General features: G+C 38.2%; 5 protein-coding genes, 6 long non-coding RNA genes and 1 pseudogene across 15 annotated transcripts; 6 read left to right on the top strand and 6 right to left on the bottom strand.

Annotated features, from left to right (window-relative positions):
• The first annotated feature begins 13696 nt into the window (after positions 1-13696).
• On the top strand, positions 13697-16002 carry LOC148868812 (uncharacterized). Of its 2 annotated transcripts, XR_016106954.1 has the most exons (3): positions 13697-13852; positions 14308-14403; positions 14594-16002. It is a non-coding gene; the product is annotated as an uncharacterized LOC148868812 (long non-coding RNA). The 2 variants fall into 2 exon arrangements; XR_016106953.1 differs by lacking the exon at positions 13697-13852 and having other exon boundaries at positions 13913-14403.
• Positions 16003-29423: 13421 nt separating this feature from the next.
• Positions 29424-54621, top strand: LOC148868811 (serine/threonine-protein phosphatase PP1). 4 transcript variants are annotated; one of them, XR_016107032.1, is made up of 5 exons: positions 29424-29881; positions 41308-41867; positions 42365-42587; positions 47233-47314; positions 54183-54621. XR_016107032.1 is itself a non-coding variant. In XM_088968809.1 (4 exons), exons 1-3 carry the CDS (start codon positions 29683-29685, stop codon positions 42551-42553), a joined length of 948 nt encoding a protein of 315 aa, XP_088824935.1. In that variant the 5' UTR covers positions 29424-29682; the 3' UTR covers positions 42554-42587; positions 54183-54621. The 4 variants fall into 4 exon arrangements, 2 of the variants coding, with proteins under 2 accessions (XP_088824935.1, XP_088824934.1); XR_016107031.1 differs by having other exon boundaries at positions 54145-54621; XM_088968809.1 differs by lacking the exon at positions 47233-47314.
• Positions 54622-59186: 4565 nt separating this feature from the next.
• On the bottom strand, positions 59187-60924 carry LOC148868810 (uncharacterized). Its single transcript, XR_016107902.1, has 2 exons — positions 60483-60924; positions 59187-60393 (listed from the first exon to the last, which is right to left on the bottom strand). It is a non-coding gene; the product is annotated as an uncharacterized LOC148868810 (long non-coding RNA).
• Positions 60925-64944: 4020 nt separating this feature from the next.
• Positions 64945-66644, top strand: LOC148868809 (uncharacterized). The gene has a single exon (XM_088973096.1). The coding sequence runs from the start codon at positions 65086-65088 to the stop codon at positions 66388-66390; it is 1305 nt and encodes a 434-aa protein (XP_088829222.1). The 5' UTR covers positions 64945-65085; the 3' UTR covers positions 66391-66644.
• An 11280-nt stretch (positions 66645-77924) lies between these two features.
• On the top strand, positions 77925-81397 carry LOC148868808 (uncharacterized). The gene is made up of 3 exons (XR_016107877.1): positions 77925-78448; positions 79420-79752; positions 79988-81397. It is a non-coding gene; the product is annotated as an uncharacterized LOC148868808 (long non-coding RNA).
• A 1181-nt stretch (positions 81398-82578) lies between these two features.
• Positions 82579-84945, bottom strand: LOC148868807 (uncharacterized). Its single transcript, XR_016107991.1, has 3 exons — positions 84064-84945; positions 83880-83972; positions 82579-82928 (listed from the first exon to the last, which is right to left on the bottom strand). It is a non-coding gene; the product is annotated as an uncharacterized LOC148868807 (long non-coding RNA).
• A 1873-nt stretch (positions 84946-86818) lies between these two features.
• Positions 86819-89736, bottom strand: LOC148868806 (putative receptor protein kinase ZmPK1). Its single transcript, XM_088967873.1, has one exon. It carries the CDS (start codon positions 89424-89426, stop codon positions 86970-86972), a length of 2457 nt encoding a protein of 818 aa, XP_088823999.1. The 5' UTR covers positions 89427-89736; the 3' UTR covers positions 86819-86969.
• An 8307-nt stretch (positions 89737-98043) lies between these two features.
• LOC148868805 (large ribosomal subunit protein uL5z pseudogene) lies at positions 98044-98579 on the top strand (annotated as a pseudogene).
• Positions 98580-104970: 6391 nt separating this feature from the next.
• Positions 104971-108636, top strand: LOC148868804 (uncharacterized). The gene is made up of 3 exons (XR_016107949.1): positions 104971-105526; positions 106498-106830; positions 107068-108636. It is a non-coding gene; the product is annotated as an uncharacterized LOC148868804 (long non-coding RNA).
• Positions 108637-109777: 1141 nt separating this feature from the next.
• On the bottom strand, positions 109778-111990 carry LOC148868803 (uncharacterized). The gene is made up of 2 exons (XR_016108135.1): positions 110957-111990; positions 109778-110004 (listed from the first exon to the last, which is right to left on the bottom strand). It is a non-coding gene; the product is annotated as an uncharacterized LOC148868803 (long non-coding RNA).
• Positions 111991-113819: 1829 nt separating this feature from the next.
• On the bottom strand, positions 113820-116786 carry LOC148868802 (putative receptor protein kinase ZmPK1). The gene has a single exon (XM_088968660.1). It carries the CDS (start codon positions 116414-116416, stop codon positions 113990-113992), a length of 2427 nt encoding a protein of 808 aa, XP_088824786.1. The 5' UTR covers positions 116417-116786; the 3' UTR covers positions 113820-113989.
• Positions 116787-131641: 14855 nt separating this feature from the next.
• LOC148868801 (putative receptor protein kinase ZmPK1) lies at positions 131642-134386 on the bottom strand. The gene has a single exon (XM_088972967.1). It carries the CDS (start codon positions 134222-134224, stop codon positions 131738-131740), a length of 2487 nt encoding a protein of 828 aa, XP_088829093.1. The 5' UTR covers positions 134225-134386; the 3' UTR covers positions 131642-131737.
• Positions 134387-139306: the final 4920 nt, after the last annotated feature.

The following is a 139306-nucleotide window of genomic DNA, read 5'->3' as shown; positions in this document are numbered from 1 at the left end:
TTCATAATTGGAAGCCGGTCTATGCATCACATCTGCCTTGTTTGCGGGGGAAAGAATTAAACAAAGAGTTGCATAAACCTGTATGTCGTGCAATGCCAATCTAAAGTGAGGCCACATTATGGAAATTGGTGGAGTGTAATCCGGCCAGTCTTAATTACCAACAATTTTGCCTCTGGCTGGAGTAAAAGGTGTTTGAAACGGAGAAGAAAGCGAATAATTTTCGGGGAGGAATCCAGTGAGAGTGCTTCAAAGCTCAAGTTAGTATTTCCTCAAAGGCAAGATAAAAAAACCAGATGGCGCAAAGTTATCACATACCTCCTTCTTGGGGGGAAAAGAGCCTTTTATAACCACTTCGCGCACTCACTCCCAAGCTCCGGTCAGTCGGGTATCATTACCTCTGCACTTCTGCCAGTTCGGGTGTCATCACCTCTGTTGGGGCAGACAACCACCATTGCTCTCTTTGTCGGAGCTGTCTTTATGACTGGAGGTGGTGGTGGCAGGTGACCGTTGAAGTGCGGCTGTCAAGCGTCAGATTCTAAGTCAGTCAGGTGCGCCACCTCAGGATACGGACTCCTTTGGTGTTAGGTCAGGTACGGTTGTTTAGTTCGGCGTCCTGGAGACGAAGTGCTGGAGTGGTGTGTGAGGTGAAGTCTTGAGTTCGGATAGAGATGTGGCCCGAACTGCCCTAGGGCGGGCCAATTCGAGTTGTTTCCCTTTGCACTCTTCGTAAGGCTCGGGGTCACAGGGAGAGTTCGGGCTCCTTTTGGGGAGTTCGGACCGCTGGTTCCTCCTCTCGGAGCTTGCACCTTGAGCGTACTGTCATGCCGAGTTGTTGCTTCTGCCACGTGTTGAGTGGTCAAGAGGTCGGGCCAAATCTTCTTTCATCAATTGCCCCCACTCCTCGCGCTAAGGGGCTTGCCCTGGTGCGGGGAGTTCGCGAGGTGGCGGGTGGATTTGATCGTACTTCGAACTGGTTGACTGATAGCGCGAAGTGCGCGTTCGTCAAGAGATTTTTGGGTTTCTTGAGTGCCAAAAAGTCAGGAAATGCGCCAATCTGTCTTTAAATGCTGGAAGACGTGACAACGTGAGTTATTTCAAAATATTAAAAAACGCCGCTGGGAGACGTGATAGTGGGCATTATTTCAAATTTGAAAAATGCGTTGTTGCCGCCTTTAATGCAAGGAGACGTGCGCCAGAGCTGCTTCAGTTTCAAAAGACATGCAGCTAGTCACATCACGGTCTTAGGAGGCATGCGATCAACTTGATCGTGGGCCGTTGGATTTGCCTCGAACAGAACCGTCGGTTTTCAGTCATTGTGGGTATAAATAGTGGGGGACCCCAGTCGCTTTTCATTGCCATTCTCCTACGTTTGCTTCTTGAGCTCGTGTCCAAGTTTTAGCTCGCGTCCAAGTTTTTAGCTCGCGTCAACCTTCCGTAGTTCGTTTGCTTTTTCCGGGTGAGTCAGTACTTTCTTCCTGGTATTCTTTTCCTCCCGATGTCTAGCTCGGACAGATTAGACAGTTCTTCGAGGAGGTCAGATGCAAGTTCTACAAACTGAGCTGCATTCCCCGACAGCCTTAGTGAACCGAGGTAGAGCTTGAGGAGGAGCTCAAGGAAGAGTTCAAACCCGTAGGCCGAGTCGCCTCGGGTAGTTTGGCATCCTCCTCCTGTCGAGGTTAGATGTTAGACAAGTTTGGGCCCTCAACCATGACGCATGAGGGGCTTTACTCCTTTATCATCAGTTCAACCTGCCTAGGGAGTACACTTACTTTATAACCATGGGCGACTTCCCTTGGGAGCACCATCCTGACGAGATCGTGATATTCCGGGTGCAGCTCGTCGTTGGGTTGCACCTACCTTTCCACCCCCACCCGAATTATATCCGTAATTTGGTTGGGATAATCTCCCTCTTTTGCGAACAGATTTTGCCTTTTGACTTGAAGATCTTTTCTTCCATTTTAATGCTTAAGAAGCAAGTGGGTCCCCCTTCTTAGGTGTAGGCAGGCATACTACCTGTCTCCTCGCCCGGGGTTCAAGCTTTTACACGATCTTCCCAACAAGGTCCTGGCATGGAAATGGGATTACTTCAGGGTGCAAAGTGCAATGGGGTGGCCGTTCCAAACCGGGTAGGGGATGGCTGCCCCCGATGCCGGTGTTATGCTAGATAGGGAGACGACGAAGAGCCTCCAGGAATGGGCCCGACTTGGGCTAAAATGCCACCATTATCTGACGGAGGCCAAGCTCATCCAGGACAGCCTGAGTTCGGGTAGATTCCTTGCTCAAAGGCTTGCCTTTTGTTTTGCTTTTCGTTCTTTCATTTTCTTGATGCCGAACTCTTTTTGCATGTGTTATGGATGTAGAAAAGACTCGTGGTGGGAACCTGTTTCATGCCATGAAGAGGAGGAAGCGAGTTGCCAAACGGACTCGTGCCAAACTGCCTCGAGATGCGGACCTAAGGTTGGACTTGCAGCATTAGATCGAATACCTTCAAGAGGATATTAGGGAGAGGACAGAGATCTTTTCTTAGGGCATCGAGGATGCCAAGAAGAAGGCCGTTGAAGACTATATCACATCACCGTGCTTTGACGACCTGATGGTGGGCTTGTACAGAAGGGGTTTTAAACTGAGCCGGTGGATGATCAGGAATACATACCCCGAGCTCGACATCAGCGCCATAACTACTTCGCGCATTACTCAGGAGATGACCAATGCGACTGATGGTGAACCGGATTTTGAGGATGAGGCAGGACCCTTGGGTTTCGTCGATGTGCCTCCCGAGGGTGAGGACTGAGATTTGTCGGACCGTTGGATTTTTTTTTGGTTTTGGAATGTAAACAGAGTATTTTGTAATGAAACGTTCTTTTGATTAAGTTGTTGTCACCCTCTTTTTTCCGAACTGACTATATTGTCGAACTAACCATATGCCTCTGATGATGAGATGTCGAGGTCCTTATCAGTTTGCTGTTTTCACTTTGCTTGTTAGCTTGGTGTTAGCATTTTGCTTTTGCGCGCCCATGCCAAAGGGGTGACTAGGTCATATGGTGCCAAGGTCCTTGTTAGCTCTTTATTCTAACCCTCAGGCTATGATAGTGACTCCTAGTCCACTTCGCTTGGTAATTTATAAGTAGTATTGTCTTAAGTTAACGACGTTCCACGCTTGGGGTACTTGTTTGCCCTCTAATGTTTCGAGCTTGTATGCTCCCCCGAGCGCTCTCTTTACTCGGTAGGGCCCTTCCCAATTTGGTCCAAGTTTGCCCACGCTGGGCTCAGGTGCCATGATCTTACGGAGAACTAGGTCGCCGACGCGAAAGTTCCACTTTTTTACTCTAACATTTTAGTACCGAGCTACTCTTTGTTGGTAAGCTGCAGTCTAGATGTACGTGAGGTCTCTTACCTAGTCCAGTAGGTCGAGGTTGGTACGTAGCTCATCTCCGTTTGTCTGATCGTCATATGCTTCTCTCATAGTATAGGTACTTGATCTCCGCCGAGATTACCGCTTCAGTGTCGTAGGTGAGGTTAAAGGGGGTCTCTCCCATGACGGTTTTTTCCGTAGTTCGGTGAGCTCATAGAACACTTGGTAGCTCATCTACCCACAACCCTTTAGCTCGGTCTAGTCGCGCTTTCAGTCCGTGGAGGATAGCTCTGTTCATCACTTCTGTTTGACCGTTTGCCTGCGGGTGCGAGACTGATGTGAAGTTCTGTCGAATCCCCATATCTTGGCACCATTCCTAAAACTTGATGTCCTCGAACTGTTTGCCATTGTCGGAGATTAGTACCCGAGGTAACCCGAAGCAACATACTATGTTCTTCCAAAAGAAGTTTTATACGTTTCGAGCTGTAACTGTTGCGAGAGGTTCAGCTTCTACCCACTTTGTGAAGTAATCTACCGCCACCACTAGAAACTTCCTCCCACCTGTTGCTGGTGGGAATGGCCCCAGGAGGTCGATGCCCCATTGCGCAAAGGGCCATGGACTAGTGAGATACTTGAGGTCGACGGTAGGCTGATGGTGGATATTGGCATGCTTCTGACACTTGTCGCATTTTCTGACGAGCTCGACGGCCTCTGCCTTCATCGTTGGCCAGTAGTACCCTTGTTGAAGTGCCTTCTGGGTGAGGGCCCTGCCTCCTAAGTGTCCGCCGCACAGACCTTCATGAGTGTCATGGAGTACGAGCTCGGCTTTGGTAGGTCACAAGCAACGCAGGTAGGGGAGCGTGTAGGACCGTCGGTATAGTCGTTCGTCTATTATGACATATTTGGCTGCCTGGCTCTGCACCCTTCTGGCCGCATTGCGGTCCGCAGGGAGGGTCCCATCTAGCAAGAAGCTCGCGAGTGGGTCGATCCAGCTCGGCTCTGCTTCAAGGACGGGAGCGACCTCCTCTGCCCCACCGAGAATGCTAGGCTGAGGTAAGTCTTCTATGTACACGGTTTTCATGGCGTTGTGACTGATGCTGGTTAATCGGGATAGGGCATCGGCCTCAGTGTTCTCTGACCTCGGGATTTGCTTCATGAAGTGTGATTGGAAGTTGAGCAGAACCTCCTTTACCTTTGTCAAGTAGGCGATCATAGTTAGCTCGCGTGTTTCGTATTCGCCCGTAACCTGGTTGACCACAAGCTGGGAATCGCTGCAGATAACTATGTGTTTCGCTCTTACCTTTTGCACTAGGGCCAGCCCGACTATCAATTCCTCATACTCTGCCTCGTTGTTGGATGCCGCGAACTCAAAGCGTAGTGCGTATTCCAATTTTGTGCCACCTGGGCCACGTAGGACTATTCCAGCCCTGTTGCCCTGTTGGTTCGAGGAGCCATCTACGTGAAGGATCCAGTGCTCCTCATCCCAATCCGCATTTGGCCTAACTAGTCGAGATGCCACCTTGGCTACTACTCACGGGTTTCGGACTCTATTGGCCTAGGAGTTCTGGGCTCACCCGAACTGGGGATCTCGGGCTCAACCGACCTAGGGACTTCTAGGCTGAACGTGCACTCGGCAATAAAATCTGCTAAGGCTTGGGCCTTAATAGCAGTTCATGGCTTATATTGGAGGTCGTACTCGCTGAGCTCGATGGCCCACTTTGTCAGCTGACCGGAAACCCCGGGCTTGAGTAAGACTTGCCTCAGAGGTTTGTTAGTCAAGACGATGACAGTGTGAGCCTGGAAATATGGGCGGAGTTTTCGAGCTACAATTATCAGTGTGTATGCCAGCTTTTCTATCTACGGGTATCTCGTCTCTTCTCCTTGCAGAATTTTACTAACATAAGAGATGGGTTGTTAGACCCGATCTACTTCTTTTATTAGTACCAAACTGACCACCTCGTCGATTGCCGAGAGGTACAGTTCTAAGACCTCGCCCTCCTCGGGCCTGGTTAAGACCGACACACTAGCGAGGTAGTTCTTTAGCTCGTCGAACGCGAGCTGGCAGTCTCAGGTCCATTTGAACCATTTGCCTTTAATTGCTTTAAAGAAATGCAGGCAACGGTCTGCTGAATTGGACATGAAGCGGCTTAGAGTGGCTATGCGGCCATTTAGCCTCTGAACCTCTTTTACTTTTCGGGGTGGTCTCATATCTAGGATGGCCTTTATCTTGTCCGGGTTGGCCTCAATACCACGCCGGTTGACGGTGTACCCTAGGAACTTACCCGAGGTGACTCCGAAGACACTTGTTTGAGTTCAATTTCATGCTAAATTGATGCTGAATTTGGAAGATCAAATCTAAGTCTTGTATTAATTCATGCGAAAACTGTGTCTTGACGACCATGTCGTCTACATAACATTCTATCTTCATGCCAATTAAGGGCTGAAACAGCTTATTCACAAGTCTTTGGAAGGTCGCCCAAGCATTCTTCAGTCCGAAGGGCAAGACCTTGTAGCAGTACGGGTCGAACTCGGTTATGAAGGTGGTTTTTTCCTCATCGGACTGGTCCATCCTGATTTGGTTGTAGCCTGAGTAGGCGTCCAAGAAGCTTAGCAACTCATGTTCCGAGGTCGCGTCCACTAGGTGGTCAATTCTGGGGAGGGGGAAGCAATCTTTCGGGCAAGCTCAGTTCAGGTCGGTGTAGTCGACGCACATGCACCACTTGCCATTTGCCTTTTTTACCAGCACTGGGTTGGCTACCCAGCTCGGGTAATGAACTTCCCTTATGAAGTCTATTGCGAGGAGCTTTTCGACTTCCTCGTTGACTGCCCTTCAGCACTCTAGGGCTAAGTTGAGTTTCTTTTGTCTAATGGGTCTAACTATAGGGTCAGTATTAAGTTTGTGAGTTATAAGGCAGGGGTCAATATCGGGCATATCGACCGTAGACCATGCAAAAATATCTAAATTTTGAAGTAAGAAACTCACCAGTTCGGTTCATAGAGGTTCTTGGGCAGAAGCACCGATCTGTAGTGTCCGAGTCAGGTCCATAGCTAAAGTTGGGATTGCAACCGTTTCTTTTGTGGGTGAAGCTCGTTCTTCACCTTGCTCCGTAGGCCGCTCCAGTTCGAGGTCATCGGCCACCTTGGTTTTTCCCTTCAGGGCGGCAACATAGCACTTGCGTGACTCAAGTTGGTCGCCCCGCGCTACCCCCACATTGAAGTCTGTAGGAAACTTCATTGCCAAGTATGGGGAGGGGGTCACTACCACTAGGAAATCGTGGTTGAGTCTGACCGCACAGAGACATGTGCCGACTTCCACATGTACTGTTATTTTCCCGAGGGGCCTAACTTTCTCTTCGCTGAAGCCCACCAGAGGAGTGTTTATGGGCTTCAACTCGCTTCTATGCAACTGAAGCTGGTCAAAGCCAACTTGAAGAGAATGTCCGCCGAGCTGCCTGAATCAACAAGTATGCGCCTAACTTCGAAGTCGCTGATCCTTAGTTTTATGACAAACGCATCATCGTCAGGGTAGTGGACCCCTCGCGCATCATCTTCCGTGAAGAAAATCGGTTCATCCGTCTTTGGCCTCTTCGGAGGGTTCTTTTCTTCTCGGGCAGCTTCGCGAACTGACGCCCAAGCCACTGCCGAAGTAGAACCCGCTACCACCGAACCTCTCACTATCACGTGGATGGTTCCCCGAACTGGCCTCTCTTTCGGAGGCTGTCTTTGCGACGGTTCGACCAGCCTGCTACTGGACTCGGGGGCATCCTTATCGTGCTCCCCTTGCCAACCTATCTTATTATTATTATTATTATTATTATTATTATTATTATTATTATTATTATTATTATTATTATTATTATTATTATTATTAGCATCATCATCATCATCATCATCATCATTATTATTATTATTATGTTGTTGTTGTTGTTGTTGTACAAAATTTCTCAAGTACCCGCGACGGACGCATCCCTCTATCTCGTCCTGGAGATTATTACAATGTTCGGTACTATGACCGCGGTCTCTATGGAAACTGCAGTACAAGTTTTTGTTCCTCTCGTTTGACTTCCCTTTTAGGGTGTGTAGTCTGTCCAAGCTGCTAAGGGAGCTCAGAACGGCTAGCTCAGCTTCGTCTCCCGGGCTGGATCCCTCTTCCTTTTCTTGATCCCACTTTTGATCATTTGGTTGATCTCCTCCTCTGTTCTCATGAATTTATCCGCGAGCTTGAGGAATTCAACTATGGTCGCGGGCTGGCTAACTACCATGTGCCACTTGAACTCCTCGTGTGTCACTCCTCTCTTGGCTGACACGAGCTGCACCGTGGGATCCAGTCGTGGTATCTGCAAGCAAGCATCATTGAACCGCTTGATGTAGCCCCGGATGGACTCCCAAGCTCCTGTCAGGTCGGGTATCATTACTTTTGCACTTCTTTCAGTTCGGGTGTCATCACCTTTGCTGGGGCAGGCAACCGCCACTGCTCTCTTTGTCGGAGCCATCTCTATGACTGGAGGTGGCGGTGGCAGGTGGCCATTGAAGTGTGGCTGTCAAGTGTTAAATCCTAAGTCAGTCAGGTGCACCACCTTAGGATACGGACTCCTTTGGTGTCAAGTCAAATACGGTTGTTCAGTTCGGTGTCCTAGAGACGAAGTGTTGGAGTGGTGTGCGAGGTAAAGTCTTGAGTTCGGATAGAAGTGTAGCCCGAACTGCCCTGGGCAGGCCAGTTCGGGTTGTTTTCCTTTGCACTCCTTGTAAGGCTCGAGGTCACAGGGAGAGTTCGGGCTCCTGTTGGGAAGCTCGGACCACTGGGTCCTCCTCTCGGAACTCACGCCTTGAGCATACTGCCATGCCAAACTGTTACTTCTGCCACGTGTTGAGTGATCAAGTGGTCGGCCCAAATCTTCCTTCATCAAAGATATTTGGATGCAATTGGTCTTCAATGAATGTTTAAAAAAAAAATTGTGAATGGCAAATGCATGCTGCAGTAAAATAGTTTAATTTCTGACGGTGAACAACTTGTTTGGATCGAGAAAAGGGAGTTAATCATTTCATTTCTACAAAATCAAAGAAAACTAAGTCATCCATTATTATTCCGCTCCTACAATACAATCCAACACATAAGACAAATATTTGTTGATAAATTTCATCATAGGATTCAAACTGATCAGCCTAACTTTTTCCACTATGATCACCCAGACAAAGGGTCGGGTATAGGACCCATCTGACGGTGGATCCTCAATGCCTGAAATAAGTGACGGGTGGAGGCCGGAGATCTATGTAGAGACCTCTTTCACTCTCCACGTATGATGATGGTTTAATTTTGTTTTGAAACCTCTCTCCAAAGTATGCAATATTGTGCCGTCAAGATTGGCAGTGCCAGTGCGAATCCAACAAAAAAAAAAGAGGTGAAATCATGGAAGGAGGAGTGGAAAAAAGAAGCAAGAAAAACCAATCTCCCTTGATTTGTAATTTGAATTGGGATAGCCACTACTCGTCCGCTTTCTCCTTTTATCCGGCCGGTCGTTGCAACGTCCACATGTTGAACATCAACGGATAGAATTCCGAATCTTAACCATGGTATTTATATCGGTTTCCAATCCATTTCGGATAAGTAAATGGCATAAATAAAACAATTCGTTCTTAATAAAATGTATGAAAATAACTTTGGTACTGTTTTTTATGAACAAAATGAATTAAACATTATAACATAAAACTAGAACATTTAATAGTTCAGTAAAACCAACTTAATTAAGATATACATTGGAATACTGCCATAAGTCTATGCGGGCGGTGGTTTAAGACCGCTGGAAAATAAATCCCGTTTTTTTTTTTTGTAGTGCAATGTTCTCTAAGTTTGTTTTTTACTTTATTAGTACTAGCAAGTAAACCATGTAATGCATGGGATTGAACAGAATTTTGGTTTTGGATTTTGAGGTGATTTTGGGTCCAGGTCAGGGTCATGTCTAGGGTTACTTCTGGGTTGGCTCTTAACTTGATCCAATCTATCTAATTTATATTTTAAGTGGAAAGAATGGATTTAATGGAGAGGAAAAATGCAATAAACCTTTAGGCTGTGTTTGGTTTGAAGGAAAAAGTACAGAAAGGAAGAAAAATGTAAGGAAACCTTTTAAACCATGTATTGGTTTCTCTATCTTTCCCTTCCTTACCTTTTCCTTCAAACCAAACATAAGGTAATTATTGGGGGTGAGGAGAGAGAACTTTAAGAATGATCTTATTAGAGAGAGAAAATTATGGATTTTATTAGAGACAATTAAGACATAAAAGGGTTTGTTGTTACTTCTTATATATATAATTTAAAAATAAATAACCACATGTATTAGAAATGAGATGAGGATGTCTATGTGAGCTTTGTGGTGAGGGGACCCATAAAGTTGAATCCAAGCTAGGTTCCATAATTAAGGTTGGATTGGCTAATATTTATTAAGAGAACCAAAAAGGGTCATTTAAGAGGAAAAGAGATTTAATAGAGAAGGGTAGATGTTACAAACATTAACAATTTGGAGGGAGGGAGTTTTAAGAATGACTTTATTAGATGATGGATCTTGTTAGAGAAAAACTAATACTTAAGAGTTTTTTATTGTAATTTCTTATATTTTTATAATTTAATTTGAAAATAAATAACCACATAACAAAAAATGAGAGAGGTAGAAGATGCATCATGCATGTGTGCTCTATGGTGACCGGTGAGAGGGCCCCTCACCTCCCCTCTTTTCCTCTTTCTACACATAAAAATAAATGAAATTTTGTTTTAACAAAAAAAAAATGTAGAGTGTGATACTTATCAGTAAAGCTGCTTTGAATTTTTTTTACTTATAAAGCTTCAAAAAAGTTGACATCTGGAACAAGTATGCCTATTAAAACCTCCCACTCCACTTCAATAATGAAGTTGATGCCACTAAAAACAGACATGCCGGAGCACATTTTGGGAGAGGATCATGACTTCTATTTGACTTCATGAAAGAACGAATATATAGACTTTGGATTGGCAAATTTAGGTTTTGATATCAGTTTGGGTGTAGGCTCAATTTCATATTAAGGTTGGATTAGCTCTTAACTTGACCCAAACCCATTTGACTTGTACCCTTGCTTTATTAAAAGAGTCAAAAGGGATTAATGGAGATTTAAGAGGAAAGAATAAGGGAGGGGGATGTTACAAACATTAACCATCAGAGGGAGGGGTTAAGAATGATTTTATTAGAAAGTAATGATGGATTTTATTAGAAAAAATTAAGACTAAACAGAGGTTCTTTTGTAATTTAGGTTTTTTATAGTTTAACTAAAACTATATAATATCACACATGAAAAATGAGAAGAGTAGAAGAAGAATGTGAGCTCTATGATGAGCGGACTCCTCACCTATATTCTTTCCTCTTTCTAATATAGATATAGATATATTAAAACTAAACTGGCCATGTCAAATGGCATCTCAGCTTTTCCTTATTGGTTGCCTCTCTCTCTTTAAAATACCATTCTTAGCACTCTTAACTTGCCACCTCAGCATTCCTTTATTTTCTAAAATCTCTCTCTCTCTCTCTCTCTCTCTCCTCATCACTCTCAACAACATGTACCCAAAAATAGTTTTCTCTGGACTTGGTACCACTTGGCCCAATTGACATAATCATAAAGCTTTTGTCTTTTTTTTTTTTTTTTTTTTTGAGAGCCATCATAAAACTCTTGGCGCAATTTCTTATAACAATACCCATGCATCACACAAGGCCCAATTAGTACAAATTTAAATCAAATTGAATCAGATTATATTAGAGTGGATAGGAGTGGATTCATACTTCATCTAATTATAAATTGGTCTAGTATATTTGGATCACCTTTCACAGAACCGAATTCAAATTCAAATTCTGGAGTGGATTCATACTTTATCTAATTATAATTATGAATTGATCCAATTATTGGATCACCTTTAATAGAATAGAATTCAAATTCAGACAACAAGATACCATTTGCATCCCTAACTTTTGAATTCTTCAAAAAAGGAGATTAGTTGGACCACATAACATGGACTGTTTTTTTTATTACTTTTCCCCTTTACCCCCTTTTTTTTCCCTAAAGTGCAGATTGCGGGATTGAATTCCGCGTCAATACTGGAACAACCCAGTTAACACACCAATGAGCCAGCCATCGATTGGAATGGACTGTTTGAGTACTAAGAGAGCACTTTTGGAATCACGATCATTTGGCCATCTGTAAGGTTTTCTAGATCTTCTGAGCTTATTCCTTTGTAAGTCAGAATTCTAGATTTATAGTTTATCTCTTTCAGTTGATGAGTAGAAAAATCAGAAACCTTGGCCAAATTTTCAATTGAAAGGGAAACTACGTTCTCTTCAAAAAATAAAATATATATATATCAAATGGCTAAATCGTCTTGGGTGAGGACACAGTACGGATATAAGGGATTGGCCTGCTCATCGATCTGCCTCATGTTTCAACCATAAGCAGGAATCCAGAGCCAATTGGTCCTGCATACCATTGGTAAAATACCCATATTATACATTAGTATATGCATGTTTAAAGTTTTTTAAAGCATTCATAGAAACAAAACAAAACAAAAAAAAAAAAAAAATTGCAAGAACTTATTCATAGAAGCCATGCTAAAAGGTTACTCAATATTATCCCTGAAGTGTTTAAATTGTGGCATTATACACTCTCAATTTTTTACTCAAACCCATATTTTCATGCATGCTTGCCATTGTATCAAACAATGTCTCCTTTTATAATATAAACATATTAATATATTGTAAATTTATATATTTTTAATGCGGACAATTATACTGCCATGGTGCATATATTGTACCCTAAAGCAATAACATGAGCCAATAAAAAGGTAAATATGTCACTTGTCACATGTGAGATAAATTTATATATTTTTTATGTATTTTATAAGCGATAACTTATAAACATGTCTTCTTATCGTATGGTTTGGAAAGACTATAAAAACAAATATGTACAATATAAATACATACAAAATACAAGGTTTTACACTTTATATTGTACTCCTTCAAAAGTGAACCTATATATCATACTTTTGCCGTGTATTTTACCAACTATTATCCTACTTAGATCAGCTGGGCCAAAATTTGGCATCCATAGTACTGTAGTTGTCTGAATTTAGTGCATGTAATTATCTTGGAGGAAGAGAAAGCTTCCTCTGAAAATTAAAAAAGCAGATTCATTAACAAGTAAAGTAATGTCTAAATGATATCTGAACAAGCTGATTTTTTCGCAATGCCATAGAGCCCGGATTCAATGAGTTATTGGGCCCCAAATCCATCTCCAGAATGGACTGAACTGAGTAACTGGTTGGTAATTAAGTTCTGTTTAACCAACTTTCATGGTTTTCTTTTTTGCTTTAACTTTTTTCGCGACCTTTATATGTAAACGAGGGAATTGAAGCAAAAGGAAACTAACAAAAATCTCTTTTCATTTTCCCATGATCCCGGCCTTGTGGTGTAGAAAAAACGGTTCTGACTTCTTGGTTAATCTCTCTCTTTTTCTCCATGTGTGTGTGCGTGAGGTGAGGTGATGCGATTGATGAGATCGAGAAAGGAATCCGTGGATAAAGATGGAAGGAGAAGCGGGAGCGAGAAGCAAGAACAAAACACAGCTAATAAGCATTTCGGTGACCGGCACCTGCAACATCCACGTGTTGAGTTTGAGCTTTACACAGCCCACTTTATTTTAATCCTTTAATTTTAACACTCTTTAGGCTATGTTCATCCTCCCCCCACCCCACCACATTCCTCTCTTTAATTAAACCATTATTGAGCTACCACCATGCTTTTGCCAGTTGATATTCTCTGTCAATTATTTTAAACTTTGAATTAAAGATCGAACCTAGCTAGTTGTCCTTCTTCATCTAGGCAAAAATATTAATGCCTGTCCTTCATCATTTAACGTGTGGATAGCGTTATTGGTTTCCTGCTTTGTGATGTACCAAATGCCCATAACATCTATCCATCTTACGTACCAGTAATTAATCCTGGCTTCTATTGATCATGTGAAGCATCCTTATAATCAAAAGAAGAGAAAAAAATAATAATAATAAAGGGAACAGCTAGCTTTCTACTTTTCCAGGTTTGATCAGAGAAATTCCTCCCTAACCTCCTGCAACCAAATATCTCAGTTGTCCTCTAAATGTATGGAAAGTTTAAAACCAAATAGATGTGCACCAAGCAAATGGGTGCCACTCAATTCCCCCAGGGAATAGAATATTTTGGCACGCATAAAGCTGATGGGGACCTTCAAATTTGACAGAAGATAACTACAATCGCTTGTGTGTTTCATTCACTTCACCTTCTCTATGCATTGTGAGAAATAAACTAGCTAGGAGCAGAAATGGAGAATATCTCACACTATATATCTCAGGCACAGAGAGTGCTTATATGTATATAAGTGACATGGGGCAACAATGATCACCCTCTCCAATCACATCACTAATCATCGAGATGCATGCACGACGTACTGAATATATAGGTAGATGTTGTTTCTTTTATTATCACCATCATGGTCATATAGTTGTGTGGACAGATTTAAATTGACATGACATGCATCTTGTCTACTGAAAGGGAGGTCGTCATCACAAACCCTATCATTGTTAGGAGAGAACAAAATCATCTCTGTTGATTGATGATTCTGCTCAGAGCACCTTATCTTGGCTTTATACTTTATGCAGCAGCCTCTTTAATTAGATAATACCAACATCTAGCTACTTGGAGAAATGCCCCTCCATGACTCCCAACTCTGTAACTTTAGCTACCACTATAAATTGCTTGCCAAGACACTACTACATGATGAGCGCATCAACCTCTTCCATGCAGCTAGCTAGCTCCACAGCAAACCTTCTTTTTGTTGGGTTAGGACTGGGTAATCTGCATCCTGAGGTTTAGAAACTCAATTTCATAGATCACAATCTAATCCTCTGGATGCAGGTTACCTCTTCCTCACTAACAATTAATGCCAGCCACGCTGATGATGATGATGATGATGATGCTCAAGTTTAATCTCTCCTGCCTGCCTGCCTGCATGTAAGAAAGAACGTAACCTTTATATATATATATATTGCATGTACGTAGCTAGTTATACGTGCATGACTTCATGTGCTTATGAGTTACGACAGTACTGCACACCCTTAATTTCTATATATCGTTTTTTTTTTTTTTAATTTGTTCATCAAGTGTAGTTAGGCTTCTTCGATTTTGTGTGCTCTTTTTGCAGAAATTAAAGTTATCATGTCGTCTCTGGTTAAGTGAGAAAAAGGTATATTTCTATGCAACTTTGCATGTGCATGCACCATATTAAGCTTAAGCATTCATTTGGCAAGTCCAATAGACGGTCATGTGTGAAACAAACTAATGAAGGGGAGAGGAAAATGGGTTTGGTTATGTGGCTTTATTCTTATTACCTGTGAAGGTGCTTTCATTATTAGTTAGGGTTGCTCATCCTATCAACATGCAAAATCATTCTGGAACTAACCAACCAAATATGTATACTATATGATGATATTCAGGGGAAAGTAGTTAGGAAACCATTCTTTCTTTAGGCTGATCGGTCAGTTTGATTATTCATTTGCACACAGATGCATATACATGGGAGTGCAAATTTGCTGAGTGTAAATTTCTGATTTACTTTTGCTTCATATTTGATTTTGTCTTATTTTTTATTGTTTGTGCGAATTGAAGTAAAATTATGCGGTCTACTCTACCATATATGAAAGAAATAGAGGTAGGAGGAGGGTTGTTTATTTGAGAATGAGGTAAGGTGGTGCAAATTTCTTGGTTTTTAAAAGATCCTTTTAGTTTCATGGTTTGGGTCTTTTGGGGGTCAAGTTGGTTTCAACTGGTGGAGGTGTTGAGCCCTCTTGTATATCTGGTAGGAAGTAGTGTAAATTTTCTATCAGTTTTTGGGATGCAAAATTTGCATTCTTAATGAGTAAAAGTGAGAAAAAATATATATGCAAATTGTATATCTGGTAGGAATACAAATTCATACTTAAAAAAAAAAAAAAAGAACAAAACTGAACGAGCAGTTACAAAATTTCTATCTGATTCAGATTAGCACTGCAAACAAACTGATGACCCTTAATGAGTTTTGGAGAACATGATTCTAAAAGGTGGGGGTAAGTGGTCTCAAAAAGATTATGTCCTACTAATGTGCCTTTTAGTTTTTACCTGCTTTATTGATAAGATCTTTTGTGGGACAAAAATGTGAGCAAATGGGAAAGCTGGACTATCACCAAAATGGTAATTTAATTAGCTAGGTTTTATTGCCGTTTGATCTGAATATATAACTATCTCTGTTGTATTTTGGCAAGGTATCTACTCTATTTTTTGCCAAGTCGGGTGTTCGCTTCACCTTCTATTTCTCTAGAGAGACTGAAGGAAATCTACCTTTCCAAACTCAGCTCTCCTTCACTCTTGCTCCCAGTGAGTGTATTCGAAGATTCACTTTTTCCCATGGGCCATGGGCCCTAAGGCCCCAAACAAAGTACGGATGTTATCATTTCTTTGTCGATCGCTTTTTTTGCTGGGCATCTTTTTTTTTTCTAACTATGGTCTCCATTATTTGTTTTCGAATTGCCCCAAAAAAAAAACTTATTGAAAACAAGTGATTTAATTCGATCTGTATATTCACTTTTATTAGTCCTATTGAGCAGGGTTGCTTTATATTTTCACAAGGATCTCATGAGGGAAATAGATGTGCCTAAATAAAAGCATGGCAATTTAGTAATGCTATGATATCATCTTCTCATAATTAAAGGTGGCTCTAACTTCTTTTCTCTATGTTTTAATTGCATAAAATATATAATTATATATTGCAACTAAAAACATAAAAGTTAAAATTTTAAAATAAAAATTAAAAATGCATAAAAACACATAAAATGTCAAAATATATATATTTCATGTAAAACAAAAATTGCAAAAAATCCAAAAAATTTGTAATAAATTGCAGAAAAATAGAAAACTATAAAAACAATTGCAGAAAAAATACAAAGATCGCAAATATATATATATATATATATATATATATATATATATATATATAACAATTGAAGAAAATGGAAATTGCAGAAAAACAACAAAAATTATAGGAAAAGCATAAAGATTGCAAAAAAAAAAACAATAGAAATTATAAAAATATTTATAAACAGAAATTGATAGAATAACAAAAATTTATAGAAAAGTACAAAAATTATTGAAACTTGATCAGATACATCATATGATAGAAAAATTCAAAGATCATATATTTCAATAAAAACGCAACATAATAAGGAAAAATGTATTTTTCAAAAATAAACAAGAAAAAATCGAATAAACAAAAAAGATTGTGACGTTCTATGTCAAGCACATGAGGGAATAAGAACCCCTATTTTCTAAGAAATGCAAAGAAGAATAAAAATTGAGCGAGCAAGCCACATGAGAGAGAGAGAGAGAGAGAGATCTTGGAGGATGAAGCTTGCTAGTGCAACAGTGTTCTCCACTGGCAACAATCTTGGCGGCAACATCTTGTTTGGTGGAGTGAGGGAGGAGCCGACAATGCTTGCTATGCCATCTCTATTTTCTACCGGTGAGAATCTTGGTGGCAAAGATCTCGTTTGGCAAACTAAGGGAGAGGCAGAAGAATCTTGGTATTCTATCATCTACTGTACCGGTGGTGATATGTTTGGGTGAGTGAGTGAGAGGCCAAATATTGGAGACAATAAACCCTAAGTCCTTTTTTTGTTTTTCTCAATTTCCCCTTAACCCTCAACTAACCCAATGGGTAACCCTCAACCCAACCCCACCTTGACCCCTCTCCCCCGACCCCAATGGTATTCAACCCATATTGACCCACCACTAGAATGGGTGGGTCAAATAGGTTGGGGTCAAGATTGCTAGCCCTACTTCTAGTAGTATAATAAGGCATCTACAAATTTGGTTTTTGCCTCACGCATCATACATCACACACCTGCAAGATTTACAAGAAAACAAATTTGTATCCTTACAATTTTTCTAGTTCATCATATTTTCTTCTATGTTGTGAGAAAAAAAAATTATTTCTTAATTGACGTATCTTCCAGTTGGAACGCCAATCTAATAACTTGGAATGCTCAGTCCACATTAGTGTGCATGTGTATATATGTATGTATGTATGTGTGTGTGTGTGCTCAGCAACATAGTTGATTTGTTTTAAAAATAACAATGCCACATCAACAAAATTATATTGATCTTGATGATGTGGCATTTGTTTTTGTTTCAAAAATCAAAACTAATCATATTGTCGAGCACCCCCTAAAACATAGATGTATGTAAAATACAGGATTGGACTGTGTTACTGGAAAGACTTCATAGCAGAAGAAGAAAAAAAAAAACTTGTAATCAATCAACAGTATTATAAAAGTGTTAAGCAATCAGAATGAAAACTCCTAAGCTGGAAAGCGCAGCTACTGGGATATGACAGCCTTATATCGTCTCTCTCTCTCTCTCCCTCTTTCTCTCAGTAGATGCCTAATTAGAGTTCATCATATGTGGCTTTAGTCCAAGTGGGTCTATTGTCAGATTCAATCTGCTCCTGTGTTTGTACTAAAAGGGGAATGAAGGAACTAAAAGGGGAATGAAGGAAAAGTTGTTTCCAAACCTATGCTTCCCATTTTAGGGTGCAAAACTATGTATTTTGTATGTATTTATACTCCTTCCAAACTGAACTTCTAGAACTATAAATTTTTATTTGTATTTTAAAAGAAATCATGCCTGATCTAAAAAATTAGAAAGATCTGGTAGTCACACTAGAGCAATGGATGTGTAAGGTGAGATCTGTTTTAGTGCTCACACCATTTGCACAGCCTCTTACAGCCATGCATTAATAAGAATTTTTTATGGGAAGATATTCCCAATGCAAGACTGCAAGTGACTGTGAGAACAGTGTGAGCATGAAAGCCGATGGTGTTGTTTGCAGTAATTGGTTTGAAGTGCAATATTCTTTTAAAAAAATTTGATCCCGCAATTTGTTTTGCAGTTCATTTTTGACTAAACACACTGATCAGGAAGCACATAATTGTTTTGCAGACACCTGTTCCATAAACGTGCTTAAACTGCACTGATAGAGTGACAAGACAATGGATGTTTGAATAAGTGATGCTATCTGCCTCTATCACATGGATAGGCCGTCTGTGATCTCCGTCAAATCAAGAACCAAAGTAGTTACTCAAATCATAGGTGAGGGGGTGCAAACTAGAAAATCATGGACAATTGCATTAAACCAAATGGAAAAGAATTTCTTCGAGCTGAATTGTATTCATTATTTTGGCTCATATGTTTGTATTAGTATATTTCCTTATTTGGATCACGTCCAAACCAAAATTAATTTGGACAGATTAGATGGACCAACAAGACATATTCAATTGTACCAGTTTAGATTTAATGGTCCAAAGTATTTATTGGATTGGATTGGACCTGGTTGATCTATGCTGAATTTATATTGGATTGGGTTGAATTGAGTTAATATCTGATTCACTGATAGAAAATAAGAATACAAGTGTTAATAGATCAGGTTTGGGTTAGAACCAAATTAAAACAAATTTGAACAAAATTGATGGTCTAAATATTGAATTGGACCAGTTCAAAATATTCATTGAATTAGATTGAACCTAGTCTATTTGTAATGAACTCACATTGAACCAAATTGAATTGAACCAAATCCAGTCTAATTGATACCCTTACATAGTCAAAGGATAGTCTACATCAACATTGAACAAAAGTCATGTAAAAAATTGAGGTCCAATATCTGACCTTGGTATCCGGTCTAACTTGATGAAAAGAGAGCTTTTAAATTGATATGGACCAATTTTGAGGGATCATCTCATTAGTGAGAACTTGAAACCAGGAATTCTCTCTATCACCGAAAATAATTTTAGTGCAAAACTTAAGGAGTAATTGTTAACAAAAGCCTTATCCACGAAGAAGGCTCAAAAAGTCAGAACCAAACACATGCAGTCTCTCGCAAGATATTTGAAATGTCATTCCTTATCACTTAATTATTTTGGTCGTCCTTTCTGTATCACATCAAATGGTCTCTTCCTTTCTTTCATCAGTCAATTCTTTGCCGTCTTGAAGAGCATGAGCTTCATCATCTCCGCAACACAACATGAAAGAAGATAATTAAAACTTCCACGCAAATGTGTAAAGCAAGAATCCAAATCGACACCGACCACGCAATGCCAAGCTAGCCCGTAGCCATCATCAAACTTCTGTCAAGCGCAAGTCCAACTGTTGCCAGCCGTCCAGGAAAAAGCTTGGCTGCTTGGTAAATAGCTGGGCTGTTTTGAAGCTTTGTGTACTTGACGACATCCTAACATGGGAGTGGGGTAAAGGAGTAATTGCAATCAATGTAAGACAAGTAGAGAACTAAGAGGTGTATCTATCAAGTGCAGGAACCTGATGGTTGCGATCATATCAACCCTTTTTTTTTTCAATAAAAGTAATATATTTAAATTTTTTTCAAAAATAGGTTAATTTTTTTAAAATAATATCAATGAAAGGCAAAAATACTATTCATCTTCTTCTTCATGCCATTTGTTCACCAGAACCGTTGTATGCCACTGTCTGCCACCGCCCACCACCACCCACCATCGCCGTCCGCTGCCACTCATCGCCACCTCCACCTCCGGCAACATTGTCAAAGGTGGCCGGAGGCAGAGGTGAAGGTGACAGCACTGGTGGTCATTCCTTTGCCCGTTGCCGCCACCACCTTTGTCTCCACCCACCTCTAGCAACGTTGCCAGAGGTGGAGGCGGAGGTGGCGGCGTTGGACAGAGAGACCACTAGTGTCGTCGTTGCCACCTCCGGCAACGTTGCTAGAGGTGGAGGCGGAGGTGGGCGGAGGTGGTAGCAGGTAGACCTGTTCATGGGCCGGGCTCGGGCTGGGCTTTTACTGTATATTAACAAATTTTTTTAAGGCTTGAGCCCGAGCCCGGCCCGGCCATCAAGCCTACAACTTGGGGCAGAGCCTGGCCCTCATAAAAAGCCCGAAGCCCGAGCCTAGGCCCGGGCCCGAAATTTAGCCTATACTATTATTATTATTAATAATGTTGAAGCAATTGAATAGAGAGAGAGATTGAAATTATAAAGAAAAGAATAATATATATATATATTAAATTATAAATATATATTTCAATAAATATTATATTATTTATATATTTTATATGATATATAAAATACATATTATATATTTTATAAAATATATAATACTGAGTTGGGTCGGGCTTTTTTGACAAATCTCGAGCCCAGCCTGAAACACAGTCAGGCTTACTGTGTTAAGCCCGAGGTTAGGCTTGCGGGCCTAATTATATGACCAAGCCCGGCCGGGGTGCAGGCCAGGCCGGGCCGTCGGGCTACCCGGCCCATGAACAGGTCTAGTAGCAGGCGGCAGCGGATGGCGGTGGCGGGTAGTGGCGGGCGACGGCGGACAGTGGCTCTGGTGAACAAATAGCAAGAAGAAGAAGATGAACAGTGATTTCTCCCTTTATTGATATTATTTTTAAAAAAGTTGACCTATTTTTTATTTTTTTTTAAATATATTACTTTTATTAATATTAAACCCCAAAAATTGCCCTTATATACTATTACCCTAAAATTTATAGTTTTTTTTTATAAGCTTAAAATTTTGTAGTTGTAGTCTGTTATTGGTAACCTATGACTTCTCTTTTTTAAATCATACTTTGCCCTTTTGTCAAATAAATTTCTTTAGGCTGTGTTTGGTTTGAATGAAAATGTAAGGAAAGGTAAGGAACCCATAAAAACCTTGTTCCCTACCTTTTATTTCAATACATAACCTTAAATTTCTATTGTGTCCTAAAATTATTTTATTCTTTGTACCTTTTTTCTGAAAAAAAAAAGAAAACTATTTAGGCTGATTTGGTTTGTATTGTGAATTTCATTTTCAATAGGGTACATACATGCATAGGCTGAGTGTAAGTTATGACTTATTTTTGCTTCAGATTGCATTGTCTTATTTGTTTGTAAGAGGTAAAATAGAAAGTAAACTAATGCAGTTCCTACTTGATATAAAAGAGAATGGAGATAGAAGGGTTTTTTTTTTTTTTTTTGATAGTATATGATAGGAAACAAGATGATGTGGTCCCTATTGGAATGCAAAATTTGCACTGCCCATAAGTGCAAATGAGACAACAAGTACATGGAGTCTTAAGAATTCTCTTGACTTTCTTGTTCTCTCTTACTTTCTGTCAAACCAAACGTGGTATTGTTCTGTTCTCTTACTTTATTTTGATGCCGCGAAACTCCATGCTAATTAATAAAAAAGTCATGTTTAATGAAAATATTTAGGCCTGGTTCGTTTTTCAGCTGGAACCGCTCTCTTGGGTAAGTTCGTGTGAAAAGGGTAAGTGTATTTAGGCCTGGTTCGTTTTGACAAGAAAATTTGAATGGAATGGCAAAATAAGATTCATGTAGCCCATATACAAGTCATTTGATGATGATGATTTTTTACAAGGAAGAGATAAGATATATAACACAAAAGATAAAGAATCATGTGATTCTGAAATAAAGGGTAGTGTTTGGATAAAGCAACTAGTCATATTATTCGTATTTTGACTTAATGTATTAACAAGATTGAAGGAATAAAGTAAAAGAGAAAGAGGATGGGAGTAAAGTAAAAAATGAACAAATAAGATGGAAATTAGTTGATAAGTCCCTTGGTTGGTTTTACTGGAGTCCAGATCTACTGACCGCAATACATTGCTGGCCACATCAATGCAACAACACATCAAGAACATCTCTCGAGAACAATATAAAATACATGAGATGTTCTTGATCTATAGTTAGGGATTTAAACAGGTTAGGTTTGGAATGGGTTTACCTCAATCCTAACCTAACCCAACAACACCTCAACTTGAATTCAGACTTGACTCAACTAAATAATAAGCTTTTTTTCGAACCTATCCCAATCCTATAAAGTTTAACCTAACATGGATCCAATCCTCCTCGTAGTCTTTCAATTGTATTTTTACAACATTTTTTTTAAGTCTATTAGTCATTAATTTAAGTTGAAATTTGTTTACATGTTTCAAGATGTCACTTCCTCCACGGTAAAAGAAGAAAAATAAAAAAGAAGTGGAAAAGTAAAACCTAAATTTTAAGGTTATTGGGATAGAAAGCATGCAAAAATTTAAGAATATGCAAGGGCATCATGACTAGTTGGATATACACAGTCGAATCCAAACTTGACATAGGTTTAAGGATTGGAACCCTAACCTGACCCTAAACCCAAATAAACTAGGTCCTAACATAGGGTAGGGTAAGCTGTAGGAATGGATTCGAGCTGAATACTTGGCTATTTGAGCTCGGCTCGCTATAATTGTATTAGGCTTGAGCTCGAGCTCAGCTCGGTTCAAAGCTCGCAAGTTCAAGCTCGATTACAAGTCAAAATTTTTTCTAAAAAATAAAAAATATAGATATAAAAATATTTTTATTTTACATACAAAAAAATAATTATAAAAATATTTATTATTATACATACAAAAATAAAAACATACATATAAAAAATGTTTTTATTTTACATACAGAAAATTAAAAATTATAAAAATTATTTACTATTATACATAAAAAATAAAAATATTATATATAATAAAAAGTTATTATTATTATTACTATTATTATTATTATTATTATATTTATATATGTATATATATGTATGTATGTATGTATGTATGCATTTATGTATGTATATAATAAAAAAAATTATTTATTATACTAGGCTCAGTTAGGCTCGTGAGCTTCACTGTGCTCGAACTTGGCTCAATTAACAAACAAGCCTATTTATCAGGCTCAAGCTTGATTTCAACCAAGCTCAAATAACTCGTGATAAGCTTGGCTGGCCACCCCTAGTAAATTGGATTTACCATTTACATATGCAGCTTTGTTGATATGGCAAGCAAGGTGTTGTGGTCATCAGATCCAAGCTAGTATTGGAGGTTTGATATCAAATGGCATTACTACAAAGGTTGGGGGTTATTGGTGGTTATGGGTACAAGATATGGACTATCCCTATTGTGTAGGAGCACGTATCTCCTACCCAAACCTACCCAACATACTTTAGTTGGTAAGGTCTCCTACTTTCTAGTCCCACTTGCACTTGGGTTAAGGGAGTTTATGGGTTTTGGGGATGGGCTATCACCATTGTTTAGCCCCTTGGAGCAAAAATAAGAAAAAAAAAAAGATTAAAAGTAAAAGATATGGACCTTATCAAGTACAGGATATGGACTATCCCTATTGGGTAGGAGATATGGACCTTGATACAAAGAAAATCTAAAGACTGGTTTGGTTGTGGTGTAAATACACTTTTGCATTGCTAGAGTAGAGTAATGGTCTATCAAGAGCATAAAATGTGGATTGAATCGTTGGAGAAGAGAATTGATAAAAGTTTTATATCGAAAAAATAATATTAAAATTACATCGATTATCAATGTAAAAACTTTCTTAAATTGAGTTATACATCAATTTATGATGTATAAAAACACCGGTACTAAAGGCGAGCTCGATGCAAATTTACACCGGTCTAGAGTTTACATCGCAAACAAACGAGCCAAGAAGTAATATGTTATCTTATTGGTAAAAATGTACAATCAATCTAAACCTAGTTTTTTTACTCCAATTGCAATGGTATAGACCCTTATTTTGCATCTTATTATTTAATTTATCGATAATTTATCTATATATGCAATAAAGTAATCAAGGCCATGTCAGATGGCCTCTCCTTTCTCCCTTACCCAACCGAGAGCTCTCGACCTCTTTGCTCTCTCAAGAAGCCACTTTAGCAGTCTCCTCTCTCATATCGACATCTCAGCATGCTTGGCCCACTTCATCGTTCACAATTCCTAATTGCGATATAATAGGAGTCTACTCAACCAAACATTCCAAGCTAATCGAATCCTCCTAGAAAACTTAAGAAACCCTCCTAGACTACTTATGAAAATTTCCTTCTCTATCCCACCACTCTCTTCTCCCAATAATAACTCCCCCTTGCAAAAATGAATTCTTTGCTCATTCGACCTCAAAATAGGGAAACCATCTCTTCTCATTTTAGAAGAGTTAAACCTCCGTGTTACAACAATAATTACCTTCTCCCAATAATAACCTTCTCATTTTAGAAGGAGGATTGTAAATCTTCTCAACGGCTAAGTGGGCGGAAACAAAAGCTTCTTATCCAAGTCAGTACAAAAATTCTTATCAAAACTGTTGCCACGGCTTCACCATGAGCCACTTTAGAATATCAGTGACTGTCTATGACGACATCAACCGGAAATTCTCAAGTTTCTTCTGGGGTTAAAAAACAAATGAGAGGAGATTACACTAGCTAAATTGGAATAAGCTATGCTTAGTCAAATCTAAAGGAGGTATGAGCTTTCAAAACCTAAAGCTTTTCAATTGGGCCCTCCTTGGGAAAATGGCACGGAGGCTACTAAATAGTCAAGATTCTTTGTGAGGAAAACTTCTTATATCTTTGTATTTAGCTAAATCGCCACTACTAACTTCAAATTGCCCACCTCGTTCCTCCTGGCTATGGCAAAGTATCACTTATGGTATAGAACTTCTTAAAAACAGCCTCTATTGGCGAATCAATTCTAGGGCCAACATACTTATTTGGGAAGACCCTTGGTTGTCTTCCTCTGAGGTTTTTAAAATCCATCCCCCCAACCCCAAAGATGTAAGGTCTTGAAAGTAAATGATTTGATTTTATGCAACCCATGCCATGGGAATTAGACAATGTTGACCAGTTTGTTCTCAGCATCAGAGGTTGCTTGTATCTTGGCTATACCACTAAGTATAGAAGAGGAGGAAGATAAACTCATTTGGGCTTACTCAAATGATGGTTAGTACTCAGTGAAATCTGGTTACCAAATTGCCTATAAGTTAAATGAAGAAACAAAAAGGGCAGCCAATAACTGTATCGTAACATAAGCACCTCCATCTCTATGGAATAAAATTTGGTAGCTAAAAGTTCCTCCTAAAATTAAAAATTTCATTTGGCAGGTGTGCTGGCAGGCCATTGGTGTTGGTAAGGAGTTGAAACAGAGGCGGATTAAGGTTTATGGGATATGCCCAAGGTGTGGGCAAGAGGAGGATGTGAAACACCTCCTTCTAAGTTGTTCATTTGCGAAGGCAATTTGGTTCCAATCCCCATTAGGCTTTATTTTTAAGAGTGTGGAATCCAGGAGCATAGGTTTTTGGATCATGTCTTGGTTTCAAAAGACCAACTACCCTAATGAAGACCTAGATACTTGGGCATCTTTGCAAGCAATCCTATGCTAGCAAATTTGGAATGCCAAGAATGATGTCATGTTTAAGGGAGAAAACCAGGACCCACTATTGGTAGTAAGGAAGAGCACTAGTATGTGGAAGGAACTCTTACAACTTACAGAACATTTGGAGCCAAAATCCAAAGCAAACAATAAATGGCACCCCCCTCCAAACCAATGGATGAAGGTGAATTGTGATGCTAGCTTTGACTCATCCTCTAGGTGGGCAGGAATCGCTTGTGTCATAAGAAATCAGGAAGGGAAAGTCGTTGGTGCTCGAGGAGATCGAGTTCGTTGCCAATCAATTGTTGATGCTAAAGGAAGAGCCATTCGGTTGGGCTGTTGGGAAGCTCTAAAAGAAGGGGTAGATAGAATTCTGGTGGAATCTGATTCTCTATAAGCTATTTTAGCTGTCAACTCCAATAAACAATCAGACTTTAAGCCCCTAAAAAATGTATGGTCAGATATTTGTGGCCTCTCAAGGCGTTTGACCCAATTTAAAGTCCTCCACTTTGGTAGGAAGACAAATAGGGTTGCTCACCATTTAGCTCGTGCAGCCCTTTCCCCTGGTTTTAATCTTTTGATGGCAAACCACTACTCTACTTGGTTTGGCCCGTTTGAGTTCCTTTGTCTTGAAGATTTGTACCCCCCCCCCCCCCCCTTAATGTTAATAAAAAAATTTCAATCTCTATTAAAAAAAAACTTAAAGGTAAAGATAAGAAAGGATATGGACAGTGGGACAGATCTACTTACACCAAATCAAAAAGCATGTTTTGTCATTTTGCGATAAACATCTTTTGGAGTGTGTATTTTTTATTCTCATAAATCTTTTTTAGTGGCTACACAAGGTCAAAAGAATATTTGTGGGAAGCTTGTGGTAATAGAACTTTTTGTTATTCAATCTGCAATAATTCTAGCTAAGGCTCAGTTTGGAAGGAGTACAAATGCAAATATGTACAATACAAATACAAGAAAAATAATACAAATTACAAGGTTTTACACTACATATTTGCATCTATACTCCTTCCAAACTAAACCTAAGGAATAGAATTGGATGCATATTTTGATATTGTCAGATGCTCAATCTGTTATTAGTTTTTTGGAAACTGGTTCATCATCCCTTTCTTGGTAGGCTTTTTGTTTGATTCACTGTTTAGTTTTGTTCCTAGAAGTTATAATAGGGCTGCCCATAAGCTGGCTTAGGTAGCTGAAGGTTTGGATTCAGAGTTTATTTGCTGCAGCAGACAACCCTTCTTGTATATAACAATTTCCTTATTCTTTCTCTTAGTGGTATTTCCTTTTTTACTTATAAAAAAAAAAAAAAAAACCGTCCCTGCTGCGTCACTGCATTAATCAAACAGAACAACTGGTGATAAGGAAGACAGTTATTATGGGTCAGATTTTTCATGCAAGTGTATGAAATCTGACCCATATAACTTAAGTATCGGTTTAATTTTGCTTAGTCCACCAAGACCAATCTAGCATGATTTGGTTTACACAAAAATGAATGGAACCGAACCAAATCAATTTATTAGGCTATTGGGTTGCCGTGAAATAAGATTAATTAAAACATTACGTTATTAGGTTGCATAATAACACCTTAAATTTCCTTCAATTGATTAGTTGTATTTTGCATTACACTAGTTTTCTTATTAACGGAAATTTTCAATAATTTATTTTTTCAATTAACCGTAATTTATTCAGTAATTTGCTTAATGGGGTTGGGTCATTATTTCAGTACTTTAGCAAGTGTCTTTCAACACGCACATGCTAGCATCAAAATTACAGGGTTTCATATTATTAATATGTTTTGTTTCTTTCTTAAATTTAATTTATTAAATTTATTTAATATTTTATAATTTTATTTTTAGTCATTATGTATTTTTGTTAGAATTTATTGAATAATATTTATGAGAGATTAAACTATTATTTGAGACTACAATACTTATTGACTAATTTAGTATATTTTTAGTACTTATTGTATTTTTGTAATTATTGTATTCTTATTATTATAAATTTATTTTTAATAATTATGTATTTTTGCTACAAATTTTCAATACTTATTGGAGATTAAACTATTGTTATTTATTAGAAATTAGAAATTTAGACTATTAATTTAGCTAAAATTATGAGTCTTCATGGGTTGGTTTGGTTCAATTGTAGGCTAGGGATGTCAATTTTCCCTATTTCTCTGATCCCCACGAGGACCCACCCCAAATGGGGCAGGGATATGGGTGATTTTCCTCTCATGGGGACATGGAGAGTATTGGACCGCAATCCCCACCCCTGTGGGGATCCCTGCTAATACATATGTATATATGTGCGCTATGTTTATATATGTATGTATGTATATTAATATTTTAAAAAATATGGTTAAAAATGTTTAAATATATTTGAATATATTTTTTTGAATAGGATTATAATTTGTAATTAAATTATTTTTAAAATTTTAAATAAAATAAAAATAAAAACAAAATGATTGATATTATAAAAAATATGGGGAATGGGGATCCTCGTAGGAACTCGGATAGGGATAAACCTGTCCCCATTGGTGGGGATGGGGGATGGTGAGTGGCTTCCTGGTCCATTGCCATTCTTATTGAAGGTTGTTTGGCCAACTAAATTGACTTGGTCAAGTTAGGGAGTTGGTCACTTGAAACTGACTAACCATTAGTGAAAATTAGCCAATTTGGGTTGTACCATTTTGGGTCAATTTTCGATTTAGTCGGTTGTTTCAAAAGATTTAAACTTAAAATTTTAATTTAAAAATTATAGTGGTATTATTAAAAATTAATTAAAAAATTAAATCTATGTTATAAAATATTTGACCAACTTGGGTTGAATTAGGTTAGGTTAATCGGTTTCATTGATTTGATGAACAACCCTAACTAAAATTAGTTATTATTATTTTTGTATTGTAAAAAAGTATTAAAAATAATATATAAAATATAAATAATCATTAGTTATTTAAAATATAAAAAAAGTATACACTTTTACGTATTTCTATTGTTTAGAAAAGCCATACATCACACTGTCCCGCTAGTTTAATAATAAAATCTCATAGCAATGGATACTAGGGGTGTTTACGAGTCGGGTTAGGTCGGTTTGAGTCATTTTCTTCAACCGACCCAACCTAGTCAGTTAACTTATTAACTAAACCGAAACCGACTGACCCCAAAGCAAAACCGGCTCAAACATGATGGGTTGGTTTATCAACTTAGTTAGTTTTTATATATATTTTAAACTAAAATATTTATTTATATTTAAGTTTATTTATTTTTAGTTTTTATGCAAAATCAAAATATATATTTAAATCGATTAGTTTTTTATGCAAAACTGATTTTTTGTCAATATATATTTGAATTTATACAAAACTGAATTAAATATTGTAACATTGTATTATTTTTGTATTGATACCTTTTAATTTTTATCATAAATAATTAATTTTTTTCCAAAGTTTAAACAAAACACAAATAAAATATATTAATATTTAACATATAGGATAGGAACAAATTAATAATTACTTAAACATGTAAGATTGATTCGATCTGATAAGTGGTTTTAAAAAACGAACCAACTCGGTTGAATCGGAACGGTTTGATCGATTTAATACTTAATGTGAACACCCCTAATGATACATTTCATCTGCCACATAAGAGTTGTAGTGCTTCTATCCTGTTTTTTCTATCATGCCTAATACATTGACCTTTTACAATTCAAATCTTATATATTTTGACCGAAAATTATTACGAACTCATAGTTTACCATAAAAAGAGCGAAAATTGTTTCTTTTCGAAAATGCTTTTTATTATGAAATTACAAAAAACCAAAATAGAATTGAAAGGTGTTGAAACAGAGCGGACTCCTCCTTTTTGTTTTTGTTTTTTTTTTTTGTTATTATTTTCTTGATTTTCGGGGCTCCTGGTTTTCGCTTTGTAGGGTTTCTGTGTCCTCTGCTTTTTGAAATATCGGGTTGGATAGAGGAAGACTAGGAGGAGGAGGAGGAGATCTATCTATGGCCTTACAAGGGCAGGGAATCGACCCTGCAGTTCTTGACGATATCATAAATCGGCTTTTGGAGGTGCGATCGGCCAGGCCGGGTAAGCAGGTTCAGCTATCGGAAGCCGAGATCCGGCAGCTTTGCTCTGCTTCCCGAGAAATCTTCCTCCAACAACCCAATCTCTTAGAGCTTGAAGCGCCGATCAAGATCTGCGGTGCATTTTCTCGATTGCTTTCCATTGTTGCTTACTACTTTTTTTTTCTACTTTCTTTTTATGCGAGATGTTTATACTTTTATAATGATTGTTCTCTTTGATGGTTGATTTTTTCATTGGTGCCGAAAATAGGTTTAAAGATAACAATTTCAGAAATTTGCTTAAAAATTGGTTTTGCAAATGGTAATGCATTTTATCCTGCATGCCTTGACTGAATAATTATTGCTTGCATTTCTCTTTCTTTCTTTCGTTTTTTTTTTTTTTTTAATTTTCTTTTGAAGTTTGTTTGCTTTTTTCCTTCCTTTTATTAATCAACTTATCTTCATTCGTTCTTCTTCTGGGAAAGATTAACTATCAAATCAAGCATGAGAAATCTGACACGGATATCATATAGTTCATTGATATCTCTTAGATGAGTGGAAAAAACTAGAAAGGATAGGATCAGGAATGAAGGTATCCGTAGAAACCTAGGAGTAGCTAAATAAGTGATAAAATGAGAGAGTAGGCCAAGATTGTTTAGTTGCGTGCAAAGACCATCAACAGCTTCAATTAGAAGAAGTGATTTGTTACAAGTGGAAGGGGCTATAATAGCTAGAGTAGAACAAAAAGGACATGGGTTGAAGTAGTAAGAAATGGTTTAAGCACTAATAATTTAACATGATTCATGTAGCAAGGTGCCAACCAGCTGATTGGTAATGTCTCCTGCTGGTCGTAGGGGAGATTTGGGATTGGATCCCGCCTGCACCTGGGTTGGGGGATGGGCTACCCCGTTGTGTAGCCCTTCAGAACATATAAAAAAAAAACAGGATTCATGTAGCGACTCCATATAGTTGGGACAAGGCATTGATGATGATGATGTAAACTCTCTTAGATAAAAAAGTTAGACGTGAATTCTCATATTTTAGTTAGCTAATGAATTCTGCAATAGTTTTTACATCAAGAGTTTACATTTTAATATTAAATTACCATTGTCTCTTTTTATGTAGATTAAGAAACCTAGTTCCATTTCCAAAACATGGAGACACTTTGTAATCTCTTTATCCCTGTATTGACCTAGTACCATTTGACTTGCTGAAGTTACACCCCATGGCTAAAGTCTGAGACAAGGAATCTCCTTGCAAGGGTTCACATCGTATTGTTCTCTTAAACCATTGAATAAGGTCAGTTTTTGGTCTTATCAGAAAAAAAAGTCCTTTTACATACTGTGTTGGTCCAGTACCATATAACCTGTCATTTCCATCAAACTTGTTGAACCAAATGGTCGCTATTTCATATTGATATGTTCCATGCTTAGAAAGTTGGTATATTCTGGCAGGCTTTGTGTGACATGTATTGGTTTTCCAAATTGGTACGGTGATATATTTTGTGTTTGTCTTGGTACTATCCTTTCAATATTTAGCAATGTTTGTCTTGGCACTAATGTGCAGGGAAGATCTGACGTTCTCAAATCAAATTACTAATTGTATATTATTTCTCAAAATTAAGTTTTAAAAATGTTTTCTTTCTTAATTATTTTGCATGTAAAAGTCTGCATATATAATGCTTTCCTGGGAACATAAATCATAATCATAATCTTTATTTGTAGTTGTACCCTTTTTCAAGGGGTCTTTCCAAAGAAAGGTGTTGAAATGGTGTTTTGGGATGCAATGATGAGATGAGAACTTATTTTGATGCTTGATTGACTATTAAGAAATTCTCCCCATTTTGCTGATGTATTGGATTCTTTTGTTTTTTGTTTTGTTTTTTTTTTTGGTACATGCTCATCTTTTGATTGGAATTCATTCCTTTTGTTTTTCTATTTGGTAAGATGGTTGTTATGCTTGTTTATAGTAACTTGCTGTACATGGATCATAATGCAATGATCTGAAAATCATACTTTATCTTAGATTGTAGAGAAAGTTTAATTGAATCAAATCATGAATTATATTGTAAATTATAAGATTATTTCTGTTTTTCATAAGATTTTCTCATGTGGAGTTGGAGGGTGATACTCGGATTGTTATCATTTAGATGAGAAGAGGTGATTGGAGGCTAGGATAGCATTTTATTTATATTAGAGGGGCTAGACCTTTGTGATTCAAAGTGCACATATCTGCCCAGATAGGTCCAAAGAACATTTAACTCATAAGTGGATGCTTTAGTGAGGCAGGGGAATTGGGGGTCTGAGCTGTACAAGGTTTTCCCCCTTCGTGGACATAATTTTGTTCTTATTCGTTTGACCTTTTAGGTTATGAGCTTTGTACTTGTTTGCCTTACCTTGTTAAGGCTTTTTATGATTTGGTCGTATATGTATGAGATTGCATTGTCATGCTCCTCTCGTTTGTAGTATTTCTTTTATTGTTTTAAGTAAAATCATTATTTTTAATTGTTAAAAATCATTCTTTTTAATTAGAGAGGCTAGATCTTGGTGTAGTAGGAAAGTTTGCTGAAGTTTTTGTTTCATGTGCTGTTAGTTAGTTGGATCTGACAATTTTGGACATTGGACACCTCACATTTACTTTTTTGTTATTATTGTGTATTATTATTATACCATTTCTGGGTTGTTTGTGTTCTTTTCTTAGTATCATAATGGATTATCATGTTATATTTTATTAATCATGAGAAAAGAGAGAACAGTATGTAGGGCTACCTTGGCTGCTCCCTGGAAGGCCATCCATGATTTTCTCCCTACATTCCTAAATCATATCAGGTACGCCTTGTCTTCTGGTAGTGAAATCAGATTTTAGGAGGATGTGTGGATTGGGGATACTCCTTTGGGTGAGAAAAATTCCTTCTCTTTGTGATTTGTCCAAGTTCAAGGGTAAGCCTATTTCAGATTTCCTAAGTCAACCATCTCACCTTCCAGGGTTGAATTGGAACTTTGGATTTAACAAGAACCTTAGAGAGTCTGAACTTCTTGCAGTGTCTGAGCTGTTAGGATTGCTGAATTAAGTATTTTTGGGGGAAGGTGGGCCAGATTCTTGTTTTGGGAAGATGTTTGGGTTGGTGAAAACTCCCTTAGAGATGGATTTCCTTCTATTTATTCCTTGTTTGAAAACAAAAGAAAAGTGATCTCTTCAGTGCTTGTTGATAACTCCTAGGATTTGGGCTTGAGAAGAGGTCTAAGGGATTTTGAAATAGGGATGGTTGATGATTTGGTCACTCAGTTAGGGGAAGTTTTTCTTGATCAGTCTTGTAGAGATAGCAGAATTTGGAAACTTTCCGCTTTTGTTTTCTTTTTGTTTAATTGCTCTTCTTTCTATAACATTTTGCTTCTAACCTTTAACCTTGTAGGGAACTTTCCTTCAAAGGAGGTCTGGGGTAGCCCTGTACTCCCGAAAATTCAGGCCTTTTGCTGGGAAGTGGCACTCCAAAAAATCAACACCTTGGATTTATTGCAGAAAAAGAGGCCAAATATGTGCCTCTCCCCCCATGTTTGTTGTCTCTGTTTGGGTTTTGGTGAGACAAATTCACATTTACTAATCTCATGTCCCTTTGTGTTCTTTATTTGGTTTTGGTTCTCTTCTCTCTTTGGCTGTAGTTGGATTCCCTCTTCGAGCGTGGTGAACCTCTTTGATCCAGCATTTTGTAGGCAACCAACGGTTCATGGAAGGATTATGTGGAGAGCCACTAGAGCTGCTATATTGTGGTCAGTGTGAGAGGAAAGAAACAATAGGATCTTCAAAGGTAGTTGTAGATCCAAGGAAGAGGTTGTGGAAGGAGTAACTACTAAGGTTATCCATTGGTTGAAATTCTATGATCTTTTTAAGGATTTCTCAACTGAAGACATTTATAGAAGTTGGGTTATTGTGGCATCTACTATTACTTCCAAAGCTATGATACAGGAAGTTTGGTCCCCACTGACACAACAAAGGGTGAAATTGAACTTTGATGGAAGTTCTATAGGTAATCCGGGCCCATCTGGTATAGGAGGTGTTTTCAAAGATAATGAAGGCAAAATAATGGCTCTGTTTTTAGGTCTAGTAGGAGATGGAGATTCCTTAAGAGCAGGAATCTTGGCACTGCATTGTTGATAAAAAAAATAAATCTTGGCACTACATCAAGGTGTAAAACTGGCCAAACAATTGGGGCTACAACAGATTGAGATAGAGGGAGACTCCAAGTTGGTAATTGGGTGGATGCAATCAGGGCAGCTGGGAATTTGGCAATATAGACAGCTGATAAGGGAAGCATAACAAGGGAGGTGGGTGTTTGGTTCAAGTGGGGTAAGGAGATCAACAAATGGTTTTGCTGACGCCCTAGCAAAACAAGGGATTGTAAGGGGGAGACTTTATTGGGCAGTGTTGTAATGTTTGATGTTTATTGGATCAACCTTTTCTAAGAAGGGTTGACTTCTGTATTTCAGTTTAATTTATCTCTAATGAAAGTTATCGTTTCTGATAAATAAAGGTGGGTCAGATTCTAGGATTTGGGGTCCTAATTATGATGGGTTGTTTTCTTGTAAATTCCTTTTTCATTCATGGGTTGCCACAAAATCTTCTCTTCCTTTCCCAGTCAAAGAAATTTGGTGCCCTCCTACTCCCCTAAAATCAATGCTTTTTTATTGGGAAGTATTTCATGATTGTATTAATACCTTTGATGTACTTCAAAGGAAAAGACCAAATTGGTGCTTGTCCCCTAACTGGTGTGTCCTATGTAAGTTGAGTGGTGAGATTGCTTTCCACCTTCTAATATCTTGCCCTTTTGTCAGATTCATTTGGAATTGGTTTACTTCCCTTTTTGGGTGCAGTTGGTCCTCTCTTGACAAGGTGGAAGCTTTATTCAGCCTTAATGGTATCAGTGGCATGAAAAGGAGGGGTAAGATTAAATGGAGGTGTACTAGAGCAGCAATACTTTGGATTGTTTGGGAGGAAAGAAATGATAGAATATTTGAAGGAAAAGAAAAATGCAAGGAAGCTTTAGTTGAAACAATAACATTGAGGGTGGCGCATTGGGTTAAAAGCTTGAAGCTGTTATCAACTTTTAAGATTGAAGACTTTTTCAGGGTTTGGGGACTTATTGCTGCTTCATCATCTACAAGACAAAAGTTTTTTGAGGCTTGGTCTCCTCCAATAGATGGTTGGAAGAAGCTGAACTTTGATGGGAGTTGTGTGGGTAACCCAGGCCCTTCAGGCATTGGGGGGGGGTCATTAGAGATGGAAATGGACTCATTATTGCTCTGTACTCCGGTCCTGTGGAGAGGGTGATGTGGCAAGGGCAAAGTTTCTAGCTGCAGCATATGGGGTTGAGAAGGCTAAAGAGTTGGGTATTAACAGACTGATCATCAAGGGAGACTAAAAAACGGTGATAAAATGGTTGCAGTAAGGGGAAGGGGTGACATGGTAGTTGAAGAATGATTTCTGAAGATTTAAATGGATGTCAAGGAACATGTCAATCCAGGTGGGATGGGTTAGGACTAGGAGATTTGCGGCAGATAGCTTAGTAAAGAAAGGGGTTCAAAGAACACATGTTTTGGGTGCATTTGTAATTCTGTCCAGGGTCAGCTTACTAAACTGATTTCTTTCACAACTTCTTGTTGTATCCTAAAGTTTTCTAATTAATGAAAATTTTCAAAGTTATTGATTAAAAAAGTGCAAGAGCTAGCTCCACACTGCTTTTCTCCCCTCAATTAGAACCCCCCAAGAACCCAAAGAATACTCTCCCTTAATCCAGAAAGTGGGCTTTCAATACATGTTGTTCCTAACAGTTTGTTCGTTAGTTATTAGTGAAGTTTCTTTGTTTTTTAGGATATTCCTGTTATGTTTGTTCATTGATTTGGAGAGCTGACAATATTTGTCAAGACCCAAAGGCATTTTATTGCTTATTTTCTTACTTCTTTTGGGTATTTAATTTGTTGGTTCTTTTCTCCCCCTCCCAGCCTCCCCTTTAAAGCTAGATGACAGAAAAAAATCTTTAACACTTGATGTTGGATTTTAGGGCTTTTAATGTGTGGCATTAGACTAAACCCTGATGGGAGGAAGATCCAGTAGAATTACAGTTGGTGAAAACCTCTTTTTCTTGGAACAGAAGGATTGGGAGTTTCATGTGTTAATGACCCTTTTTGTGCAATGGCTCTACTTGGAAAAGTTGTATCTATCATGCTCAATGAACTTGGGGAAATTAAACAACCAAATCCCTTTTTCTGAAACAAAACCACTGGAGTTTCATCTCCAAAGAATGTGTGAAGAACAAGATCTGATGCCTAAATATGAATACCAATAGACACATATATGGGATTCTATATATGTATGAATAGTAAATGCTATAAAGGGTATGAAATTATGAATAAGATGATTTGTTAAGATGTACTGCTTTACATAGTTTATAATAGTAAATGCTATAATGGGATTCTATTTTGAAAAGGTAAGGCATATATTAAAGAAAAGAAAAAGGAAAAAGTACGAAGGTATTGGTTCATCCAATAGCAACACAAATCTAGGAGAGCCAAAAAGCTGGGCTAAAACCATACCAGGCCCAATAGAGCAAGAACAAAACTACTGGGTGCACACTTTCCCATCACAACACCCACTACAAAGATCCGACAGCTTAATACCCTAAACAAAGGTCTAGGCTGACTACCACTCCTTCGAGGGCCACAAACACAAAATACAAATCCGAGCTAACTCCAAACAGACCTCAAAATGAAATATTCATCACGGAATTCATACAACTTGCAGTGAGAATTGCATTTTTAGAACTGTGACTGAAGTACACTTGCTCCAGGAGTCTCACCTGACCCCACCTCCAAGAAAGATGCTCTTAGCAACTGGGTGTAAGTTGCAGTTGGGCTTTCCTCATGTACACCACCTGCTTCCCCTACAATCTAGTCTCTGCATTCATTAGGGAAACATCAACCAATTGGTGGAAATTTCTATTGAAAGAACCACCCTCCTTAAACTTCTTGACTGCGAGCAACACTTCCCTTAGATGAGATTGCCTACAAGAAATATTAAGTCCAAATTGCTTGTCACCTCTCTGAATAGCTTAGCACTTTCAGGTTGTGAACAATATGTTATTGGGTCCTACTTTTCTTTGGGTCGATATCACTTTTGAGCTGCTTTCAAATTGATTTGATGAGAACAACACGATTTACTTGGGCCATGGTCTCAAGAGAGACACTTGGCCCACACTATCCTGTACCCACAGCTTGACCTTGAATCAAAATCGGGTCTTGACCCTGACCCTCTCTGGACTTGCATTCCCATATGCCAACTCTGCCTGTGTCTCAAATTGATTAGTAGACATTTCAAAATTTAAAAATGAATTTGAAATGCAAGAGGTGCCACATATACACCGTTCACAGCCATTGTTACTAGCACCAATGAAAGGTTACCAGCCAATGTTTCTGACGAATTGTGGAGACCTGTCACTAAGCCATCTCCCCAAGCCTCTGTTCTGACCACTTGCTCAATAGCTCCATCCTTGGAAGCCCTTTTGATGGCCCTCTTATGGTTGTGCCTGTGTTGTCTCACTTGAAATGTCACTGCCGCTACTTGTCAACCACCACCCAAACCCTTTGTGGCCTCCTATCTCGTCCAACCCACTCTGACATCGGTGGATGCAAGAGAGGTTTGAACAGCGGCTATCGTTGCACCATCCTCTTACCAGGTCATGAGGGAGAAGTAGAATTAGTCTTTGAACCAAACTCCCACCCCTAAGACCCCTTCACCGCTATACGGATCAGCAAAACCTTCCCTTTCAGCACCACAAAATTGGGGATCTGTCTTGGGGATTGAGTTCAAATCAACAACCGAAGTTAATCCAAGTTCCTCGATAAAACACTTGACTAATCTATAGTCATAAAGGCTCCTAATCCTAACTCCTTGAAAGTGGCAATGTACCAAAATAGGGATTCCAAAAAGGTAGATCCACCATTGTCTATAGCCCTCTGATCCCATCCATGGAGCAATGGTCTTTGTCCATTGATAATTCTCTGACCCTGTTTGAGAGCATTCAAGGCTTCTGGTTCAAAGGCAAAGATGAAAAGAAAACATCTCTCTTCGAGAGTTCTAATTGTTAGCGTCACTCAGCACCACCAGACCTGCTTCATCCAAGATTCTGACAATGCTAAGTTGGTTTTGAGCCCTCAAAATGACTCAGTAAACACTTTTAGAGAAAACACACTCTCTCCAGAACACCCTCCTCATACTTCAAGTTTATTATTAGGCCTGATAACTTTTATAGTAGATATGCCCTCCTCCAAGGTACCCCACATTGCCATCATTTAAGCCGATCTCCTGTTTGGTTTTGAAAATGGAACCTATATTCGATCTCTAGTCTTCGTTGAACTGTTCACAATTTCATCCTTTCCGGCCAAGCTTTGTTCTCCAAGTTCTAACTGTCGATGTCATTCTCTGAGCTATAAAGGAGCATTATTATTTGTGCATGTAATGTTAATAGTAAAAGAAATAGTCTAAAGAAAAGTTTAGGTGGGCTGGCTACAAAGTGTGGAGATTAAAATATGGAGTTACAACAATGGAAGGAAGAAATTCAAATGGCTGACAATAGACATGGATGTATGGTTACATTTGGGTTAAATGAAGTGCTAACTCCTTGGTTGATACTTTAGCCAAACAAGGGGTGGCGAGATATCAATTGTTTTGGGCTCAATTGTAAGAAGTAAGATAAAGCAAACTTTTCTTGGGGAGAGATAAGGGGGTTTATCTCTTACTAACAGATTGCTTGCATTGTAATCACTGTTTATTATTCTCTTAATGAAAATTGTGTTTTTTGATAAAAAAGGTTTAGATGGGTGTAGCAAGGCTAAATATGGGGATGCTAGGCATGCTTTGTTTGCAACTCATTCTTTGTTTGATCTTAATAAAAGCCAACAGCTATGAATAAAAAACTGTTAATTCTATAAAGTATACTCTAGAAGTGTCAATGCAGGATCTGATGTCATATCACTTACATTTGACACTGGTATTTTAGCATGTAAAGGTATATCAGTCAACATTAACCTGTTCAAGTTTTGGTGGAAGAAGCAAAGCTTTGACAATCAGAAGAATATTTTCTTCCCAGTGACCATGACATGTAGTATTTCTTATAGATCGACTTGCTGAAGTTTTTCTAAATCCTGTCATTCCTGATAGTAGGATAAGAGTTGTCGTAACTTTGGGAACATCAGTACCTCATTCTTCAAGTTTCTGCTCCATACCCCCTTCCTCCCTTTGTTTTCCTAATTTCCCTGCCTCTACCCCTATCCTTCCTTTGATTACCCTGCTCAAGTAATTTGCCTTGGACCTGCTACTCCTAAGCTTTAGGCTTTTCGTTGGAAGGTGACACACCTGAAAGTAAATGCCTATGAAGTTCTTCAAAGTTCAAAACAAAGGCCATTTTGGTGCCATTTCATCCAATATGTTTGCTCTCTACGAGGCATGTTGTGAAACCACCACCTTCTATTTTTCTAATCTTCTTTCTTTTGTAATTGATACCTGGGGGTTTTCTCTTCTTTGTTTTCAGGTGGGTGACATGAGCCCACAGCAGGATGCTGGTAGATGGTAGTCCTTTTCATTCTACTTTCTTCTCCCTTCCCAAGGAAAGAGGGGATATTTTATGGAGGTGCATGAGGGCTGGTATCCTTTGGTCTGTTTGGGAAAAGTGGAACTCAAGAATTTTCTACAAGACAACTATCTCTGAAAGCATTTGATTGAGCTAATCTTAGTGAGGGTAGTTCATTGGGTAAGAACTTTGGAGGAATTCTTGATGGTCAGCACTGATATCATTAGGAACTGGTAGCATGCAGCTTTGTCCTCCACAAGAACCCCAGTAGTTTAGGTATGGGCCCCTCCACCAGTCAACTTCACCAAATTATAACTTTGGTGGATGCAGTTTTGCAATTAAAGTAATTATATAGCAAGGAAGAACTTTTTTTTACTGCAGGGTCTATGTCTGCACCAGTCTTTGGTCTATGACAATCTTTGTGTAGAAGAAGACATTCAAGTAATTATAAGCTGGACAAGGGGAGATAGCCTAGGTCCATGGAACTGTGACACAACATTAGGTAGGCTAGATCTCTGGCAATCTCTTTGAATATCTCATTCAGATGGGTGCTGAGATCAGCTTATTCATCGGCAAATACACTGGTAAGGGAAGTAGCAACTGAGCAGACTTTGTTCTCAGGACCTAACCTTCTAGGTTAAAGGACCATTTTACAAAATCATATTGGGTTGTATTGTGTTGTGTTAAGTATCAAAAAAATGCATCTAGGTTGGTGAACATTTTTTAGATATAAAAAAAATCATATTGGGTTGTGAGCGGGTTATGGGAAAAGTGGAATAGAGGGGTTGGTTTTCACAATTTCTTCTTTTTACTTCTTGGATTGTTGACATGTCCTTCCTCATTGTATTTCAGTTTTGTATCATTGTTAGTAAATGTTTTCTTTTGAACTGGAGAGGGGGAGGATGATTATGTTGGAGCACACGTATCTTTTCTTTGGTATACTTGTCTGACATTGCATCATTAGAGAAACTGGGCATGCCTTTTTTTTAGATGAGCAAAACAATGCATTAACTAAACAAATAGACTACACATAAGGTTCCAACCAGTCTGGTGGATAATTCCACCAATAACAGACATCCTCAAAATGTTTAGATTTTTGGGCTAACATATGAACAGCTAAAGTACACTTCCTATGAATATATAGAAATTTAACAGATAAAACATCTCAAAACAGAATAAGTGGATCAGAAGGACTGGAAGTGGGTTTGCTGACTCCTTAGCTAAACAAGGAGTTACAAGAAAACATTTGCTCTTGAGGAAAGGGTTTGACATTTCTGTGTTCATCATGTACTGAGCACCGTCTTTACTGTTTAATGAAATAAAACTTATTTTTTGCTGGTAAAAAACATTTTGAAACATTTAAAATTTGTTATCGAAACTGATCAAATCTAAATAAAAAAGGAAAAAAAGATTTCTTTATCTAACCCAAGAAATTGAGATTAAGGCTCAGTTGAGATGACTTTAGTTTACTCGATGCCGTTTTAGAGGATTGTTATTAAAATATTAGTTTACTATGTTTCTTGAATATGTCTCCTAGATTCATATTGAAGAAAGTAACAGGCTCATGTGGGATAGGTTCAATTACCTACTCATTATTCTGTATAACCACCTTGTTAACAAAAAATAAAGAAATAGTATACCCACCTCGGACTTCACTAGTATGGCATCACCTTTGGTAAAGTAGCCCATAGAGGTAAGAAGTATTATCACTTAAGATGCACTCTGGTTATATGATAAAATGGCTAAATTTGGTGTTAATAACTATAAGAATTCCAACAATTCAAATCATATGTGACACTAAGAATATAATTCAAGGTTTCTCAGAATTTGATTTCTTTGTTTGTTATATCTTTGAAATCTCCACCTGTACTGGATAAGTAAATGGTGATAATGCCATGGAAATTGAGCTTTCTAACCTTTTCTTCTGATTGCTTCTGGATTTTTAGGTGATATTCATGGCCAATACGGTGATCTTTTAAGGCTTTTTGAGTATGGTAGTTTACCTCCTGAAGCCAATTATTTATTTTTGGGGGATTACGTGGATCGTGGCAAGCAGAGTTTGGAAACAATATGCCTTTTACTGGCCTACAAGATTAAATACCCAGAGAACTTCTTTCTTTTAAGAGGCAACCATGAGTGTGCATCTATTAATCGGATATATGGATTTTATGATGAATGTAAACGCCGGTTTAATGTGAGGCTTTGGAAACACTTCACAGAATGTTTTAACTGCCTCCCTGTGGCAGCTCTTATAGATGACAAAATATTATGCATGCATGGTGGACTTTCCCCAGATCTGACAAACTTGGATCAAATTAAAAGCTTGACCCGTCCAACTGATGTTCCTGACACTGGTCTTCTCTGTGACTTGCTCTGGTCAGATCCTGGTAGAGATGTTAAGGGATGGGGAATGAATGATAGAGGAGTTTCATACACTTTTGGCCCTGATAAAGTGGCAGAATTCTTGATGAAACATGATTTGGACCTTGTCTGCCGTGCACATCAGGTTATTTGCTCTTGATCCCTCTTGATTTTTGTGTATGGATATACAATCTTTGGGTTTTGTTCATTTTTGTTAATAAATTTCACCTTTTAATAATGATGATGATTATGATAGTAATAGTTATTAATAAATCCATTACTCATAAAAAGACCCTATTTCTGCCATGTGGAGGAACCTTGTGTCTGATACAAAGTGTCTGCTGGATGGGGGATTTTTTTTTTTTGAATAGACCAAGGTTCATTTATCAAATTCACAATAATTCTATGTCTCACTTTGATTTTTGCATTTTCCCTGAGTTACAAGAGCTGTTAAAACATGTCAAGGTGTTTTAAGCTGAAATTTCCATGTACATAGAGGGTGGCAAGAAGAACATATAAAGACCTTTTGGGTGTCCAACAATCTCTCCACATCTTAGACTTTTATACCTTCTCTGCTTGTTTTATGTGATTCATGCTTTTTATTTATTTCTTTTATTTCTCTTGCCCTTTTTGTCTTTCCAGGTTGTGGAGGATGGTTATGAATTCTTTGCTGACAGGCAACTTGTTACAATATTCTCAGCTCCTAATTACTGTGGTGAATTTGATAATGCTGGTGCAATGATGAGCGTTGATGAGAGTTTAATGTGCTCTTTCCAAATTCTTAAGCCAGCAGAAAAGAAAACCAAATTCATGATGTCAACAAAAATATGAAGTTGCAGTTTTTATACTTCATAGTATCGGAAAGGTTAGCTCAAACAATGTCACTAATTTTTGTTGATTTTTAATATTGTTATTCTTGCTGGTTATTTCTTTTCTTAAATGGAAAAATAATCTTGATTCTGATTCCTACCTAAACTTGATAATCTGCACTTCATCGTTTATGGCTTCTAACTGGAATATGGCCTACATGAAAGCTTAAAGATTTCTGAAAGAAAAAAAAGTTAATGGCTTAAAGAACCCAAGTACCTTAATTAAAAGAGTTCTGGCATAAATTAGAGACTAAAGATCAAAGCAAGTGGTCATTCATCAAAAAGATCAAAGCAAGTGGGGCCTTTTTTATCATTATCAAGTCAAGAGGGACTCTTAGATGATGTTTCTCAATTTGTTTTGGGTGCTCAGGAAACCAAATGAAATTAAAGCAAAAAATGGAATCTTTGCTGCTGCATCATCTAGCAAAGCCTGTGCTTCCTCTTATGCCTGCAGGCTTCAGTTCATTATGAGATTTTTTGGTGCTGATTGCATTGGTTTCTGACCCTCAGTTTTTTCCCTTTTTTTGTCTATTGTCCTTTAACTTCTGTATCGGTGTTCTGCATCAGCATGAAAACATTCCTATCATCATTGCCCTTGTTTTCTCCATTTTGCATGCATTAGAATGTGATCTTGTTCATTTGCATAATTGCATTCCTAGCTTCAAGGCATGAATTTAATCTCCTATGGTCCTTCATCCATCATTCAACCTTCCTTTTGATGTGCTCTTGTAATTTAGCCCAATGTTTTAAAAGGCATTGGAGGTGTACGCCTGGAGGTACCTGATGGACAGTTCAGATATGCTTTTAACATTGCACCAGTCGCATAATGCCTAAAAGGAGAGTTGGACACCTGTTTACAACATGTGAAAATGCTGGTGCAATGGGTGCTTGTGCGAGCTAAAGGCTGAGCTGTTAGTCCCTTCATTAAGCCTCTATGCTTTTCACTCTTGAAAATAAAACCTAAGCCAACAGTCAGATATAGATACAGACGGACAGAGCACACAAATTTTAAAGAAATAGCTAAAAGAAGGGGAAAAAACCACATATGAAACAAGATGAAACTAGGAAGAGATGAAGAGTGTGATTGATACTTGCAGAAGACAGAGCTCAGCTGGTCCTGGTGAAGAATAAGAATGGCAAACAAAGAGAATTTCTTGGTGTTGAGCCAGTGGTTGGAAACTGCAAAATTCACCCATGAAAAAAGGTTGGACTGGACATGATGCTTTTGTTCTTTGCTGTAGTTGTTTTTGTTAGATTTTTTTTTTCTTTTTCCTTCTTTTTTATTCTCTCTCTCTCTGTGTTTTTTCTTCGGTCTTCTTTCTCACTAGGGCCAGGGAGAAAAGCAAAATCAGTCTCCTCACTAGGGTTCTGCAGCCAAGATGATCTCTTATCAGTTACCGACCTTCATAGTTGTCGAGGCGACGACTCCTAAGCGACAAGGCGCCCTTGGAGGCTCACCTTGCCCAGTCGCCTAGCAGTTTTGTATACTGTCTTATAAAATACTTTTATATTGTTACTTTTTTAAGATTACAATTATAAAATAGACATTATTAAACAAAAATATTCATTTTTTGTGTTTATAAACTAATTTCTTTTTATTTTTTTCTTATTTGTTAGGGTTTAATCAACACAAACATTGCTAACTTCTGTATTGAACCCTCAAAGACTTCAGAATTTGAAGTCTAATCAAGACATTTCTTTTAATCAACACAAACATTTATTTTATGTTGAAGTCTAATCAACACGAAAATAGGGGTTCAGTCCCCATATTTTTTGAAATTTCTTTTCTTTCTTCTTTTTCTTCTCATAAATATGTTGATTTTCTAGACATAAACATGAAGTTTATAATTTTCTTATGAAAATTATGGATAGTTATTAAGGAAAAATGGTTATGGAACCTAGGGAACTACCCAGGATATGTATTTTTCACTTAAAAAAATCTGTCGCCTAGGCAACAAGGCACCCCTGTTGCCTAGCCTTGCCTTGGCGCCTTGAAAACTATGCCGACCTTTCCTCTGGCTCCAAGGCCTATTATCGAGTCAGGATATGCTATGATCACTTCTATATGGTCATTTGAATACTGTAGAGACAACTGATGTGGTCTCCATCACTTTATTGTACTTGTATACAGTCAATTGTTAGTGTCAGTCTACAATTAGTTATTTGAGTCAGTCTACAATTAGTTATTAATCTTTTATTAGTATTTTATTTTTGCCATGTAAGTAATCTTATCTTTATTTAAGAATTAATATAATTAGAAAGAGGGGGGCAGAAGATAAAGCATCCTCTCCTTTTCTAAAAACTCCTTCGAGTTATTCTTCTCCTCTTCTCTTTCTCCTCTCATGCAGTCATTTTCTACTCTCATCTTCTCAGTTTCTTGTTGATTATACGCTAAAGCTTGGGCTGTGAGTAGTCTCATACGACTACATGGTATCAGAGCCAACCTAGGAAATCTTATGGTAGTCTAATATGGCCGGCTGCATAAGAATTTCCTAGAATTGAAAAGTTTCCAGCAAAACAAGATCATCGGCTGAATCTTGGAGATTGTTGGCAGTATGCGGCTAAGCATTAGAGGATGACCAGCAATCAGGAAGAGTCAAGCAGAAGGAAGAACCTTCAAGATTGGGGTTCAGACTTGATTTTGAAGGTTGCGGCCAGTTTTACTGAAGTAAGTTAAGTTTTGATATTGATCTATTAAAAGGAACACCTTTTCTGGTTATTTTAAGAGGTGCGGCTGAGAAATTTCCTGAAGAAAACACCCTTTTCTGGTTATTTCAAGAGGTTTGGCTGAGAGATTTTTTCTCCTGAACTGTTCTTTGTGATTGATGCATTAAAAGAATAGTTTTTCTGGTTACTTTAGGAGGTGCGGCTGAGAGATTCCACCTTTTCTTCTTCTTCTTCTTCTTCTCCTTTTTTTTTTTCTTTTTTCTCTAGCTATTGATTGAGTTCTTGGCTTGTTTCTTGACCTTTGACTGGTTCTAGGTTTAAGACTCTAGTTTCTTGATTGTTGCCAAGGGTTGCAGTTAGTTCAGTTTCAGCCTTGCGCTCTAAGTTATTTTTTGGTTCTTTGGAAGGTTATCAGATTTTTTTTTTCCTGGGTGGATTGCCAACCTAGAAGGGTAAAGTAGGTTCGGCTGTTAACAAATTCTGGGTGAGGTTACCTAGTCTTAGTGATAAAAAAGTATTTTTCTTGACCTTAGGTTCGGCTGTTAGCAAATTCTGGGTGTAATTACCTAGTCTCAGTAATACAAGAGGCATTCTTTAACCTTTTCTTGACAAAGAATGGAGTTTAAGAGAAGGGGAAAGCTTTTTAGGGGCTGGTGGTGTTGCTAGCATACCTGAGAATAGTTTTCAGATTACCACTGTAAAATTTGATGGATCAAACTACTTAGAGTGGGCCCTATCAGCCATGATGGCTATTGGGGGGTAAAGGAAAGCTAAGTTATTTGCTAGGTGATGTAAAGGAACCAGCCAAGGAGGACCAAATGTATACCAAATGGTTTAAGGAGAACTATTTGGTTATGACATGGCTGTGCTGCTGTGTAACTCCATGCAGTCACATATCAGCCAAAATTATTTATGGGCAAAAACAACCAAGGAAATTTGGGATGTCATGAAAGAAACCTACTCCCAACCCCTTAATGTTGCTAGGGCTTATGAGCTAAAATGTAAGGTAAATAACCTTAAACAAGGAAAGAAGCTAGTCTCTTTTTATTTTTCAACCTTGAAATCCATGTGGCATGAAATTGATCACTTAGAAACAATTGAGTGGGAAAGTTAGAAGGATGTACAGACTTACAAAAAGCAGGTTGAAACTAATAGGGTATTTGAGTTTCTAGCTGGTCTGAATTATGAGTATGACATTTTGAGACAACTTCTAACAAGAGATAGTGTGACCTTTTCACAAGTTTACTCTCTAGTGCACAGTGAAGAGAATAGAAGGAAAGTTATGTTACAGCATCCGCCACTTGAATCAGCCTTGGCAACAACTAAACCCAAGTTTGGGGGGGGGGGGGTAAGGAGAGAGAGATGAAGAAGGAAGACAAGAGGGACCTAATATGTGAACATTGCAAGAAACCTGTTGGAAGCTACATCATCATCTAGTTTTAGCAAAACTCAGAAACAAAAGGGAGAATGCTAATATGGTTGTTACTACTACTAATTGTGCATCTTCATCAGGCACAAGAGCAACATCATTAGACACTCTAGCTGCTGTTTGAGCTGCCTTGACTCAGTTGGAAAAAGAGGTTGGTAATTCAACATCATCATCTCAGCTAGTTACAACATCATCTCCTCCCACCTCAGCATTTGCTCATTCAAGTACATGGGCCTCAGCTTATTATGCTTCAGTTCCAGGTAGCACTGAACATTGTTGGGCAATAGACTCAGGTGCATCTGATCATATGACTGGCTTGCCCTCACTATTTACTACCTATCACTTATCCTTTGGTAGAGACAAGGTGTCTATTCTTGATGGTTCACTTGTTTCCATTTCTGGCAAGGGAGACATCAAGTTGTCTCATTTCCCTGTCTTCTGTTCTGCATGTTCCTAAACTTAGCACTAATTTACTTTCAGTTAGCAGCATTACTAAAAACCAGATTTGCTCAATAACCTTTTTTCCTGATCGATGTGTTTTTCAGGATTTGGAGACAAGGAAGGTGATTGGGACTGGCCGTGAGACAAATGGGATCTATCTGCTTGGAGGAAGTTCACAATGGGAAGGTAGTGAAGTCAGGGGGTTTTTTGTTTCTCAATCTGTTGGTCAAGTTACGATTTGGCATAGCCGCTTCGATCATTTATCCTTTAGGTCTTTGAAAAGCTTGTTTCCTAGTTTATTTGAATCTATCCAGATGTTCAGGTTGAAGTGTGAAAGTAGTGAACTTGCAAAGCATTGTAGAACAACCTATTCATTGAGTAATAAGAGAAGTTGTATTCCTTTTGATGTTGCGCATAACGATGTTGGGGACCTTATCACATCACTGCTATGGGGGAGGGGTACAGATACTTCTTGTTGTTTGTTGATGACTACACCCGATTTTCTTGGGTCTACTTGATGCGTTATTGAAATGAGGTTCCTACCTTGACCTAAATCTTTCATCAGATGATTTTAACCAAATTTGGGGTAAAAATAAAAAATTTCAGATCCGATAATGTGAAAGAGTACTTTAAAACATCACTAGCATCTTATTTTCTTGACCATGGGATTATCCATCAGAGTACTTGCCCTCATACCCCTCAGCAGAATGGGTGGCTGAGAGAGAATAGGCATGTATTGGAAGTAACTAGAAGTATCATATTTAACTCCAATGTGCCTATACATTTTTGGGGAGATGCTATTCTCACAGTTGTGTATCTCATCAATCGAATCTCCTCACGGGTTCTCGACACGAAACCTCCATTCACCCTTTTATTTCTCGCCCTTAAACAAAAAGGCCCTAAGAGGGCTCTAATAAAGAGTTATTCTCTGTCCCTCTTAAAACCTTTGGTTGTACCTGCTTTGTGCAAATTCTTGGCCCTTACCGTTCCAAATTTGATCATAAAGCCTCGAAATGTATTTTCCTTGGTTATGCACAAACTCAAAAGGGATACTGTTGTTATGAATCTACTTCGGGAAAGAGATTTGTATCCATGGATGTTACTTTCTTTGTGGATGTACCTTATTACTCTAGGGTTTCTTCTCAGGGGGAGAGTAGTGAGGTTGGGGTTAACACATCAGAAGTCCCTTTACCTGTTCCATTGTGTGAAGAGGGGTGTAATGGGGGAGGGGGCTGCAAAAAATGCTGGGATTTGAGAGTTTGTCAAAGATGGTGGAGGCAGGTTGATTTTGGTCATCAACAGTCCAGGCCAGCTCCAATCCCTTTTGAGGATCCATATCTAGGAACCACATCTCTTTCATCTCCCATTACAGATGAGCCTTTTGCTGTTGAGCCTTCTCCATCTTTTGAGCTCTCACCTCCATTGAATAATCTTGACCTTCCCATTACAGTTCGTAAAGGCAAATGTTGTTGCATCTCATCCACAACCCATTGTATCTCACAGTTCTTGTCTTATGATCATCTGTCTCCCACTTACAAGTCCTTTCTTGCATCCATTATTGATATTCTCATTCTCATTCTCAAAACAGTGCAAGAAGTCCTGTCAATTCCTGAGTGAAAGGATGCAATGAAGGTAGAAATGGATGCCATTCTGAGAAATAATACCTGGGAGCTAGTTGATCAACCTAAAGGGAAGAAACCAGTTGGATGTAGATGGATGTTTACTGTAAAACATAATGTTGATGGTTTTATTGAAAGGTATAAGGCTCAGTTAGTTGCAAAGGGTTTTACTCAGACTTATGGTATAGACTACTTGGAGACTTTCGCACCAGTGGCAAAAATGACCACTATCAGAGTGTTATTATCTCTTGCAGCCAGTTACTCTTGGCCCTTGTTCCAAATGGATGTCAAAAATGCCTTCCTCAATGGAGACCTGTAAGAAGTGTACATGCGGTTGCCTCTTGATTTTTATAGTATAGAGACAGGTAAGAAGGTTTGACGACTGAATAAAGCTTTGTATGGAATAAAACAGTCCCCTAGAGTTTGGTTTGATAGATTCAGACAAGCCCTTAGAAAGTTTGGCTATGTGTAGGCTCAGTCAGATCACACTTTGTTTATTAAGAAGGTGGATTCTTCCTTAACTTTATTTGTTGTATATATGGATGACATTGTAGTGACAGGGAGTGATAATAGTGAAATTGAGTCTCTTATGCAATTTCTCCATCAAGAGTTTGAGGTAAAAGACCTGGGAGAGCTACGATATTTCTTGGGTATTGAGGTAGCTTGGTCCAAGCTGGAATCTTTGTTTCTCAAAGGAAGTATGTCCTTGATTTGTTGGAGGAAACAGGAAAGTTGGGTGTTAAGCTAGCTGACACACATATCGAACAGAATCACAGTATCAGTGCAGAAGGTGGAGAGCCTTTTGAAGATAAAGCTATGTTCCAACGATTAGTTGGAAAACTCCTCTATCTGTCTCACACGACCAGACATCAACTATGCAGTCATTGTTGTTAGTCAGTATATGCACTCTCCTAGAACTACACATCTACTTGATGTTGAGAGGATATTGGCATATTTAAAGAGGTGTCCAGGCAGAGGTGTACTATTTAAGGATAATAATCACATGAAGATAGAAGTTTATACAAGTGTAGATTGGGCCGATTTTGTTGATGATAGAAGGTCTACCTCTAGATATTGTGCTTTTGTAGGAGGTAACCTTCTTTCTTGGAGGAGCAAGAAACAAAATGTTGTTTCTCGTTCCAGTGCTGAAGTTGAATATCGGTCCATGGCAAATGGTGTGGCTGAAATACTATGGTTGAAATCATTGTTTGATGAATTGGGTATGCCTATGAGAACCCTCTAATGTTGTACTGTGATAATCAGACTGCTATTAATATAGCTCATAATCCAGTACAATATAATAGAACTAAGCATATTGAAGTAGATGGACATTTTATTAGGGAAAGGGTTGCATCTCAAGAAGTATGCTTTCCATATATCAGCTCCAACATGCTGCTTGCCGATCTTCTCACCAAGGTAGTTTCAAAGAGGAAGTTAGAAGCAGATCTATGTAAGCTGGGAATGACAAACATCTATTCCCAACTTGAGGGGGAGGACAACTGATGTGGTCCCCACCACTTTATTGTACTCTTATATAGTCAATTGTTAGTGTCAGTCTACAATTAGTTATTTGAGTCAGTTTACAATTAGTTGTTAGTCTTTTATTTTTGCCAGCAGTCATCTTTATTTAAGAATTAATATAAATAGAAAGAGGGGGGCAGCAGATAAAACATCCTCTCCTTTTCTAAAAACCCCTCCTTCAAATTCTTCTTCTCCTCTTCTCTCTTTCTCCTCTCATTTTCTCCTCTCATCTTCTCAGTTTCTGTTGATTACACACTAAAGCTTGGGCTGTTAGTAGTCTCATACGACTACAAATACATCCCATAGAATTGAAATACAAATCAACAAGTTTGTGCAAATGTCGAAGTGTTGGAGTTTGAATTCTATCTGACTTTGGAGATTCAGTCCTGAAACGATGATTCCAATAACAAGGAATTAAGAGAAGAGGGAAAGAGAGAAGGTATTTCAGTTTGGGGAATCAATTTTTGTTGTGCAAGAGAAGGGAGGATTTGTGTTTGGACTTTGCATTGTAAGGTAAATGAAGAAGACAATGTGAATGGGAAAGAGTGAGAGGATTCTTACTGGTTAATGGCTGAGCCTCCATTTCACACAAGCAGCAGCAGAAGCATTCTACGTGTTGTAGACAGATGTCCAATTTTGCTTTTGTTAGGTGCTATGTGACTAGCACAATGTTACTAGCCAGATTTGGACTTCCTACTTGAGGTGTATGTCTCAAATGCCTTTTGTATGAGACGTACTAGAGGCATACACCTCATATGCCTCATGCTACTTTGTCAGGATCCCCTTTCAGCTAGCATCGTGCATCCCCATTCTTCTTAGTACAAGACATCTTTCATAAAAAATAAACAAGAAAACAAGAACTCTTCTCTCCTCCTCTTGAGCAGGTTTACACTTTGCTCTGAACCATACCTCTTACATCCAAGTAGTGGGATGCCTAGTGTAATGCCTCTACGCTGTGAAACATTGTTTTATCTCTGCTAGTCTGGTAGTCCCTTAGTGATGTCATTAAGCAGTAAAAGTAGGAAGTATGATATTTGACATTTATTACATGTGGTCCAACTAGGGCCACCTATGGTTTGGGTTACACACTAAATCTACCTTGATCTGAACCTATCTGGTGGATAGGTTTGGAGCAGACTTAACAGGATCTAGGATCAGTTGACTCAGTTCTCGTTAAGTGAACCTGATCTAACCTTCTTCAAGGTTGAATTTGGGTTGAGGCAAGGCTGTACTGAACGTGACTTATTGAAATCCTTAAGTCATGGTTTTGTTTTCCTTTCCATCTACTTGTTAGTGTTGTGTTGTTGTTGGTTTTTTTCTTACAAGACATGGAGATTGATGTAGCAGGTTTTACAAGAGATGGGCGGACTGAACTATTTGGGTTTTTGGGAGTGCTTAAAAATAAGTGCTTATTCAAATAAACACTTATTTTGGGCCGGGATACACCAATAAGCACTTATTTGCATTTGGGAAATAAGCCTGAAATTAGTGCTTATTCTGAGAAGCACTTATTTGATAAGTTCAAATTTTGGGCTTATTTCAAGTGCTTATTTCCTTTCTGGCCTGTCTTGGCTTGCCACATCATTTTAAAAATACCTATACTACCTCTGTCTAAAATAAGAATGAAAATCCTCCATGAGAGAACCTGAAATTTCTAAGAATTAGGGTTTTAGTTGGATCTTTGAATTGAAACCTGATAGAATAAGTTATAATATAGTATAAATGAGGGAGACTGAATTTGAGAGGGATATGATTTAATCTTGCACAGAAAGATGAAGTTCCCCAAAGAGAAAACAACTAGGAAAAATTAAAATCAAGGGAATTAAAAGAAAATAGGAAAACTTAGATTGTTTTAAGGATTCTAATGAGTGAATTAAAGCCTTGTTGAAAGTCAGATGAGATGTTAACTGGAATATCTTGAGAAGCTGTAACAGAGAATTATTAGAATACAATAGAAATATAGAAAAAAGACAAAAGATGGAGAAAAGAGAGAATGACGGTTCATGTTGAGAAGGAAGACACAAGACTTGCACAATTCAGACATTAGTAGCTTATTTATGGGTAGCTTTTTTCTCCCCAGCAAGTTAAAAGATCAAATATCTTATGGAGGTGAGGTGTACTACGGCTGTGGTGCTATAGTCCATTTGGTGAGAGAGGTTCAGGAATCTTCCTCGACAAAAGCCTTTGAATGGAGACTTTCATTGAAAATATCTCAATATGGTTACTCACTGGGTGAAATCATTGGATGTCTCTAGGTATTTCTCCATTAATGATGTTTTTAGATCGGTGGCAGGTGGTTGCCAACTCATGCTCATTGAGAGACTCTGTTTCTATGATATGGATCCCACCTATGAATATTCAAATTAAACTGAATTTTGATGGTTGCAGCCTAAGCAATCCTGGAAATTCAGGTCTAGGGGTTATTTTCGGGGATGCCAATGGATACATGATTAGCCTCTTCTTGGGGTCTATTGGTGTGAGGGATTCCATAAAAGAAGAATTGATGGCATTAATCCAAGGCTTAAAGATTGCTAATAACAAGCTTGGATCAATAACAAGCAAAATGGTCCTTGGGAGATTAGAATTAATATGTGGAAGGTGCTGAGCCTATGCGAGAAAATGGTTGCTAATATCCATTGGGTGGAGAGATTGGCAAATGGTCTAGAAATGACAGATATTTACAATGGCATGAAAATTTCACTAGAAGAGCCTATGCCACAAACATTCATGAATACACAACATGAAACTTATAACAGGTGATATAATGATGTTGAGGGATTTGTAAAGCTTTCACTAGTATAGCTAGGGGCTGACGAAAAAGGATATAGCTTGAAGTAGCGGCAAATGATTTGCAGGCCTATAATTTAACAATGGATATGGCACTGAACAGAATGGAATGGTTGAGCAGGATTCATGTAGCTGATGCCATATAGTTGGGATAAGGCTTAGATGATGATGATGATGATGACAGATTGGAACCATTTGCATTTGGTTTCATGTGCCTTCAGGTTGGGTTTGAACTTGAGGTCAGTGATTTAAAACCCAGACCATAGGTTGAACTGCTTTTCTCTTCATGTCAATGGATCAATGGTTCAACCATTTGGGTCATTGTGTGAACTTGTGCCATCGTTAATTCATTATTATAAGAATTTCTAAAAATACAAAAACTGGTAACCTGTGGATTGGTCAGTAGTCCAGGACAACAGGTTGTCGACTGAATCAACATATATTTTTTTTGTTAAATAACAGGTTAGAGGTTGACCCACTCCAGGATAGTAACGAGGTTGCTGGGTCACCAAACTGTTCAACTGGGCTGGGCTGGGCCAGGCTTCTGGGCATAATTCTGTGCACAAGGAGTTCAGAGGGATAGACTAACGGTTTTTTTGACAGGGATACATTTTGACAGAAATTGTAGTCCTTTATATAAGATGGGTGTACATGGTCTATAGTTGCTTCCGCTTGTTTGATATTAATACAATAAAAAAAGTTGTGTAACCTGTGCTGAGCTCAACTCATTGACATCCCTAGATCCAACTCCAAGCAATTTCAACCGACATATTGGTGATATTTTTTGCGAAGTGACATTTAGACTTGATATTATTTTGTAGCTTGAGGTTTGTATATAATATAATTGTATAAACTAGGTACTTTTTCCATTTTTGGTTCTACATAAAATAAAACTCTTTTCTCATTAGTCTTATTGTGAATATTGAATGTTTATTTTTGCTTTTTGTTTTATTGTATTTTTGGTAAAACATTTGGGGAGGTCCATTTTACATATATGAATGTGTTAGCTCTTACTATTTTGGTGTTTAATCCTTGACGACAGTTACTTTTGTTTTCTTTAACTTTCATCTTTTTTTTGGCTAATTGCAGCACTTTCTTTCCTTAAAGTTGACCTTTGTCCCTTGTAGCCTTGGCAAAGAGAAGATATAAACCTACAAAGCTTCTTCAAACTCATGGAGATGTGAATCTGGTGCCGATAGTGTTATCCATCTTTGATTATTTGTTACTTCGGAGGTTTTTATGGGGGAGGAGATTCGGGAATCATGGGTCCGGAGGCAACACTTGCGGGGAGTGATCGACGCCCGAAGATTGCTTTTTGTTTTTACGGAAACTATGGTGCTCTCTGTACATGTATTTGGTCTCGTAACTTAACTGACCGATTTGGTTATAGGTTAGGTTATGGACACGAGAAAGCGTCCACTCTTAGAAACGATGCTTTTCCTTTTTGCATTTTGTTCTTCTTTCCAATTTTTTCCGTTAGTTTTTTCACCCAACTCTTGTGGTTGAACTCGGAAACGACAGGGTTTCTTCAAATGAAATCCAGTCTTCTATATGGTGGTTGAAAAAGTCTGCCTCTCTTCGTTGTTGGACGTGACCAACTTTCCTGGCTTAATGATGGCAGAAAAACACGAACAGAAGATTTAGGCCATGTTTGGATATATTTCAAAAGTACGAAAGTAGATAATAGCACGTGTATTTTTTTTACGTGAGTTATGTTTGGCAAAACATTCAAAAGAATGCCTTTTTAAGATAAAAAGTAAAATGTTGCGTTCGAACTTTGAATACAATAAAATGCCTGACGCGTGTAAATGCTGTGGCATTTAATATATTTCCATGTGGTGTATCCAAATGCCATGTGACATTAATATATGTTGTCATGTGGCATATAAATACCATTAAATACATTCATATTTGCCGTGATATATGGTACATGTGCTGTTTCGTATCTTAGTGTTTTATCATTTTTAATATTTTCCAATTGTCCGGTGGTATAATAAATTTATCCTGAACTTTGGGGGTAGTGTGAAATTAGTATGTGAACTTTCAAATGTGTCACTGTAGTACTTACACTTTAAAAAAGTGTCAAGTTGGCCTTTGCTGTTAATCAATTGTCAGTTATCTGTTTAAAATGTCAAAACTACCTTTAAAAAGAAGACACTGTTTAAAGAAAATTAAAACAAGGAAAAAAAAAGAGAATGAGAAGGCAATGGCCATTAATTCAGCAATGATTTGCAAAGCATTTGTTCATCGGGATTAATGTCAAAACTCAACGAGAACCGGAAGCTACTCGTCTATATCATTAAGTGTCCAGTATTCCAATCTGAAAGCAAGAACACAGAGATATCAACAACATAATATATCTTTAATTTGCTTTTTTGTATTAACAAACAATGAAATTGAAGAAACACTGTGATTATTAGATCAAAAGTTGAAGCTTAAGTCGTACAAAGAAAAGATTTAACGCCTATTTTCTATCCTCAATCTACCAAAATTCGTTCGTCGATTCTCTTCGATTAGTGCCACACACAAATATTAGTCCGTTGGGAATAAGTGATGAATTGAAAGTCGAACTATTAATCCAATCCTTCAGAAGATCTTTCTGCACCCATATATTTGGTATCCAAACATGACCAGCCACCCCGGTCTGATGTCTCTTTAGTCTTTCATGTCCAGAAGCCTCCATTGATGCACACGTATTAATAGCTTCTGTTTTGACATCAATGGTGGTGGTTGTCCGTGATGGGACCTACAATTCTTAAACCCGGTCCTCCTGCTCTTGGGGTTTATTGATGCATATGCATCAATGGTGGTGGCAGTGGTCGACGATGGGACACACAATTCTTTAACCGGGTTCTCCTCCTGCTCTTGGGTTTACTGGGTTTTGAAGGTGGAGGAATCCGGTGGCCAGAGTTACTTTGATTCTAGCGACTCATTTTGTTGGGTGTATAATTTTCTAATGAAAGGAGAATAACTATGTCTTCTTGGTCGTCATTGTTTTTTGGTGCAATAGTGTCCAAGGAGATATGGGTTCCTCGCGGGGACCCAAATCCCCAAATTTTTAGATAATAGTATTTTTTTGAAAAATAAATAAAAATTTTAAATTATAAATAATGTTTTGGTATATATATATATATATATATAATATAATATAAATAATATACGTTTAAAATAAATAATATTTAAAAATAAATAATTGGGGTTGGGGCACGATGGAGACCTCAATCCCCATCCCCATCCTCGACCCCATCAGGTCGGGGAAGTCGAGTCCCCGTCGAGGATGGTAAAAATTGCCATCCCTAAGAAAGATCGACTAAAAGGCCTGTCTCAGAGTTGTTGCTGGAAAGATTGATGGAAAGATCCTCATCGGAGAATGATTCAAATCCTACCAGTCTCAAAACTATTGTCATGAACCTAGATTTAAATGCTAAAGGGCTTGTTATTGAGGATCATTTTGCTAGATTTATGTCTGGAAGTGGAGGGTTGATTTCCTAGAATATATTATTTGTATTAATTATTAAGTATTTTATTTTTTATTAATTATTTCATATTTATTTTTTATTAATTATTAACTATTTTATTACTTTTCTTTGGAATTTATTCATACTTTTCAATATTATTTTGATTATAATAAATTATTTTTATAATTTTTACCAAATAGTCTATTCTAAGGGTAAAATAGTAAAATTAAGGAATTTCAGATGCTGAAGGTTTGATCCAACACAAATGAATTTATCTATTCAGAGCCTCTAAAAAGTGAAAAAACATTTATGCTTCTTTTTTTTCCCAGATTTCAGACAAATAGTATCTTTTTAACTTTCTAGATTTCAAATTTCAGGTTTATCGAACACCAACTAAGTTGAGAAAAAACTTGAAAGCAAAATTTCATAGTTGTTTGTGGTGTAAGCATATGGGCCCGATCCATATTCAGTTTATGGGTCTGACCCGAATAAGAAGAGTTATGTATTTGGGGGGGGGGGTTCTCTTGTATAATAGTCGTTGGCTTGGGAGAGAAGTCAATTGATTTTGGGTGTATTTGGGGTTTAAGGTTTTCTACGAGGGAGGTTGCATGTGCACAACTCTGTACTCTTCACCATCTTTGATTTCATAGTGGATTTTTGCTCCTTATTCACCCATGGATGTCTATAAGCCAAATCACATAATTCTACACGTTCTCACTATTTTAATTACTTCTCTTTATCTCTATTTTTTTTTCTTCTTTGTTTCTAGATACCATTGAAATCTGTATTTCTGGGTTTCGCGCAACAAAGGAAAGAGGTACAAGTTTCTAACATGACAATGAACTGTATTTATGTTACATATCTCTATAATCATGACATACCACTATGCTATTGTAGCTGACATCCTAGTAGTTTACTCTAGCAATGGGTAGACATTTCTTTCTGGTGGCCTTCATGCTCCAAGTAGTTCTTTACAAGTAACTCTTTCTCGTGATTTTGTAACCATGGAACAATACACCTATGAACCTCACTACCCACCAAGAACTCACTATTCTACTTGGGTGATTATCATGTGTTATCCTTAGGGGTCCAAGTTTTTCCAAACCACTCAAGTGCAAACTACTAAGTATTGCAACTTAAAGGGATCTCCGTTACTCTGCACTCACAATTACTGCCATGGTAATATCCTATAAAGCATTTACCACAATAAGGATAGTCTAAGCGAACTGTCCTTCCCCTTTTTTAGTTTAAACTAGTAAATGCGTACATTCTTTGCACGTGACAATTTTAATGATGATGATAATGATAGTGATAATGTGACCAATTTTTTATATTTTTATTTTTTATAAAAAATAATTCTTATTTACGACACTTTTTTTATTCTATCTTTTTTTAATTTTTATTATTTAATTATGACATCATGGATTGACCCATTTGACCCAGATGGTTGAAATGCATACCCACCGCATGGTCAAAAGAGTGGTTTCATTTTTGGGTCAATTAAAAAAACATAGGTTTTATGTTGTTAAAAGTATTGGATAAGGATCTAATTAGTAGAAATTGTTTGTGAAAAATATACCTTAATATAAGATTAAATAAGAGAGAATGAGAGTTAATACCTTAAATGTAAGATTTTGTAAGAGGGAATTAAATGATATGAGACTTAATAGTTCAAATTACATTTTATTATCTTACCGTTAATGAGAGTGATTAAATTCACAAATAGGGATATTTTAGTAAAAAAGTTCTACAACCCCATTCATACAACATTAGAGAAGTGCCCAAATGTTTTCTACAAAATTTATGTATTTTTTTTTTTAATTTTTTATGTTTTAATCTTGTATAAAGTTTTTGTTATTTAATTATAACATCAAAGGTTGACATATTTGGCCCAAAAGTTGAATCATTGGCCTACCACAATTAGGTTTTCTTTTAATATTTCTTCACTAATAGATTTCGATTTGGCTTCTGAATAGTTATTTTAAGGTTATATATTATTTTCCTGTATTATCTATCGTCAAATATATTCCTCAATTTATCTAGTAGACCCCACCCGCCAAACCTTTCTCACCCTTTATTTTTATTAGTTGTTTCCACCATGAGGAATGATGAGTCTGCTATTTGGCCCAAAAAACATACTTGCTTGTTGCTACCAACCAAAAAGGATATTTCTCCCGCAATAATCTCCACAAGTATTTGATACATATAACTAAGTGCTTTATTCATCACCATCATCATCGTAAATCTTCTAAACAAGTACTCTAAAGCCATCTCCTCCTTCCTTCTTCGGCCTGGTGGAATGGTGATCTCTTTTTTCTGTTTGATGAATGCATGCAACTTTCCCTCCCTTGGTGATCCATTCCACCAAAGTTTGTCTGTTGACTTTATGCTCTTACGCATGATGTTTATGGCCATTGTGTAGATTAAGATTGGTACCGCCTGCGCCACTGCTTTTAAAGGGGTGGCCCTGCTCGATCGTTACCTGTGACAACAACTCTTTTGCCAGCTTTCTACCCTGTTAATTTGTTCAACTCTTCTCTGTAAGCGGCCCAATTGTTCCTGATTGTAGCTCCACTTTGCAAAACAAGAAACCTCAACACTTGAGTGCTAACAAATATATCGACTAATGATCTTTTTTTCTCCATGGAAAGCATTAATGCTCATGATAAATACAGAGATGAATGCAACTTTTATGATGTTATTCAAATGGAGGTCGTACAAAGTAAACAATAAATGATTTCTCATCCCAGCAAAGGGATCAATTCAATTCCCAATAAACCAATGGGTAATTCTCCACTTTTTAATCCCGGTCCCCCTAAAACTAAAAAACAAAAGACCCATAAAGAATTAATTAAAAATGAAGAAAGAAAATGAAAATATTAAGGTCATTTGCTTTTTTGTCTGTAAATAGTAAATAGTAATACCCTCTTTTCAATCAAGTTCCTGCCCCAGATATCTCTCTTGGGTTTCTAAACTGAAGAAAGCCAAAGAACCCTAAAGCAGAAAACCATAAGTTCTTGGCTAGCTCGATCGCTGTAGCCTGTATGCCTTTGCCTTGGGGGCCCCTGAGTGAAAAGGACAAGACAAAAGATATTAAAGATAAAAAGACGTTCCAGCCTTCTTCCCGGCAACACTCTTCTCTTCAATTCAAATTCTAAATAGACAAACAATCAACGAGACCTCAGCAAGAAGACGCTGAGCTCCTGACCAGGGCAGTTATCCGGATTGATGAGATGAAACGACTCGGAGTCAGCATTCCCAACGACTCGTTCGTAACTCGCCCTCATGTATATGATCTCCCCCTCTCCTTCCGACGCCGCCGGGATCACACCTGCGCCAACCGATATTGACTGCATCGTCTTCAACATCAAACGGTCCTTGTCCGTCACCCTCTTCCGCTTTGCGAAGCCAACTTTACGTCCATTACAGTACATGGTCCAAATGGGTATAGAATGCAACGGACATGAATTCATATCGGGGCGGTCGCTCTTGAGAGCGATCCGGAGGATCCCACACTGCATTTCTTTGACAAGAACGTAGGTGGGTATGGAAAGTTCGAAGAGAAGGGAGGGCTTGCAGTTCAGACGATCTTGTTGAATGCAGAAACACACGTGGCCTCTGCGGTGGCCGTAGATGGTACCAGTCACCATCGATTTTGATGGACGCGGTGGGACTTGATCGTTGCTGTCGGTTTCTTCCGTGGTTGTTGTCGACTCTTCTTGATTATGTTGACGGTCTTGGTGGTGGTTGTCGTCCCTTAACGAGGTGCTTAAGCGCTTCTTGGTGGTGGCGGCCGCCGCTGTGGTTGCAGTACTGGTGGGGAAGCAAGGGAGGAGATATCGACGGAGGGAGTCGAATATCGTCATGGCTTATTGATGCTCTTGGGAGAGAGAGAGAGAGAGAGAGATAAGAAGGAAAAAACAGAACGAGGGTTTTGAATCGAGGGAGAGGAGGAGAATGAAGACTTACGGGCAAGTACATTATATTGGCGATGAGAATCTCAGCTGCATAGCCTCGTTCCTTCACTGTCAGCACCCAGCGGTCAACAAAAATTAACTCGGTTAGTGTTGACCGTCGTAAACCAAACCGGAGATGGGTGACTGATGGGACGGATCACGGATCGGGACTAAGCTAGACGGGTAAAAATTGAAAAGATTGAACCAGTAACTTTAATATTTGAACTGGGTTGGGATTTGGAATAAAGGGTTTGACTATATTTTGAGGCCGCCTCCTTCTTCTTCTCAGTTCTTCTTCCTCCTTACAGGAACCTCATAAACGGAAAAGAATTACTTACCCAGAGAAGGAAAAGAGCCACAATTCAAGTTGGTACCCTTGAGTCTGCATTCAGGGTCTTATATAGCAAGTATGGCCACTGCCTCGAAATTGAACACGTGTCCCCTATACCGGTCCCATTTCGTCTGAGAGAGAGAGAGAGATTGCCGAGCCAGTAACTTTCAACTGAATGTATATGGCGCGACCCTCCTTAAGTCCTTAGGATGACAGCTTAGTTTGGTTCTCCTTCACTGTTTAAATTGGAACATGTACGTAGTTAGCTTGAAACTTGTAAGTTTATATAGTTAAGCCATTTGGTTTGGAACTTTTTGGTTTAGGACTAGGAGGTGGATATGATAAGTTGGATCTTCATATATACTAGAAGTATGGAACATTTGCGATCGATCGGAATGTCTTTTATTTGTTGGTCCACAGTCCACACTCCAGTAAAATCTTGGCAGATAGACATATGGAGTATCAATCAAAGAGTGTAGATCATTACATTACTCACTAGGAAATGGCTTATTTCAATCAAGCTCCTTCTTTGCTAGCACCTACTTATTATCAGCATGGATCTTATTAAAGATATTTCAGTGGGCCGTGGCCGTCGTTGTAGTGGCCGGCCAGTGGATCCAAGCAGAGTCATTCGGGCTCAGAGACTGCTCAAACCATTAATATCCCTGATGATGATGATGATGATAATAGGAGTGGGCAGCAATTGCCATGACTTTAGTTGCTCACAACCTGGAAATTGGAACTATATAAACTCCCACAAATTAATATGTCCAAGAACGGCGGTACGTAAATCATCTTCAACACCTTAATTTCCACACTGTCCCAACTCCCAAACATCTAATTCACAAAAGCTAGCTAGCTAGGCGAGGCAAACCACTCAGCCCTTGTCTTGATCAGATCTGGAATTCTGCAACTTTGTTATTCGTTGCACCCTCGCCCTTGATCCTTGAGGAGTGAATTACTAATTAACGCATTCAGACGTGTTATCCTGAAAACATAAAAGGGTCATGTCCATCGTATAGTAAGATATATGTGTTCTGCACATCTAACATGTTATAATGAACTGAACTTCTATTTAATAATGAGTAGTGGAAGACACTAAAACCCATTAATGGACTTAAATTCAAGATGGTCGTGCTGCTCGTGGCTTAGCACAATTGTATGGGTTGTGTCAGGATTGGGGTTTTAGGTCCGTAGGCCGGGCCAGCACGGCATGACTAAGAGGCCTGTCGACATGGCCCATGACACGACCCATATGTATTATTTATATATATAATATATATAATATCATATAAATTATAATTATATAATATATTAATGAAATAAACAATTGTTTTTAATTTTATTATACTAATTTATTTAATTATTGTATATATAAGCAATTGTATATAAAATTAAAATTTTAAGTTTTTAAATATATAGTTTTGACCCGATCCATGATCCAGCTTGGCCTACAGGCCAACCCGACCCACTGCACGGGCCCACACGGGCTTAGACTGTGTTGGACTGACCCCCAAGTTATCCCAAAGAGAGCAACATGGCCCAAAACAGCCCACGAGCCAGCACAGCCCATTTTACACCTCTATGATGCACCTCTGCACCTCTGCTGAGATGTGTATCGATAGTGTTTAGTCATTGCATCTCATGGATTGGTTTTGTAGAAGACAAACACGTGGCATGGATGGACGGAATTGACCATTTTTGATTGCCCAGTTTAGGCGTCATTCAACTGGTGCCGGTTTGTGTACGGGTTATGCATTAGCCGATAACTAAGCACGATATATGTATGTACCACAATATCTATCGTTTTGGTTTTAATGTAGGTTATAAAAAAATTAAATTTGATTATATAATATTAATTTATATTTTAGTTTTTTATTTATACACATGCACAGCGTGTATCCTCACACTATTATTATATAAAACGAATAACTATCTTGAATTTAGTTGCACATATGCATAACATGCACTAGTGTTATATAAGATCATTTTTTTTGCTTAAACTTTTTATCGTACCTTAAATTATTTTGGAATATTAGCAGAACTTAAACAAAAATAAAATATTAAAAAAAAAAAAAAGCAAACCTCTATACCAGTTCAAGGCTGGTTCTTTGGATTAGGTCAAGTACTAGGGTAAACCCCCAATTCCTAATTTTTTTGCTCACCCCTTAATCTATGCTTTCAAAGTGGTCTCTTAAGAAAATGAATGGATCTTAACCATCTTAGCCATCCAAGTAATGTACTAAGATTTTGACTAATCTCGAAAATTCAAGTAATGCATGAAAGTTTCTAAAAAAATTACTGAGTTATATGAAGGGATACAAGATACAGACCATCAAAATGTCCTAAGCTTAGTCAATTAATCTCAGCCATCTAAATGATATACCAATATTTCTTTAGAACATCCAAATAATAATGTATTAAATCAAATCAATGATCCAAGCCATCTAAGTATTCTAATAATATCAATAAATTAATCTCAATCTCAACCATCCAAGCAATCTAATTTAATTAGTAACTCAATAGGATGGATAGGGTTAATCAATCCATTACTCTAGGAGACCACTTTATTTCTAAATTTTTTTTGGGGGATTAATTTGGTATACAATTTGGATGGGTTTGATTAGTTGAAATATCGACACATTATTGGATGATTGGAATTGTTTCACTGATCTTAGAGGACCACACTTTGATGACCAAAATGTTAGGGATCATTAGGTACACCATTTAGGTAGGCTAAATTAAATGAAACCTTGTTAAACCATATCAATATTTGAGATTGATTAAATTGATGGCATTTTGATGGTCTAGATTAGTAGATTTTAGGTATTTTTAGTACTTTTTTTGTTGCATTTTTTTAGAGTTTTTCAAGAATTACTTAAGTGACTACCATTAAATGGAAATTTGAAATCTCGATCACTCCAGCATACCATCCAAGTGCCAAAGTCCCTAAACTATGGGGGTAAATGATCAGATTTTAACTTTTATAAGATGGATCTTAAAATTAAATGTTAACCCCAAATTCCTTAGAATGGGGTAAAAAAAAAATCAAATTAAAGGTCTTTCATAAATTATTTAGCTCCACTTTACCCTCCACTCCAAACGTTCAAATTCCAACACCTACCTTCTTTTACTGTCTGAAAGGATGTTGTTCTATGTATACACTTTTAGACAAACGCTTTTATTTTTTCCATCAAATATTTTTCACACAATATGTTTGGTTGTTGAAATCATTTATAACACAATTAATTCCCTAAATACATCTGCAATTCCGAATTTACTGCTCAAGTGTAGTGTCGGACACTTAGAATATGGTTCAGTCCCTGACATTGATCGTGTCAGACAATTGTTAGACATTTTTCCCAATCAAAACAAAAAATAAAGAAAGCAAACAAACGACTCTCTTTTAGGAGCCATTTTATCGCGATTCAAAAAGCCGAAAATCATGCTGATTGCTGACAATCGGCAATTCACAAGTTTCTCCCTTTTCCTTTCTCGACAAATATTGATAGTAGTTAACAATTACTTTATACAGTTTTGAATTTTTTTTTTTTTACCAACGACAGACAAACTGGGAGTTATGAAAAGACATATCTAAATTTTGTATTCTGCTAGTACTGGCTGGCTTGGCTGTATAAAAACCGATTTTTTTTTACCATGGCGTGATGAGAGCGAAACCAATTAATTGAGCTACAGAGACTTGATAGTTGAGAGTTGAGACTACCAAACGATCATCATATATCCACTGGACGTGGACGATCAGTAATAAATAACAATGCGGAAATAGCTAAGCTATCAACCACAGACCACAGTGCTGCTGAGTGTTGAGTCCCTACTCATTCACATGCATACGCAACAGCTGTGTTTTGCTACGTCTTGGAATGTGTGGATTCCAAATGTTGTGGTTGTATTAATAAGTGTTAACCCCTGTTCGATCTTCACTGTCATATTTGGAAAGTACTACAGACGTAGACCCACTCACCGTGATCAAAACCCGCCACCTCTTGATATCTAGTCTAACGTGGAAGCCATAAGATTATGTTGCTTGCATCGAATCGTACAGCTGAGACAAGTCTTTGTCATATGGTCTCTACATGCATGCATGAACCTATTTCTTTTTCACTAATAAAGCTTTTAGTAAACAAGAGAGAGAGAGTGTGTGTGTGGACTGTGAAGTGCGAACTCTTCTATATAAATAAATCCAACTTTAGCCATTCTCTACTACTCAATCGGTCTTGACGTTCGGTTCATATCAGAAAAGACCTTAACTGGTTTCAAACCCAAAATGAAGGGGTTTCGTTCACATAGCCATAGGCTGCTTCTGCTGCCACTGGTTTCAGTGATAGTAGTAGTAAGCACAACTCCTTTGTTTGCCGGAGCTCAGAGGGACCTGAAAGGAGATCATGACTACTACAACCACAGTCAGCCGTGGAGTGATGAAAGACAAGTACCACCATCGTATTCTGATGATCAATTGTTGACGCCAGTCCAGGTCCAGCAGGGACAGCCATACTCATCACCCCATTACGAGCATCCACCTCATCTCAATTGTACTACGCCCTCTCACGGCCAGTCGCCACCTCAACGAGTGCATCCTTCTCCATCCCGTGGATATTATCCTCCGCCACCCCATGACCATGGATACCCTCCTTCCCATGGACAACCACCACCCAATAACCAAGGGAGGCCTCCACCTTCTCATGGGTATCCACCACCTACCCAAGGACAATCACCACCTTCTCATGGGTATCCACCACCTACCCAAGGACAATCACCACCTTCTCATGATCACCATCACCCACCTCCTTGGAGTAGGGGCCAACATCCACCTCCAAAACCAAAACACAGACAGTCCCCGCCATCTCATGGCTATCAACCACCACCTTCTGGGGGGCAGACTTCACCACCTACGTATGTACAACCACCACCACACCACAAACAATCTCCACCTTCTCATGGGTATCAATCACCGCCGCAGCATGGAAAGCCACCCCCTCGTTGTCGAGGATATTCGCCACCACCTCCTAGGAGGCACCATCCACCACCCCAGCATGGACAACCACCACCACAACACGGACAACCTCCACCTTCTCATGGGTACCCATCACCACCACAGCAAGTAACGCTACCTCCCTCTCGGGGCTATCCACCACCATCTCCTAGGAGGCATCATCCACCACCTCAGCACGGACAACCACCATCATCCTATAGGTATCCACCACCTCCTAATAAGGGGCACCATCCACTACCACCATATGGACATCAACCACCACCTTCCCATGGGCATCGGTTTCCACCACAACATAGGCAATTACCCCCCTCTCAGGGATATCCACCACCACCACCACCACCTTCTAAGACGCACCATCCGGCGCCTAAGCATGGGCAACCACCACCACCTTCTCACGGTCACGGGTATCAACCACCAACTTCTGGACGGCAGCTTTCGCCACCTACGTACGGACGACCACCACACCAGAGGGGACAGGCTCCACCTTCGCATGAGTATTTGTCACCACCGCAACATGGAAAGCCATCCCCCTCTCATGATTGTCCAACGTCTGAGCATGCACCACCATCACCACGATAAAGAGATGGACCACCACCTCAGCCTCAGGGGCGTCATCCACCACCACGCGCCAACTACGTAGCAATATTAGACTTCTCTAGCTAACAATGCAAGTGAATCCATCCTATGTATAAGTGTCATCACCATACTTCAGTCACGTTGATATAACAAGTACGTAATGTTAATCCACCCTATGTATAAGCCATCACCATCCCATTTCTCTCTTTGATCACCCATCACAAATATAATATTTTCTAGTTTTAATTAGCTTTGCACATTGCTCGTAATTTCTCACTTTTTCCAGTTATTTAAAGCTCCATGTGGCATGAATTCTCTAATTAATATTTTATCGTCATCGTTGTCGTCATCATCATCATCATCCAAGCCGATCCCATTTAATACATTAGAAGATAATAGATCTTCCTATTTGTCAAATTTGCTGCTTTACTTTCACGTTTACTTTTTTTTTTTTTTTTCTCGTCAAAATTAAATTTCCATAACTTAAATTCAGGAAATAGTCTTGAGGTGCAGTGAATTTAAGAATTCGTTTGAAGAATTAAAGATGGCAAATGACAATGGCTGGTACAAATCAAATACTTGTATGGCATAAATATTGTAGCCGAAATGTTCATGTGCAAATTAGACCAAATGTCAATGAGAGTCGATTAAATAACTAAATACAATCAAAGATCAGACAAATACGCATTGCGATCAGGGGTACAAATGGATCGGATGATCCGATCCTATTTTTCGATTCATACAACCCTCTAAGTCAGATTTTAGGTTCGGATCGAATAATCGGAATTGATTGAAAATTGGATCGGATTCGGACCACCCCTATCCAATTCGGCCTGACCCGACCAATATATATGTATATATATATTTTTTTATAAAAAGGCATATATATATGTTTATTTATAAATATATTTATATTGTATTTTTTTATTTTTATAAAAAATATATGTATATATATATATTTAATAATTGAAAAAATACTTATATTTTTTATTTTTTTAGATTTTATGTCTTTTAATAATTTATTAATTTTTTCATAATTTGAATCAAATAGGATCATATTCTGATATTCGGTCCTTAACAGATTCAAATTCAAATCACTATTTGTGAAATCAATATACCCTAATTCAAATACGATCTGATCCATTTGCATCTCCCATAACCTTAGAATATTTTATATGCATCTCCCATAACCTTAGAATATTTTATATGTAAATATAGCTACTATATATCAAGGTTTAAAGTACAAATTGCGCATTGCTTTCCCATTGATGACATTAACAGGGGAGTATCAGTCATTATACGAATAATATGTTAATGTTTTAAGCTTTCCCTACAATATATTTAATATATGTATACGTAAAAATAAAAATTTATTTTAAATTAAAAAGTGTTATATTTTAGAAGCTTTACTATCACGAGTTATGACATATTTCTCTGTATCATCTGGATTCAAAGTTTCAACTTCTACAACAAATCGATGAATATTATACGCATTTTGAATCCACTATGTCCACTTTTGAAAATTAATACCCTTTCTTAGAGATGTCCTGACCAAAGTTTAAAATATTGTTACATATTGGCCTGTATCAACCAATATATATCGTATCGGGGCCTTTCCAATATGTCCTAAAAGAGATATATCGGGTCAGGCCATGGTTCAAATAGTAGTCGAAATTTAAAGTTATCCATCTGAATCGATTTAAAAAAAAAAATAATAAATATAACACAAAAAAAGCACAGGCATATTTGCTTGTATTGATATTTAGAACCTTGATCCTGAGTCTTTTTTTTTTTAAACCAAGAAATCCAAATGTATTTTCGTTTGTGTATTTATGTTGTTTCTGAAAATGCAATTCAGGATATTCTTTAAATTATGCCTTTGTAAGTTGCTCTGCAAAAATAACGCATTTCAACCTATGGAGCACTGAGCACGTAAACGATGTTACAACCCTACATGAATTGCAACTTGCAACAATTCCCGATGCCTATTTGGTTCAGACATGAATTAAAATCAGATTTCAATTGTTGATATTTAGTTTAACTAGAAATCAGAATTAAAATTAGCTAAAATTTCTAGTTTTGCCCCTATTCACAGCAGAAAAAGGGCAAATTCCCTACTCTATCCGACCAAGCAAGATTTCAAAGAGGGGGTAAAAGGAGGGGAAGAAGAAAAGGATCTGTTAATACCAACCACCAACAGTAAGTATTACCAATAAGGCAATAACAGCGACAGCAACATTGGAGAGGAAGAGGGAGAGAAAAAATGCGGCAAAAGAAGAGAGAAGGGTAAAATGAAGAGAGGAGATAGAGGGGAAGAACCAGCAGACAACCGGTTTTTCCTCGCCGAAGGTGGTGGACATCGATAACTGACTGAGATAAAGGCCTATGAGATAACGAAGACTTCGGGTCAGCTAGGGCTTTGGGTCAAAATGGTTTTTTTTTACTTTTTTTTTTTTTCTGTTGTCAAAAATAAAAATAAAGAGCCGGAGTGGGAATCGCAGGGTGTGGCCAAATGGACCCTAAGCCTGAAAACTTGTCTATATCACACTTACCAAAAATTAAAAAGCTTGTCCATAAATCAGAAGCAAATGTGCTTATACAAAAATAAAATTGGCTGCTGTCGTAGTGGCAACCCGGGGACTGATGGGCGGCACTCAAAACATGTAATTGGTTGACTATTCAAATATGTACTCTAAGGGGTGTCAATTTTTCACCCAACCCGAACCCACCCAGTATTTAATCCACCCAATTCGCCCAATCACTTGGTAGGTTGAAAATGGACAAATCACCCATTGGATCAATTTAAATGGGTTGAGTTGGATTGAATTGTTGATAACCATTGGATTAACCACTAAAGATATAAGTATTAATTCCTTAACTTTTTTTTTAATTTTTTTCATTTGAATGAAATAATTTATAAATAATGCATTATTTTTTATTAATTATTTATTAAAATTAGCTGTCTCGAATCAACACACTTCACCCAAATTGACATAAATCTAAATCAACTTGACCTGAGTCCAAACCAACTCAACTTGGTCTAACTATGAATAGACCCGATCACCTCGGATCGGTTAGTTGGGATCAATCAACTCAACTCAGTCTAACTAGTGCAGGCCGATCTAGGTCGACCTGAATCTGAAACGGGGCAAGACGGAATGGTTCAGCCTAAACCTTGGTCCAACCTAACCCAAAACCTGCCCCATTTGCCTTGACCCGGATTGGATTGTCCGATCCAACTCGTATCTATACAAGTCAATCCAAATCCAAACAGGTCCAATTTACTTCCATTGACCCACTTAGGTCAGCGGTTAAGTCCCAAACCCATGCACAAACCTGATATAGGCTGGTCCAAGTCAATCTACCGTTGGCTGAACCAATCCAATTTGGTCCAATCGGACTAGTCCAAATCCAAAAGGTTCAACCACTCTTGATGTGATTACGTTGAAGACAATCTGATTAGATAGTTCAAGTTGGTCTAATCAGTTTGAACCTAAGTGATTCAGTCAAATACAAAACCTAAACAGTCAAATGGTTTTGCCGCTTGTAATAAAAAATGGTATGTATATAATGTGATTTGAACCTTCACCACTAGTGTAAATAACAACTACTATTACCACCAAGTTATGACCAACTTATTTGTCAAGTGGGAGTAAGTTTTTTATTTCAAGTGCATAAATATAAGTTTAATGGGTTTGGACAGTTTGGATTGGGTCAAAACATGTTTGGGTTGAACCTAATCCATTTAATTTTATATAACTGAGTCATTAATGGATTGACAGATTAGATGAATTGGGTTGAAACTCAACCCAAACCAAACCAAACCCAACCCACCCAATTGCCACCGCTAACTATGCCAGGTTGATCAGGGGTATGGGAAGTTCCAAAATCACTCCCTGTATCAATTAACAAGGACAACACCATAGCAGAGCTGAAAAACAAAGAAAATGAGGAGAAAAGAATGTACGATTTCTTAGAGAAATAGCATGCAACCCTTCCACTGCTTGCAACAAATTAAATTGAGAACATTCAATCATCGAATGCAAAGAAAGAAAAGAAAAGGTATTTCATATATTGGTAGATTCATATTAACTAAACAATAATAAGGAATTAAAATCCAGAAAGGATTATATCAGGAACCATTAACCACAAAGTACCGCAACTTTTTATGAAGGGGGGTCCTCTACTCCTCTCCATCCTGGGCCTAATGTAAGAAAGAAATCGCCTGCATGTAAATATTCTAGGTATTTTCCAAATCCATTCTTACCACTGGCATAACATGCCATTGCCATGCCATTAGGTAGAAATTACCTAAACTAATTATTGCACCCCGCTCCACCTGGCCCAGTCCACAAACTGCATACCACCAAAAATATTGTTGGCAAATCGAACGCCAACTGTGGAAGCCATTGCAACAGGTGGGACCCGCTTTGCCAAAGGAGATGCTTCCACCATGCGTTCCAAACCATTTATAATCTGGTAACGAGTATTTGAAGAAACTCCAAGGAAAACACCTGGTTGTTGGAAAGGGACCGATTAGTCCAACAAAATGCATGGACATCACTTCTCAAATACATCCATTAGATATAAAATAAGGAAGAAAGTTGAGCAACCTAGTGGGGGTTTGCCAATATGCATGGTTTTATTCTATAACACAAACAACTGTCATCGACAGAAAAAACAAATACATTGCTGACAAAATCCAGGCAACGGAATAATCCATTTCGTGAACTAATCAAGAGATGCATTCATCAGTGAGGGCATTAGGTGCACCTTAAGCAAATGCAAAAGATTACTTGGTGCATGTCATCAGTGAGTATATTTTCGCCCGCTAAATTCTAGAAAACAAATAGACAGAAGCCCAACTCCACCAGTGTGAGCTTGTCTAACACCGCTGGTCCCAAGCCCAGATAATGGGTTAAGCACTAATAATTTAATAGTGCATATGACTTTAAATAGAATGGATTGGTAAAAACCAGACCCCATATGGTTGGGATAACGATGTTCGTAAACTTTTAAGCAAACAATACTAAGGCTGCGTTTGAAAACGATGCAAATAAGTGTGAATGCAAATATGTAAAGTGTAAAACGGTTCATATAAATTGCAAAATTGAATTAATTTTGCATTAACAAATTTACCTTCTTACCAAAGAGACTTTTAGCTGTAATGAGTGCAAACATGAATTCCAACAAAGCATATGCTTTTTTATCAAAAGCCCACTCGAATGCAAGTTTACTTCTTTTTTATTGATATACTTTTACATCTTATTATCAATGTAAATATGCATTGGTCTATCATTTATCAATGCATAAATGTAATGTTGCCAAACACAGGCAAAAGCGAACCAGAATGCAAATTTACCCTGAACCGGGATTTACACTCCATTTGCATCGTTTCCAAACACAGTCTAAGTTTTATTCAAGTATCAAGCTCATTTATTAAACTACAAATCAATATTTATATTTAGAGACATAAATCAAGGCACCAGAAACTTGAGATATGTGAGGCATAAGTCCCGAGGCATGATATTCAAGCATTAGGGTTATTGAAGATTATTAGAGTTTGAGTTTCAGAAAAAAATAACACATTTTTGCAAACCATTTCAAAGCTCTAAATTAATATATATATATATATATATCATATCGCTTGAAACATGTTAAAGCATACACACGAATGCACATATGAATGCATATGCATATACATCACGCAGTAACCACACTAGGCAATTCAAGGTGAGCTCATGCCCAAAATATTGTCTTTAATGCCAAGTTTTGCATAAAAAGACTATTTCTAAAATCAATAAAGGGCAGCCCAGTGCATAAGGCTCCTGCCAATGCGAGGTCAAGGGAGGGACAGGCATACACAGCCTTACCCCTGTACATACAGAGATGCGTTTCCAAGAATATTTCTAAAATCAATACCTACCATAATATATTGTAAAATATAAAAAAAAAAATTAACTTTTCTAAAATTTAAAAAGAAAACTCCAAAGGAAAAGCCCATCACATTCTATTCCTAAATTGGACATGCCAGCTCAATAAATGTTTAAATTGTGCAATCTCGAGCTAGATGGATGCATATATAAATAATTTACAACTGTACAAGAATCGAGCATAGAAGTTAAGATTTCATGCTTCAGACTTGGGCACAAATTGAGTGGCAGACCTCAAACAGTTAAAAATTTTGAGGTTCTTTTTTTTTTGATGTCCAAATAATTCACAAATTATTAATAGTAGTTCCTTGGCAAAAAAACAGTTAAAAATTTTGCCATCTATTCCATATTTCCATTAAAATTCAGGCGTGTCAATGTTTTAACAGACACAGCAGACAAGCCTAGGCTCGAAAACAAGGCCATTTTCTTGGGTGGGGAATGAAACCTCCCCTTGGATGTTTAACAGTCTGAAACAAACATTTATTAGATCTTTTTCTGAATCCCCCAGGCTTCAGTTGGAGGCATCTCCCATGTAAAAAGCAATTTTCATATGCAGGAGATAACATATCTATGAGAAGCTGTTGGCTTGAAATGACTTTTCGACTGTTTTGCTTCAACGAATCGCTGAAGCTCAGAGGTTGTGAAGCTAACAAGTCACCTTGGCCACCCACCTACCAAGAAAGCAGTAGCAAGGTCTTGCAGCAGCAAGAACGGGATGAGCAGGGGTTTGTGTTTGAAGGGTATTTTCAACCACATGAGGGCAAAACCAGATTTGTTATAAAATTTTTGATGCAAATGATATCAACTTAGATATTTATCAAAAAAAAATAATATCAACTTAGATGGCCCTAAACGTTTCACTAATGGAGGGACTATTTGTGTCAAGTGGGGTCACCCAACAGAGTATATTTAAGTAGTTTCAGATACTAGAGGTTATACTTAAGTAGTTCAGTGAAACTACAGGGCATATCTAAGTAATTAACTCTTTTAATAATACGAAGTTCTAATCAATTGAGCTAATAGGGTTTTTAAAACATTTTATTCCTTTCACAATCTAGTTTTGCATATTCTTGTATAATAGGTTTTTCTTTTGATTTCTTTTTCAAAATCAGTGCCTCACTTCGTTCTGGAATACACCTCACCTTGCACACCCTGCACCTGACTACCTGAGGCTCTAGGAGCCCATTTTTGTCTTGATTATTTTATTATGTTGTATTTTAAAGCTTTAAATGCATTTCTATTAGAGTCCCAATTAGTTTGTTTCCAATAGGAAGAAGTATGGGGTAAAGATGAGCAAGGATTAAGCACTTTGTTTTCTCTTTCAGCTTCTTTCCTTTTCTGGTCAGCAATTTACTGAGTCTTTATGGTTTACAAGAAAATCCAATTCATGCATGGAAACATGGTTTTAGCATTTATCAGATAGTAAGCATGGAAATTTCAGATCTTGTAAACCAGAACTAAAGAGGATATTGCAAAAAAGGAGTTAAGCATACCCCAAAGAGCAGCACTTTTCACAAGAGGTGGCACAGGTATATCTTCATCTGATTTCTTTATGTTTCTGAACAATAAAAATGAAAACAATTAATAACAGTCTCATTGAACAGTGAGTAGGGCAAAAAAGTATGTGTGTGTATGTGTGTGTCAGTTTAAGAAATTATCGCTGGCCCGTACATGATCTGAAAAATTATTGTTCATCATAACAATAATTACATGCATATATACATAACAAAAAAAAAAAAACATGTTTTGAGGCAAACATACAAAAGCTCTTACTTAACTATAGCGTTGTCTTCTTGCAAACTCTTTCTGTCACTGGTTTTTGGCTGTTAACAAAAACCTCCAAAAGGAGCATTAAGAAACTAATTAATGTTCACTCCCACAAATGGAAACAGATTTCTTTGGTTCGACAGAAAACAAGAGAACCCAGAAAACCAGGTCGGGTCCCCACTCCCCACAACCTGACCAACTGAACTCGCCTTCCCTCTCTAAACTCCAGGTTCCAGATTATAACCCCCTCTGGACCATCTTCACGGGTGGACCGGATCCATGCTCCTAGAATGCTGATACACCATTGTCAGGTGTCGGTTGGCGACATCACCGGCTTGCCCGCTTGTGGTTCACTTGAGTTTGAGATGGAGATAGGTACACCTGACACTGTATAACAGTCTTGCCAATCTTGAAACCGGGGATGACTGTGAAAGCCACGAGGAGATTATTGGATGACAAGAATGCATCATAGCTTACACTCTCCATGTAAACCTCTGAGAACCTGGATCCTTTGCTCACCTGAAAGATGGAAACTTCAGGCCAAATGAGAAGGCCAAGCCAGACCCGCTTTTTCTGGGTATCCTCCAGAGTTCACGAAGATAGAAAAGAAAGATTTTACCGGCGGAAGAAGGGTATAATAGTAAATTAACGATGTTCGTTAGTCAAGGTCAAGTTACTAAGAGACTTCATAAAAAATAATAGCGGGTTTCGGACAATTCCCCAAATGTAAATACCTTTTTGTCCACACTCATCGACAGAACCTACCAAAATAGCCCAACCTGCTTTTTACAAACAGTCTAAGTTTTTCCGATGGTGTTCAAGACCTCACAGCTGTCTGGACTCCAAAAAATAACTTGTTTCATCCTCTTTTCTCATTTTCTCTCTCTTCTCTTCCTTCACAGTTGCACTGTCCCTAAACCGCACCGAACGATCCACCCCCACTCCAACGCCCATATAACACCGCCGATCCTCATGGATTTCAACGAGCATTTCTGAATATGATCGGTTTGCTTCAAAGTTTGAGCTTGGTGTTAACGGTTTCTGGATCCTTTTCTAGTACGCTAAAAAGGATCAATGTGACAACTACAAGAATTGTGGCCCTTGTGGTATTTGTGACAGCAATACATTGCCGACCTGAGAAACGGGTCTGTTGGGTTATTCGTAAAACCAACTTTGTTTGTCAGAAAAATGATGGGTTCTTAACACTGAAGGGGATGAAGCTGCCTAATAGTTTTAGGGTATTTGTAGATGAAATCATCAATCTTGAAAAATGTGCAGCCCAGAGTTCGAGGTAACTTTATCTTCTACAACTTTTGATATAAACGGAGGAAGTGGTTGTGTATTTTGGGTAGTTGATCTGGTCGATCTTCGAAAGTAAGATGATTTTTTTAGCAACCTCTCGTTTACAGTGGCTTCATTACCGTTTGGGTCTTGCTCTCATGGTTTAGTTAATTGATTAAATATATTTTATTGTTTAAAATTTGACTAATATTATCTTTATTATTTTTGATAACTACCAAAAATTTCTCCTACCATTAACATTCCGTATAAATCGTTCACATGTGATATCACTTGATTATTATATTTTTTGAAAATTTTTAATATACCTTTTGTATGGCCAAAAATGTCATTTTCAGTTTGGACAGATTGGACATAGACCGGTTCTATTGTTGTTGATAACCTTCATGGAGAGAGGTTACTACCGCTGGTTCGCTCTTGCTTCAAGTGGAGAAGATAAAGCGATTTTGGCAAGGGGGTTTCTGCCTATATCTTATATCTGAGATATCTCTTAGATCTCAGAGGGTTTTTTCATATCTGGTAGATAAGGAACTCAGATCTGAGGGTTTGGTGCAGAGGGCCTTCTATTCCTCTTCTTCTCTTTCTTCTTCTTCCTCATTTTTTTTTCAAGAATGAGGCGGTGGCGATCTATTCACCCCCTCGGATCTTTCTCTCTGATGGAGGTCCATGTCCTCACATAGGCGGCCATGCAAGAGACAAGAGGCACATCCAAGATAATTCAAGAATTAAAGAAATCCAAGATACAAGGCAATTCAAGAATCCAAAATAATCCAAGAAATTTAGAGTATAAGATAATCTAAGATTCATACCAAGATTAGGATAACCCATGCATGGATAAGGATAATCCATGCATGTATCAGATTCAGGGAGATAGACGGTAGAAGATTTTGATCCAAGCAAGGCAACATCAAGGAGAGTTCGACCCTAACTAATTAGATGTTCAAGAATTACCGCAATTTTCTTTCCTAGTTACTCTGCACTTTTCAAATGTATTATAAATACTGTTATTTATACACAATTCAGTTTTCGCTAATTTTTCTCTCTCCTCTAAGAGATTCACGTATAGCTTCGCCACGAAGTAGGTGTTTGCCCGGTGCTTGTATAGCTAGTCCGGTTTAGTGCTTCCACGCTGCGTCACTCTCTCTCTCTCCCTACCCGTCTTCGTTATGTCCTTGGTTGAGCAGTGGCAGACGGACCAGATCTGTCTCTTCTCATTTCTTCGACAATAGTAGTGGAAATAGAGAGGGTTCAACGTCACTAGCGGTAGCGACAACTCTTCGACCTCTAACATCTCTTCTCCTCTCTCTCTCTCTCTCTCTCTTTTCTTCTCCTTCTTCCCTACGTTCTACCTGTTGATGCAAATCGAACTAGCATGTGACATAACGTGACTATTATAGGGGATGTTTGGAACCGTGGCTGTTTTTCTAAAAAATGGTGCCACGTTGGAAGCATTTCAACAAATGCCCATGTACATGATTGTTTGGTTCACACGTGAACCATGGGCATACCTCGTAAATTGAGACCCCATCGATGCGTGAAATGTCAAATTAGGCATTTTATGCATCGGTGAACTATTGTCCCCAACGGTTGATTGATTGGCGATTACGTGTATTCTATGTAGTGCTTATCTGTGAGTGGACCTGCTCATGGGCCGGGCCGGGCTTTTACTCATCATTAATGGAAATACGCTAGGCCCGAGCCCAAGCCCGGCCCGACCAATGGGCCTATAACTTGGGCCCGAGCCCGGCCTTGATAAAAAGCCTGAAGCCCAAAGCCCGACCTAATAAAAAAATTACAATTTTCCCTATTCAAATTAGAATTAAAAATTCAGATAGTTTTTTTTTCCTATTTAAATGAACAATGGGCCTACAAGATGGTTTTTTCCCTTTCTTTTACGTTTTAAAACATAGTTTTACATTCTTAAATCAAAAAATTTATTCAAATGGACATAATCACATAACCCATTTTAAGTCTAATTTTAGGTCGGGCCGGGCTATTTTGACAAAACTTGAGCCTGACTCGAATTTATTGCGGGCTAGGCTTTTTGGCCCGAGTTTAAGCCCGTGGGCCTATAAACATGTTCAAGCTCGTCTGGGGGCCAGGCCGGTTTGTCAGGCTGCTCGGCCCATGAACAGGTCTACCTGTCAGCACATACAGGAAAAACGGTGATGAAAATCATCTTACGAAATAGCATAGTATTGTTCACTGTACAAAACACTTTCAAACAAAATCAAAGTGTTTTTTTTTTTTTAAATGGGTCTTGGAAGCATAGGCCTTTTTTTGTTGAAAGTTGGTCCCAAAAAACGCCCATGCTTCGGAACACCATCATATTTTTCAAAAATCATCTCTTTTGGTTTAGTCTTAGTTTGGAAGAAGTACAAATACAAATATGTACAGAATAATACAAAATACATGGATTTGCGCTCTGCATGTTTGTATTTATACTCCTTACGAGCTGAGCCTTAGGAAAGACGATTCTCCTCTTTCTATCTCTTCCTTTTTTTTATTTTTTCTTTGATTGTTTTTATCTTCCTCTATGTAATTGCCGCTTCGTCTCTCTATTCTCCCATCTCTTTCTCTCCCCCATTCTTCCATTGTTCAATTTTTCTTTACCCCTTCATTCTCTCTCTCTCTCCCTTCCCCTGTTTCAATCGCCACCACTTGTAGTGGTGGATTTGAACACATCAGTGCAATGGCGCTCTTAACACACAGTAGTAGCGACAACCGGGGAGTAGCAGCAGCATCACCGATATCTACTTCGGCAGATCATTCTCTCTCATTTTGTTACTCATCACTCTACATTACTCTCTCTACCTCTCTGCATCATTCCCAACCACACCAGACTAAGTTGCATTTAAACTTAATTGGCCAGCCATTTTCTTTTCTGCATCTTCCTCCTACATTTTCATCATCCCTCTCCCCTTCCTCATCCATGCCATTTCCAGCATCCCAACCAAGTACCAGCCATTTATTTTATCCCTTTTGGTCGTCAGCTGAGCAGAATTGAACGCGCTAGAACCCCCCTATTATAACATCACACAGTTGGTTAGAATGTAACTCAAGTAAGTTCCGTTGTTGCCTAGTTTCATTTTATTTCCTTTCCTTTGTTTTTCTTAGCTTAGCTTCTCCCCACCATTGCTATGATTGGAATCTGAGGTTGGGGAAGGAAGTTGACGGGTGTAGTTCTGTCGAACTGAACATTGTAGGCTTTTAACCCCAACCAAATCCGTCTATTGCTTCCTGTTAGGTTTCAATGGCATGTAGTTTCAACTCATATCTGTTAGTCTCAAAAGATTGGACAGTTGCTAACTTTGTTTTTGCTTCCCAAAACCAATTTCATACTCTGATGAGTGTTGTTGATAATACTGTCATTAGTTTTCTTCCCAAAACCTATTTCACGCTTAGATGGATACCACCGATAATTATGTCTTTATTTTTTCTTTAAAACCAATCTTATGTTCTGATGGACAATGTTAGTAGTGCTGCCGTTTGTTTAATCTCATTTTAGTTTACTTCTGTTTTAGAGATCTGGCTTTTTAGTTTGGTTTCAGGTGAAATGTTTGAATCTAAATTTGTATTCTTGTTTTCAATTTTATTTGAGTTACATCCAGAAATAGTGCTATCAGCTTGTTGGCAAGTGAAATCCATTTCTTGTTTAGTGGTTAGAGGTAGTAAAAATGAATAAATATTATGTTAATAAGAAAATTAAATAAAAAAGAAGGATTTCTGGAATTTTTCATCATTTGGATTTTATTTTGAAAATTGGAGGAATAAAGGAAGACAAATTTGACACTTCATTTTTTCAGTTAGCAATTACCGATAATGTCAATTGTCAAAAACAGTCTAACAACAGATACTGCCGGTTCCAGTGACGAGGGATGTTGGCCACACTCATGGCAGCATCCACCACTGTCCTTAGACCAACGCTAACCCAGTTAGGAATGTTGTTTCTTTGGGAACTGGCATGTTCACCATGGTAAGAGTGTAAGACCGCGTTAGGTAACATTCAAATGGAACGTTTTTGGTTTTGCAGAGAACTCGGGAATATCAGAAATATTCTAGCGGAGCGCTACCAAACCTAAGCTCGCAAGTTTTATTAATGGCCTTCCATCTCCTGTATATCATCCTTTTGTTCCTTTTTGATTTATTGGAGTAAGCGGAATTTTTTCTCTTTACTTTGGATTTGTTTGAACAAGGGAATGAATTATGGTATGGCACGCAGCGTGTTAAGTACTTGGGAATTGGGGCCCTTCTCTGCTCAAACACCTTGTACCTCACCAGAGAATTTCCCCGAAGACTATGGCTGGGACACTGCCGGTTTATCAGCTGACCCAAAGGCCTTCGCCAGGAACAGGGAGCTCTTGAGGTAATCCATCACTTCCACTTACTAGTGCCTGGTGGTCGCTTAATTAAATTGAGTTGGAGAGAGAGAGAGAGAGAGAGAGAGAGAGAGAGAGAGAGAGAGCTGACTGTGTTTTATGACAAAACTGAATTGTTAAAATTCCTGCTTATATTTTCTGGTTATTTGAAATTAATATGACAGCTTCATCAGAATAACAATTACAGTAATAGTTTTACTTTTTATGCTTGAAATATGTCAGGTGATCCACAGCCGATGGTCTATGTTGGGCGCGCTCAGGTTCATCACCCCTGGAGTTCTTGAAAAGTGGGTTAGAGTGGACTTCAAAGAACCAGTTTGGTTCAAAGCTAGAGCTCAGATATGGTGGCCACACTCATAGCAGCATCCGCCAACTCCATGAGTGTGGCCACCAATCAACACCCCCTCTCTGTCTGTATTGCACTTCCTTTACCGATTTCAATCACACCCGCCAACTTCTCAGAATCCCTTCCTTTCGCTCCACCACCAGATTCCATGGCCACCTCCTGGCTCACGTCAATCACACACCCCTCTCTATCTGTATCGCACTTCCTCTATCGATTTTAATCACACCCATGAACTTCTCAAAACCTCTTCCTTTCGCTCCACCACCAGATTCCATTGCCACGGAGTTCTCAATTACAAAACGATAGGGGATGCCCAGCCTGTACACAGAGGACCAAAGGGAAAAGAGATTATAGTTCAAAAATTCTATCAGATGGATTTTATTTTAAAATTTGAAAAAATAGTGGAGGATAAATTAATTAAATCATAAGGGTAATTTAAGAAATTTGCCCTTTTTTTAATCCATCATTGTACCTTGCTGACATATGCACGAAGGGCAGGATCTTTATACCCAAAAATGAGTTCCGATCTGCTAAATACAATACATTGTTGGTTACATCATCCAGCTGCACATTTGGAACATCTTTTAGCACTTTATATCGCTGATATTCCTGATGTGTGGTTGAATTAATATGACAACCCAATGTATTGTGATCAGCCAATCCGGATTCCCAAAAATAATCGACGGTTAGGTTAGTCTAGCTTTTATAAAATCTCAAACTGAAAGTAATCAATTAATTAGTTGACCCGTTTGGTTTTTTTAAATTTTTTATATATTATAAATATATAAGTATATAATGTAAAATACTATAACTATATAGTATATTATAAATAGATAATTATAATTACAATATATATTAAAAATATGTAATATATAAATATAATATTTTTTGGTTGGTTCAGTTAATCAAAATTTTCAAGATCCTTTATCTTCCTAGTCTGCCATACTAGGTGTATTGGTTGTGTTGGCATCAAACAATTTATTGAAGAGGGGGACCTTGCATGTAAGGATGATAATTTCTATCCTATCTGGTGTGTATCTGGCCCAACATGGTGGTTTTTTTTTTTTTTTTTTTTCTTGAAGGATGGATTTTGGGGTGGGGAGGGGTTTTGGGATTCTACAATCCGTTCAGGTGTGGGTAGGGTTCGGTATTAGGCTAAGTCTACCATGGAAAGCATATTATGTGTTAGGTGTTGAATTTAATAATATTTTGAATTTCGTGTAATGCACAATTGATAGTTTATGTGTTTTTTACCCATTTTATCAAATAATTGGAAACTTTGTTGTTTATTCATATTATTTTACTTATTTATCACTTATATATAACAAGAAATAATAGGAAAGTAGATGTGATTTTAAATCCAACCCACTTTACCCTTAATGTGGCTAGGGTTTTGCATTTTCATGTGCAAGGAGGGTTTGGATTCTCCAAACAGGATTTCCTACTCACTTTTCTTATACACATCTCTACCCATCGTGAATTACAACCACACATCTCTATTATGAATTGAGAGATGAGTGGCTGCAATTCAAGGTGGATAGATTGTGGGTAGGAAATATGGGTTGTGGATTCTCATAATCCAACCTGCTATGAGTTTTAGAGAAAGTACGAGGTGGGAGGTTTAGAGAGGCAAATAAGGTTTAGAATTTACAAAACCCTCCCCAAATCTTCCCCATTATCATCCCTATTTGCATGGGGCTTGGATCTACTACCTACAAGCTGTTCCAACATCCCTACTCACATTGGGAATATTTCCGTTGTTATTCATGGGGAGATGTTTCCAAATCCCAATACACTGATGGTGTTGTGTGGATATATAGTGTCAGCGCATGGGCCTAGGTGAAATTATATACATATTACATATATAGTGTCAGCGCATGGGCCTCAAACCCCTATCCCAGCTTGGCCTATGGATGTGGGTCGTGACGGCCCATGTTTCTTCGTCTACCTCTCTCCCTTTCCTGCCTAGTTTCTTCTCTTCTTCAGCCCCCAAATATCCTCGTCTCTTCTATCCAAATCACTGGGGTAGCTGACACCAAAACACTAGCATGCTGAATGACTTGTGAGGGATCACGAGTAGGCAGTAGCATTCTCAAAAACAACCTTGGTCCGATGTTTCAAAAGACACCACGTTAAAGTAGCTCCCATAATGAAATGGTGTTGGTTGAAATTGTATTATGTATACATGCAAGCATAGGGATGGCAATGGGGTGGGGCACGCATTCCCCATCCCCGCCCCATACCTCGGTATTGGGGTGAAGATTCAACTCTCATCCCTCGCCCCGTCGGGAATGGAGAATCCCCGACATGTACCCACCCTGCAAGCAATGATCTGAGGACAGGTAATCCCCGATATTTTCCCACCCCAATGACTGTATTGAATAGCATTAAAAAATCAGATTTGATTTGATTTGTTTATATTCAGATTGGAAACCAGTTTAGATACAATTGAGTATTGAATAGCATTAAACAATCAAATTAAAAATGATCACATTACTGTATATACTATAATCTGCTTCTGTCCAACATTTTCGGGAAATAATTAACATAGAGGACAATGTCTATAAAGCCGTACAATAATACCGAGAGGGAAATAACATTGCACTAAATATTAATCAGCAAATCAAACATTCTGCAGAAAAAAAAAAAAAAAGAATCCCACTCATAGGTAACCGGCAGATCTAGAGAGATGACAAACATCCTCCCTTAAACGAAACTGCAGGAAAAACCAAATGCATGCCAGTCACTTTGGAGTGCCCAACTCCTCAGAAATCAGTAGAGAGAACAGTCACTTTGAATTCATATCCAAGAGCATTTCTTGAAACACCAAAAGATGGAGCTCGGCCAAATGTGGAAAACACAGAAAAATGCCACATCAGTAATAAAAATTATGATATTTTTTTTTCTGCTATTTAACCAAGAAAAAAATGAACATCAATCTAATAGCAGATTTGACGGTTCAACTGGTTGATTTGCTTTGTGAAATTATCAACATCACCCATATGGTGAATTCTCCCCGTCACAAAGTGTCACCGGTTGATATACAAAAGTTATAAATAGTAAATCAATATAAGATAAAAATAATTATTTTTTTTTATTTTCTTTATTTTAAAAACAATGAGGTAGACTCAGATCAAATCCGAATCCGAACTGAGATCCCACCGGCCCACCCCCACCATCCAATTAAATTTCGGGTCAGATTTGGATTTGAAGTACCAATAGTTGGATCAGATTTGGATTTGGTTGGATCTGAATTCAATTCGACCTGATTACAGCCACAAGTGTAATAAAGACAGGTCTTTGCTAACAGGTTGTTCAAGACAAGTCTTTCTCCTAAACAAACTCCCACCATAAAGATATTCAAGTGGGATGGCCTCACTTAGATGAATAGAAGGCAAGCAATGAATTGAAATTTGAAAGTATGATGTTAAGTTTGTTGAGAAGCCAGTTTTTAGGCTTATCATGATTTGGATTGGGATGCAAATTTTGTAGTGTTTGAAGGTGCAAATTGAACCTCTCTAGCTCAGGTTTATACTGGACTGTAGTTAATATGTACGTGCAAGGAACATATGTTTACAAAGTAGCTGTTGTGTTAAGAGTTTGCCCAGAACATCATTGACCCAAAAGTAGTAATTAATGAAAGGAGAAGTGCAAGGGCTTCATTACCCATTACCCAGAAGCAAAAATTGCTCTATATACCAGCAAATGAACTAAGAAACAAAAAATTTCAAGGTACTGATTATCCTGTTTTTTAATGCAGCAGATTACCTTGTACATCAGCAGATAGAATTGGTAATCACATGCCATTCAACTTTTCAGAGAGTAATTGAATTGGTTTCATTCACAGCATATAATGGGAATCTACAGATCCAGCAACTGGGATTTCAGAGAATAGCTTAAGACATATTATTACTTTTAACCATATTGTAGCTCAAGGAAAAAATCCACTTACCCTGGACAACAAGAAGGATATTTGAAATATGTTATGCTTGCTGGAGAGAAGCTTTTCATTGAGGTTCTGCTTGCAGATTGCTGCATTTAGCACATGATTGTTGCTGTAAAATATTTGCTTTCTTAACCCAATTTTATCTATGGAAATTCTACAGATTGTAGATCAAGCACATGCTGTCATTTTAGAAGGGGGCACTCCGCACTCTGCAGCCCATGGAGGAGACAAGGGAACGACTATTCCCATGGTTACTGCCTAAACAGTTGAAGTTTAGTTTTTGTAGAAGGAGCTTTGCATGCATTGTTTTAGTTTTACTGTATCTTATTACACAGTTTACATGCTTCAGGGGTGTGAAAAGTCGAAGGGGAATGAGGGAGTGAGTCAGTGAGAGAAAGGAAGACGTGCGATTTTTTCCTTGAGCTACTCATTTCAGGCTGTGCGATAAGAAAAAACCAAACCGTAAAACTGTAAAAACTGTAATGGGTACCAATCTGAAAAAACAAGAAGAATGAAGGAAGACTGGGAGTCTGGGAAGTCTGCTGTGGCGGCACCCAGCGGCTGGCGGACGAACGGAGAGCAAGAAAGATCGAATGAAGATTGCAGATGCAGACTGAGAAGGTAAGAAGTCTTGAAGACGAAGACTGAACCGAAGGATTGCGGAGTGCAGACTGAGCTGCACCTCTGTGCAGTGTGCTACGGCGGTCGGCGCTTCCTCAGTGCTACGGTGGTGGCAGCGCCGGACGGTCTGCGGTTGTGCGAAGGTTGAAGACTTGAAGGACTAGTGATTCTGCGAAGGGTGACCTGTTGAACAGTTGAAGGAAGACGAAAACACAGTAAACACTAAGCACCGAACAAAATTACTCAACTCCTATTAGGTTTAGGGCTAATACGTTTTAACACACCCACATATATATATATATATATATATATATATATATATATATATATATATATATATATATATATATATATATATATATATAGGGTATATTTGTAAATAACAAGCGGGGTCGAGTCGGGTTCTTGGATTTATAGGCAGACCCCATCCCCGGTCCAGGGCAAAAGAAAATTCCCCAAACCTGACCCATACACATTTGGGACCAGGGAAAATCCGCCCTGTTCAGGGCAGGTCGGATCAGGGACCCGGTTATGTGGGTAAAATTGCCACCCCTATGCATGCATATGTATGCATGGACAATTTTACATGTAAGTAATATGTAGATTCTTAAAACACCATGACTTTCTGCTCGTGTGTACTTGTGTATTGATACTAAGCAGGGGCGGAACCAGGAATTTTTTATGAGGGGCCCCTCCTATGGATGGGCCATTGGAGGGGCCAACCATTGGATTAAGTGAGGAGAGGGAGGAAACTTACATAGAATAGGGAGGCCATGGCTACCCTGGGTCCCCTTAGATCCGCCCTTATTACTAAGGCTGCATTTGGCATTCTTTATTTTAAAGACTTATCTCCTTTTTGCAGTTAAAAACTCAATCTTCAATCTTCATAGGGGCTTTTTAACTACAAAAAGAAGATAAGCCCTTAAAATAAGGAATGCCAAATGCAGCATAGAACTGGTTAATACTAATCGACCAATCATAAAAAGTACATTTTTAAAGCAAACATGTGAACAAACTTGGTTAACTTAAGCTCAATTAATGTCATCAAGTTGGAATGTTGGATTACGGTTAGAGTTGGTGGTTCAACAACTTGACTTGGCTAGAGTGGCTTCCGGACCTCAATAATTTTAGTTTGATAAAGTGGTAGAATGAATGCAGAGTTGCAGATGGAACCGGGTGCCACAGTTTGGGGTTGTCTTTGGTATATGTAGGATGCAATGCAATGTTGAGGTTGCAGAGACAGAAAGCAAGCTTTTGGCTTTTCTATCTTGAGCCCAAGAATGGAGGCAATTATAAACCTCTGGCAGATATACTTGTAGAAACTAAGATGTGGGATGAGGTGAGTAGAGTGAAGAAGCTTTTGGGAGCTGAGGGACAGAAAAATGTTCCAGTTTGCAGTTGTATCAAAGATAAGAAGATCTATGCATTCATTTCCATGGATCAGTTGTATCTGCAGAATGCACACTTTTTTTTTTTGGTCTAGTTGTTTGTGTAGATGCAGAACTGTAATGTTCCAGACACTAAGTTGTCCTCTGAAATTGATAGAACAGAGAAATATATCATATAGAGTCACAGTGGGACCTTTTATGAGGTCACATTTAGATTTCTTAACAGCAATAATGGTGGAAGCGTCCAGATTACCAAGACCCCAAGGTGGTTTGAAGATTTTCATTTGGTGCAAAGTTCACTTCCAAGTTTGCAAGTTGCAAAGTTCTTTTTATATTTGGGTTGTGAACAGCTTCCATCATTTCAGATATGGCTTTGCCCAAACAGGGGTTAATGGTAACCTAACTTAAAATTTGTAGTGCCAAACAAGTTCAGACAGAAGGCAGGATTTTGACATGAAAGACATGATTCTGCTGTAAAATTACTCTTGTATTGCTCTGAGAAGTCTACTAACTTTTGCTATGGTACATGTGATGTAAGCTCATCAGTGCAATCATCTAATACATGGGTCACCTGTAGTATTGCGTTGTCTACAGTAACATAAGTTTACTTACTGGCCAAACAACAAATGCTCCGATCCGAACTATTGATCATGGAATACATGTATATAGATATTTTCATTTTTGGATGCATAAGCTGGAAATGGACACATTCTCTTTGCTAGAATGCAAGACATTATTTAACAGAAAAAGACTGATGAAAATATCTTATAATGCTTATTTCTGTAAGTTACAGTGTCTTTGCATAAATTATTGAATGTATTCATAAGAAATACAAATCACTACATCAAATAACATCCATGCATGATGGTAGAAAGAAAGTTTTGTACGTTTTCTTTCCATAAATTACAAAATGCTATTGCTTGCAGTAAAGATCTCTGGTTCATCATCTTCACATTCTATTAGAGCTTGCACTACCATGTCCATGGTTGGCCTCTTGCTTCTATCCTCCTCCACACAGGATATACCTATCTTAATCATCATTACTGCTTGATTCCTGTTGAACTGTCCTTGCAATCTTGGATCCACTATATCTTCAACCCATGCATCTTCTGTACTTTCAATCTTCTTCTTTACCATCTTGAGAAATCTTGTTATCTCTGCCTCCTCTTCTCCATCCACAACCACCCAATTGAAAAGCCGAGTACCCTTCACAATTTCTAGGAGTACAACCCCATAACTGTACACATCAACCATGGCAGTAATAGGAAGGTTCAGAGCCCACTCTGGAGCCATGTACCCCTTTGTTCCTCGAATCCTAGAGAACTCTGAGCCAGATCCACCTCTTTGAGAAAATTTGGACAGTCCAAAATCTGCAATCTTAGGCTCAAAATCTTTGTCCAAAAGTATATTTTCAGGCTTCACATCACAATGGATTACCCATTCCAGACACTCATGGTGCAGGTATGCCAAACCCTTCGCTGTTCCTATAGCAATCCTAAACCTGTCCGTCCAATTCAAAAAACTAGTTTTACTATTTCTGCAAATGATGGCATTGGAGAATAGGTGCTTATCAAGTGAACCATTTTCCACATAATCGTAGACCAATAATCTGTGAGTCTCTTCTACACAGAAGCCCCACATTCTAACCACATTCATGTGGTTAATTCTCCCAAATGTGCTCACTTCAGCCCAAAACTCTTCTGCTCCTTCAATCACATCTCCCAATTTCTTCACTGCCACCACTCTATTATCCCCTAAAACTCCTTTGTAGACAGCTCCCGAGCCACCCCTCCCTAACTCATCCTTGAACTTCTTGGTTGCCTTGTTGAGCTCAGCATAAGTAAACTTCCTGAATTGACTGAACATCACACGGTATCCATCTTTCATCAACCTTGACATCTCGTTTCTGCTAAAGTAAAGCCACCAACCTAATGCAATTATTAATGCTTCAATTACACCAATCGACAAGGCAAATGAATAGAGATAAATCCATGTAGTCTTGTTCTTCAACTTATAGTTTCCAGATTGACTCACCAGGGCTTCAGTGCTGTTAGTTCCACAAGTGAGTTTAGAAGATCCTATGTGAGTGGAAGTTTCTGATATTTTCAAGCTTTTGGGGAGTTTCAAATATACACTGCCTGGGAAGCCCGGACTCCTGTACCCATTAAAAAGTGAAGCTTTCAAGTAACAGAATGGGTCTCCCGATATTCTATATGTAAAGGCCTCACAAGAGCACATGTTGAAGCAGAGCTCTTTGCAGGACTCTAGTGGTATGGAATACGCAAGGTTAAAATCAAATCCAGAGAATTCTGTATGCAGGAGCTCCACGAATTGCACATCTTGAGGATTGTCGCAGCTTCTCTTGAACATAGGCTCGCAACCTTTGTTCCAATTACTTGGATCACTTCTTCTGTGACCCGGCAGGCATGAACAAGTGGCCTCTGGTGTGTAAACACAAATCCCATTCTTTCCACACAACCCACGCGCAATGCAGTGTTGCGGAAGAGATTCCCATGTCACAACCCAGAGCCTAGCTGACTCGTTTAAGCTATAGAGTCTGAGATTACCATCATAATCCATGGTCAGTCTTCTTCGAATCCCATAACTCAAATCAGAAGCATAAAATCCCGTGTTGTCGCTCGACGAAAAACTACCCATTTCGTCGAGCACTGCAATTCTGCTTCTGTTATAACTTGTTCTATTGTTTCTAAACACACCCAAGTCGGGGTTAGGCCAATACACACTAGTAATGTCAGGCCCTTCATACATTAATCTCAAAACATTGTCGTTGTCGAAATAGAGAATATAATAGCCGGAGGAGTACTGACCTTTGGCCTTTGCAGAGATCAGTCTCGTGTTCTTTGTAAGGGGCTGTAAAGGGAGAAGAGTATCAGTAGGTGAATCAAAGCTTTGCCAGGATATGTTACCGTAACGGTCCCGCAGGACAAGATTCCCCGTATTGAGGAGCTCGGCTTTCTCTCCGGTGCCGGTGGTGTTGGTGGACCAGACGATTGAGCCGTCGGCATCAGTAAGCACCATTTTCCCATCCCTACGCAGCAAAACTTTGGATCGTCGGCCATTGACGGGCCTGTCTCGGTTAGCCATCCATACAACGGTTTTGTCCGTTAAGTTGGTATACCAGATTGAGAAGCTGTATGCGTTAGTACCCACCGGGTAGAATCCACAGGTGAACCATTTGTCAGGAGAGATAAGAACGTCAGAAGCAAAATCTTCGACTGATAGAGAGGAATGTCTGCTCAGATAACTCCTTGGTGTTGAAGATGCAAAAGAAGAGTAAAAGAAGACACCGAACAGAAGAGAAAAAGGGATGACTGGACAACGAGGAATTAGGTGTCTCATGTTGGAGCAGAGATAAATTGGTCTTAGAATTCAATTCGTCTGAAATTCTTTTGGAAAATTTGGGGTTCCGCCCTGATTTCTGGTTGGTGTTAATGCTTTTGCCAAGGAGGGCACTCAAATTTTCAACGACATCAACGTAAAGGCCAGGAACGAAAGAGAGAATAAAGAACAGTCATCGGCTAATCGCCGCCAGAGGCTCATCTCTTTTTCTCTTCATTTGCAGCGATCAATATTCCGCGGTCGACTTTCGTGGAAAACTCAAACTTCGCCGAAACTAGCAATTGGTCAATTACTGTCAATTTTTTAAAGCCACTTTGTCCCGATTCACCATTAAATGATTAAAATATAATTAAAATGAGTACTGACAAAGAAACTCTTACAACCTATACGCTACACATTTATGTGAAAGATTTGATAGATTTTGGAATAAGATTGAAACTCTCTGTTGGTCTAAGGGACGTTCACCGTTCGGTAAAGGTCTTAAAAAAAAAAAAATCTGATAAAAGCTCTGAAAATATTGTGTAAAATTTGTTTTCAGTTGTTCCACAATCAATTGTGATGTCGGAACGAAAGTATATTTTACAAATGTATTCCTCAAATTGTTATTTAAATAATAATAATAATAACAAAATTGATGAAAATATTATAATATTATAAAATAATAGAAAAGTTATAAAACAATATTAATTGAACAAATATTTTAATATTTTATTAAATATTACAAAATCATATTAATTTAGTTTATAAAAAAGATTAGAACTTGGAGAGAGTAAAAAGGTAAAATATAATTTTAAAACATAAATATTAAAAAATAAAATGGAATTCAATGGCGGAAAGAAGATAAAAAACAAGGTATGGCCGTATGGGGAGCAACCGAGTAATCAACTTTGATTAATTTTTACAAGGGGTACATTTATGGTAGTTCTCTCAAATACACACGTCCCATCTCTGCTTTACCATTATTTTATAATACCATTTTTCTGGAAAATAAGAAAAGTAATGTAGTGTATAAAATACAAAGAATACAACAAAAATCATTGAAAAGAAGGATAATAAAAAACAGAAGATTGGCAAATTGCAGATGAAAATAGGAAATACAAAAAGATAGAAAAATATAATAGAAAATATAAATTCAAATGGGCATTTTCATAATTTTATTTTCACCATCAAGACGATTAAGGGGGGACTGGGGGTGGGTCAAAGTGCTGGAACTTGAAAGCATAGGGTGCGTCTTTGTAACAGTGGAAAGTTTGGGGGCTAAGTCATTACCGTCCAAATTACAAGGTGGTAGTCTCTAATTTATTTTTTTATTTTATTTTATTTTATAGGTGATGAATTGGATAATTGGTGTTGGGAAAGTGCCAAATGGTAAGGTCTCAGGCTGATTATAGCAAAGATTTAGAATCAAATCCTGCTTTCATCTAGGGGTGAGAAAAAAAATGAACCAAAAAATCATTAATCAAATTGGTCGGTTCAATTTTAGTTTGATATTCTTAAAAATCCAATAGTTCTAATTTGGTTTCGGTTAACCTTTTAAAAAATTCAACAATTAACCAAATCAATCGATATATATTAATAATATTATATATATTATATTATATTATATTTATTAAAATCAAATAAATGATTCGATTTTAACCTAATACCCTTTCGGGCCTTTCCTAGTTTCCCTTTCTCTCTCTCAGTCCTCAGTTATGAAGAAAGAAACCTTTCACTGTTATAGTGTAGGGTTTCAATTCTCTACCTCCTTTGTCCCTAGAAATCGAAGGAGTAGAAGATGAAAATCCAAAACCCTAGCTCGATAATGTGCTCTGACTTCTATACAACCCCTAATTGCGGTCAAATCGATTTATTGTCACATGCCCTATCTCTTCATTTCTTGAATGTCAGCCCTGTTTGAAAATACTTAAAAGTACTTATTTAAACAAATACTTCTTTTGAGACATGAGATCACACATTAAGTGATTTTTAAGTACTTATGGGTGTTTGGTAAAAAAGAGGATAAGTAATTAGTATTAAAAAATGTACTTCTTAGAAAAGTGACATGGATGTGGCTTTTTTTCAGCACCTATTGAAGAAGTGTTTCTTCATTCCAATGGGACAAACCTGTCCCTGTTTTTTTCTTTAATGACAAAACTACCCCCACTCGAGTTTATCATCTTCTTCTTCCATTCAAGTTTATCAGCGGCAACGTTTGGTTGCAAGTCCACTTGCAACATTTGGTTGCAGGTCCATTAGTGACGTTCCACAGTGAGCAAAAGCCACCGCTGATGAAGAAAGAAAGAAAAGTTTATCATCTTCTTCCATTTGGTCTCTCTCTCTCTCTCTCATCTCTGTTAGGGAGTAGGGACCCCTTTTTATCGCCCGCTTTATTACCCTCCTTAATTTTTAGTTTCGATAGCATCTCAATGATGACTTCTGTGAAGAACAACTTTTTACCCCCATCCCTAATATCTAATCTACAAGACGTTCTAACCAGTAGAAAAGGTGGCGGCGACAAATAGCCCAACAAGACTAATGAATCCACAGAACCTTCTTCCTCTTCTTCCCCTCCATCCGCTTCCGATTAGGATTGCTCCAAACCTGTTGTGTTAGTCACTAATGCGGATGGAATCGATGCCCCGGGCCTTACCTTCTTGGTCGAGGCTCTGGTCCAACAATGTCAATACAATGTTCATGTCTGCACCCCCCAATTGTGGGTTCTCTTTTTCTCTCTATTTTTGTCATTTTATTTCTATCTGACCATATTGGGACGTTATTTGATTTTGTTCATTTTTGTACTGCGGTGGCTTAGTGATAAATCTGTCTCCGGTCACTCGGTCACATTACGCTTGCCGTGACTTCTACTGAAATTAACGGGGCTACAGCTTACGAAATTTTCGATAATGCTGCATATATGCTTTCTTCCATTCAAAGTTGTTTCAACACTTTCTTAACTTGAACAGGGATTTGGGAGTTTTTCTTAAGAGTTGCAGTTGTTGTTCATAAGAATTGCTAAATTTTCTTAAGAGTTACAGTTGTTGTTGATAGGAATTGCTAAATTTTCTGATTTATTATCAATTGAAACAGAGTTAAAGAGGAACAATCAACTTCCTAGAGCCAACACTTGATGAAGAGAGAAGCAAAAGTTATCGATGGCGAACATACAAAAGAAGTTTTCAAATGGTCGCTCCAATTGTGGAATCACTGTTGGATTTTAATCTCATAAGAGATTAAATCCAATGGGTTTGATTGGTCAATTACATGAGAAATTGCACCTGCACACTTGGTTGGAAAATCAGTTTTTCTCTTACGAAAAAAAAAACCCAGTTTTGAACTTGTCCCACATTGGATAATTACAAGGTTTGTTTTCAATATTTCAATAGGAGCTGATTTACACTCCTTAGAATTAGTAGAGGAGAGTATGGGGATTCGATACCGTGCAACGCGCGCGCACGCGTGGCTCGCGATGGGCAGCTCTGGTTTTGGTGCATTGACGCGATGGGCAGCTCTGGTTTTGGTGCGTTGATGACCGTTGATCACCGTTGATGAGATCAATGGTCACGATTCGATCGGGTGTGATCAAGAGGCACAATTCAATCACAATGGTTGAAATTGTGACTGTTCAAGGTGCCTTCTCTAAACCAGCACCTACCTTTTCCTCATACCTCTTCACAAATTATTTAAGGAGCATGAATCAGACTCCAAAACACACAATTTCGAAATTCACTATCTCTCTCTCTCAGTCCGGTCTGTTACAGTCTCACAGAAGGTTTCTTTGGAGACTCTTCAACTTTGCTGATTGCAGATTCTCGCCCAAGGCTCTGTTGTATCCTGGGAACGAATTTGCCTGTAACCCAACAGCAAACTCAGTAAAACTGAGTGGGGGCAAATAACGTTCTAAAGACAGTGTCTTCAGACGCGCCTCAGAGCTTCTCCTCCTAAGTTATAGTGACCCCATATTCCCCAACAATCACATTTGGTGGAAAACAAATCAAACAATATCAATTCTGATAGGTGGCGCTAGTATCCATAAGTATGAGAGATAAAAGTAAAATGTATCAGAAAGAGAGAGAGAGAATAAGAAGAACGACCAAGGAATATTGAGGAAACAAGAAGAGTAATAAAAAATGGTTTTCAGTAAAGGAGAGAAGCATCAAAATGAAGATAAAGTGGCACGATACAGAAAAATTGTAGAACTAAAACAATGACTTCTAGAGAAATCACGGTAGAATCATCGTGGAATGGTTGAAAAATCCAAAGAAAGGAAAAAGAAAGATGAGAGGGAGAAATGAGAGACTCGGGAGGTGGAAATGAGAATCCGAGAATTTTGTGAAGGTTGTTAATCGGAGGAGTCTTTCTGTTGTCCAATCTATAGCTTTGGTGGTTTTGATAGCTCTAGTGAAGAGAGAGAGAGAGAGAGAGAGAGAGAGAGAGAGAGATTTGACTGGAGGGTAAATTTGTCATTTGCGTCAATATAAACACTTATGGGAAAAGTAACTTACCAAACATTCTCACCCCAATAAAGGGTTAAAAACATAATAAGTGATTTGAAAAGTGGGTTATCAAACAACCTTAGTGATTGTTAAAATAAATACTTCTAAGATTTACTTATTTTAACATAACAAGTACTTCTTTTAACAAGTACTTAATCATCAAACAGGACTGTTGTCTACCATTAACAGCTGAAAGTCTTGGTCTCACTGCTCAAATACATGAAAAATCGCCCATTTATGCAGGATATCATCAATGCTCTTCTTTGCAATTAGAGCGGCAGTGACAAGAAGGTAAAAGCGATCATCAGTTGTTCCTATTCCTTTGTTTGGATATTTTGTGGTCTGATTATGGAATTTTTGAAGCAGAGTAGGGGAGTCAAATATGGTCTACCTTTCTCTGTCTTTATTTTATTTTAAGTGCATAAAAAAATAAAAAACCAAACCGTGGTTAATTGATCACCGATTAACCAGTCGATTGGTTAACCGGTTGCATCAATTTGGTTTCAGTTCGGATATTTAAAAAATCGATCAGATCAGTTCGGTTCAAAAAATAACTCCACAGCTCAAGATGAACACCCCTATTTTCATCCGATTTGAGTGGTTTTACATCTATGGGGATGGTCTACCCCAATAATTAAAAAAATAGAAAAAACTAAAAGGGATAATCCGAATTCCTTCTATAATAATTTGGATCCGTTTAATTCGCATTCAGATTAGAATTGGAATTGGAATTGGAATCGAAATAGTATATTCTTTATGCATGGTTAGTTTTTATGAGAATCAGAACCGGTTAAAATGAATTTTCATTCCTAAGGCAGAGTTGGGAATGGCCATTTCCTTTAATGAGGAAATGTCATTCCACCAGGAATTGGATGGAATAAGGATGGAATTCCAATTCTATCCAACCAAATGATTGTGATTTCCCACTCCTATTCTTACAAATCAAACAGATCCTAAAATGCACTTGGGTTTAGTAAGTGCAACTTTCAATTATTCAATTACAAATTGAAATCTAGGAGACTAACATTTCATACACACCCCTTGCCATTGCAAAATACACAACAATCCGTTTGTAGACCTACCCGTGCCTAGTGATGAGTGATGACGATACAAATTGCAACAGGGCAAGTATGGGGAAGGTCAATCTCCGAGGGCAAATGTTTATGAAATCATTTTGCTCAACAACTAAAGACAGCAATTGGCAGCCAACTATTAAAAATTCATTTGTTTTTTTGGAAGCCACCAAGCACAGAACAAGTTGGTACTATTACTATTTATTTACTTTTTAAATTTTGGCTTCGAACGTCGTTTGCTACTTCTGTGTATTAAAAAATATTCTTGGGACCAACCCCGACGGCCGGCGTTGCTTCTTCAAAAGTTTAAAGTCCGTTTGGGAGGGCTTCTGCTTTTGTAAATATAATTTTGGCTTTTTGAATGTTTAACAAAACAGTTTTATGATATTCATGAAATGCAGAAGCTGCTATGTAAAAGCCCTCCCAAACGGTCACTTCTTCATGGAAAGCTGTAGGTAGCGGGCTTTTGACTTTTGATACAGTGTTTTGATTGATCAAAGCTGTTTGATGAGCTGGTATTATATCATTGGGCCAATAGAGGATCCTCTCGTGACTGGCTTGGAGAGGATTCGGACCAGTTGACCACTACATTCCTCTATACCATCGGATGTGGACAATTAGATCCACTATTCACCCTCGTGGCATGATGAACACGTCCGGCCATCGAATGTTGGATATCAATCCTCTTCCAACCGGTCAGGACTCAGTACTAAAGGTCAATGAGGAGTTGGATCATCTGCCAACAAAACAAATTCCAACACTCTACCAACTTGATCTGACACCGTATATCTTATTATGAAACTGAGGCCCATCATAAAAGTTGGATCTATGTATGGTTTCAGGTGATATTGGTAGTGTTAGAACATGTTTTGTTGGCAGGTGATCCGGACTCATCAAGCATATGACATGATTAAATTAAATCAATAACGAAAAGAAGAAAGAAAAAAAGTAAAGAAAGAATTCAAATAGTCATTACGTCAATGTGTCAAATGTGCAGAATTATGCAATCGAGGCAAGCAATAGTATGGAGATCACATCTGTGCCCCACATGCACATCTCAGCATGCATTGGGAATCTTCTGAAATTGTTAGTGGGAGATGTTTTCAATATATGGTTAAGATATCCTGTGAGGTATTTGTGAGGCACCCTTTGCAGGGTGCAGATGTAAATTCACGCAGATCTCCCATCCACACTTATTCACATGATATTATAATTATAAATTGAAAATATTTTCCATATTTACACGACATTACTATTCATAGGGAGATATTTTCAATGTGCAGTTGTAATGTTTTATGGATAGGTTGGGTAGGAGCTTCAGATTAAGGGAGATATGCTCAATGCATAGCTGTAATGTGTTGTGAATAGAGATGTAGGAATAGCTACTGGGTAGCATATCTGAGCCCCTTTGTATAAGCATACTTGCCACATGGTCCTAGGTTGTAGGTTCCACTCGATAAAATATATGTTTGGCATCTATGCTATAGATACTGCTGATGTGTCAGTTGGAAGCACCGTTTTGTGAGAAAACGATGTCTTTTTTTGTTTGTTTGAAAATGTTGTTACCAGATAGGACATTTCCTAGAGCAACAACAACACCTTCTGTTTGGTACTAATGCTCCATATTTGTTTTCAACACTGGTATCCATTATACGAACTCTACGTCATTGCCGCATTATGTCCTTATTGGCAGCAATGAGCTCCAATATGAGAAAACATTGAAATTGGCGTTGCTCCAAATCATGCCTTATTAATTTCCAAGGTGTGACTTAAAACACATTTTTTTATGAAAAAATGATTCCAAACATATTAACATTTTATGAGCATCGATTTTTTCAATATAACACTAATGTGTGATCCTTTTCTGGAGCAATGTAACCGATGCCAAACACATGCGAAATCAATGAGATGAGAGCCATTGAGAGTTTAAAGTTTTGTTAAAATTTTTAATTAAATAATAACTAATCGAAGCATCCCGTATGAAATTGAAATGAGAAAGAGGTTAAAGTTTGACTATGAGGCTTCTTATAATTTCACATGTGAAAGCATATTGGGGCGCACATCTTAACTTTTTCATCACATCCATATATTTTCAAAAGTCTCTCTTAAAAGCGTCCTTGAATAAAGAATCAACTAATTAATGCAAATTAATAAAATTTATATCATGTATTTCAACAGGTCAAAATTTTTTGTTTAGGAACGAATGAGAATGGGAGCTTCCCACTTCTCATGTATTTCTAAAGAATTATTATTGAATGTATGACACCTGTTTTAGAGTGCCACATGTCTAAGTTAAAAAAATTTAAATATGGTTAAAAGCAATTTATATATATGAGGAGTGGGCTTTTTCTTTGAAAATGTGAACAACCAAATTCTGATATGCTTTTTCTAGAAAGTTGAGGTTGCCATGTGTCTGAATGGTGGGGACTATGGCCTTAAAACCTTCCCTTAATATATACTAAGTATGGGAAAGGTTAATTATTTTGGATTAGCTACATTTAGTGCTTGTGTTAGGGGTTGTATAATCAGTTATAACACCTAATGTAGTCAGGCATAAACACACCGAGAGATTAGAACGGTTGTGGGGTATGCAAACTTCTATAAATGGGTGGGGTTTATCTATTATAAGTCCCAACCAACCAAATTAATTATGTCAATTCTGGTTCTAGGATTTTGTTTTGGGATTGGTTTTGATTCTTACTTGTTTATAATCAGTTTAGACCTGAATTGATTTTGTTGGGGGAAAATATATGATATGGAAAAAGAATCTTTTCCATATCATATCGGATGAGAAGGACCAATCAACATTGGACTTTATGTTTTGGTGAATACATTTATCACAAGTAACCGGTTTCAAAAACAACAATTAAAATCACATTTCAGAAAAGAAAATCATTTAAATATAAGAAAGACGTTAACGTCTTCGCTGTTAAACGTCACCCTCCCCCTACTCACCTGAGAGCTAATAAGGTGAAGTTAAATATGGCGAGGGTTTCTTCTATCCCACCGCTTCCCTCCGTAAACGATCAACCTACTTGGTTGCCTCTGTAACCTTGACTGCGAAGAGCAATGGCTTTAGAGAAGAAGCTCTCGAACCCAATGCGGGAGATCAAAGTTCAAAAATTAGTCCTCAACATCTCCGTCAGTGAAAGTGGAGATCGTCTCACCAAAATCACAAAGGTATTGGAGCAGCTGAGTGGGCAGACCCCATTTTCTTAAAGGCTAGGTACATCAATCGGTCTTTTGGTATAAACATAAGATGTAATGAAAAGATTACATGCTACATCACACTCAGCGGTGAGAAGGCGAAGCAACTTCTTGAGAGTGGGTTGAAGGTCAAGGAATATGAGCTCTTGAGGCGGAAATTCAGTGATACTGGATGCTTCGGTTTTGGTATTCAGAAGCATACCGATTTGGGTATCAAGTATGATCCTTCAACCGGTATTTGTGGTATGGACTTTTATGTCGTTCTCGAATGACCAGGATATCGCATTGCTCACCGTCGTAGGTGCAAATCTCATGTTGGGATCCAACACTGGGTCACAAAGGAGGATGCTATGAATTGGTTCCAAGTGAAATATGGAGTGATCCTCAACAAGGCTTAGACAATAGCAACTTCTTAGGGAGATCCCTATTAATTTGGATCCCATTTAAGTTTTGGCAAGGTTTGTAGACCAGGAATATTCGTTCTGTTTTATGCGAGTAAGACCATTATGACCCAATCTGACCCCATCAATATGACCAACTTCTTAGTCAAGGTTTGATCAGGATTTATTTTGGATTGGGTCATATTGACTCAGACAATATGATCAGGACTACTAGACTGGTAGTTTTGTAGGTGTTTTATTACGTGACCCTAGATACATATGTGATTCGTAAGCCTTTCTCTATGTTTGGTTCTCCATTTTTATTTTGCTTAGGATATCTTTCACTGCTTTTATTCATACGTAGGTATTAGTTCTCTTTCAGAAGAAGAGGAAGAATATACCTGTGATAGAGAGTGAGGAAGATATTCAGTTAACGGATAGGTGAAAGAGTATTTTAAATTTTAATTAACTTATAAAAAATAATTACCTGTTACTTAAATAATTCCGGTAACTTCTATATACGTGATAGTAGCAGAGGTTTTAGATATGATATGATTATCCATATCATAGTCGGACCAACCAATCACTAATTGTGAAGGTTGAGGAGTTATTTGAGCTCGCATTGGCTGGATAGAATTTTCTCTGTCCCAACCAACAAAATTCGAACATGTCTCATTTGCTTGAAGCCAAGAATCGAGCTTGCATCCTTCGTTCCCTTGAACAAATAATTTTCTATCCCATCCAATTAAATTCATACATGCCACCTTCTACACATGACATCTTAGTTATTTCAGGTCTTCTTTTTATGAACTCTTTTAAATTCACCATAACTTTTCAAAACTTCCAAACCTCATGATGTCAGTGAGATTTTATTTTCTAAAACTCACCATCCATTAGAACACCTTTAAAGATCAATGACCTAAGTTGTCCATGTCAATTTAAATGCATGTTTCATGACTAAACTGCCTCTGAATGGTGAGTCAGCCTGTTAAACATTTTTTGACCGAAATGCCCTTAAGTGCCCAATCCTATTTCATATATAAGATTCCTCACTGGGAGTCTTTCTTGCTCTCAACCCAAAGTGTTCTTGCTGTCAACATCAAAGGAAGGGTCTTCTTGCTCTCAACGTCTAAGGAATGATTCATAGACGAGTTTTTCACAATCCCCATGTCCATGTGCTGAAAACTAATGAAGGAATGTTAGCTCGACTCTTGAGGGATTTCCCTGTGTTAATGGAGTCTGTAATGGATCTACTCAATTTCTTAGTGATATTATCTTTGCTGAAAAAGAAAAAAAAAAGACTACAGTTCTGTAATCAAAAGTTCTAAACTCTTAAGATCTGGAGACTGAAACCATTCTAGTAATGAGTACAATGAAAAAGAAATTACCATACAGAGGAATCAAAGGTGTAGTGTTATGTATGCTCTCGTGGCCTTAAACCCATGGCCGCACTCACATGTTGTAGAGATCTGCCTTTTAGGCCTTAAACCGATGACCACCTACATGAAGAGCAGGGGCAGAGGAGTTGCAACAACCGGAAGGAGGCTCGGCACTCTCTGCAATTAATCTAGTATAACATTGGTGGCCTCCGGCACCGAGACAAAGGTGTTGACGTTTGGTGTGGCTAAGTAATTCAACAGCCTCAATTACACCACCAAAACTACTACATTTATCTTTTGGTATGAATGTTGTAACAATCTCAATTACACCATTAAAACTGCTACATTTATCTTTTGGTATGAATGTTGTAACAGTCACAATTATACCACAAAAAACTGTTACATTTATTTTTTGAAATGAATGTTGTAACAGTCACAGTTACACCACCAAAAACTGTTACACTTATTGTGACTCCTCCACTTCCCTATTTTCTTCTATAAAAGGGCTGCCTCTTAGGGGTAGTAAGTGTATGGAGAGAGAGCATTAGAAGGCTGAAAAGATTGGGAGAACTTCATCACCATCTTCTGACAAGATCTACTCTTATTCTGTTTGGATCGTTCTTCTTCTTATCTGCTCCCATTAAGGGTTTCTCTTACACCAGCTCAAAGTAGTCATCCATGCCCTTTTTTGAGTGCTTTAAGGCTTTGTTAAAGGCATTTCGGCACTAGTAAGGTGGTCAGTTTGTAGTTCTCTCATCAAGGACATGAATAAATATGGTTTTTCTTTCTTTTCTCGTGGATGTAGGTCTCTTTGACCGAACCACGTAAATCCGGTGCCATCTTTACATTTATTTTGTTCTTATTATTTGCTTTATAATTCACATATTTCTCAATTATTTTTTTCTTATTTGCCATACTAATTAATCGGTAATTCAGAGTTTAATCCTAACAAAAGGCAAAAAACCACAACGAAGTGGGGCTTGGCAACCCCCGCAAAAATATTCCTAAAGGCATATGAGCAAATGCTGCACAGCTTGGAACTCACAATGAAACACTCTACTGTTTGGCTAGAATATTATTAATCATTAACTGGTCCAACTCAGGAGATATTATATTAAAATTTTCCATGGTTTCTTCACCAATTACATGCATATATACATAACAAAAAAAAAAAAACATGTTTTGAGGCAAACATACAAAAGCTCTTACTTAACTATAGCGTTGTCTTCTTGCAAACTCTTTCTGTCACTGGTTTTTGGCTGTTAACAAAAACCTCCAAAAGGAGCATTAAGAAACTAATTAATGTTCACTCCCACAAATGGAAACAGATTTCTTTGGTTCGACAGAAAACAAGAGAACCCAGAAAACCAGGTCGGGTCCCCACTCCCCACAACCTGACCAACTGAACTCGCCTTCCCTCTCTAAACTCCAGGTTCCAGATTATAACCCCCTCTGGACCATCTTCACGGGTGGACCGGATCCATGCTCCTAGAATGCTGATACACCATTGTCAGGTGTCGGTTGGCGACATCACCGGCTTGCCCGCTTGTGGTTCACTTGAGTTTGAGATGGAGATAGGTACACCTGACACTGTATAACAGTCTTGCCAATCTTGAAACCGGGGATGACTGTGAAAGCCACGAGGAGATTATTGGATGACAAGAATGCATCATAGCTTACACTCTCCATGTAAACCTCTGAGAACCTGGATCCTTTGCTCACCTGAAAGATGGAAACTTCAGGCCAAATGGGAAGGCCAAGCCAGACCCGCTTTTTCTGGGTATCCTCCAGAGTTCACGAAGATAGAAAAGAAAGATTTTACCGGCGGAAGAAGGGTATAATAGTAAATTAACGATGTTCGTTAGTCAAGGTCAAGTTACTAAGAGACTTCATAAAAAATAATAGCGGGTTTCGGACAATTCCCCAAATGTAAATACCTTTTTGTCCACACTCATCGACAGAACCTACCAAAATAGCCCAACCTGCTTTTTACACACAGTCTAAGTTTTTCCGATGGTGTTCAAGACCTCACAGCTGTCTGGACTCCAAAAAATAACTTGTTTCATCCTCTTTTCTCATTTTCTCTCTCTTCTCTTCCTTCACAGTTGCACTGTCCCTAAACCGCACCGAACGATCCACCCCCACTCCAACGCCCATATAACACCGCCGATCCTCATGGATTTCAACGAGCATTTCTGAATATGATCGGTTTGCTTCAAAGTTTGAGCTTGGTGTTAACGGTTTCTGGATCCTTTTCTAGTACGCTAAAAAGGATCAATGTGACAACTACAAGAATTGTGGCCCTTGTGGTATTTGTGACAGCAATACATTGCCGACCTGAGAAACGGGTCTGTTGGGTTATTCGTAAAACCAACTTTGTTTGTCAGAAAAATGATGGGTTCTTAACACTGAAGGGGATGAAGCTGCCTAATAGTTTTAGGGTATTTGTAGATGAAATCATGAATCTTGAAAAATGTGCAGCCCAGAGTTCGAGGTAACTTTATCTTCTACAACTTATGATATAAACGGAGGAAGTGGTTGTGTATTTTGGGTAGTTGATCTGGTCGATCTTCGAAAGTAAGATGATTTTTTTAGCAACCTCTCGTTTACAGTGGCTTCATTACCGTTTGGGTCTTGCTCTCATGGTTTAGTTAATTGATTAAATATATTTTATTGTTTAAAATTTGACTAATATTATCTTTATTATTTTTGATAACTACCAAAAATTTCTCCTACCATTAACATTCCGTATAAATCGTTCACATGTGATATCACTTGATTATTATATTTTTTGAAAATTTTTAATATACCTTTTGTATGGCCAAAAATGTCATTTTCAGTTTGGACAGATTGAACATAGACCGGTTCTATTGTTGTTGATAACCTTCATGGAGAGAGGTTACTACCGCTGGTTCGCTCTTGCTTCAAGTGGAGAAGATAAAGCGATTTTGGCAAGGGGGTTTCTGCCTATATCTTATATCTGAGATATCTCTTAGATCTCAGAGGGTTTTTTCATATCTGGTAGATAAGGAACTCAGATCTGAGGGTTTGGTGCAGAGGGCCTTCTATTCCTCTTCTTCTCTTTCTTCTTCTTCCTCATTTTTTTTTCAAGAATGAGGCGGTGGCGATCTATTCACCCCCTCGGATCTTTCTCTCTGATGGAGGTCCATGTCCTCACATAGGCGGCCATGCAAGAGACAAGAGGCACATCCAAGATAATTCAAGAATTAAAGAAATCCAAGATACAAGGCAATTCAAGAATCCAAAATAATCCAAGAAATTCAGAGTATAAGATAATCTAAGATTCATACCAAGATTAGGATAACCCATGCATGGATAAGGATAATCCATGCATGTATCAGATTCAGGGAGATAGACGGTAGAAGATTTTGATCCAAGCAAGCCAACATCAAGGAGAGTTCGACCCTAACTAATTAGATGTTCAAGAATTACCGCAATTTTCTTTCCTAGTTACTCTGCACTTTTCAAATGTATTATAAATACTGTTATTTATACACAATTCAGTTTTCGCTAATTTTTCTCTCTCCTCTAAGAGATTCACGTATAGCTTCGCCACGAAGTAGGTGTTTGCCCGGTGCTTGTATAGCTAGTCCGGTTTAGTGCTTCCACGCTGCGTCACTCTCTCTCTCTCCCTACCCGTCTTCGTTATGTCCTTGGTTGAGCAGTGGCAGACGGACCAGATCTGTCTCTTCTCATTTCTTCGACAATAGTAGTGGAAATAGAGAGGGTTCAACGTCACTAGCGGTAGCGACAACTCTTCGACCTCTAACATCTCTTCTCCTCTCTCTCTCTCTCTCTCTCTCTCTCTCTTTTCTTCTCCTTCTTCCCTACGTTCTACCTGTTGATGCAAATCGAACTAGCATGTGACATAACGTGACTATTATAGGGGATGTTTGGAACCGTGGCTGTTTTTCTAAAAAATGGTGCCACGTTGGAAGCATTTCAACAAATGCCCATGTACATGATTGTTCGGTTCACACGTGAACCATGGGCATACCTCGTAAATTGAGACCCCATCGATGCGTGAAATGTCAAATTAGGCATTTTATGCATCGGTGAACTATTGTCCCCAACGGTTGATTGATTGGCGATTACGTGTATTCTATGTAGTGCTTATCTGTGAGTGGACCTGCTCATGGGCCGGGCCGGGCTTTTACTCATCATTAATGGAAATACGCTAGGCCCGAGCCCAAGCCCGGCCCGACCAATGGGCCTATAACTTGGGCCCGAGCCCGGCCTTGATAAAAAGCCTGAAGCCCAAACCCGAGCCCAAAGCCCGACCTAATAAAAAAATTACAATTTTCCCTATTCAAATTAGAATTAAAAATTCAGATAGTTTTTTTTTCCTATTTAAATGAACAATGGGCCTACAAGATGGTTTTTTCCCTTTCTTTTACGTTTTAAAACATAGTTTTACATTCTTAAATCAAAAAATTTATTCAAATGGACATAATCACATAACCCATTTTAAGTCTAATTTTAGGTCGGGCCGGGCTATTTTGACAAAACTTGAGCCTGACTCGAATTTATTGCGGGCTAGGCTTTTTGGCCCGAGTTTAAGCCCGTGGGCCTATAAACATGTTCAAGCTCGTCTGGGGGCCAGGCCGGTTTGTCAGGCTGCTCGGCCCATGAACAGGTCTACCTGTCAGCACATACAGGAAAAACGGTGATGAAAATCATCTTACGAAATAGCATAGTATTGTTCACTGTACAAAACACTTTCAAACAAAATCAAAGTGTTTTTTTTTTTTTTAAATGGGTCTTGGAAGCATAGGCCTTTTTTTGTTGAAAGTTGGTCCCAAAAAACGCCCATGCTTCGGAACACCATCATATTTTTCAAAAATCATCTCTTTTGGTTTAGTCTTAGTTTGGAAGAAGTACAAATACAAATATGTACAGAATAATACAAAATACATGGATTTGCGCTCTGCATGTTTGTATTTATACTCCTTACCAGCTGAGCCTTAGGAAAGACGATTCTCCTCTTTCTATCTCTTCCTTTTTTTTTATTTTTTCTTTGATTGTTTTTATCTTCCTCTATGTAATTGCCGCTTCGTCTCTCTATTCTCCCATCTCTTTCTCTCCCCCATTCTTCCATTGTTCAATTTTTCTTTACCCCTTCATTCTCTCTCTCTCTCCCTTCCCCTGTTTCAATCGCCACCACTTGTAGTGGTGGATTTGAACACATCAGTGCAATGGCGCTCTTAACACACAGTAGTAGCGACAACCGGGGAGGAGCAGCAGCATCACCGATATCTACTTCGGCAGATCATTCTCTCTCATTTTGTTACTCATCACTCTACATTACTCTCTCTACCTCTCTGCATCATTCCCAACCACACCAGACTAAGTTGCATTTAAACTTAATTGGCCAGCCATTTTCTTTTCTGCATCTTCCTCCTACATTTTCATCATCCCTCTCCCCTTCCTCATCCATGCCATTTCCAGCATCCCAACCAAGTACCAGCCATTTATTTTATCCCTTTTGGTCGTCAGCTGAGCAGAATTGAACGCGCTAGAACCCCCCTATTATAACATCACACAGTTGGTTAGAATGTAACTCAAGTAAGTTCCGTTGTTGCCTAGTTTCATTTTATTTCCTTTCCTTTGTTTTTCTTAGCTTAGCTTCTCCCCACCATTGCTATGATTGGAATCTGAGGTTGGGGAAGGAAGTTGACGGGTGTAGTTCTGTCGAACTGAACATTGTAGGCTTTTAACCCCAACCAAATCCGTCTATTGCTTCCTGTTAGGTTTCAATGGCATGTAGTTTCAACTCATATCTGTTAGTCTCAAAAGATTGGACAGTTGCTAACTTTGTTTTTGCTTCCCAAAACCAATTTCATACTCTGATGAGTGTTGTTGATAATACTGTCATTAGTTTTCTTCCCAAAACCTATTTCACGCTTAGATGGATACCACCGATAATTATGTCTTTATTTTTTCTTTAAAACCAATCTTATGTTCTGATGGACAATGTTAGTAGTGCTGCCGTTTGTTTAATCTCATTTTAGTTTACTTCTGTTTTAGAGATCTGGCTTTTTAGTTTGGTTTCAGGTGAAATGTTTGAATCTAAATTTGTATTCTTGTTTTCAATTTTATTTGAGTTACATCCAGAAATAGTGCTATCAGCTTGTTGGCAAGTGAAATCCATTTCTTGTTTAGTGGTTAGAGGTAGTAAAAATGAATAAATATTATGTTAATAAGAAAATTAAATAAAAAAGAAGGATTTCTGGAATTTTTCATCATTTGGATTTTATTTTGAAAATTGGAGGAATAAAGGAAGACAAATTTGACACTTCATTTTTTCAGTTAGCAATTACCGATAATGTCAATTGTCAAAAACAGTCTAACAACAGATACTGCCGGTTCCAGTGACGAGGGATGTTGGCCACACTCATGGCAGCATCCACCACTGTCCTTAGACCAACGCTAACCCAGTTAGGAATGTTGTTTCTTTGGGAACTGGCATGTTCACCATGGTAAGAGTGTAAGACCGCGTTAGGTAACATTCAAATGGAACGTTTTTGGTTTTGCAGAGAACTCGGGAATATCAGAAATATTCTAGCGGAGCGCTACCAAACCTAAGCTCGCAAGTTTTATTAATGGCCTTCCATCTCCTGTATATCATCCTTTTGTTCCTTTTTGATTTATTGGAGTAAGCGGAATTTTTTCTCTTTACTTTGGATTTGTTTGAACAAGGGAATGAATTATGGTATGGCACGCAGCGTGTTAAGTACTTGGGAATTGGGGCCCTTCTCTGCTCAAACACCTTGTACCTCACCAGAGAATTTCCCCGAAGACTATGGCTGGGACACTGCCGGTTTATCAGCTGACCCAAAGGCCTTCGCCAGGAACAGGGAGCTCTTGAGGTAATCCATCACTTCCACTTACTAGTGCCTGGTGGTCGCTTAATTAAATTGAGTTGGAGAGAGAGAGAGAGAGAGAGAGAGAGAGAGAGAGAGAGAGAGAGCTGACTGTGTTTTATGACAAAACTGAATTGTTAAAATTCCTGCTTATATTTTCTGGTTATTTGAAATTAATATGACAGCTTCATCAGAATAACAATTACAGTAATAGTTTTACTTTTTATGCTTGAAATATGTCAGGTGATCCACAGCCGATGGTCTATGTTGGGCGCGCTCAGGTTCATCACCCCTGGAGTTCTTGAAAAGTGGGTTAGAGTGGACTTCAAAGAACCAGTTTGGTTCAAAGCTAGAGCTCAGATATGGTGGCCACACTCATAGCAGCATCCGCCAACTCCATGAGTGTGGCCACCAATCAACACCCCCTCTCTGTCTGTATTGCACTTCCTTTACCGATTTCAATCACACCCGCCAACTTCTCAGAATCCCTTCCTTTCGCTCCACCACCAGATTCCATGGCCACCTCCTGGCTCACGTCAATCACACACCCCTCTCTATCTGTATCGCACTTCCTCTATCGATTTTAATCACCCATGAACTTCTCAAAACCTCTTCCTTTCGCTCCACCACCAGATTCCATTGCCACGGAGTTCTCAATTACAAAACGATAGGGGATGCCCAGCCTGTACACGGAGGACCAAAGGGAAAAGAGATTATAGTTCAAAAATTCTATCAGATGGATTTTATTTTAAAATTTGAAAAAATAGTGGAGGATAAATTAATTAAATCATAAGGGTAATTTAAGAAATTTGCCCTTTTTTTAATCCATCATTGTACCTTGCTGACATATGCACGAAGGGCAGGATCTTTATACCCAAAAATGAGTTCCGATCTGCTAAATACAATACATTGTTGGTTACATCATCCAGCTGCACATTTGGAACATCTTTTAGCACTTTATATCGCTGATATTCCTGATGTGTGGTTGAATTAATATGACAACCCAATGTATTGTGATCAGCCAATCCGGATTCCCAAAAATAATCGACGGTTAGGTTAGTCTAGCTTTTATAAAATCTCAAACTGAAAGTAATCAATTAATTAGTTGACCCGTTTGGTTTTTTTAAATTTTTTATATATTATAAATATATAAGTATATAATGTAAAATACTATAACTATATAGTATATTATAAATAGATAATTATAATTACAATATATATTAAAAATATGTAATATATAAATATAATATTTTTTGGTTGGTTCAGTTAATCAAAATTTTCAAGATCCTTTATCTTCCTAGTCTGCCATACTAGGTGTATTGGTTGTGTTGGCATCAAACAATTTATTGAAGAGGGGGACCTTGCATGTAAGGATGATAATTTCTATCCTATCTGGTGTGTATCTGGCCCAACATGGTGGTTTTTTTTTTTATTTTTTCTTGAAGGATGGATTTTGGGGTGGGGAGGGGTTTTGGGATTCTACAATCCGTTCAGGTGTGGGTAGGGTTCGGTATTAGGCTAAGTCTACCATGGAAAGCATATTATGTGTTAGGTGTTGAATTTAATAATATTTTGAATTTCGTGTAATGCACAATTGATAGTTTATGTGTTTTTTACCCATTTTATCAAATAATTGGAAACTTTGTTGTTTATTCATATTATTTTACTTATTTATCACTTATATATAACAAGAAATAATAGGAAAGTAGATGTGATTTTAAATCCAACCCACTTTACCCTTAATGTGGCTAGGGTTTTGCATTTTCATGTGCAAGGAGGGTTTGGATTCTCCAAACAGGATTTCCTACTCACTTTTCTTATACACATCTCTACCCATCGTGAATTACAACCACACATCTCTATTATGAATTGAGAGATGAGTGGCTGCAATTCAAGGTGGATAGATTGTGGGAAGGAAATATGGGTTGTGGATTCTCATAATCCAACCTGCTATGAGTTTTAGAGAAAGTACGAGGTGGGAGGTTTAGAGAGGCAAATAAGGTTTAGAATTTACAAAACCCTCCCCAAATCTTCCCCATTATCATCCCTATTTGCATGGGGCTTGGATCTACTACCTACAAGCTGTTCCAACATCCCTACTCACATTGGGAATATTTCCGTTGTTATTCATGGGGAGATGTTTCCAAATCCCAATACACTGATGGTGTTGTGTGGATATATAGTGTCAGCGCATGGGCCTAGGTGAAATTATATACATATTACATATATAGTGTCAGCGCATGGGCCTCAAACCCCTATCCCAGCTTGGCCTATGGATGTGGGTCGTGACGGCCCATGTTTCTTCGTCTACCTCTCTCCCTTTCCTGCCTAGTTTCTTCTCTTCTTCAGCCCCCAAATATCCTCGTCTCTTCTATCCAAATCACTGGGGTAGCTGACACCAAAACACTAGCATGCTGAATGACTTGTGAGGGATCACGAGTAGGCAGTAGCATTCTCAAAAACAACCTTGGTCCGATGTTTCAAAAGACACCACGTTAAAGTAGCTCCCATAATGAAATGGTGTTGGTTGAAATTGTATTATGTATACATGCAAGCATAGGGATGGCAATGGGGTGGGGCACGCATTCCCCATCCCCGCCCCATACCTCGGTATTGGGGTGAAGATTCAACTCTCATCCCTCGCCCCGTCGGGAATGGAGAATCCCCGACATGTACCCACCCTGCAAGCAATGATCTGAGGACAGGTAATCCCCGATATTTTCCCACCCCAATGACTGTATTGAATAGCATTAAAAAATCAGATTTGATTTGATTTGTTTATATTCAGATTGGAAACCAGTTTAGATACAATTGAGTATTGAATAGCATTAAACAATCAAATTAAAAATGATCACATTACTGTATATACTATAATCTGCTTCTGTCCAACATTTTCGGGAAATAATTAACATAGAGGACAATGTCTATAAAGCCGTACAATAATACCGAGAGGGAAATAACATTGCACTAAATATTAATCAGCAAATCAAACATTCTGCAGAAAAAAAAAAAAAAAGAATCCCACTCATAGGTAACCGGCAGATCTAGAGAGATGACAAACATCCTCCCTTAAACGAAACTGCAGGAAAAACCAAATGCATGCCAGTCACTTTGGAGTGCCCAACTCCTCAGAAATCAGTAGAGAGAACAGTCACTTTGAATTCATATCCAAGAGCATTTCTTGAAACACCAAAAGATGGAGCTCGGCCAAATGTGGAAAACACAGAAAAATGCCACATCAGTAATAAAAATTATGATATTTTTTTTTCTGCTATTTAACCAAGAAAAAAATGAACATCAATCTAATAGCAGATTTGACGGTTCAACTGGTTGATTTGCTTTGTGAAATTATCAACATCACCCATATGGTGAATTCTCCCCGTCACAAAGTGTCACCGGTTGATATACAAAAGTTATAAATAGTAAATCAATATAAGATAAAAATAATTATTTTTTTTTTATTTTCTTTATTTTAAAAACAATGAGGTAGACTCAGATCAAATCCGAATCCGAACTGAGATCCCACCGGCCCACCCCCACCATCCAATTAAATTTCGGGTCAGATTTGGATTTGAAGTACCAATAGTTGGATCAGATTTGGATTTGGTTGGATCTGAATTCAATTCGACCTGATTACAGCCACAAGTGTAATAAAGACAGGTCTTTGCTAACAGGTTGTTCAAGACAAGTCTTTCTCCTAAACAAACTCCCACCATAAAGATATTCAAGTGGGATGGCCTCACTTAGATGAATAGAAGGCAAGCAATGAATTGAAATTTGAAAGTATGATGTTAAGTTTGTTGAGAAGCCAGTTTTTAGGCTTATCATGATTTGGATTGGGATGCAAATTTTGTAGTGTTTGAAGGTGCAAATTGAACCTCTCTAGCTCAGGTTTATACTGGACTGTAGTTAATATGTACGTGCAAGGAACATATGTTTACAAAGTAGCTGTTGTGTTAAGAGTTTGCCCAGAACATCATTGACCCAAAAGTAGTAATTAATGAAAGGAGAAGTGCAAGGGCTTCATTACCCATTACCCAGAAGCAAAAATTGCTCTATATACCAGCAAATGAACTAAGAAACAAAAAATTTCAAGGTACTGATTATCCTGTTTTTTAATGCAGCAGATTACCTTGTACATCAGCAGATAGAATTGGTAATCACATGCCATTCAACTTTTCAGAGAGTAATTGAATTGGTTTCATTCACAGCATATAATGGGAATCTACAGATCCAGCAACTGGGATTTCAGAGAATAGCTTAAGACATATTATTACTTTTAACCATATTGTAGCTCAAGGAAAAAATCCACTTACCCTGGACAACAAGAAGGATATTTGAAATATGTTATGCTTGCTGGAGAGAAGCTTTTCATTGAGGTTCTGCTTGCAGATTGCTGCATTTAGCACATGATTGTTGCTGTAAAATATTTGCTTTCTTAACCCAATTTTATCTATGGAAATTCTACAGATTGTAGATCAAGCACATGCTGTCATTTTAGAAGGGGGCACTCCGCACTCTGCAGCCCATGGAGGAGACAAGGGAACGACTATTCCCATGGTTACTGCCTAAACAGTTGAAGTTTAGTTTTTGTAGAAGGAGCTTTGCATGCATTGTTTTAGTTTTACTGTATCTTATTACACAGTTTACATGCTTCAGGGGTGTGAAAAGTCGAAGGGGAATGAGGGAGTGAGTCAGTGAGAGAAAGGAAGACGTGCGATTTTTTCCTTGAGCTACTCATTTCAGGCTGTGCGATAAGAAAAAACCAAACTGTAAAACTGTAAAAACTGTAATGGGTACCAATCTGAAAAAACAAGAAGAATGAAGGAAGACTGGGAGTCTGGGAAGTCTGCTGTGGCGGCACCCAGCGGCTGGCGGACGAACGGAGAGCAAGAAAGATCGAATGAAGATTGCAGATGCAGACTGAGAAGGTAAGAAGTCTTGAAGACGAAGACTGAACCGAAGGATTGCGGAGTGCAGACTGAGCTGCACCTCTGTGCAGTGTGCTACGGCGGTCGGCGCTTCCTCAGTGCTACGGTGGTGGCAGCGCCGGACGGTCTGCGGTTGTGCGAAGGTTGAAGACTTGAAGGACTAGTGATTCTGCGAAGGGTGACCTGTTGAACAGTTGAAGGAAGACGAAAACACAGTAAACACTAAGCACCGAACAAAATTACTCAACTCCTATTAGGTTTAGGGCTAATACGTTTTAACACACCCACATATATATATATATATATATAAGGGTATATTTGTAAATAACAAGCGGGGTCGAGTCGGGTTCTTGGATTTATAGGCAGACCCATCCCCGGTCCAGGGCAAAAGAAAATTCCCCAAACCTGACCCATACACATTTGGGACCAGGGAAAATCCGCCCTGTTCAGGGCAGGTCGGATCAGGGACCCGGTTATGTGGGTAAAATTGCCACCCCTATGCATGCATATGTATGCATGGACAATTTTACATGTAAGTAATAAGTAGATTCTTAAAACACCATGACTTTCTGCTCGTGTGTACTTGTGTATTGATACTAAGCAGGGGCGGAACCAGGAATTTTTTATGAGGGGCCCCTCCTATGGATGGGCCATTGGAGGGGCCAACCATTGGATTAAGTGAGGAGAGGGAGGAAACTTACATAGAATAGGGAGGCCATGGCTACCCTGGGTCCCCTTAGATCCGCCCTTATTACTAAGGCTGCATTTGGCATTCCTTATTTTAAAGACTTATCTCCTTTTTGCAGTTAAAAACACAATCTTCAATCTTCATAGGGGCTTTTTAACTACAAAAAGAAGATAAGCCCTTAAAATAAGGAATGCCAAATGCAGCATAGAACTGGTTAATACTAATCGACCAATCATAAAAAGTACATTTTTAAAGCAAACATGTGAACAAACTTGGTTAACTTAAGCTCAATTAATGTCATCAAGTTGGAATGTTGGATTACAGTTAGAGTTGGTGGTTCAACAACTTGACTTGGCTAGAGTGGCTTCCGGACCTCAATAATTTTAGTTTGATAAAGTGGTAGAATGAATGCAGAGTTGCAGATGGAACCGGGTGCCACAGTTTGGGGTTGTCTTTGGTATATGTAGGATGCAATGCAATGTTGAGGTTGCAGAGACAGAAAGCAAGCTTTTGGCTTTTCTATCTTGAGCCCAAGAATGGAGGCAATTATAAACCTCTGGCAGATATACTTGTAGAAACTAAGATGTGGGATGAGGTGAGTAGAGTGAAGAAGCTTTTGGGAGCTGAGGGACAGAAAAATGTTCCAGTTTGCAGTTGTATCAAAGATAAGAAGATCTATGCATTCATTTCCATGGATCAGTAGTATCTGCAGAATGCACACTTTTTTTTTTGGTCTAGTTGTTTGTGTAGATGCAGAACTGTAATGTTCCAGACACTAAGTTGTCCTCTGAAATTGATAGAACAGAGAAATATATCATATAGAGTCACAGTGGGACCTTTTATGAGGTCACATTTAGATTTCTTAACAGCAATAATGGTGGAAGCGTCCAGATTACCAAGACCCCAAGGTGGTTTGAAGATTTTCATTTGGTGCAAAGTTCACTTCCAAGTTTGCAAGTTGCAAAGTTCTTTTTATATTTGGGTTGTGAACAGCTTCCATCATTTCAGATATGGCTTTGCCCAAACAGGGGTTAATGGTAACCTAACTTAAAATTTGTAGTGCCAAACAAGTTCAGACAGAAGGCAGGATTTTGACATGAAAGACATGATTCTGCTGTAAAATTACTCTTGTATTGCTCTGAGAAGTCTACTAACTTTTGCTATGGTACATGTGATGTAAGCTCATCAGTGCAATCATCTAATACATGGGTCACCTGTAGTATTGCGTTGTCTACAGTAACATAAGTTTACTTACTGGCCAAACAACAAATGCTCCGATCCGAACTATTGATCATGGAATACATGTATATAGATATTTTCATTTTTGGATGCATAAGCTGGAAATGGACACATTCTCTTTGCTAGAATGCAAGACATTATTTAACAGAAAAAGACTGATGAAAATATCTTATAATGCTTATTGCTGTAAGTTACAGTGTCTTTGCATAAATTATTGAATGTATTCATAAGAAATACAAATCACTACATCAAATAACATCCATGCATGATGGTAGAAAGAAAGTTTTGTACGTTTTCTTTCCATAAATTACAAAATGCTATTGCTTGCAGTAAAGATCTCTGGTTCATCATCTTCACATTCTATTAGAGCTTGCACTACCATGTCCATGGTTGGCCTCTTGCTTCTATCCTCCTCTACACAGGATATACCTATCTTAATCATCATTACTGCTTGATTCCTGTTGAACTGTCCTTGCAATCTTGGATCCACTATATCTTCAACCCATGCATCTTCTGTACTTTCAATCTTCTTCTTTACCATCTTGAGAAATCTTGTTATCTCTGCCTCCTCTTCTCCATCCACAACCACCCAATTGAAAAACCGAGTACCCTTCACAATTTCTAGGAGTACAACCCCATAACTGTACACATCAACCATGGCAGTAATAGGAAGGTTCAGAGCCCACTCTGGAGCCATGTACCCCTTTGTTCCTCGAATCCTAGAGAACTCTGAGCCAGATCCACCTCTTTGAGAAAATTTGGACAGTCCAAAATCTGCAATCTTAGGCTCAAAATCTTTGTCCAAAAGTATATTTTCAGGCTTCACATCACAATGGATTACCCATTCCAGACACTCATGGTGCAGGTATGCCAAACCCTTCGCTGTTCCTATAGCAATCCTAAACCTGTCCGTCCAATTCAAAAAACTAGTTTTACTATTTCTGCAAATGATGGCATTGGAGAATAGGTGCTTATCAAGTGAACCATTTTCCACATAATCGTAGACCAATAATCTGTGAGTCTCTTCTACACAGAAGCCCCACATTCTAACCACATTCATGTGGTTAATTCTCCCAAATGTGCTCACTTCAGCCCAAAACTCTTCTGCTCCTTCAATCACATCTCCCAATTTCTTCACCGCCACCACTCTATTATCCCCTAAAACTCCTTTGTAGACAGCTCCCGAGCCACCCCTCCCTAACTCATCCTTGAACTTCTTGGTTGCCTGGTTGAGCTCAGCATAAGTAAACTTCCTGAATTGACTGAACATCACACAGTATCCATCTTTCATCAACCTTGACATCTCGTTTCTGCTAAAGAAAATCCACCAACCTAATGCAATTATTAATGCTTCAATTACACCAATCGACAAGACAAATGAATAGAGATAAATCAATGTAGTATTGTTCTTCAACTTATAGTCAGTGCTGTTAGTTCCACAAGTGAGTTTAGAAGATCCTATGTGAGTGGAAGTTTCTGATATTTTCAAGGGGAGTTTCAAATATACACTGCCTGGGAAGTTCGGAGTACTGTACCCATTAAAAAGTGAAGTTTTCAAGTAACAGAATGGGTCTCCCGATATTCTATATGTAAAGGCCTCACAAGAGCACATGTTGAAGCAGAACTCTTTGCAGGACTCTAGTGGTATGGAATACGCAAGGTTAAAATCAAATCCAGAGAATTCTGTATGCAGGAGCTCCACGAATTGCACATCTTGAGGATTGTCGCAGCTTCTCTTGAATATAGGCTCGCAACCTTTGTTCCAATTACTTGGATCACTTCTTCTGTGACCCGGCAGGCATGAACAAGTGGCCTCTGGTGTGTAAACACAAATCCCATTCTTTCCACACAACCCACGCGCAATGCAGTGTTGCGGAAGAGATTCCCATGTCACAACCCAGAGCCTAGCTGACTCGTTTAAGCTATAGAGTCTGAGATTACCATCATAATCCATGGTCAGTCTTCTTCGAATCCCATAACTCAAATCAGAAGCATAAAATCCCGTGTTGTCGCTCGACGAAAAACTACCCATTTCGTCGAGCACTGCAATTCTGCTTATGTTATAACTTGTTCTATTGTTTCTAAACACACCCATGTCGGGGTTAGGCCAATACACACTAGTAATGTCAGGCCCTTCATACATTAATCTCAAAACATTGTCGTTGTCGAAATAGAGAATATAATAGCCGGAGGAGTACTGACCTTTGGCCTTTGCAGAGATCAGTCTCGTGTTCTTTGTAAGGGGCTGTAAAGGGAGAAGAGTATCAGTAGGTGAATCAAAGCTTTGCCAGGATATGTTACCGTAACGGTCCCGCAGGACAAGATTCCCCGTATTGAGGAGCTCGGCTTTCTCTCCGGTGCCGGTGGTGTTGGTGGACCAGACGATTGAGCCGTCGGCATCAGTAAGCACCATTTTCCCATCCCTACGCAGCAAAACTTTGGATCGTCGGCCATTGACGGGCCTGTCTCGGTTAGCCATCCATACAACGGTTTTGTCCGTTAAGTTGGTATACCAGATTGAGAAGCTGTATGCGTTAGTACCCACCGGGTAGAATCCACAGGTGAACCATTTGTCAGGAGAGATAAGAACGTCAGAAGCAAAATCTTCGACTGATAGAGAGGAATGTCTGCTCAGATAACTCCTTGGTGTTGAAGATGCAAAAGAAGAGTAAAAGAAGACACCGAACAGAAGAGAAAAAGGGATGACTGGACAACGAGGAATTAGGTGTCTCATGTTGGAGCAGAGATAAATTGGTCTTAGAATTCAATTCGTCTGAAATTCTTTTGGAAAATTTGGGGTTCCGCCCTGATTTCTGGTTGGTGTTAATGCTTTTGCCAAGGAGGGCACTCAAATTTTCAACGACATCAACGTAAAGGCCAGGAACGAAAGAGAGAATAAAGAACAGTCATCGGCTAATCGCCGCCAGAGGCTCATCTCTTTTTCTCTTCATTTGCAGCGATCAATATTCCGCGGTCGACTTTCGTGGAAAACTCAAACTTCGCCGAAACTAGCAATTGGTCAATTACTGTCAATTTTTTAAAGCCACTTTGTCCCGATTCACCATTAAATGATTAAAATATAATTAAAATGAGTACTGACAAAGAAACTCTTACAACCTATACGCTACACATTTATGTGAAAGATTTGATAGATTTTGGAATAAGATTGAAACTCTCTGTTGGTCTAAGGGACGTTCACCGTTCGGTAAAGGTCTTAAAAAAAAAAAAATCTGATAAAAGCTCTGAAAATATTGTGTAAAATTTGTTTTCAGTTGTTCCACAATCAATTGTGATGTCGGAACGAAAGTATATTTTACAAATGTATTCCTCAAATTGTTATTTAAATAATAATAATAATAACAAAATTGATGAAAATATTATAATATTATAAAATAATAGAAAAGTTATAAAACAATATTAATTGAACAAATATTTTAATATTTTATTAAATATTACAAAATCATATTAATTTAGTTTATAAAAAAGATTAGAACTTGGAGAGAGTAAAAAGGTAAAATATAATTTTAAAACATAAATATTAAAAAATAAAATGGAATTCAATGGCGGAAAGAAGATAAAAAACAAGGTATGGCCGTATGGGGAGCAACCGAGTAATCAACTTTGATTAATTTTTACAAGGGGTACATTTATGGTAGTTCTCTCAAATACACACGTCCCATCTCTGCTTTACCATTATTTTATAATACCATTTTTCTGGAAAATAAGAAAAGTAATGTAGTGTATAAAATACAAAGAATACAACAAAAATCATTGAAAAGAAGGATAATAAAAAACAGAAGATTGGCAAATTGCAGATGAAAATAGGAAATACAAAAAGATAGAAAAATATAATAGAAAATATAAATTCAAATGGGCATTTTCATAATTTTATTTTCACCATCAAGACGATTAAGGGGGGACTGGGGGTGGGTCAAAGTGCTGGAACTTGAAAGCATAGGGTGCGTCTTTGTAACAGTGGAAAGTTTGGGGGCTAAGTCATTACCGTCCAAATTACAAGGTGGTAGTCTCTAATTTATTTTTTTATTTTATTTTATTTTATAGGTGATGAATTGGATAATTGGTGTTGGGAAAGTGCCAAATGGTAAGGTCTCAGGCTGATTATAGCAAAGATTTAGAATCAAATCCTGCTTTCATCTAGGGGTGAGAAAAAAAATGAACCAAAAAATCATTAATCAAATTGGTCGGTTCAATTTTAGTTTGATATTCTTAAAAATCCAATAGTTCTAATTTGGTTTCGGTTAACCTTTTAAAAAATTCAACAATTAACCAAATCAATCGATATATATTAATAATATTATATATATTATATTATATTATATTTATTAAAATCAAATAAATGATTCGATTTTAACCTAATACCCTTTCGGGCCTTTCCTAGTTTCCCTTTCTCTCTCTCAGTCCTCAGTTATGAAGAAAGAAACCTTTCACTGTTATAGTGTAGGGTTTCAATTCTCTACCTCGTTTGTCCCTAGAAATCGAAGGAGTAGAAGATGAAAATCCAAAAAAACCCTAGCTCGATAATGTGCTCTGACTTCTATACGACCCCTAATTGCGGTCAAATCGATTTATTGTCACATGCCCTATCTCTTCATTTCTTGAATGTCAGCCCTGTTTGAAAATACTTAAAAGAAGTACTTATTTAAACAAATACTTCTTTTGAGACATGAGATCACACATTAAGTGATTTTTAAGTACTTATGGGTGTTTGGTAAAAAAGAGGATAAGTAATTAGTATTAAAAAATGTACTTCTTAGAAAAGTGACATGGATGTGGCTTTTTTTCAGCACCTTTTGAAGAAGTGTTTCTTCATTCCAATGGGACAAACCTGTCCCTGTTTTTTTCTTTAATGACAAAACTACCCCCACTCGAGTTTATCATCTTCTTCTTCCATTCAAGTTTATCAGCGGCAACGTTTGGTTGCAAGTCCACTTGCAACATTTGGTTGCAGGTCCATTAGTGACGTTCCACAGTGAGCAAAAGCCACCGCTGATGAAGAAAGAAAGAAAAGTTTATCATCTTCCATTTGGTCTCTCTCTCTCTCTCTCTCATCTCTGTTAGGGAGTAGGGACCCCTTTTTATCGCCCGCTTTATTACCCTCCTTAATTTTTAGTTTCGATAGCATCTCAATGATGACTTCTGTGAAGAACAACTTTTTACCCCCATCCCTAATATCTAATCTACAAGACGTTCTAACCAGTAGAAAAGGTGGCGGCGACAAATAGCCCAACAAGACTAATGAATCCACAGAACCTTCTTCCTCTTCTTCCCCTCCATCCGCTTCCGATTAGGATTGCTCCAAACCTGTTGTGTTAGTCACTAATGCGGATGGAATCGATGCCCCGGGCCTTACCTTCTTGGTCGAGGCTCTGGTCCAACAATGTCAATACAATGTTCATGTCTGCACCCCCCAATTGTGGGTTCTCTTTTTCTCTCTATTTTTGTCATTTTATTTCTATCTGACCATATTGGGACGTTATTTGATTTTGTTCATTTTTGTACTGCGGTGGCTTAGTGATAAATCTGTCTCCGGTCACTCGGTCACATTACGCTTGCCGTGACTTCTGCTGAAATTAACGGGGCTACAGCTTACGAAATTTTCGATAATGCTGCATATATGCTTTCTTCCATTCAAAGTTGTTTCAACACTTTCTTAACTTGAACAGGGATTTGGGAGTTTTTCTTAAGAGTTGCAGTTGTTGTTCATAAGAATTGCTAAATTTTCTAAAGAGTTACAGTTGTTGTTGATAGGAATTGCTAAATTTTCTGATTTATTATCAATTGAAACAGAGTTAAAGAGGAACAATCAACTTCCTGGAGCCAACACTTGATGAAGAGAGAAGCAAAAGTTATCGATGGCGAACATACAAAAGAAGTTTTCAAATGGTCGCTCCAATTGTGGAATCACTGTTGGATTTTAATCTCATAAGAGATTAAATCCAATGGGTTTGATTGGTCAATTACATGAGAAATTGCACCTGCACACTTGGTTGGAAAATCAGTTTTTCTCTTACGAAAAAAAAAACCCAGTTTTGAACTTGTCCCACATTGGATAATTACAAGGTTTGTTTTCAATATTTCAATAGGAGCTGATTTACACTCCTTAGAATTAGTAGAGGAGAGTATCGGGATTCGATACCGTGCAACGCGCGCGCACGCGTGGCTCGCGATGGGCAGCTCTGGTTTTGGTGCATTGACGCGATGGGCAGCTCTGGTTTTGGTGCGTTGATGACCGTTGATCACCGTTGATGAGATCAATGGTCACGATTCGATCGGGTGTGATCAAGAGGCACAATTCAATCACAATGGTTGAAATTGTGACTGTTCAAGGTGCCTTCTCTAAACCAGCACCTACCTTTTCCTCATACCTCTTCACAAATTATTTAAGGAGCATGAATCAGACTCCAAAACACACAATTTCGAAATTCACTATCTCTCTCTCTCAGTCCGGTCTGCTACAGTCTCACAGAAGGTTTCTTTGGAGACTCTTCAACTTTGCTGATTGCAGATTCTCGCCCAAGGCTCTGTTGTATCCTGGGAACGAATTTGCCTGTAACCCAACAGCAAACTCAGTAAAACTGAGTGGGGGCAAATAACGTTCTAAAGACAATGTCTTCAGACGCGCCTCAGAGCTTCTCCTCCTAAGTTATAGTGACCCCATATTCCCCAACAATCACATTTGGTGGAAAACAAATCAAACAATATCAATTCTGATAGGTGGCGCTAGTATCCATAAGTATGAGAGATAAAAGTAAAATGTATCAGAAAGAGAGAGAGAGAATAAGAAGAACGACCAAGGAATATTGAGGAAACAAGAAGAGTAATAAAAAATGGTTTTCAGTAAAGGAGAGAAGCATCAAAATGAAGATAAAGTGGCACGATACAGAAAAATTGTAGAACTAAAACAATGTCTTCTAGAGAAATCACGGTAGAATCATCGTGGAATGGTTGAAAAATCCAAAGAAAGGAAAAAGAAAGATGAGAGGGAGAAATGAGAGACTCGGGAGGTGGAAATGAGAATCCGAGAATTTTGTGAAGGTTGTTAATCGGATGAGTCTTTCTGTTGTCCAATCTATAGCTTCGGTGGTTTCGATAGCTCTAGTGAAGAGAGAGAGAGAGAGAGAGATTTGACTGGAGGGTAAATTTGTCATTTGCGTCAATATAAACACTTATGGGAAAAGTAACTTACCAAACATTCTCACCCCAATAAAGGGTTAAAAACATAATAAGTGATTTGAAAAGTGGGTTATCAAACAACCTTAGTGATTGTTAAAATAAATACTTCTAAGAAAAAATTGTTTTCAGTTGTTCCACAATCAATTGTGATGTCGGAACGAAAGTATATTTTACAAATTTATTCCTCAAATTGTTATTTAAATAATAATAATAATAACAAAATTGATGAAAATATTATAATATTATAAAATAATAGAAAAGTTATAAAACAATATTAATTGAACAAATATTTTAATATTTTATTAAATTTTACAAAATCATATTAATTTAGTTTATAAAAAAGATTAGAACTCTGGAGAGAGTAAAAAGGTAAAATATAATTTTAAAACATAAATATTAAAAAATAAAATGGAATTCAATGGCGGAAAGAAGATAAAAAACAAGGTATGGCCGTATGGGGAGCAACCGAGTAATCAACTTTGATTAATTTTTACAAGGGGTACATTTATGGTAGTTCTCTCAAATACACACGTCCCATCTCTGCTTTACCATCATTTTATAATACCATTTTTCTGGAAAATAAGAAAAGTAATGTAGTGTATAAAATACAAAGAATACAACAAAAATCATTGAAAAGAAGGATAATAAAAAACAGAAGATTGGCAAACTGCAGATGAAAATAGGAAATACAAAAAGATAGAAAAATATAATAGAAAATATAAATTCAAATGGGCATTTTCATAATTTTATTTTCACCATCAAGACGATTAAGGGGGGACTGGGGGTGGGTCAAAGTGCTGGAACTTGAAAGCATAGGGTGCGTCTTTGTAACAGTGGAAAGTTTGGGGGCTAAGTCATTACCGTCCAAATTACAAGGTGGTAGTCTCTAATTTATTTTTTTATTTTATTTTATTTTATAGGTGATGAATTGGATAATTGGTGTTGGGAAAGTGCCAAATGGTAAGGTCTCAGGCTGATTATAGCAAAGATTTAGAATCAAATCCTGCTTTCATCTAGGGGTGAGAAAAAAAATGAACCAAAAAATCATTAATCAAATTGGTCGGTTCAATTTTAGTTTGATATTCTTAAAAATCCAATAGTTCTGATTTGGTTTCGGTTAACCTTTTAAAAAATTCAACAATTAACCAAATCAATCGATATATATTAATAATATTATATATATTATATTATATTATATTTATTAAAATCAAATAAATGATTCGATTTTAACCTAATACCCTTTCGGGCCTTTCCTAGTTTCCCTTTCTCTCTCTCAGTCCTCAGTTATGAAGAAAGAAACCTTTCACTGTTATAGTGTAGGGTTTCAATTCTCTACCTCCTTTGTCCCTAGAAATCGAAGGAGTAGAAGATGAAAATCCAAAACCCTAGCTCGATAATGTGCTCTGACTTCTATACAACCCCTAATTGCGGTCAAATCGATTTATTGTCACATGCCCTATCTCTTCATTTCTTGAATGTCAGCCCTGTTTGAAAATACTTAAAAGTACTTATTTAAACAAATACTTCTTTTGAGACATGAGATCACACATTAAGTGATTTTTAAGTACTTATGGGTGTTTGGTAAAAAAGAGGATAAGTAATTAGTATTAAAAATTGTACTTCTTAGAAAAGTGACATGGATGTGGCTTTTTTTCAGCACCTTTTGAAGAAGTGTTTCTTCATTCCAATGGGACAAACCTGTCCCTGTTTTTTTCTTTAATGACAAAACTACCCCCACTCGAGTTTATCATCTTCTTCTTCCATTCAAGTTTATCAGCGGCAACGTTTGGTTGCAAGTCCACTTGCAACATTTGGTTGCAGGTCCATTAGTGACGTTCCACAGTGAGCAAAAGCCACCGCTGATGAAGAAAGAAAGAAAAGTTTATCATCTTCTTCCATTTGGTCTCTCTCTCTCTCTCTCATCTCTGTTAGGGAGTAGGGACCCCTTTTTATCGCCCGCTTTATTTCCCTCCTTAATTTTTAGTTTCGATAGCATCTCAATGATGACTTCTGTGAAGAACAACTTTTTACCCCCATCCCTAATATCTAATCTACAAGACGTTCTAACCAGTAGAAAAGGTGGCGGCGACAAATAGCCCAACAAGACTAATGAATCCACAGAACCTTCTTCCTCTTCTTCCCCTCCATCCGCTTCCGATTAGGATTGCTCCAAACCTGTTGTGTTAGTCACTAATGCGGATGGAATCGATGCCTCGGGCCTTACCTTCTTGGTCGAGGCTCTGGTCCAACAATGTCAATACAATGTTCATGTCTGCACCCCCCAATTGTGGGTTCTCTTTTTCTCTCTATTTTTGTCATTTTATTTCTATCTGACCATATTGGGACGTTATTTGATTTTGTTCATTTTTGTACTGCGGTGGCTTAGTGATAAATCTGTCTCCGGTCACTCGGTCACATTACTCTTGCCGTGACTTCTGCTGAAATTAACGGGGCTACAGCTTACGAAATTTTCGATAATGCTGCATATATGCTTTCTTCCATTCAAAGTTGTTTCAACACTTTCTTAACTTGAACAGGGATTTGGGAGTTTTTCTTAAGAGTTGCAGTTGTTGTTCATAAGAATTGCTAAATTTTCTTAAGAGTTACAGTTGTTGTTGATAGGAATTGCTAAATTTTCTGATTTATTATCAATTGAAACAGAGTTAAAGAGGAACAATCAACTTCCTAGAGCCAACACTTGATGAAGAGAGAAGCAAAAGTTATCGATGGCGAACATACAAAAGAAGTTTTCAAATGGTCGCTCCAATTGTGGAATCACTGTTGGATTTTAATCTCATAAGAGATTAAATCCAATGGGTTTGATTGGTCAATTACATGAGAAATTGCACCTGCACACTTGGTTGGAAAATCAGTTTTTCTCTTACGAAAAAAAAAACCCAGTTTTGAACTTGTCCCACATTGGATAATTACAAGGTTTGTTTTCAATATTTCAATAGGAGCTGATTTACACTCCTTAGAATTAGTAGAGGAGAGTATGGGGATTCGATACCGTGCAACGCGCGCGCACGCGTGGCTCGCGATGGGCAGCTCTGGTTTTGGTGCATTGACGTGATGGGCAGCTCTGGTTTTGGTGCGTTGATGACCGTTGATCACCGTTGATGAGATCAATGGTCACGATTCGATCGGGTGTGATCAAGAGGCACAATTCAATCACAATGGTTGAAATTGTGACTGTTCAAGGTGCCTTCTCTAAACCAGCACCTACCTTTTCCTCATACCTCTTCACAAATTATTTAAGGAGCATGAATCAGACTCCAAAACACACAATTTCGAAATTCACTATCTCTCTCTCTCAGTCCGGTCTGCTACAGTCTCACAGAAGGTTTCTTTGGAGACTCTTCAACTTTGCTGATTGCAGATTCTCGCCCAAGGCTCTGTTGTATCCTGGGAACGAATTTGCCTGTAACCCAACAGCAAACTCAGTAAAACTGAGTGGGGGCAAATAACGTTCTAAAGACAATGTCTTCAGACGCGCCTCAGAGCTTCTCCTCCTAAGTTATAGTGACCCCATATTCCCCAACAATCACATTTGGTGGAAAACAAATCAAACAATATCAATTCTGATAGGTGGCGCTAGTATCCATAAGTATGAGAGATAAAAGTAAAATGTATCAGAAAGAGAGAGAGAGAATAAGAAGAACGACCAAGGAATATTGAGGAAACAAGAAGAGTAATAAAAAATGGTTTTCAGTAAAGGAGAGAAGCATCAAAATGAAGATAAAGTGGCACGATACAGAAAAATTGTAGAACTAAAACAATGTCTTCTAGAGAAATCACGGTAGAATCATCGTGGAATGGTTGAAAAATCCAAAGAAAGGAAAAAGAAAGATGAGAGGGAGAAATGAGAGACTCGGGAGGTGGAAATGAGAATCCGAGAATTTTGTGAAGGTTGTTAATCGGAGGAGTCTTTCTGTTGTCCAATCTATAGCTTCGGTGGTTTCGATAGCTCTAGTGAAGAGAGAGAGAGAGAGAGAGAGAGAGAGAGAGATTTGACTGGAGGGTAAATTTGTCATTTGCGTCAATATAAACACTTATGGGAAAAGTAACTTACCAAACATTCTCACCCCAATAAAGGGTTAAAAACATAATAAGTGATTTGAAAAGTGGGTTATCAAACAACCTTAGTGATTGTTAAAATAAATACTTCTAAGAAAAAATTGTTTTCAGTTGTTCCACAATCAATTGTGATGTCGGAACGAAAGTATATTTTACAAATTTATTCCTCAAATTGTTATTTAAATAATAATAATAATAACAAAATTGATGAAAATATTATAATATTATAAAATAATAGAAAAGTTATAAAACAATATTAATTGAACAAATATTTTAATATTTTATTAAATTTTACAAAATCATATTAATTTAGTTTATAAAAAAGATTAGAACTCTGGAGAGAGTAAAAAGGTAAAATATAATTTTAAAACATAAATATTAAAAAATAAAATGGAATTCAATGGCGGAAAGAAGATAAAAAACAAGGTATGGCCGTATGGGGAGCAACCGAGTAATCAACTTTGATTAATTTTTACAAGGGGTACATTTATGGTAGTTCTCTCAAATACACACGTCCCATCTCTGCTTTACCATCATTTTATAATACCATTTTTCTGGAAAATAAGAAAAGTAATGTAGTGTATAAAATACAAAGGATACAACAAAAATCATTGAAAAGAAGGATAATAAAAAACAGAAGATTGGCAAACTGCAGATGAAAATAGGAAATACAAAAAGATAGAAAAATATAATAGAAAATATAAATTCAAATGGGCATTTTCATAATTTTATTTTCACCATCAAGACGATTAAGGGGGGACTGGGGGTGGGTCAAAGTGCTGGAACTTGAAAGCATAGGGTGCGTCTTTGTAACAGTGGAAAGTTTGGGGGCTAAGTCATTACCGTCCAAATTACAGGGTGGTAGTCTCTAATTTATTTTTTTATAGGTGATGAACTGGATAATTGGTGTTGGGAAAGTGCCAAATGGTAAGGTCTCACGCTGATTATAGCAAAGATTTAGAATCAAATCCTGCTTTCATCTAGGGGTGAGAAAAAAAAAATGAACCAAAAAATCGATTAATCAAATTGGTCGGTTCAATTTTAGTTTGATATTCTTAAAAATCCAATAGTTCTGATTTGGTTTCGGTTAATCTTTTAAAAAATTCAGCAATTAACCAAATCAACCAATATATATTAATAATATTATATATATATATATATATATTTATTAAAATCGAATAAATAACCTAATACCCTTTTGGGCCTTTCCTAGTTTCCCTTTCTCTCTCTCAGTCCTCGGTTATGAAGAAAGAAACCTTTCACTATTATAGTGTAGGGTTTCAATTCTCTACCTCCTTTGTCCCTAGAAATCGAAGTAGAAGATGAAAACCAAAAACCCTAGCTCACTAACATGCTCTGACTTCTATACAACCCCTAATTGCGGTCAAATCGATTTATTGTCATATGCCCTGTCTCTTCATTTTTTTAATGTCAACCCTGTTTGAGAACACTTAAAAGAAGTAATTATTTAAACAAGTACTTTTTTTAAGACATGGAACTACACATTAATTGGTTTTTAAGTACTTATGGGTGTTTGGTAAAAAAGAGGATAAGTAATTAGTATTAAAAAAAAGTACATCTTAGAAAAGTGACATGGATGTGGCTTTTTTTCAGCACCTTTTGAAGAAGTGTTTCTTCATTCGAATGGGACAAACCTGTCCCTATTTTTTCTTGATGACAAAACTACCCCCATTTGAGTTTATCATCTTCTATTCCATTCAAGTTTATCAGCGACAGCGTTATGTTGCAAGTCCACTTGCAACATTTGGTTGCACGTCCACTAGTGACGTTCCACAATGAGCAAAATCCACCACTGATGAAGAAAGAAAGAAAAGTTTATCATCTTCTTCCATTCGGTCTCTCTCTCTCTCTCTCTCATCTCTGTTAGGGAGTAGGGACCCCTTTTTATCGCCTGCTTTATTACCCTCCTTAATTTTTAGTTTCGACAGCATCTCAATGATGACTTCTGTGAAGAACAAATTTTTACCCCCATCCCTAATATCTAATCTACAAGATACAAGGCAATTCAAGAATCCAAGATAATCCAAGAAACTCAGAGTTCAAGATAATCTAAGATTCATACCAAGATTAGGATAACCCATGCATGGATCTGATTCAGGGAGATGGACGGTGGAAGGTTTTGATCCAAGCAAGGCAACATTAAGGGGAGTTCGATCCTAGCTAATTAGATGTCAAGAATTATCACAATTTTCTTTCCTAGTTATTCTGCAATTTCTAAATGTATTATAAATACTTTTATTTACAAGTTAAGATACATGCTTACATAACCAGCCCGGTTTAGTGTTTCGACGCTGCGTCACTCTCTCTCTCTCCCTACCCGTCTTGGTTATCTCCTTGGTTGAGCAGCGGCGGACGGACCAGATCTGTCTCTTCTCCTCTCTTCGACAATAGTAGTGGAAATAGAGAGGGTTCAACGTCAGTAGCGGTAGCGACAACTCTTCGACCTCCAACATTTCTTCTCCTCTCTCTCCCTCTCTCTTTTCTTCTCCTTCTCCCCTGCGTTCTACCTGTTGCTGCAAATCGAACCAGCAGTGGCAAGTTCAGCGAATTGCATGAGTTTTAAGGGGTAGTTTAGGCATTTTGTTTTGGCGGAGCTAATCAATTGTTAACAAGGGTAGTGTAAGTCAATGGACAGAAAAATTTTTGCCCCTAGGGACAGATGATGCTAGCTCCCAAGAATTAGCAAAGTCCAGACTTTAACTCAGTCTGGAATCGAAAAATAAAAAAAAATATTAAAATTTGTTTGTTCTAATATCAGCCTGCCCAAACTGTCCCTCTCTTTCTCTCTCTCCCTCTTCTTTCTTCTTCTCCCCACACCTCTGGTTCTACTGCTGCTATGGATCATTAGAAGAAACTGAGGGCACGCTTGTTTGAAGTGTAAATGAGAACCAGGTATTACACCCCGGTTCGGTTTTGCATGCATTTGGTAGAGGTGTTAATATTGCCTTGTAAATCAATGTAAAATTTCATTCTTATCAATATTTTCATCGAAAATAAGTGGAAAATTTACATCAATAAAATCGATGTAAACTTTCCCTTCTTCTCCGTCCGATGGTCTCCTCTTTGCAAGAGCAAGCTTCTCTCTCCTCTTTGTCCTGCAACGTCTCCTCCGTCCAACAGTCAAAAGAACAAACTTCGTTCTTCTCTGTCCTGCAACGTCTTCTCCGTCCAACAACCAAAAGAACAAGCTTCGCTCCTCTCTCCTGCAACGTCTCCTCTATTCAACATCTCCTCTCTATAAGAACAAGTTTCATTTTGATTGAATAGTCTTATAGATCTTCAAGATCTGTCTGTTTAACTAGGTGATCTGAGTTCAAGATATGGCCATTTCAAAATATGCTAGATCTGAGTTTCTGGTTTTAATATCAAATCATAATAATATAAAAGATTGATTGTGATAATCAAAATTTGTGGTCAATTGTTCCGATTATGGGAAAGGCACAATTAACTTTTGTTCTTCCTCTATCTAACTGCTTTGTTCCGTGATGATTGTCGGCAAGGTAGCAATTATCTGTAGGTATGGAGATGTCGGCAAGGGTTATGCTGCCGTTGTTAACCAAGCCATCGCCTGTGTAATCGTTACTGAGATAGACCCCATTTGCCCTCTTCAGGATCTCACGGAAGGCGTCCCATTGCTGATCCTCAAGGACGTCGTAGCCAAGGCCGAACCAAACATTCCGTCGGCTTGGCTGGTGATCAGCCTCGAACTATTTAGGGTACCAGGTCTCCATTCATGACCCGCATGAACCTCTCTCTCTCTCCCTTCATGCACCACCCTCACTACCCCTTCTTCGGTGTAGACCAGTTGCAGATTTCTCATTTTCTAGACCGACCATCGCTGCACAGCCTACGCTCCTAGCTCCTCCAGCCATGTTCCCAATTCCATCCGCTTTCCACTACCCACGCCGTGATGGGTTCTGGTGTTAGAGCCCATACAGATCAAGGAAAGGTCGAAACTGATGTCAGTCTCTGCAATCACCATCTCTCTCTAATGTCGGGTTCCAAAGACTAGCACCATATTATCTTCTGAATCCAACTAAGTTCAAAGGGAGAGTTCAGAGCAGAATGAGCAGAAACTTTCACTTTTACACCGTAACAACCAAATTATATGAGAGAAAATTCTCAAAACACTCCGGTTCCATTTTCCATCGATCACTAAACCAAGGTCACATTTTTCATTGGTGTAAAACTGAATTTACACCTAAAACAAACGCATCCTGAAGAGACATACATAGATAATCTGCGTGTGGAGGCACTCTCATGCATTTGATAGTATCTATAACTTTTGCCTAATTAGTTACACTAAAAATATTTTCAGCAATGGCGCCCAATTCCCCAATACTCCGCCAAAACGATTCAGGTCATCTCGGATCCGTGCAACCCCAAGAAACTTAACACATCCATTTGAGTGAGCACAGACGCGGATTCCATCAGTTCTGTTCCAGAGAGGGAGGCGCTGCGTATAGCCGTCCACTGGAACCAAAGCATGGTGGATACCCTTGCTCAACACTTCCATGTAATATAGAATGTTGAAATTCCTGGAAGAAGGAAGAATTAATAAGATCAGTCAGTTACTCAACATTTTATTTAGGGAATAAGGACAGAAAACAAATAGAGCAATCTGTACTTTTCTTCAATTGTTGTTCTGTAGATGGACGTCCCAGTAATTATGAAGTTTCTAGAACAATTCTATTGGGTAGACAATATTAGCTTCTTTCAACGTGGCGGATGGGTGAATTGGGTATAAGAGATGCAGCGGCAGGTGGAGGCGTGGATGAGAACGGTTGTCTTGTCCATGGAGGAGATGGTACGGAAAAGAGATAAAACGTAGGAGACAGTTGAGAGGGAGATTTTCTGGAGGACGGAAAACAGGGGTCATGGCTCCGCCGCTCTTCTGAACAATCGGGCGCTTCATAACTATTGCTGGGGTCATGGCTTCGCCGGTTGCTTGCTGTTGTCGGAATAAGATCCAACTTTGCTGGTTCAAAGTAATTTAATGTAAAGGTAAAATTGATATTTCATCTCTTCTATCGATATTTAGGCTTAATTCATTTTTCAGTAAGTTATTTATGGCATTTATCCATTTTTTTTTACTTGTCATGTAATAAGGTAATAATCATTTTAGCCGTAAAATTTCATTATTAGAAAAGGGTTTTTTTTTGTTGCATTCAGTGTGATGGAAAAGTTATTTATTTATCTAAGAGTTGGGTATCACTTATCTATTAAAATAAATTTTCTATTAATCCTATATAAATCTGAAAATAGAATATAAGGTTTTTTGTCAATAAAAACTAAAATCCTATTAATTAACTTTCCCCTCTCTCAGAATCCCAAAAATAAATGCCCCCTTAATTATCAAAATTTTAAATAGTTAAATAATAATTAAACAATAGAAATATATTTAATCAATTAACTAAAATACAAGGGTAGTTTAATAAATAAAGTTTAGCTCAGATCAGAATTTTTAAGCCCAAAGTATAGTTGATAAGTGCAAACTCGAAATTGATGCCAATTCACTAATAGGCATAGATGTATAAAATGGGAGTTTTTAACATTTTAAATGTTTACTGGTTAGAATTCAAAAATCTGCATTGAACCTGTCCGTAATTCTCGCTAAAATAAATGACGCTTTGGGCGGTTTAATTGAGAGTGAAGTGTAAATTTTTTTATTTGTTTTTTGGTAAGAGTGTAAAGTGTAAATGGGGACCGGATCATGAGATCCATTTAAACTAATGACGTTTGGATTCCAATGATGCTAAAGCTAAGAACCCTGCGGTAATCAACTCACATAGCTCCGTGCACGGAGTAGATGAGCCGTGTCTCAAGGAATAAGTTCAAAATAGAGAAAAGCAGCTCAAGAATCGTATCCAAGTCGTCGTTAGCACTTAGCAGTGCTGAAGCAGCTCCTCGAGTGTTGGTAACAAGCCGATTCCGTTCCGCTACAAGAAGAGAGCGAGGAATCAAAAACAGCTAAGGAAGATGCTCTCTGCTGCTTTCAATGGGATAGGAAGAGGGTAGGGATGCCACTGTTCTCTGGTCCGGTGTCTCAAGAAAGACAATAAACAGTTACAAGGGCAGAAGAAGAAGAAGAAAAATTAAGAGAGAGAGGGAGAGGAGGGGAGCAATTGTTGTTTGATTCCGCATATCAAGGAAGACAATGAACAGTTTGCAAAAGGCACTCCCATGACAAACAACCATTGTGACCTCTATGCTCGATGCTCATTGGTTTTTTATGTGGAAGGAATGGGATGAGGTCCTCATTTTCTCTTTAGGCTGAGTTTGGAAGGGGTACAAATGCAAATATGTAGAATGTAAAACTTATATTTTGCATTATTTTATATTTATTTGTACAGTACATATTTGCATTTATACTCTTTCCAAACTCACCCGAAAGAAATAAGATAAAGCAGTTCTCTTCCTGTGTTGTGTGAGGCTTCAACCTCCACCTTCCCCACCAGTAGCCCCTACACACAGATTAATTAAAATTAAAAGAAAAGCCTAAGCAAGAATCTATTTCAGGAACTTGGGCTCAGTTTGGAAGGAGTATAAATACAAATTCATATATTTTGTATTATTCTGTACTCGTTCCGAACTGAGCCTTAATTTTTCTGAAGTCTATTCTCCTGGCAAGACACAAAAAGGGGAAAAAAAAAGAGTAAAGAATAAATTATGTTAACTTATTTAGCTAAGTATCACAAGTTAAACTGACATGCATATCTGATCTGCAGAGAAAGAAGAATCTATTACATGCATGTTGCCATGCCTACATTAATTCTTGATACATGCTTGCAGCAAAATTTTCTGGTTCATCTTCACATTCAAGCAGAGTTTGTACAACCATATCCATGGTTGGTCTCTTGCTTCTATCCTCCTCCATGCAGAATATTCCTATCTCGATCATCATTGATGCTTGGTTTCTATTGAATTGGTTGTTCAAACTCGGATCCACTATGGCCTCAACCCACGCATCAACTCCATACTTGATCCTGTTCTTTACCATCTTGAGAAGTCCTGTCAACTCTGTCTCCTCTTCTCCATCCACGACTACCCAGTTGGAAAGACGAACGCCCTTTACAATCTCTAGTAGTACAATCCCAAAGCTATAAACATCAACTTTTGCCGTTATAGGGAGGTTTAGAGCCCATTCTGGAGCCATGTATCCTTTTGTTCCTCGAATTCTAGAGAACTCGGAACCATACTTACCTCTTTGAGACAATTTTGCCAGCCCAAAATCAGCAATCTTAGGTTCGAAATTGCTGTCCAAAAGTATGTTTTCAGGCTTCACGTCACAGTGTATAACCCATTCGAGACACTCGTGGTGAAGGTAAGTCAGCCCCTTAGCTATACCCAGTGCGATTTTAAACCTCTCCTTCCAATTCAGCAAACGAGCTTCTTTGCTCCTGCTGGAATTGGAGAAGAGGTGCTTATTTAGTGACCCATTCTCAAAATACTCATATACCAAAAGTCTATGAATTTTCTCTGAACAATATCCCCACATTCGCACGAGGTTAATATGGTTGATTCTCCCAAATGTGCTCACTTCAGCCCAGAACTCTTCTTCTCCTTGAATTACGTCTCCCAATTTCTTCACTGCAACCACTCTATTGTCCTCTAGAACTCCCTTGTAAACAGTACCGGAGCCACCTCTCCCCAGCTCATATTTGAACATTTTGGTTGCTTTGTTTAGCTCAGCGTAAGTGAACCTCTTGAACTGGTTGAATATCACATTGTACCCATCCTCCATTGACGTTTGCACCTTATTTCTCCTAAAGAGACACCACCAACTTGGTGCGATTAGGAACATTTCAATCGCACCAATTGAGAAAGCAAATGCAAAGAGATAAATCCATTTCGTTTTGCTCTCTGAATTATATGTTTCAGATGAACCCGTCATCAGGACTTTACTTTCTCTGGATCCACAGATGGGATCGGATTCTTCCAGTGTAGGGGGTTCCATTGATTCCGAACTTCCGAACAGTTTCAAATAAATAGTTCCTGGGAAGTCTGGAGTGGTGTACCCGTTAAAAAGTGCAGACTTAAAGAAACAATATGGTTCTCCTGTTAGCCTATAGGTAAAGGCCTCACAAGAGCACTTCTCCAAGCAAAGCTTCTTGCATTCTTCTAATGGTATGAACTTTGCAGGTTCGAAATCAAATCCATAGAAATCTGTATGTGGGAGTTCCACGAATTTCACCTGCTGTTGATGATGAGGTTGGTCGCAGCTCCGATTGAACTGAGGCTTACATCCTTTGCTCCAGTCGGTTTTGTCCGCCCTTTCGTAACCCGGTGGGCATGAGAACTTGGGCGTTGGTGTATAAACACAAATTCCATTTCTTCCACATAGCCCACGAGAACTGCACTGTTGTTGAAGAGCTTCCCATGTTATATGCCATAGTCCGTTTGACTCGTTTAAGCTATAGAGTCTAAGATTACCATCGTAATCCATTGTTAGTCTCCTTTTAATCCCATAACCCAAATCAGTAGCGAAAAATTGCATGTCGTCGCTGGATGAAAACCTGCCCATCTCATCGAACCCTGCAATTCTGGTGCTGTTATAGTTTGTTCGACCATTTCCAGATACGCTGAATTCGGGGTTAGGCCAATATAGGCTAGAAATCTCAGGTCCATCATACATCAATCTCAAAACGTTGTCATTGTCGAAATAGAAGTTATAATAGCCTTTGGAATAATCACCCCTACCCTTTGCAGATGTCAATCTATTGTTCGTAGTGAATGGCTGCAAAGGGAGAAGTGTATCTGTATGAAAATCAAAGCTTTGCCAAAGTATTTTACCAAGAGGGTCCTTCAGCACAAGGTTCCCCGTGTTCAGGAGCTCGGCTCTGTCCACCTTGGTTTTGGTGGTGTTTGTAGCCCATACGACTGAGCCGTCAGCATCAGTAAGGACCATGGTGCCATCTCTCTGCAGCAAAACTCTGGAACGTCGTCCATTAACAGGATGATCTCGGTTAGCCATCCAAGTGACGGTCCTTTCCTTGGAGTTGGTGAACCAAATAGAGAAGCTGTAGGCATTTGTGCCGACTGGGTAAAATCCACAGGTGAAGGATTTGTCAGGGGACGTAAGAACGTCCGAAGCAGAACCTTCGACTGACAGGGAAGAGCCTCTGTACATGGAATTCCGGGGTGCTGAAAATGCAAAGGAAGAGTGAAGAGAGATGATCACAAGGAAAAGAAAATAAAAAAGGATGGTTGGACTTGGACAACCAGCACAAGTTAACGTTGGGTGTCTCATGCTTGAACTTGGCTGCAGGTACTCCAAGTCCCAAGCTTGATTTTCTGACGGATAGCTAGCGTATCAGATTCATTAATTTGAAAGAATCTGATAGTACAAGAAGATAACTCGAGTTAAATTTCTGGGTGAAACGTGAACGAAGAAGCCGTGACTGAAGGGGGAATATAGAGGATTACAATGCGCAAGCGTTGCATTCCTCTGATTCACTCATTAATGGATTATATTTATGGAAGACGACGAGTGGCCGTAGCGCAATTGACGGGTCATTTAATTTGACTGCATTCCTCTTCTAAGTTCTAACCCTACAGATGACTCGACTCCTTGAGGAGTGAGGACAATATTCAATATTGCATATATATAGCAAGCCGACTTTGACTTTTACATAACTTAACCTCCTCCTCCTCCTCCTCCTCCTCCTCTCCTAAAGTCTAAATTAGCCCACTCAGCAGTCAGCACCTCCTTCGTGCGACTCCTCCACGCCCTACGCCTACGATGCAACTTGCAAACAGATATCTTGACTCTTTCCTGCATCTTTTTGGCTGAGAGTGCAATGACTAAAGAGCAAAACTGGCTGGTGCTAAAAGAAATTCAAGAAATATCACAATGTACGTGTTTGATGAACTTTGGATTCATCAGACCGGGAGCCTTAATAGCAGTTATCGGCGACCAGAGTAACAACAACACATGGTGATTAATCGTTGAGAGGACGCTTCGTTATAAGGGTAGAGAAAAGTTCATATATATATTCCAGAGAATCCCTAGCTCTCTCTGAGTAGACTGGTCTTTGATTGTTGAGAGGACATTTCATTTGGCTCGAATCTCCCAATTATTATTCAGCAAGCTGGATTATTGGACCGTGTCTTGCTCTGAAACGCACAATATATAACGCATTTGTCATCACAATTGTGCTTCAATATCAGCGAGCATGCATTATTGGACCATTATTGCACTGCTATACAGTTGAAGCATGGAGACATACTTTAGAAGGACCCATTAATTTGTTAACGATACAATCGATAACTGCATTCGCATATGGACCGTATATATATATATATATATATGGACCGTGGAATGGAATGTGTATATGCCACATCTGATGGTGGCCATTTAAATATTCAAATATATGTATTAAGACGGGTGGGTCAGGGTTATAATTTAATTAATTAATATATGCCATATGGGTCACTATTGGGTGTGGATCATTAATATTTAATTAATGGGGATGGGGTGGGTTGGTATTCAACCCACATCCAACCCAATCTACCCATTTTCCACCCCTATCATTTCTCTGCAACTTGTATATCGTGTCCTGTCTAGGTTGTATCCAGCATTCAATTAAATTTTTTTTTTCAGTTTTCAAATACTTGCTAAAAGGAACAAAGATTCGTACATCTATTACATATGAGAGTTGATTAATTTATAAGTGGTTTAAGTGCCAGTAGTTGAACAATAGATATGGCACTAAAGAAACGAATGACAATATAGGTTTCATATAATCGACCCCGTATAGTTGGGGTAAGGTTTGAATGATGACGATGATGATTTGATTATTTAATAATTTGATGACTTAGACCATTCGAAGTTTATATTTTTTGTTGTGTAACAAATTCAGCCCAATAATTTGGAGCTTTTGAATGGCCTGTGGCTGTGGAGATCATGAATCCCATAATCTGAACTGTTAAAGAGGCATTACAAGGTCAAGGTCCATTGCCTTGATTTTATGTTACAGAGAATGAAAAAAAAAAAATTGATCACAATAGGGTTGTGTTTGTTAATTTGTTTCAGTAGGGGTGGCAAATTGGCAATTGCTTGCTAGCTTGTTGATCAACTTGTTAAAGCCATGCTACTGAACGTGCTGGGACTTCTTTGCCCCGACATAAGGCCTTCCTATGAAGCTTATTGAATATCAAGTAATTGGGTTCATTAAAATATTTTTAGGTTATGTTTGATTTGAAAGAAAATGTAAGAAAAGGAAGGGAAAGACAGAGAAACCAATATAAGGTTTATAAAAGTTACCCTACCTTTGATTTCTTTTTCCTACTTTTTCTTTCAAACCAAATATAGCCTTAGTGATTCAATACACTCAATCAGGCAAAGGAGCTAGTCTTCTTGGTCGATGGCCTGCTACATCACCTCACGTAGGGAACAAAACCTCAGGCTACAATAAGCTGTGATCTTTTACCTGAAAATATTTAAGACTGTAAATGAATGGATTTGATCTGATTTGAATTCAAAATCAATCCATTAGGCTGTGCTTGGTTGCAGTACAAATTCATTTGCACTGATGCAAAATTATGGCAGTGCGAATTATTTGGGTACAAGTTCTGATTTACTTTTGTTTCAAATTTTACCTTACTTTGTTTGGTTGCAATAAAAATGATGTAAAATAAAGTACAAAGTAGAATAAGGTAAAATTCAAAATAAAATTAAACCAAAATTTGCATTTTTGGTTTAGACATCCATTCTTTTGTTAAGATTGATGTTCTCATTCTTTTGTATATATATATATATGATGTTCAATTAGTATGACTTTTACTTTAGACATCCATTTTTCTGTTTTTGTTTTATTTAAGGGTAGTGTTTTTTTATTTATTTACTATTACTAGCATAAAGGCACGTGCGAAATATTATAAGGAAAAATCTATGATACATTAAATATTAATGTCTTGGATCTTCCCGTATACTTCCATGTCTTGAATCCCTATTATAGGGAGAGAAGAAAAGAATTAAATTAATAGTCTTGATGGATGTATCTGAAATATATTAGGTTTTGGATTATCAGATTGTTCAAAAGTGGCCAATAATTTACTTGTTAGACGAAGGACATTGATGGTGTAATCCCATCGTCGAAGCACAACTGAGGTGGCGAGCCTATCTACCTCGGTTTTTCTTGGCTCATTCAAGGAAGTACGAATTCGTCCTCCCACGATTTTTTATTGGTCCAAGTCAATTAATAAGCCAACTAGGGTTAAGAAGGGAGGACCACATACAGCATTAGTTTTTCCCACTGTTATCTCAAAGAGTTTTTAGATCTTCTATAGAATTCAAATCAAAATAGAATAGAACTTCATTTCGTGATTTTCCATCTCCAAGCAAAATCCTACACCAAAGCAACTCTTTTGGTGATTTCCCAACTCTCAAAAGTTCAAACAGAACGATTCTTCATCTACACGTCCATTGGTTTAATCTATTTTAGCATGCCAGGTTTGATTTTTTTCTCTTCTTTTGTTTATTTTCTAGATTTTTTAGTATTACATTTCATTCAATTTGAAACTTGGTGCATGAGGGGGATAACATAATATATAGCTGAGTAGCATCTAATTGATGGTTATCGTTTATCTGGTGATCTGTTTTAGGAGAAACCATTTATTCTACTAAACTGAGTTGTCTATAATGATCAAGTCTGTTGATCCCAAATATCTGAATGAAATATGTTTTTTGAGAAGATAAGTTCTCTGCAATTACTGATTTTCCTCCAGTGGAATTCTCTACACTTGAAATCAAGAGAGATGGTCTCCATCATCAGATTCTTTAGAATATGAATCAGATTGTCTGGTGCAGTCCGCACCCTCACTTTTTTACATAAACGGAACAAAATATTGAAATAAAAAGGTAGTACTCCTTTAAATATAGATTGGAGATGCAGCTGATCATAGAAAATGGTCCTGTCTGGAAAGATGAATAATCCTTTTTCTTAATTTAATCTGATTACAATAGTTTGGCTCGGTGCTTCCAACCTGTGATTTAATTAATCTTGATTCGATGGATGGATTGCAACTGGCAAAACTTGAATAGTTACACCGTGATTGCTCCAAATTTATGTGGATCAATTCAACTGATGGAGGGTGATTTGGCCCGACCTCGCAGCACGGGTACACGTGGGTGTGACCCTGCTCAAACAGTGACTTAGCATGATAGCATAACGGGCGTGAGCACAACTCGGAGGGAAAGTCTCGCCGAGTTCACCTCGGCAACTCGGCGAGTAAACTGCTCGCCGGGAGCCGCCTTACCCGTACCTCCTCCCCGGGGTTAAGGCACTTCGGGGGGCCCCGAGTTCGAGGCACCCTAACCTCCCTTAAGGCCCGAGCTCCCCCCAATGGACCTCGGGCCTCTCCCAGACAGGAACACACCAATCCATCTCCAAACACCCCGAGGCTTAGACACCTTAGGTCAGCTATCTTGGCCTTCTGAACAATCGGGCGCTTCATAACTATTGCTGGGGTCATGGCTTCGCCGGTTGCTTGCTGTTGTCGGAATAAGATCCAACTTTGCTGGTTCAAAGTAATTTAATGTAAAGGTAAAATTGATATTTCATCTCTTCTATCGATATTTAGGCTTAATTCATTTTTCAGTAAGTTATTTATCTAGGTAAGCATTTATCCATTTTTTTTTACTTGTCATGTAATAAGGTAATAATCATTTTAGCCGTAAAATTCCATTATTAGAAAAGGGTTTTTTTTTGTTGCATTCAGTGTGATGGAAAAGTTATTTATTTATCTAAGAGTTGGGTATCACTTATCTATTAAAATAAATTTTCTATTAATCCTATATAAATCTGAAAATAGAATATAAGGTTTTTTGTCAATAAAAACTAAAATCCTATTAATTAACTTTCCCCTCTCTCAGAATCCCAAAAATAAATGCCCCCTTAATTATCAAAATTTTAAATAGTTAAATAATAATTAAACAATAGAAATATATTTAATCAATTAACTAAAATACAAGGGTAGTTTAATAAATAAAGTTTAGCTCAGATCAGAATTTTTAAGCCCAAAGCTACAAGCAGCTTGTCACTCAAATGACAGCCCGGCTCAAGGTAATTCGCGGGAGGGTAGTTCGGTATACCACAGGAGGGCTTCCAACTCAATCGTCGTACCCGACAAATCTGTGGACAACAGACATGTCCCTCGTCAGATAGCACCGCGCCTGCCACCTTTAAAAAGGTGTCCCGCGCCTAACAGGCACGTACCCTGCAATGACAGCCCCGCGCGTGCCACCTAAGCCTTGCCTGTAACGGTCGTGGCAAACTGACAGTGGCAATTATACCTACCCTGTCAGAAGTCAGAGGGCCTGAAGCAACGG

This window comes from Nelumbo lutea, chromosome 2 (assembly GCF_056320005.1).
Source record: "Nelumbo lutea isolate HS-2025 chromosome 2, American lotus-T2T, whole genome shotgun sequence".
Taxonomy (NCBI): domain Eukaryota; kingdom Viridiplantae; phylum Streptophyta; class Magnoliopsida; order Proteales; family Nelumbonaceae; genus Nelumbo; species Nelumbo lutea.
The sequence above is the reverse complement of the archived record's forward strand: the minus strand, read 5'-3'. Positions and strand labels throughout refer to the sequence as shown.

Bases quoted from the DNA above. Each gene is read 5' to 3' on its own strand.
- LOC148868811 (XM_088968809.1), top strand. From the start codon at position 29,683: ATGGCCTTACAAGGGCAGGGAATCGACCCTGCAGTTCTTGACGATATC. The intron at 29,882-41,307 runs GTGCATTTTCTC...CTGGATTTTTAG, and splicing joins AGCGCCGATCAAGATCTGCG to GTGATATTCATGGCCAATAC. The intron at 41,868-42,364 runs GTTATTTGCTCT...TTGTCTTTCCAG, and splicing joins TTGTCTGCCGTGCACATCAG to GTTGTGGAGGATGGTTATGA.
- LOC148868809 (XM_088973096.1), top strand. From the start codon at position 65,086: ATGAAGGGGTTTCGTTCACATAGCCATAGGCTGCTTCTGCTGCCACTG.
- LOC148868806 (XM_088967873.1), bottom strand. From the start codon at position 89,426: ATGAGACACCTAATTCCTCGTTGTCCAGTCATCCCTTTTTCTCTTCTG.
- LOC148868802 (XM_088968660.1), bottom strand. From the start codon at position 116,416: ATGAGACACCTAATTCCTCGTTGTCCAGTCATCCCTTTTTCTCTTCTG.
- LOC148868801 (XM_088972967.1), bottom strand. From the start codon at position 134,224: ATGAGACACCCAACGTTAACTTGTGCTGGTTGTCCAAGTCCAACCATC.